This window comes from Lagenorhynchus albirostris, chromosome 9 (assembly GCF_949774975.1).
Source record: "Lagenorhynchus albirostris chromosome 9, mLagAlb1.1, whole genome shotgun sequence".
Classification (NCBI taxonomy): domain Eukaryota; kingdom Metazoa; phylum Chordata; class Mammalia; order Artiodactyla; family Delphinidae; genus Lagenorhynchus; species Lagenorhynchus albirostris.
Genome location: NC_083103.1, coordinates 45,978,934 through 46,107,193, shown reverse-complemented (window position 1 = coordinate 46,107,193; position 128,260 = coordinate 45,978,934). Strand labels below are relative to the sequence as shown.

Below are 128,260 nucleotides of genomic sequence, written 5' to 3'. Positions count from 1 at the left end.
AGAGACTCTAAACTCCTCAAAGAATTCTAATAACTCCCTACTATGCTTGATTGCCACGTGCATGTGTTTGCTTGCCTTTGTAATAATTTACTGACAAAGTTTACTGCCTGAGTGTTGGCAATTTCTGTCCCAGTGCTCAGGCCAAAGCAGTTGTGCAGACACCACAGGAACATGCTCTGTGGATGGAGGGGCCACCACGGGTCTCAGTTGTGCCCCCATGCAGAGACCCTCCTCTCTTCTTGCTGCTGCCACTGCCTCAGCTGCCAGTCTGGGCCCTGTATTAGGATATGAGCTAGTTTTACTATTTTCATAGTAGGGAAGCCATAGATACTATCTAAAGAAATGGAGGACGAAGGACGTCATAGAAGGTTTTAATTATAAAGGTAACTTACAAGAAGAAAATCCAAGATTTCTAAATAGCAGAAGAACCTTGCACACAAAACCGGCTTCAGAAGAGAGAGAAATGATGGAGAACAATTTGTACGGAAAAAATAGAGAAGGTTGTCAAAGAGCTACCCTACCTCTTTATTTTTTTAATCTTTTTTTTGCGGTACGCGGGCCTCTCACTGTTGTGTCCTCTCCCGTTGCGGAGCACAGGCTCCAGACGCGCAGGCTCAGCGGCCATGGCTCACAGGCCCAGCCGCTCCGCGGCATGTGGGATCTTCCCGGACCGGGGCACGAACCCGTGTCCCCTGCATCGGTAGGCGGACTCTCAACCACTGCGCCACCAGGGAAGCCCTACCCTACCTCTTTAAAAAAGCAGCAGGACCAGATAATTTCACAGGAAAACACTATCCAAGAGAAAACTTGAACAAGTAGAAATATAACATGCTCTTGGACAGAAATATGTAACATCATAAAAATGTCAGTTCTCCATAACTTAATTCAAATTTTAATGTGATCCAATAAGTTTTTAAAAAATATTTATTTATTTATTTGGCTGCGCCAGGTCTTAGTTGTGGCACACAGGATCTTCGTTGTTGCGTGTGGGATTTTTAGTTGAGACACGTGAACTCCTAGTTGTGGCATGTGGGATCTATTTCCCTGACCAGGGATCGAACCCGGGCCCCCTGCAGTGGGAGCATGGAATCTTAGCCACTCGACCACCAGGGAAATCCCCCAATACACCTTTTTTAATTAGATAAATTGATTCTAAATTTACATAGACAAAGAAAGGAGCAAGAATAGTGATACAAAGTGTGAAAAAGAAGAGCAATGGCAGGGGAGGTAGATCAGCACTACATATATTAAAAGATATTATGAAGCCTCAGTAATCAGAACAGTGTAATGCAGACAGATAGGCTAATGGAGTTGAATATAATATCCAGAAATAGTCACAAAATCATACATAGATACAATATAATAAAGCTGACATCTCAAGTCATTGGAAAAAATATGGACCACTAAATAAACGGTACTGGAACAAATGGGTAGCCACTTAGACAACAATGAAGTTGAATCCATTCCTCATGCCTCACTAAGTTAACTTCAAATGAATAAAAAATTTAACTTTCAGGGAGTTCCCTGGCAGCCTAGTGGTTAGAATTCCAGGCTTTCACTGCCATGCTGGGTTCAGTCCCTGGTTGGGGAACCGAGATCCCTCCAGCAAGCTGCATGACCAAAAAAAATTTTTTTAACTTTTTAAAAACCCTCAAGAGTTCTAAAAGAAAAATGAGAAAATACCTTTCATCTTGTAGTAAGGAAAGTCTTTCTGTCACCCCAAATCCAGAAGCCATAAAAGATTAATAAGTTCAACCATACAAAAGATAATACTTTAGTGTTTAAGAAACATTATAAGTAAAGTCAAAGAATAAATAAATAATAAATTGGGAGAAATGTTTTCATATTAGATTACAAAGGAGTAATCTCTTTCATATGTAAAGAGCCTCTAGAATAAATAAGTAAAGACTAGTTACCCAATAGAAAATGGGGAAAGGACGCGAATTAAAAGAAATATAAATTAATCTTAAACATACGAAACAAAAAATCCAAAGTTTGATAACATTTTCATGGCAAGTCTAGGGAAACAAGCATTTCAAACATTAGTGGTGGGAGTGTATATTGACATAAGTTCTACAAAAAGCAGTCTTAAAACATCTATTTAAATTAAATAAATAAACATATTTAATATATGTTGACTCTCACATGTGCAAAATGACATATGCACAAAGCTATTCATCACAGCATTGTTTGTAGCAGCAAAAGATTAGAAGCAACTAAAATGGTGAAAAACCCCAGGCAGAAATATAAATTATATGACATCCATAAAATAGAATATTACATAGCTATAAAAAGGAAGGAGGAAGCTCTATATGTTCTAATATGAAAAGCTCTCCAAGATATACTTTTAAATGAAAAAAAAAGTACAGAACAATGTGTATGTTCTGCTACATTTTGTGTAAAAAAGAAAAACACAAGAATTTGTATTTTCTTGTATATACATAAAGAATTTCTAGAAAGATATATAAGAAATTAGGAAGATGGCTAGGTAGATGGAGGTCAAGGATGGGAGGGAGGTTTCAGTGATTGTGTCTTTATACTTTTTAGTGGTTGAACCATTTAACTATATTGCCATAGAACGAGGAGGAGGCGGAGGAAGACGAGGAGGACTGGAGTAGAGGTGGTTTTTATTGTCATGACCACCAAATTAAATTAAAATTGAATGAAGTCTAGATCCCAAACATTTTTGAATATCATGGGGGCTTCCCTGGTGGCGCAGTGGTTGAGAGTCCGCCTGCCGATGCAGGAGACACGGGTTCGTGCCTCGGTCCGGGAAGATCCCACATGCCGCAGAGCGGCTGGGCCCGTGAGCCATGGTCGCTGAGCCTGCGTGTCCGGAGCCTGTGCTCCGCAACGGGAGAGGCCACAACAGTGAGAGGCCCACGTACTGCAAAAAAAAAAAAAAAAGAAAATCATGGAAATTTTCAATATGAGGTTTGTTCATAGTTCATTTTCAGCCACAGAGTGTAAGTGAATTTCTCCTGCTGCCTACAAAATGTTGAGACCTGATTACAGTGAGTCATCATCCTGGACCAATTTAGGCTAAACAGGCAACAGATAACATCTTCTAAATTCTTGTAGCCACATTTTTAAGTATTGCCTAAAGCCTGTGGGAAGAGAATGGGCAACCAAAACACACACACATGCAAATACACACACTTTGGTAAGTCGTTAAAATGATCATATAAGATTACTGATACAGAGATGCTGTAATCCTTTTAAATTAGCTCATATAGCCTATTAATAAGATTATAAGTTAAGATGTGACCTGTGATTCCTTTCAATTATCCATTTTGCAATTTTACTGCAGGTAACTAGCTATGCCCTTTCATTTATTAATGTGTCAACACAAGTCAGTGTGTCAATTATTTATTTCTGAAATATTGTTCATGCCAGTGTTCAATTAAAAAGAAAAGAAAGAGAAAAAGAAAGAAAATAGAGTTCATATATCCTATATCAAAAACTGGACAGCATATGTAATAGAAGAAGCAGAGACTTTACAATTATGTAAATTCATTTGTAGAAAAAGTAGCCCTTGCTTCCATCCTGCTACCATGACACTAAAGGGATGATGACAAAGCTTCTACAATGAACATATATTACTTTTATAATTAGGAGAAGAATTTTTAAAATGTAAATGTGTATATGCTGAGTATGTAGGCAGACTTGGATGTTAACTCCGAGCATCTTGGTCAGGTCACGTTAATCTCTCGGAGTCTCAGTTTCCCCATATGTAAACTGAGGGTAATCATACCTGCTTTGCAGGGTTGAGTCGTGGATGTGATGATGTTTGTGAAGTACAGAGCACAGGATCTGGCACATAGTAAAAATGGGCACATAGTAAAAGAGATTCTCATTCCCCACACACCCGGTGGAGGCAGGACCCACGGAAGCCAAGCCCAGCTGGTGCCCTATTTCCTGACTTCCTCTGTTCAGGCTCTTCTACAGCTGTGCCAAAGCACAGGTACTTGCCCCTGCTTGTTGGGAGAAACTTTAATTTAATTAATTATTAATGAATCCATACCCATGGTGTGATTATAATTAGGAAACCTGGGATTTGGGGAGATAAGCTAGCTCTGTCCAGATCCCAGAAGGGTGTTTCCCTACTATTATGTTAGTGAGAAGTTTTCAGTGCAGGAAACTGAAATGGCTCTGAAAGTATATAACAGAAAGAACTAAGCACTTAACAAAATGTTTTGAAGCAGTGAAGGGGTGCACCCTAAGCTGGGCCTTCAGGAACAATTCCCAGACCTAACCTGCCACTACTTCTGCTCAACTGGGGCAAACCTCGAGAACTCTCCAAATAGCTGTGAATTCAGACACCTGAGCTTGAACTCTGTTGTTTAATTATCTACGTAACCTTGAACAAGTTACTTAAACTCTTAAGAATCAAGTGGAGGAGGCTGCCATCACAGCAACTGCTTCTCAATACCTGGAAATTGTTTGTTAGGCTTATCTCCAAAGCCTTGTTCATGAACCAAACAAACAAAACCAGAAGCAGTTGGAAGATAGCTTCTGCCTCGTTCCTACTTTTCAAATCTCACATGAATACATTTCACTGGCAGGATGTAAGTCACATCCAGGACCCTAGCTGCAAGAGAGCCTGGAAATGCTGTTTATGCTGGAGTTTTTTAGCTTGTTAGCTTACGCAGTGCAGAAAGGCATTCTAGAAGGACTTGGAAGTCAGCACTGACTACCAAACAAACAAATCCATCAGAGAGAGAGTTATTTAGTTCCCGTGAAATTGGGAATTAATTTCCCTGCCAACACCTATTTGTGCTGCAGAGACTCCAAGAGTAGTCAAGGCTTAAACTCATTGTGCTCATTGGAGAATGTAGTAGACATGTTTTGTTGCCTCTCAAGCGTCCGTCACCCACTATCTCCTGCTAACAATGCATAGATTTTCATTCATTCATTTCATTCAGTAACCATCTCTCCCCTAAGCTACCTGTGTGCTTTGGAAAACCAACCCCAATTCCATCTCCAGGAGTGAGCCCTCATTGTTTTAGATAAATTAGCACATTCCATCCTCTTGGCCACTGTCATTGGTACAAAGGCAAGTCTCTCCCAAAAGAAGTAACTTAAATTTCACATTCCCTCTCCACACAGGATCCAAATAGTGAGAGTATAATTTACAATTTATCTTTTTCAGCTGTAGGTTTCTTTGCTATTGCTTGTTCTTCATCCATTCCTATATCCGTTTCTTTGTCGGCTTGCTCTGTGTCTTCTTGTGTGTGTGTGTGTGTGTGTGTGTGTGTGTGTGTGTGTGTGTGTGCATATATATATATATGAATATAATTTTTTAAATAAATTTATTTTATTTTTGACTGCATTGGGTCTTCATTGCTGTGTGCAGGCTTTCTCTAGTTGCAGTGAGCAGGGGCTGCTCTTCCTTGTGGTGCGCAGGCTTCTCATTGCTGTGGTTTCTCTTGTTGCAGAGCACGGGCTCTAGGCATGCGGCCTCAGTAGTTGTGGCTCGCGGCCTCTACAGCACAGGCTCCGTAGTTGTGGCGCACGGGCTTAGTTGCTCCGTGGCATGTTGGATCTTCCCAGACCAGGGCTCGAACCCGAACCCGTGTCCCCTGCATTGGCAGGCGGATTCTTAACCACTGTGCCACCAGGGAAGCCCCAATATATGAATATAATTTTATTCAGCCTTAAGAAACAAGGAGATTCTGCTATTTGTGATTAACACTGGTGAACCTGGAGGATATTACACTAAATGAAATAAACCAGGAATGAAAGAAAAATACTGCATGATCTCACTTACATGTGGAATCTAAAAAGGTTGAATACATAGAAGCAGAGAGTAGAATGGTGGTTACCAAGGGCAGGGAAGTGGGAGAGATGGGGAGATGTTGGTCAAAGAGTACAAAGTTACAGTTATGTAGGATGAATAAGCCCAGAGATCTAATGTACAGTGTGATGATTATCGTTAATAATATTGTATTATATACTGGAAATTTACTTTAAAATAGATTTCAGGTGCTCTCACCACACACACACAAAACTCAAAGATTTATATTTATCAAAATTCACCATTAACAGAGTAAAGGTAAACCACAGAATGGAAGAAATTATTGCAATATGTATTACCAATAGTCATATCCAGAATATATAAAGAACCATCACAAGTCAATAAGAAAAAGATAGATAAATCAATGGAAACATGAGGAATAAACTTGAATGGGTACTTCATCCAAAAGAATAGCCAAATAGCCAATATGCTTATGGAAAAGTAATCAATATCATCAGTCATCATGGAAATGCAAATTAAAACCACAATGAGAGAACACTGCACTCCTACCAGAATGGCTAAAAATAAAAAGATTGACGATATCAAGTATTGTGTAGGATGCAGAGCAAGGAGAGCACTCACAACCTGCTGTTAGGAGTAAAAATTGCTACAGCTGTTTTAGAAAAGAACTTGACACATGCTGCCTACCAGCAATTCCTCTCCTACATGTATATACCCAGCAGAAATGTATGCACATTTTCACCGAAATACTCTAAAGGAATGTTCTTAGCACCATTATTCACAATAACCCAACACCGGTAGTAGCCCAAATGACCATCAACAGCAAAATGGATAAATAACTTCATACTATACGGTACAGTCATACTATTCAGTAGTTAAAATGAATGAACTTCAGCTACATTTTTTTAAAAAAAGGGATAAATCTCACAAAGTTAATTTTGAACAAAAGAAACCATACACCAAAGAGGACACACAGTATGATTCCATTTGTTTTCAGTTAAAGAATGGGCCAGTAGTTCTCAGCAGCATCGGCAGCACCTGGTAACTTGTTAAAAATGAAACTTCTTAGGCTCCAACATAGAACTACTGAATCAGAAACTCAGAAAGTGATTGCCAGAAATCTGTTTTAACAAATCTTCCAGGTGATTCTGATGCACGCTAAAGCTTGAAAACAACAAAATTGATTTATGGTGTTAGAAGTTAGGATCCTGATGATTTGGGGGGAGGAAGGGAGTGGTGATGAATGGGGCATGAGAGGTAATAATAGGTAATAATAATCATCTATTTTTTGGCCTGGGTTGGAGTCATGCAAGTGTTTCCAGTTTCTGATGAGTCACTGAGCTAAATGCATACTTGTGAGTTGTGCACTTTGCTGTTTACATGTCAGGTTTCATTTTAAAAACTTACTAGAAAAGTGATAGATAATAAAACTGAGGAAATCTTCCAAAAATAAAAACAAAAAGATGGAAAAATGAGTGAGTGGTAAGATGAAGTATAGAACATACAGTGCCTCAATAATAGACATTCCAGAAAAAGAAAACAGAAAAAGGAGAGGAAAACAGCCAAGGAATAATTTACGAAAATTTCCTGGGAATGAAGCCCATGAATTTCCAAATGAATTGAAAGGGCCCCTCAGGTGCCTACAATGGATAAAAGAAAACACATATATGCACACACGTAGGCAAAATTTATCATCAGAGACAGAAAAGATCCCACAAGCTTCCATAAGGTAAAAAAAAGTCTCATACAAAAGGTCAGACATCAGAGTGGTTTTGGACTTCTCAGTAGCAATGCTGGAAGCTAGGAGGCATGAGGCAATGCATTTAAAATGGAGAAAAAGTATTTCCAAGCTAGAAGTCTATCTTTTTCCAAACTAGGAATATGTAAGGGTAGAATAACAACATTTTCATATATGTAAGATCTCAAAAAAATGTATGGCCCATTATTCTACTTTCTATGGATGTTACTGGAAGATATGCTCCACGAAAACAAGAGAATAAGCTAAGAAGGAAGACAGCATGGAACACAGGAAAACAGAATATCCAATACAGGGGAGTACAGTGACCAGAACCTTTATACAATGTGATGCCCTGAAGCCCAGGGTGATGGTGAAATGAGAGCCCAGAATGACAGCAGCCCCAGGAGCCACCAGTCCAGCCTGGAGCAGGTCCAAGGGTCCAGGAGAGACTTCTTTAAGAAGACAGGAATGCACTGACTATCTGGTACAAACTAATGCATTGAGAGGAGCTTCTGACAACTGGCCAAGGATCTGGGGTTAAATTAGTGATTAATGGAAGGAAACAAGCACTGAAGGGACCATTCCAAAGTTCCACTCTGGCTCCAGAGCTCCCAGGGCATCGGTCAGGGCTGTGCTTGGCCTGCATGGCAGTCTGACTTCTCTCCCAAATCCTCAGTGCTGTCTGAAACATCCTACACACTAAGATCCATCTCAGAGTTTGCTTTCTGGAAACACCAACCTGCAACACAAGACAACTCCAGAGAAAAGAAAATTTGTGGAGGAAAGGACAAGTCATCATATTTTACTGCATCATGCAGCAGTCAACAGTGTTTACATAACCATAATAATGTAAACTTTACATGTTGATCTAGCCAAAACTACCATATCATTTTATCGGGAGGACATGAGAATGGGGAGATGTGTCCCGGGAATATAGGAAGAAAGTGAGATGAGTCCTCAATTTCCATAGCAAGAAATGAAGAAATAATACCTAAGATAAAAAATCAACAAGTAGCAATTCGAGGCAGTTGTTTAGAGGCACAGGAGTAAATACAAAAGTAATTAGCTTAATAGGACGTGAAAGTGATTGCTCCTTCTCCTGAGCAGAGGGAGAATGTGTAAGGGATTGCTATTTTTCATAGCAAGATTTATATAATTATTTGATTCTTCAAACTATGAGCACGTCTAACTTTCATAAAAACACAGCTAAAATCAAAACATTAAGCCTTGGTAGTGCGATCAGGTGGGTCAATTATGGTATTCCCCATACAAGATATTACACAGCCCCTAGAAATGATGCTAAGATGAATATCTATTGAAAAGGAAGGATGCTCTTAATACCATGTTAAGTGGAAAAAAGCAGAGTTCAAAATGATGTGCACATTAAATCAACTTTTAAAATTAGATACAAAACGATATAAGTGTGTAGAAAAAAGTCTAAAGGTATATACACCAAAATATTTGGAGTTACTCTCTTTACAAAGAGTTACTCTCTTTATATGGTGGGGAGTGGTGGGATTTTTATTTTCCTCCATTTGTTTATCTTGTAGCCCAAGCCATCTCTGTATCCCCCAGTCTCCCAGCCTTGCAGGATCACCCTTTCTTTTAACATTTAAATAAAAATGGCTGAAACCTTCATATTATATACTAAGGAAAGTATATAGCAAATGTACGTAAGCAAGTATATATATATATATATATATATATATATATATGCAAATTCCAATGCTCTCCCCCAACACTGCTGCAAATTTCCAGATGCCTAGTTCTCATGTTTACTCTGATTTCCTCTTCCTGCCGCCCTCGGTTTCCCTGGCATCCCACTTTCTACAGCTGTTTCCTTCTCTCTATCCTTAGTTAACACAAACATGGAACATTGTCCTTTTTCCTTGATTTCTCCAAAGAATGTCTTACATGAGGCACTGCTGAAGGACTACAGCTCTGCATGGCGTGGTAGACAACTTAAAATCAGCGGGAGCATCTCTGTTCCAGTGTGTCCTGGCTGACCCTGCTTCTGGGGGATTCTCACCGGACATTCTTCTTCTCTGACCCCTGCCTCTCACAGAGCGGCTGGGTCCCTTCAGGATACCCTCACTTCTGGCCCAGGACCCCACTCTGGGTCCTTACCTTCCACCGAACCACCAAATCCTTCAAGTCCTTCATTTTCTTATGCAGAGTGTGAGGTCTCCCTTGTGGAACATGCTTTTTCCAGCAGGAATATCTTGACCTTTCATATCCAAAAGACCATCAGGAACCCTTTAAATAGTCACCTCCTCCAGCTTGAATTAGTAGCCAGAGCCAGTTCTTCCGTTTTGTCTTTCCATTACATGTGTAATGGCTGTGCATTTTCTATAATGACTCTGTATTGCTTTCATAATTAAATTATTTTCAGTAAGAGCAGTGCCATGGAAGTTAGGAGTTCAGGCCATGAGCAAGTGTAAATGTCAAGTCTTAGGACCCCAGCAACTACCCGCAAGCTCCTGCTCTGTGCCAGGCTGAGGAGATGCTCATTAGGGCAGTGTGGGTTGTGGAGGCCACGGCAGGCCCAGAGTTCCACGGGGCTGCTGAGCCCAGTGTGGTCAGGTCAGCAACAGGACTCCAAGGAGACATGTGGCCAGTGCAGTCAAGGTGAGGACCTCGCCCCAGCTGACCATGACGCCTGCCCCTTTCCTCTCTATCGATGTCATCAGCCCAGGCCTGGCACAGGTGCAGCCCCTTCCCCTGGAAGCCTTCCCTGAGAGCCCCTCTCTCAGAAGCTCTGCTACTTATCAGCTGTATGGCAAGTTAGTCCACCTCCCTTGTGCCTCAGCTTCCTCACCTGTGAAACAGGGATAATAATATTTGTAAGAATCAAATGAGAGGGACTTCCCTGGTGGTTCAGTGGTGAAGAATCCGCCTACCAATGCAGGGGACGCAGGTTCGAGCACTGGCCCGGGAAGATCCCACATGCCGCGGAGCAACTAAGCCCGGGTGCCACAACTACTGAGCCTGCGCTCTAGAGCCCACAAGCCACAACTACTGAGCCTGTGTGCTGCAACTACTGAAGCCCGCGAGCCTAGAGCCTGTGCTCCGCAACAAGAGAAATCATCGCAATGAGAATCCCACGCACCGCAACGAAGAGTAGCCCCCGTTCGCTGCAGCCAGAGAAAGCCCGCGCGCAACAACAAAGACCCAACGCAGCCAAAAATAGAATTAATTAATTAATTAACTTTAAAAAAAAAAGAATCAAATGAGAAATACTTGTAAAGTGGTTGGAATGGTGCTTGGCTCAGAGTTAGTACTCCATAACGTTAGCGATCGTCACCATCATGGTCATCGCTATTCTTGTCACCGCGTCCATGGACTTTGCCCTTGACAAAGACAGCACATGGACATGTGTGGGAGGCTGCCTGGGGGAGAGCCCGGTATGATTTATCTCTGTTCTCAGCACAGCCAGCAAAGGTACCAACATGGAACTCATGCTCAATGCCTACTTGATTAAAACTTTGGAGAGAAGAAACAGCCCAGCTAAGAAACCACACATGAGCATTACCTGCCCTGAAACCCGTTTTGAGTTCATTTTTGTATGTGGTGCTAGGTAGGAGTCCAACTTTATTCTTTTGCATGTGGATATCTAGTCATCCCAGCACATCTGTTGAAAAAGACTATTCTTTCCCCACTGACTTATTTTGGCACCCTGTCAAAAATCAATTGCCTGGGGACTTCCCTGGTGGTCCAGTGGTTAAGACTCCACACTCCTAGTGCAGGGGGCCCAAATTCGATCCCTGGTCAAGGAACTAGATCCCACATGCATGCCGCAACTAAGAGCCCACACGCTGCAACAAGAAGATCCCGCGTGCCGCAACTAACCTGGCACAGCCAAATAAATAAATAAATATTTTTTAAAAAAACAGTTGAGTGTAAATGTGAGAATTTATTTCTGAATTAAATTATATTCCAGTGATCTATATGTCTATCCTTATGCCAGTACAACACTGTCTTGATTACTGTAGCTTTGCAGTAAGCTTTGAAATCAGGAAATGTGAATCCTCCAACTTTGTTCTAATTTTTCAAGCTTGCTTTGGCTATTCTGGGTCCCTTGAACTTCCACATGAATTTTAGGATTAATTTATCAATTTCTGTGAAGTCACATGGAATTTTGGTAGGAATTGCATTCAACTATAGATCAATTTAGGGAGTATTGCCATCTCACCAGTATTAAGTCTTCTGATCCATGAACATGCATATCTGTTTATTTACATCTCCTTTAATTTCCTTCAGTGATGTTTGGTAGTTTTCAGAGTATACATAGGTGTTACCCTTTTGTTATAGGTTCCTAAGTATTTTATTTTTTTGATACTATTATAAATTGTTTTATTAATTTAACTTAAGCTTGTTTATTGCTCCTATAGAGAAATACAATTTATTTTTGTATATTGATCTTGTATTCTGAAACCTTGCCAATCTTTTGTTTATTAGTTCTAATAGTTAGTATTTGCTCACAATTGCTTAAGTGCCTAGAACAGTGGCTGGCACATAACTGGGACTCATAAATTTGTTGGATAAATGAATGAAAAAGTGAATGAAAATACTCTCGGTGTTTTAAGGGTCAGGCCAGAAGACTGACCTACTGGACCACCTGTGAACAAGGTCATTCTCTCAGTGTGCAGAGTGGCAGCAGGCCCAGATGGAGCTAAGGGAGTATCTCATCAGCAGAGAAGATGCCAAGATGGTATCTAAAACTTTAAGTTGGAGTCAAACCACAAAAAGCATGACCTGGGTCAGAGCACTTACTTCCTCCAAGATGGGTGTTCTGTTCACAGTGAAAAGAAAATCACCCAAGGCCCCTCACATTTGGAAGAGCACACCATGTACCTGAGATTATTGACCTAGGACAACCAACACCAAGTTATATTTTAGTAAAATTACGTAACTTTAAAGAAAAAGCATTTTGAGTATTTAGCCAAAAAAAAAAAAAACAAAAACACGTGATTTTAAAAAGAAATAAAGTGATCACTATCACTGGACTTTTTGACAGTAATAACTCATGCCAGAGACAGAATAATGTATTTCAGATATCCAAGGAGAGAAAATGTGAGCCAAGATTTAATATCTAGCAAAACTGACCTTCAAGTAAAACATGTAAGAACTCTGGAAATAATATTCCTATGAGTCGTCCCTAAGGAATTTATTAAAGAATAAATAAATAGTGACTGAGTGGGAAAAACAAGAGGTGGCTAGTTTATTGGAGACTTTAAGACACGTGCTCCAGTAGGTGGGTAATAAACCCTATGAAGACTCAGGGACCTGCGACCTCACTGAAGTTTTTAGGTGTCCAGTGGTCGTGGGTGTGCCAGAATATCCCCTTCAAATTAAAAGGCCGATTGATGCCTCTTTCATCCTCTACCACAAAGAAGGAAGCTCAGCACCTGGAAGGCCTCTTTGGTCTCTGGAGGTCCCACATTCCACAACTAGGAATTCTTCTCTGGTGACACAGGAAGAGCCAGCTTTGAGTGGGGCCTGGAGCAGAAGAGGGCTCTACAAGAGGTCCAAGCTGCTAAGCAAATAGCCTGTCATTTGGGTCATACGATCCAGCAGACTCTATAGTGTCGGAAGTGTCAATGATGGGTAAAGATGCAATCTAGAGCTCATTGCAAGCCCCAGGGAAAGAATCACAAAGTAGGCCCCTGGGATTCTGGATCAAAGTCATGCCATCTACAGCAGAGAATTACACACCTTTTGAGAAGCAGCTCCTGGCCCTGGGCCCTGGTTTAGATGAAATGCTTATCCATGAGCTCAAGTGAAAAGACATCAAGAACTTCCGGTTATGAACTGGGTTCTGTCAAGCTGGCCAAGTCATAAAGTCAGGTGCAGCCAGCAGTAGATCATTGTAAGATGGAAATGGTAACCTTGGTTTGCTGGTAGGTCAGCTTGGTATGTGGGTGGAAGCCAAAAAGGACAGTGGCTGCATGACAGTCACATTCAGGAGTTGCCTTGAAAGACAGTGGGAAGCAAGGGAAAATTTTCCCAGTGAGCTGCAGACTGTGACCCTGGTTATGGAAGGAGAGCTGTATACAAGAGGCTGGACACACATTCCTGGGCAGTGGCCCGTGGCCTAGCTGGCTAGTCAGGGGACTGGAAGGAAAGGGTCTGGAAGACTAGCGACAAGAAGGTTTGGGGTAGAGCGGTGTGGTTGGACTCTTAGAAGTAGACAGCCAGTATGTCACACATCACCACCCACCAGACAGCATCCACCACAGAAGAGAAGTGAACTAAGTAGATTAAATGACTCAGCCACTTTGTCACTGGCCACCCTGGAACTGGCATAATAAGCACATGAATGGAGTTGGTCACAAGATAGATATGGAGGCTATGCATAGGCCCACCAGCATGGACGCCCACGTACCAAAGCTAATCTAGCTACTGCTGACTCTGAGTGTCCAATCTGCCAGCGAAAGAGACCAAAGCTGAGCCCCAGATATGGCATTATTCCTTGAGGAGACCAACCAGCCACTTGGTGGCAAATCAGCTATGTCAGGCCCCTTCCATCCTGGGAGAGCCTGCAGTTCATCCTCACAAGGATAGAGATCTATTCTGAAAATGTTTGCCTTTCCTGCCCACAGAACCTCAGCTAGCACCAATATCCAGAAGCTTAGAGAGTACCTGATCCTCAGGTATGGAATTACATCCAGCAGAGCATTCAACCAGCGCACCACTTCACAGTGAGGCAAGTTAGGGAGTGGGCCCGTGATGTTAGGATCCACTGGTGATTGAGACAGACAGATAGATAGATAGATAGATTTTTTTTAATTGCACCATCCAGACGCTACCAACCTCAAAGAGCCCTGACATGGCCTACTAAAGGCACAACTGAAGCACTAGCTTCAATAACCTGAGGCAATAATCGTCAAGGGTGGGGTGCCATCCTTCAGGATCCAGTATATTCATTAAATCAGAGACTTTCATGTGCTGCTGCGCCCCTTAGGAAGAATACATGGTTCCAGGAACCAAGGGGCAGAAGGAGGAGTGGCCACACTTACCATCACTTCCAAGGGCCCACTGTGGGACACTGTGCTTCCTGTTTCTGCAGCTCTGGGTTCTGTGGGGTTGGAAGCACTGATCTCCAAAGGGAGCACACTCTTTCCAGGGGACACAGAACTACATTCTTTAGGTCCCGGTGCATTGAACTATAGGCTCCAGCTGCCACCAGGGCACTTTGCATTCCATGTGTCTGAGGACCAGCAGACAAGAAAGGAGTCACCATCTTGGCAGAGATAATTGAGCCTGAAGAGCAGGAGGTGGTAGGGCTGCCTTTATACATAGGGGATGGGTAAAACACACGTGAAACCCAGGGCTTCTTAGAGAAATAGCTGATTCCAAGTTTAGGACAGAAAATGTACAAGAGGAGCTTGGGACATCTTGAAATGCCAGAAAGCAACCACCAGGGTCTTGTCAAACAACTCAGGAGCCAACCAACTTGAAGAGGCTCCCAACAGCCAAGAAGGGACAATAAAGACAATAATTGCAATGAAATGAAAGCCATCAGATATGTTTATTCATAAGTTCATAGTAATTTTTTTAAATAGCCACCTTCTGAGGATAGCAGGGAACCAGTCCAATTAATTGTCTTAAAAGTTGAGTAAATAAAAGGAAAGAATTAAGCACTTATCCTGCCTTTCCTATACAAACTCTACTGAGAAATCAAATAGATGAGGGGGCAGCATCTCCTTATAAAATTATTCCATCTAATAAATGAAAACAGAATGATAGATTAGAATATCCCCATGTTGCAACCCCCAGTGAATTACTTACCGGATGTAGGTGTTGAGCATCAGTGACTGCCAACACCAATAAAAGCGAACACCAGTCATGAGGTGCCTCCTGGTAAATGAGTACACACTGCCTAGAGTCTCATCATCAGAGGGATCCAACCTGAGGCAAATCAGGTCTCTGGATCTAGCTGCTGATTTGCAGGAAGTGCAGAGAGTAAAGGAGCACATTGAACTGCACCCCCAGGGTGAAACTAGCAAAATCCAGGCTGTGGAAAAACTACAGGTCAAACTGCCCAGGTTCCTCAACAGATAAACTGTAAAGAAAAGAAAAGAAAGGGGTAGAGGACACTCGTTAGATTAAGAGAGATGTATCAAGTCTAAAAAAGAAACAAAACAGTAAAACTAAACTATAGTGTGTAGGGATGCACACTTGGGTGATAAAACAATAAAAGAAACTCAAGGAAGTCATTACTGTAAAGGTCAAGAAGTTGGAAGGAGGGAGGCGGCTGGGACAGGAATGGGGAGCTTGGAGGACGCTGGGGAGACTGGTAAAGCTCTATTCCTGGCCAGGGTAGTGGTTACAAGGGTGCTCACTTCGTAACAATTCACTGAGTTCATCTGCTTGTTTATTGACCAGTCCCTGAAATCTCAGAGTCTGAGAAGCACTGAGTTAGAGCGGGTGCAGAAGTCGAGGCAGGAAGCGCTGCTTACTGAGCACACTGACTGCACTTGATCTACCCGGAGCTGCTTGAGAGGCAGTTGACTCGAGTGTCCTTGAAACATTGAGCTACTGAACATGTCTGTTCTCTTATATCACGCATCATTCAGAAAAGGGTTTGCTGCAGATTATAAAACAAAACGCAGTAGAAAGTGAGACATTCATATTCATAGCACAATCGGCTGTTAGAAGGAGCAGAACACAGATGGTTCCAGGAGAGCCCTGATTTATAAAACATGATTCACACTTACCTTCTCAGCAGCGTCTGCTGGAAAGGGTGTTGCTTCTCTACTGCTTTTGGCTGACTGAGGCCACCAGCATCCTCCGTCAAAGCACATAATCAAGTGCTGGATGCTGTGCGCACATCACACAGAGCCAGGACCCACTGGACCACTTTACAAGTTAGACCCATGACCACATCCAGGAAGGTCATTTAACTCTAACCGGCTCAACCGGTGGCTGAAGGCAGAGGAGAAATACTCCCAAGTTACCTAAACAGTATCCTCCCCTTGCTCCTCTGAGACGTGGTCCGGTCATGGGTGAATCTGCCAGGCAGTAGACCATACACGTTGGTTATGAGCCTATGTTGCCAGTGACCTGTTCAGGCCACACAGTTGTCATGTCTCAGCCCAGCAGTTATGCTCTGACCACAGGTTTCCATTTCTCATGTCAGAGAAGGAGGGGCCAGAGCATCAATAACATTCTTCACAGGTGTAAATGTGCACAAGGAATGCCACATACTGGTGGTATGGCTTTGGTTTTTGTGCCTGCAGCATGGGTTCATTCTTTCATTCAGTCCACGTCTACTGAGCACCAGCAATGTTCGAAGTCCTGGGATACCTGTCAGCCTTTTCCTTGTCTTGCACTTTGCGAATGCAGAGCCCACACATACGCTCTCCTCCCTGTCTCAGACTTGACTCTAGAACTAGACTTCCCCAAGCTTCACAGTACGGCAGGCACCTTCACATCGCCATGCCTTTGCACATGCTGTTCAGTCTACATGCAATGTCCACTCTTGGGACAATCCTCCACCGTAAGCACAACTCACTGTGGTCAGTATCTTCCCTGATGTCATATTCTCCTGCAGCACTTGCCTCTGAGCTCCTCAAGGACAGAGAGTCTGGGTCTCAGTCAGGAACCAGGACAGGGCTTGATACAATGGGGTAGTAACAACGACCAACATTTACACACAGCTGACCTATTCCAGGCATATATGCAGAGTCATTTAGTCCTCACAACAAACCTATGAGGCAGCCACTATTACCATTCCCATTTCATTGATGGTAAGTAAACTGAAGTTCGGAAAAGTTACATAGCTTGCTCTAAGTCCCAGTAGCAGAGCAAGAATTCAACCAAAGGACTTTGGCCCATAGCCTGTGATGTTAACCAGTGCCAATGAATTCATGTATTCCACAGACACCTACTAGGTACATAACCTGTGCCAGCTACTACTTCATGAACAAAGTGGATTGGGTTCCTCCCTCATAAAACTTACATTTAGAATTACCAAATAATTAGTATAATGGTTGCCGATGTTAGGAAGAAAAATAAAGCAGAATAGGGGAAAAAAGTGACCGTTGGTATTTTAGAGTGGTCAGAATAGGTCTCTCTAAGGACATCTGAGCAGAAACCTGAATCCAATAAGGGAGTAGTTGTCAATGGAAAAGCCACAAGCTTGGAGTGAAACGGTCTGGTAACTGCAAACTACTTACATGATGTGTGGCCTCGGGCAAGTGACTAACCTTCTCCGAACTTCGATTTCCTCACCTATAAACTGGGAATAATCTAAACTTGCCTTGCAGAGTTGTGAGTAAAAGGGAGAGGTATGTGTAAAGCACCTGGCTTAAGGTCATCTCTGATCTCGGCCCACAACATACACATGCTCCAGAGGCACTGCCTACCTGCCCCACTTCCAAAAGAACCTGAAGACTCCCACCACCCGCTCACACCCCCTGCCGGCAGGACGGCGCACTGCAGCTGTCCCGGAAGCCTCCAGTTGCTTTCCTCACCTCTTTAAAAAGCCTCACCTGAGCACTGTGAGTCATCAGGGAAGGAGATGAACAAGAGACCCTCCCCGCCCTCTAGGAGCTCAGTCTAGGGAGTGGGCCCAACATGAAAGCAGGTAATAACAACCCAGAGAGGAAGTCCCAGCATCTAAGAAACTACAGGAGCACAATGAGGGAATGATTAACCGTGCCCGGGGTGGGGGGTGGGGGGTGGTAAAGGAAACCCTGAACAATGAACATAAGTGGACAAGAGGGGAGGCATTCCACGCAGAGAACAGAACATGCAAAGTCAGGGAAGCATAAAAGAGGACACTGATTGGCTTGAGGTGCTGTACTTGATTGTGCTACACTTCTGGAGCTTCCTGCCAAAGCAGCTTGGTTGAAGAATAAAACCAAAGGAAGCTGATTCCCAGGACCCTTATAAAGCTCTAACACCTGCCATCCTGGGAAAAAGCAAATCTTCTCTCAAGAAAAAGCTTTCCTTCCCGAGGGCAGACAGGGTCTCCTGTGCCGTGTTCCCACACCTGGTTTTTCTTACCCTTCAAGAAATGGCCCATCCCGTCTCGGTCAAGTGACAACTTTTGCAACCTTGGCCAGGTCTTTTCCCCTCTCTGCCTCAGCCTCCTCCTCTGGGTAGTGGGAAATTAACCCTGGGATGCATCCCTCTCAAACAGCCAGGAAAGCTCCTGGTGCCGCAGTGGGTAGGACCCAGGACACACAAGGCCCTCTGGGCAGTCCTGGCCTGGGAGGTGACGCTACAGCCTGGTTCTCTCAGACAGACCCAGCTGCACCCTCTACTACCCACTCCTCGCAATACCCCATGAAAGTCAGGGACCCACACAGTTCTGTTTCAGGTGTTTTATTAAGTGGGCCATACTGCAGCTGGTTTCTAAGTCGCAAAATAACATAAATTTAACAATGATAACATAGCCAGTTAGACTGTGACAGCTTTTTCTTTCCTTAGAAAAAAGAAAAAGACTTAAAACACACAATGGAGGGTTAAATAAATAATACATAAAAGAAAGAAAAGGAAAACCTGTTAAAACGTGCTTATGTTTACTTCTGTGCAACTGTGTGCCAAGAGGAAACTGATTTTCTGCACGACGATACATCCTGGCATGTCTCCTTCCCAAATAATACTGACAAAAAAAAGAAAAGACATGGAGCTGACTCATCAGTGCTTGTAGAGGCACTACTAAAAATCCCTTTGATTGGAGCTTGGGGCTTCCTGCTCAGCACACCTGTATGTGGCCCGTGAAAGCCAAATATCCATAATAATGTTAATGTAGAAAACATCAGTTTAAAAACAATGTGGAATGGCCTCATTAACGCGGCGGGGACGAGGAAGCAGAACTGCCCCGCACGTGCCGCAGGCTCAGTCCAGGGAGGCCGCAGGCTCCAGCGCGTGGCCACGGCGAGGGAGGGCACCAGCTTCAAAATAAGCGGCACCAACCTCGTCTCCCTCTCCCTATCACTCTTTCACATGAAAGTGTGTAAAAAGCAAATCAGCAAATAAACTCTAAAATAGATTATTTATTCCAAAAATCCTCTACTTTTCTTTTTACAGTGAGTGTACATCTCCTCTCATCTCCTGCACAACTCGCGTAGGTCCCTTTGGGAAGAAGGGGGGAGAGCTACAGGCGAGTCTCTGGGTCCTGCTGCTAGCTGGTGCTGGGAAGTCAGATGTCGATGCCCTTGACCAGGGATGTCTCCAGCGTGATGTTGAACTCCTGCAGTGTCTGCAGCACGCGGATCAAGGAATTGACAAGTGTGTGGTCTTTGATCAGCGCCACATCCTCATACATGTGTGCGGTGATGGGGCAGTCAGCCAGCAGGGCGATCCAGTGGTGCAGGAGGTGATCTCTGGCAGGGAAGGATCAGTCCAGATGCGTCAGAAGGGAAGGGAAGGGACACGGTTAGCGAAAGCCCAAGGGAGAAACCTGCTCCATCACACCCTGAACAAAGTCTGAAGCTGGAGAAGCAGATATCTCCCCGCAGCCCCCTTTCCCTCCCCTAAGAGCACTTGGCGAAGATGTCTTACACAGTTTTAAAAGGTCCCCACTGTGGGCTACCGAGCCCTAGGGATGCCAACCCAACCTGACCCAAACAGGCCCTGTCATCTGCCAGAAGGCCTGCTCCGCCTCCCCCTCTAGCCCCCCAGACAACCCCACCAACAAGACACCATGTCCTGTCAGCAGCACTTCCTCCATCTCAACAGCCAATCTCTCCTAGATCGTCGCTCCTCCCCACAGCGACCACCACCAGGAATAACACTGCAAGCTGACATCCACATAGCACTCAGCATGTGCCAGCCACCATTATAAGAGATTTAACCTTCATGACAACCCCATGATGTGAGGTAGGTGCTATCGGTGCTATTATTATCCCCACTTTACAGATGAAGAAAGTGAGGTTGATGGAGGTTAAGCAGCTTGTGCAAGAGCACACAGCTAGTAAGTGGCTGATCTGTGATGTGAACCTGGTGAATCTGGTTCCTGAATCTGTTTTTAACCACTATGCTAACTCCCTCCCTTGCACGGCCTAAATAAAAACTGCCTTGTTTATCTGGGCTTCGTGCTCTCACCTGACCCACTGGAATAACCCCTAACAATTTTGCCCATGAATACCATCCATGATATCAAATCACTATCATTTCAGTCCCCTGATTAAAAATCAACTCTGTCCCAGCTCCTCATGGCCCCTATCCCTTAAAGTGTTTCCTTCCCACATTCCACCTGTTATTTCCTGACCCCACATGCTTTGCTTCCTTTAGGGCCTCTCTGTTAGTTCTGTCTGCTTCAAGCTCCCTCCTCACGTCTACCCTCCCGTTAAGGCTCACCTCAAATACCACCTACTCCCTGAGCCTCCTCTGATCCTTCTCCTCTACATTTTCAGCAAACGCTACGAATGCTTACTTTTTTGAACTCTCCCAAACTTCTGCCTTGTACTAAATAATCAGGACAGATGAACTTCTAAATGGTAGAGACCGTATTTTATTCAGCTCTATTCCCACACCTTCCATGAGGCCTGGCACATTCAAATGTTTGTTAAAGAAATTACTAGATATATACCCTCTACTTCAAATTTTGTCAGGGGGACAGTTTTATTCCTTCGCATCAAAATGTGGCCCCTCCTCCCCAGTTACACACACACTTTCATCCCCACCCTACCCCTCTCTCTCACACGCACACATACACACACGCGTGGCGCATGAAGAAAAGTAAGGGCCTCTACCAAGGCCTCACCTGCCCAAGGGCACCTGGCCATTAGCCACTCCCCACCCCCGCACCACACTGGGCCTCCAGCACCACCTTCAGGGCTGGCTGTGTGCACACTGGGCCATGAGGCTGCAGTACCTGGCTCCCAAGCACACCAGCATCTGAAACTTGCCATCCTTGCCAATGTTCCGGGGATTATTGTTGATCGCAGTGACAAAACGGCAGAAGTTCCGGGCCCTCGTATGCCAGTTTTCCTCAGGAACAAGTTCATTCTGCTCCAAAGTCTCGTAATAGGTTTGTGCTTTTTCTGTGAAGAGGAGACAAGCCTGCCAGTGACAAAGGCTCTCAAAACCGACCTGTCCCTGACTGTCCTGTAGGCCACTTGCCACAGGCCTACCTCCGTGTCAACACAAGTAACTTAGTAGGAATAACATGAGTGCTCTGAGGCCACTGGTCACATTTCAAAATGATCCTTATGAATGTCTGGAATTCTGCTGAGAAAGAGGAAGCTGCATCCTGCTGTGAAGCAGCCAAGTGCTTGCTTTTTGTTAGTTGTGGTCTCAGACTTCAATTCTAAAGGCATCCTAAAAATCACACATGACTGACCAACGTTCAACACTGCATCTTCAACTGAAAATGAGAGAGACTATGTATATTTAGTTTGAAAAATTTGAAAATTTTTGAAAATTTGAAAATTTGTGTTTCATTCACTTTGATAGTATGGTTTAACTGGCCATTTTGTCTTTATGTTTTATTTTGAAACCATTTACTTTATAAAATGTTCCATATGGATATTTATTTTCACTTTGAATAAATTAAAACAATTGGTACTTTAAAAAAAAATAAAAATAAAAAATGATCCTTATGTTCCCTATCTCTGTATTTTAACTTTCTTTATGTGGCCCTTGATATAAAGATGGTCCTTTCTCAACATAACTCTTGAGGGAGAAGCTTCTTGCATCAAATTCTCCAAGGGGGTGTAACACAGGGCTTGGACTCCAATGCAACTGGTCTTTTGGACCTACGAGCAGGAAGTGTGAGGAGTCATGACTAAGCCTGTATTATATATGACAGATGCCTGGAAAGAACCCTTCCTGTCCAATTCTCAGGGGATGAGGGGCGAAGGGTGGGAGGGCTTCTGTTATTACCTCCGAGAAAAGCCAGGGCAAACAAACACATCTAACCTGAGAGTCATCTGATTTGGCTTCTGTACCTCAGACCCCAGTGGTCAGCACCCACATTATGCTGATGATTTCCCCATGTCTCTGCATGCTTTTCCCACCCTCACACCCTAGCCCAACTCACCCAAGAAATCCCAAATGAAGACATTTTTGAAGAGCCGCGGTGATTTAAATCCATGCTGGAAAGCCTGTTCCAGGGCCGAGACAAGGCCACATTCTCCACAAAGCAACAGCGTAAGACTACCTCGCTATATAAGGAAACAGGAGAGAATGCCAGGCTTGCCTCAGCCAAGATGCCCTCCCACCACTGCATCCCCAGCCCACTGCCCACACCTGGGAGGGCAGCAAAAGACATGCAGGGACCTTGTCTAGCCTCCCCAGCACCTGGCAGGGCCTGACTTAGAGCAGCTCTCAGTAAATAGCTATTGAATGAACAGATGATGGTTCTGGGCCCCCAGCAGGGGACAAAGCCCATGTGGCCAATGTTCAGGGAGACCCAGACAATTTCAGAAGAGGACAGAAATACACTGTCCGTTGGAGACCCAGGGACTCTGCTGGGTTGTCACTGAGTAAGGAAAACAGGGCAACCCTAGGCACAGGCCCCCAGAGAAAGGAATCTGCTGAATCTCAAACTAACTGAGGCACACACTCCGTGTGCTGGGCTGTCCACAGCACATGGGCCTGGAACAAGATTATTCTCTCTTACTCAATATAAGGCCCTGGGTTGGAGGGCAGGGAGGCTCACCTCTTTCTCAGGCTTATGGAAGTGCTTCACGATGCCATTGACTGCCTCACCGATGGACTCCTGGATCTGCCCAGTGTTCAGCTCTGATAAAAATCAAGCAGATATCCAGTCTCAGGTTAACAGTACTTAGTTGACTGAGCAAAAGACTGAGGACATAAGAAGACCCACGGGAGAGGTAGGGCAGCTTGGACCCTGGGAAGAGTGGCTCTTGCCCACCCAACTTTGCTGAGCTAGCTCTTCCTAAAATCTTGGGACAAAAAGCAAAAGCTTGGATCTTAGAGTTCTGTCTCCAGAAGATGCTGGTCAAGTTTCTTCTCCACTTTGCTCTGGAACTTTTGGCAACCAAAAGAGTGCCAGGACTTGACAGTAAAGCTCAGGAACCAGGAAGGGGAAGGGCAGAAAGTAAACCGCTCTCCTCTATAGGGGCACATACAAATAGCACAGAGGACCCAGGCCAGGATCCAGGAGCTCTCCCCTCTCCTTCCAGTCCTCTAACAAGAGTGCCAACTCCCCACAACTGATTCATGAGAGGAGGGTGACAAATGCCTGGGGCTGCTTTGTCTTTGTCGGCAGAGGTGGTTCCTGAGGCAGCTGCACAGGCTGCGGGGAATCTGGGCTCCCTTATCAGTACTTCCAGAAATCTGCCCATTCCCCAGGCAGGGCAACATGAGGGCCCGGCCCCATCTCCCACTTACTGGGCTTGCTGTTGGGTGAGATGGTAACGAGCCTCCGGATGACGCTGGGAGACTGCTGCAGGGGCGGGGTCCGGCATGGCCTCTCGTCCACCTCAGGCTGGGATGTGAGCAGGTCCCCGACTAGGACCCGCTCCAGGCTTCCGTCATCCATGCCCTTCCCCAACCACCGGCCACATGGGAACCTGAGGGTCAGGCAATAGCCTGTCAGAACTGCCAGCTCCTTCAGCGTCCCTGATCAGCAAAGGCCATCAAAAAGCCAATCCCTGAGGACAGGCTCTGAAACCGGGCTGGGGATCCTCAAGGCCCTGCTCCTCATCCCACCGTGCGGCATCAGGGAAGCCACCCGAGTGACAGGTGGCCTGGAACCTGTGCACAGCGATGTCATACACCTTCACTTGTAAAGCCCTCCTTCTATTTCTTTTCAGGGCATGAGGCAGAGCCAAACAGGAAGTTGCCTCCGCCTATCACAACCTAAAAGGTCTCCCTGAGAACCCCACACACCTAAGCATCAAACACAGCCCCTGGTGGTACACCTAGCCCCACTGTCTCTGGGCATAGCTGAGGGAACACTTACTTGTAGGTATGTCCGGTGATCTCATTCCTGACCATCACATACTCAACAAGCCATTTGGCATACAGCCCAGAGTTATCATGGCCTATCTGCACCGTAGTGAGCTTCCCCAAGTTCTGGTACTGTGAGAGAACAGCCAAACAAAGAAGATGGGGTAGGTCAAGAAAACAGAAGAAAAGCGCCACACTCCTCAGAGGCACACATCTGACTGGCTCCCTGCAACGTGGCCCCCCAGTATCTGCAGGGGCAGAGCTCATGGCTCCACCTACTGCCAAAGCTGGCAGTATAGTACTACCTCATGAGGCACGATGCCAAGAAAGAAAGAGACACTACCTGGAGGAAGACTAGGGCCTGGGAGCAGAAGGCTCTGGAAATGGCAGAGCAGTCTGAGCTCTCTGTGAACATTTGGGCTCAGCAGCTGAAAGAATTCTTGGGGGTTTTTCAATACACCATGGACAAGGAGGTATGCAAGTCCAGATGGGTGCCTTCCAGCCAGAAACCACTTAGACAGGGCAGGTTCCCCCGTCCTCAGGTCAACCCTTGGCTCTGGCCTCTGATCGTCTTGAGACAGGTCAGCTGTGCTGAAGCGTAACACTGCATAGAGCAAGGCCTCTAAAACGCTGGAGAAAGCTTCCCAAAGTAGCTGTTGAAACTCAGATCCCCATAGAGCCTGGGGCTGTGGTCACCAGATAACACGTACCTCAAAGGTCATCTCTAACACATTCCTGGGAATCTGCAGGATCTGTGTCTCACCCAGTTCTCCCGAGATGCAGATCCATGGGTTGGCGGTGAACATGGAGCCCCCCAGCTTCTTGCTCGGTACGATCAGGATGTGGTAAGGAATCACTGTTTAGGGGAAGCCACAAAGGCATTGGAGGGGATCGGGAATCCCTCCCATACCTGAGAGGGCCCTGACCTGCCCCAGGTGTGCTGGCATGATTGGGGTTCCTGGTACATAGCCTGGAGCAGCAGGTCCTGAGGACCCAGTCTCTGGCTGACTTAGAATATTAGCCAATCTTCCCCTCAATCTCACTCCTCCCAGGGTTATCACCCAAACATCCAAATCCAAGCCCATCTGCAAGCTCAGAGCTAAGTAAACCTGTTCCTTAAACAATATCACTAACTCAACACTGCACTGAATTGCTTTTCAGAGCACTTTTCTATCTATCATCTCAAGGACTCTAATAACAATCTCCAGAGAGGCCAGGCAGGTATCACAATGCCTTTTCTGAGGAACTGAGAGGGAAATAGTTTCCCCCAGGTCTCCTATATTCCAGTCCAGTGCTGCTTCCACTGAAGCCTACAACCCTTTTCTCTGAGAGGGAGGATGGGTGTCATATAGAACAAGAGTCCACCACTGCTGAAGCTGCTGAGTCACTGGCCAAACAACTAGTCATGGGGCAAATTCAGACCATCCCCCACCAAACAAAGCATCCTAGCACCAAAGAAAGTTGAGGCTCCAAGGGCCTTCCTTAGACCATTTTAAACCCTCTTCCTCGCTCTGCAAATAGGGAGACCGAGCCCCACTGCAGGAGTAGACACTGCTCACAGATCCATAATGAGTTAGGGCAGAACAGGGCCTGGACCCAAACCTCCCACTGCCATCTGGAGTTTTTTCTGCTACTTCAGGAAGAGTTGTTGTTCCCTGGGGGCTACTCTGAAACTTTCTGTAATGCTGAATGACTCTCTCAGCCCAAAACAAGAGGGAGGTTTCTTTACAGGTGTGCAGGGAGGGCAGTGAACTTCACCCCCCACACCCCACTCCACCTTAGGCCCCCAGCACCCAGGACCACAGTAACAACACAATGGCCAAAAGCGCTCAGCTCCCTAGTTCAGAACAAGAGTAAGAAGCCTGAGAGAAAATACAACCTCCAAGGAGGGCAAGTACACCTCTCCCCACAGAAGAAAGTACAAGTGATAATCTTTCTTTAAAAAGGGGACAGTAAGTTAGCCTCAGACAGGCTCATGAAGACTGGCATTGGGAAGGCTAGTGGGGAGCACAGGGCTACTCACGGATAGTTGTGAAGACATTGGTGAAGCAGAAGTAATCGACGGCATTGAAAGAGAGGAGGTGATAGAGGAACTGCTCCTTCTCATCATCACTGCGCAGGAAGGCATAGCGCTTGTACAACTTTCTGTCGGAGAAGAGGCAATACATCAGTCTCCCAGACAAAAGGAGGGATAAGAGGCTAGAATTATTCAGTTCTGGAAGGACACAGCTAAGGGAAGAATGTGAGTCAAGCCTCAAGCTCTTTAGGGCCGCCGAAAAAAGGAACAAAGCCAGCTACTCCAACTGAGGGCTAGAGGGAAAGTGGCTTTAGCTACAGCAGGAACAACAAAAACCAAACTCCACCTGTGTCCAAGAGTTGACGTTACTATAATGTAAAGTGTCCGACGTCATGGGATCTTCTTTCCTAACCTGAGGGCTTCTATAGGGCCCATACACCCCAGTGTATGGTGTAGGAGTAGCAACAGCAGGAGGTTGTTACCAGAGCTAGTCTCTGACCCTCAGCAGACCTGAGATCCACAAGTCAGAACACTGCTCTGAACATGAATGTAAGCTGAGGACAGCTTCAGAGGCAAGGAATGGAATGATCCAGGTCATAGGCAACGAAGAGCTGTGCAGACGATGTCCTTCCCCTCTTTTCAAATTTCCTCCCATCCCCACCCCTCATCCACTGCTCACTCATCAAAGGCCAACCCCTCTGCCTGACACTGCAGGCCTCTGGGCCTGCACAGCAATGGTACCTTCCCCAAGTAGCAGGGACACAGAGAGCCAAACGCACAGGCCCCCAGCACAAGAAACACACAGAGAACAAAGGAAGGTCCCTGTCCTGCCTGCCCAGACTGCAGTCACCATGCCAGAGAGGTATGGGATTCAGTAGACCTGTGAGGTTCTACCTAGACAGTTTATAAGGTAGGAAAATTCACCAACCAAAACCTACTCTGTGCAGGTGCTGGAGAGGGAAGCACCTATCCTCACACACAGTCTAGATGAATAAATCTGATAAAGGCCACAGTATAAGACATAATGAGTTGCCAAATGAAAGGCACTCTCTGGGAATTTAAAGACTCAGAAGTTTCGATGGTCCTAGAACAGGAGGGCCTGAAGGATGGCACAAATTTAGACAGGGGTTGTAGAAGAAGGAGAAGGACAGGGTATAAAAGCCAGTTTGGCTAGAGTTGAGGGCTCAGAGAAGTGATCAGTCAGCAATGAGACTGAAAAGTATGGCTAGGGTAAAACGAAGGCAGGCCCTAAATATTCAGGCTAAAGAGTTTGTAATCTGCCCTACAAGTAATATGTTTCTTAGAAGTAAAGGGAAAGCCATAACCAACTTCAAGAAATTTGAATTTAGTACAGCTGAAGGGTGAAAGGGGCATGAGGATGAAACCTAGGGAGTGGAAGTAAATAAGGAGACAGATGGAACAGTGGCTAAGGACCTGAAATGTATATGTGGGAGGTAAAGTTAAGCAAGGAGTCACACGAACTCCAAAGTGTGAACCGAGGTAGGGAGAAGGAGTATTGGGAGAGGTACATGGTTCATGCCTCCAATGAAAGCAAATTTTAATAAGTGGAAAACAAATGGATAATGATAACACAGACCACCAGTGGTAAAAAAAAAAAAAAAAGGAATGAACAAATACTGTAACAAATGCTATGGGTGCCTGGAGGAGGAATGGACTAAGTCTCTGGGTAGTCTAGGCAAACTCTGGCAAAGAAGACTTCTGACTAGGCCCTGAAAGGGCTGAACACATCCTGAGAAGGGTGAGGGGTTTGATGTGGCTAGAGCTTTAAGCAAACTTAGGAGAAAGGTGAGAGAGGGTAGGATGGAGTAGTAGGTAGGTTTTGATGAAGTACACCTTTCTCTCTCCCTATATCCCACCCAAAACGCAATCTGTGGCAGCAAAACTCTCATTTTATACTCACTGGAGTAAATTCTAAGCTTTTGTCCTCTAACAGGGCTACAGTTTAAAGAAACCAAAATTAGTCTCCTCACCAAAGTCTGTGCCCTGTTTGCTCCTGCCTAGGCCCTTAAGTTCACAGGCCCTAGACCTATCCACTGCCTTAGACCTTCATAAAGATCCTGGGCTTGACTCCCTCTTGGCTACCTCTCTGCCATGTCCTCCTGCCAACTTGAAGCATCTCCTGACAGACGATGCCCACACCGGCCAACAGGAATCACTTCTGCCCTGTCAGCCCCTAGTGCCCACACAGCCACAGATTTTCCCAGGACACACAACTGTCCTCTAGAATCTGGTATGCAAACAATTCCCTTCCAAACTCCAGGCTTCAATGTTCACTTGTTCTCTTTTAGTTGTCCTTCCAATCTTCAAATATTATTCCTAAACCTTTTCACCACTAAAGGGAATCAAATGTAAGCACTTTAAGAGTTGTTATTTTGTAACCTCTCAAAGTGAGCTCTCTAATCTATCAAGATTTTGAAACTTGTTTCTTGCTGTGGTTTAAACACACAATAAAGTCTAAAAAATTACATTTTCACTTTAAATAAAAACAGATTCTTCAGGTTTAATCAATTCACTTACACAAAATTTCCCCAAGGTCCACTTCTCTGCTTTATTGTCCACAGGGAAGTCACATAATAAAGGATACCATGAAAAGATGCCCAAGGAAATGCCAAAAAGAAAAATGCCCAATAGGCTTGCCAATGAAGAAAGAACCAAACATATTATATATAGGAAAAGACAGAAAGGTGGTAACTGAGAGGCAGAGAAGGGAGATAGCCTTCCTCCCCACTCCTGCTCTAGTAACTAGGGTATGGAATGAATGCAAAGGATATAAAATCAAGAGAAGGGAACTGTAGATTTAGTGGTTCCTAGGAGTGAGGAAGAGCAAGGACCTGGTTACTCTGGGCTGGCCCAGGCTCAGGAGAGAACAAAAGATATAGGGTATATCTTAGAAGTTTCTTTTTAATTCTCCAATCCTTTCCTCCTCAAGACAGGAAAGAGACCAAGAAAATGCCCTATGCCCAACAGGTATACAGATCACTTGAGTGCCACAAGGAGAGGAGGACCCCCCAAAACTCTGAGGTATCCAATGAGGATTCCATCCTTCTCACTACGTCTGTAAGAAAGCTATTTGGGGGGGCGGGGATATAGATCAAGAAGGTAGGGAGAACAGATATAACAGAATTATTCTTCTACAGATAAAGAAAGAGAAGAAGAAATGTTACATCACCAAAAACTTCAGGAAGAATATATCACCAAAACAAGAAAAGTCCTCCCATCTTCCTTACGGGAACTGATCCAAGGTAGAGCACAGCAAGAGCTCATTGGTTGACCAATGGCTGAAAGAGCCTGGATAAACCATAGTAAGTCCCAGAAGAGAAACCAACAGCCAAAAGGGAGGACCACTGCTTCCTGGAGTGGTTGTGGCTAGAGGCCCGAAGAATCCAGGCCTTTAGAACTAAGTTAGGAAAAAAAAAAAAAAAAGAACTAAGTTAGAGAGCATGAAGTCAACTGATTATGTCTGAATGTTCCTACTAAAACAAGTGTGCTGTGTTGAGCAGCGCCAAAAGAGTTAATTCATCTACAGGAAAATATAAAAAATATTGCAGTGTAAGTGTACAACAGTGTTCTACAAAGAAAAGAATAAAGAAAAAAAGAAGAAATGCTGCAAAACCTTCATATGCAATTTGAGTTTAGCTGAATTCAGCAGTAATGATATACTGAATACCCTTCCCTTCCCACGGGGGTTTCCAATCCCTCCCGCCATTCCCAGGAGCTGGTTATACTCCAAGTGGAGTGGCCTTACTTGGTGAGCTCATGGTCTGAGAGAAGCTGCTTCAGGTGTCTGGAAAGTAACTTTTTTTCCATGGACAGTCGCACCCATGCTCTGGCTTTTCCCACATCAGTCTTGATTTCCCCAATGTTCTGGATGTGCCTGAAGGGGGAATGGGAAAAGGGGAGTGGAGGATAGGGTGGGAGATTAACTCACTATCAATACCTCCCCTGTAACACCAAAGGAAGCCTGGCCAGGAAGCCCTACTGCATCCTGAGAGAGTCCATCTCTCTTGTTCTCTAAATCCTGAGCTTCCATGTAACTTTGCCAGATAGACTCAGCATAATTTGGGGGGGCTTGGGAGGAAGCCAGTACAGCTCTTAAAAAGCAAGGCTAACCCCAGAGGTCTCAGGCCTTGAAATACTCTGGTGTAATTCTCCAAAAATGTCAGGAAACACAATTGCTTGTACAGCTCTACAAATGCATCATGAAGCACAGGACCAATGAGGAGGGATTCCTGGTTAAATGAGACACTGTAGAAGCCCAGGTCACTGAGACCCTGCTATTTAAAGTGGACACCTCAGACTTCCCTGGTGGCGCAGTGGTTAAGAATCCACCTGCCAATGCAGGGGACACAGGTTCAAGCCCTGGTCTGGGAAAGTCCCACATGCTGTGGAGCAACTAAGCCCGTGCGCCACAACTACTCAGCCTGCATGCCACAACTATGGAAGCCCATGCACCTAGAGCCCGTGCTCTGCAACAAGAGAATCTACCATAATGAGAAGCCCACGCACCAAAACGAAGAGTAGCCCCCGCTCGCCACAACTAGAGAAAGCCTGCGCACAGCAACGAAGACCCAACGTAGCCAAAAATAAATAAATAAATAAAGTGGACACCTAAGCAGCAACTGAAAACAGGATTTTAGTGTCTTATTACAAATGAGCCCAGACTGACCTCATATCTTGAATGAGGGAGATTCTCAGGGGAGGCATGACTGAGCTGGCATCAGACTTCCTCCGTTCTGAATCAAGAAATATTCCTAGAACAAAAAGTTGGTTAAGTCCAAAGAGATCTGTATACCCAAATAGTTGACTACCCTTCTTATCTCAAATCACAAATATCTACAGAAAAAAGCTGGGGTTACTTTGGTAACACTTTGATCAATCATTTCATGAATATTAAGTACCTACCAGGTATCAAATTTTATACTTTTATGCATATTATCTCACTTAATTCTCTAACAACTTATAAGATAGCCATGGACGGTATCACAGAGGAGGAAACTGAAATTCAGAGAGGTTAGCTGCTTTGCCCCAATCACCAAGTGGCAAAGTCAGGACTGGAAGGAACACAGATCCTCTGGCTCCTAATCCAGTGTGTTCTCATCATAATCCATGGAAGCAGTGATTCCACTAGGAGCTACTACGCATGTCCTGCTCTTGCCTCAAAATGGACTACAAAAGAGCCAAGGGAATATGTAAAGAACATGATGCAGAATGCTTAGGACCTCTAGATACAACACCTTTATATCCTCATGTTTGGCCCAACATTTAAAATTAGTATCTTCATCATTCAGCTGCTGATAATTTTTGGCTACAGTTTATCCCTTGGCAATAAATTCTACAGCTTTCCTGAGAAGACTCTGCTCTCATACTCAGAAAGTGGACAAAAAACTCCTTATGAGGCTACTTTGGGAGCTTTTGTACCTAGTTTTTTGCCCACTGTCTTCCCCATGTTCAGTGCTAGCTGAGATCAACTAATTCAAGGCCAAAGACAACACTGAGTATATGCCTACCTTTTCGCCCCCACTTAAACTTATCTTTACCATTAGGACAAAAACATCTAAGAAAGTTAAACAAACTCCCTGGCAGAGAGAGGAGAATGAAGGATGGTATGAAGGGGAGATGCTGCCAAGAAGAAAAGGAAGGAGGGAGACTGTCCTGGAAGGGACACTGCAGGATGTTATAAAGAACAGTAGACCAGGAGACAAGAGGCCTGGCTCCTAATCTGGCCTCTTCTATCAATTCACTGTGTGATCTTGAGTAAATTAAATTCCTCTCTGGATCCCAGTTTCCTCCTCTTGTAAAAAAAGGGGGCTGGACTAGATGATTTCTGGGGTCCCTGCCAACTCTGATATTTTTATTAAATATAAACAGAAAGCAAATGGAAGGGATCATGCACACCAGGCCTTGACTTTGAGCAGTTCCAAGGCAGGACACTGACAAACAGGCTCTCTTAACTGATAGGATAGATCATCTCAATGTTCATCTCAGAGAAATAAAACAAAAGACTCTGAAAACACTCTAAACACAGGACATCAGTATCAATCCAAATTCATTTAAAACCCAAATTTATTCTAAGACTGGCCTCTTGCTGATATAAATCTTCTATCTCACTGATCAAGTGTATAGAAACACATAATAAAAGCAAACCCCATGGTTTTGGCATGCTCTGTGGTTCAGAGAGCCCTGTGGCTTAAACATTACAGAGTAAAGACTTCATTGACCTGGAACAGTCTGCTACAGATGATCACTTCAGTGGGGGATGGGAAAGTAAGTGGAGGGAGTTTGGCCAATGGTGCAGAGACCATCTTACCTGAGGTACTGAGGTTTCCTGATGTGAGTTTTCTCTGCCGGTTTTCCTGATAATGTAACAGGTGGGACCACAAGGCTGATTTCCCCTGGAACCAATGCAAGGGAGAAATATCTATCAGTTTAGATTTCTAAGGGCAAGGCATCTAGTGAGCGGAGTCAGAGATAATTTGAACATATAGATATGCGCTTTTGCTAAAAAGTATCTGTCCTATTTGTTATCTCGATGTACACCCAGATGCAATGTATACAAATATATATCCCCTTACTAAAATCCAGGAGAAATATAAAGAAGAATGGAAGGGAACAGAAAAAGAAATGATCCCCCACTGGGAATAGGAAGGACGTGGCCAAAAAAGAGCCTGGGAATGGACCAGTGGATAAGAAAGAAAAAAGCAAATAACCTATCAATCTCTAAATGGTCTGTTGGTTGAAGGTCAGCTTGGGTAGTGCATGATGGCTTTTGCACAGAGGAATGGATACCGAGCCTACAAGATTCTGTGACAGCTCCCGAATTTCCTAAAATATTTAAAGGCATTCCTGCCCTTAGTGCAGCCTAGGGAGGGTAAGTCATCACAAGGATGGGGATTTACTGTGGAAGGTACTTTGAAGAAGCCTGCAGGAAAGGAGGCCAGTACTTAACTGCAAATCTGAGATGTACTATAGTCGACACAGCAGAACCTTGGCATTTGAAAATATAAAAGCTGCAGTTTAAACTGCTGGAGACACGCAGTGATTTGTCATTTTACCAAGGCACAAATCTGAACAGCATTCTCAAGCCTGACATAAGGAAGCAATTTGCCTACATAGTGAATAAGCCTAGCTGGTCACCCAGCAACTGCTTTGTCTCTTTCTAGTCATCCTTCAGTACACAGTGACCCTTGTTATGGGATTAAAAACTTTATTTCAGATTCATGGTAAATGTTCCTATATAGTTGATATAATATAAATGTAGTATAAGTTTGTTTTAATAGTAGGATTTATTATGATCATTTTATAAGTCACTTAGTTTCTGTATTTCATAAAAGTAAGAGTAATAATAAGCACAGAAGCTACCATGTCTTGAATTTTTCTATGAACTAAGCACTATGTTATATGTTTAAAATACACTACTCTGTTTAATGCTTTCAACAGTCCTAAAAGGTAGATACCTCTATCCCCATTTTCTTTAGAAAAGAGCAAATTGAGGATCAGAAAGACTAAGTAACTTATAAAAGATCACACAGCTAGGAAGTAGAGTGTTGGGCAAGCTTAAGTATGTCTAATATTAGAACCATTGCTGTTAATAATGATGCTATATGGCTGCTTCTGGAAGAGAGCATTTAACTTCTGAAGTTATATTTTCTGAAGAAAATTTTATTCTCTGGAATGAATGTGAGGATTTAAGGTCTCAAGATTTTCCCCCTGAGGATATTGAGGATCTGTTTTATTCTTAACCTCCAACTTGATCTGTTTTGGGGGGAAAAAAATCAAGCATTTGAATGGAAAAAAAACCCTCATCTATAGATCAGCAAGCTGTTGACATAAACTTGCTGTAAGTTTGACTTTCCTACAAGATTTAACCAACTTAAAACCCAACAACCCCAATGGCAGTTTTTTAAAAATCACACAAGTTAAAACTAGACAAGACCATTTTTTTAAATTCACTGAATTACCAAATGTTTGAGAAAACAGCTGTTCAACAACATCAATGAGACTACTCCTAAACTGTTACTAACTGGTATATTAATACAATGTACGTAGAAGACAATACGAGACCTTAAAATATTCATGCTCTTTGATTTAGTAATACAACTTCTAGAAACCCATTCATCCATCCATTTACTGAAACCATAGCACAGGCCCCTAGAAAGGCAGAGACAGCCTTTTTCATCACTGTATCCCCAAAATCTGGGCAGACGAGGAAAGCAGCCTCCCTTAACAGAACTGTCTGGAAGTAAAGTACAGCTGGTCACCAGAAAGTCCTCACATGCACCGAAGAGCCAAAGGCAAGAGCAACACCAGGCCACTGTGCCAGAAGGACGCCCGGGTGCTCAGTGATTGCACTGGTGAGGACGGAGAGCCAGGGCAAGAGTGAGAGAGCAGCAGCTGGGCTGAAACCTAGTGACAGGGCACTGGGGGTTTTCTAGTTCAAGAGACATGGATCATTCTTTTCCTCTTTTGCAAAGGGGCTGATTGGGATTGCAAGATTCAATACAGTCCCACTACCCATTTGGGAACGTGGCCACACAATATATAGCACCAGATTCTCCAAGAATGTCACATGCATGAAAGATGAGAAACAACCCCTTTTCATTTACCAGTCCTCAAATGGCAGCAGTTACAAAAACAGTATGAAAAAAACAAACCTCACCTTTAATTGTCAGAAAATATACTAAAGGAGAAAGTCCATGTCCTCGGAAAATGTCACCGAAAGCCAAAGAAAATGGTGAGGATAACAGAGGTTTTTATGAGGACTTGCGGCAGGCAGCCCTGCAGGCAGCTAATAACAAAACCTAGGAGGCCAGCAGCAAAAACTGCGGTTTGGGTTCTCTCTACTTTCTAAGCAGATACTATGGGTAGTTGCTCAGTAACGTGCCCTAAAAATCAGAAAATGGGTAGTTGCTCAGTGACGTGGCCAAAAAATCAGAAAAATCAAATAACTCAAACAACCAATAATAAAGGATTGATTCAGAGAGGGGTGATAAGATCACCCTCTGAGAGTGAATTTGATCGCAATCGGGTACACGATGGAAGAGACCAGGGAGCCAGGTTATAATCCCTGGACTGCAACATAACTGAAGAATGTCTCAGCAGGAGAAAAGTAGTCTAAACACAGGCTAACAAAATGGAGGCCTAAGGAGAACATGCTGTAGGAACCCCACAAAGACAGTCAGGGTTCAATCCCCAACTGAACAATCCCCACCAGCAGGCACAGACCCTCACTTCCTTCTGTGACACTGTCAGTGGTTCACTTTTAGAGCTCCAAAAGCAGGACTAAGAACAAAATGTAACCTCAATTGAAAAGCCCCCACTATCTCTCTACTGGTTTCTCACCAGTAAGTAGCCTCTGTCTATCCAAACTGAGAGGGGGATCAAATGGGCTCCAAAAGAAATTCCTCAAGCTATGGGAATTCTTTAAGGATATAGATGCAAAGCCTCAAGGTTTAAAACACCTATGATGATATGGTATTATCATTTTTTTAATGCCTCACTAACTCCCTGAAGACTTTTATGGAGAATATCAAGAAGTTTTGAGAGGCATATGTTTTACCAAAAAACCGAAAGAGCTCAACTATATTGCCAGGCTTGCTAAACTTCAAAGAAAATGATAAAATGATTATGTATATTCTACTCATTTATTACAGAGAAAAGGAAAGAAACAGAAATCCTTCATGTAGAACCCAGCATAATAAGAGCTGTCATATGCTGCATACCCACCGCATGCCAGGTACTTTTTTTTACTACATCTAATTATCATAACAATCCTGAAAGTTAGGTTGTAGCTCACAGTGTTGCTACTATACTATAAGACTCTCAACATTTTAGGGATGTGATACACAATTATTAACATTTTAAAAAATCTATAATCACAGTGCTGTTTGTAATACTGAAAAATCAGAAATAACTCAACCAACCAATAATAAAGGATTGATTCAAGTACTGCACATCTATACAATGGAAACAATTAAAACTGAGATTTTAGAGGAATAACCACAAACATTTACAGAGAAACTCCCAGATAACAGGCTGTGAGCTTAGTGCTTTACACAAATTATCTTATCAAATCCTCACAAGAATCCTACAGAGGTGGTTCTTTTAAAATTCCATCATACACATGAGGAAACAGAAGCTTAGAGAAGCTAGGTACCATGCTCAGTTTCGTAAACTTAAAGCAGGAATTAAACCCAGGACTATCTGATTTATAGTCTCAGCTCTTAAACACTTACTATACTATCACCTAATTTGTTAAGGACATGGAAAAGATATTCTGAGGCAAGAAAAAACAAGTTCCAAAACATTACGTACAGTATGATCCCATTTGGATTTTTTTTAAAAACAGCTTTATTGAGACATACTTCACATTACCATAAAATTCATACTTATAAAGTGTACAAAGTTCTGTACCAAAAAAAAAAAATCTGTTTCAGTATAGTCACAGAGTTGTGCAACCATCACCACTACCTAATTTTAGGTGATTTTTACCACCCCAAAAAACCCATTAGCAGTCACTCCTTACCCCTCCCCTAGCCTATGGCAACCCCTAACCTACTTTCTATCTATGGATTTGCCTGTTCTGGACATTTTATAGAAATGAGATCATATACTATGTGGTCTTCTGTGACTGACTTCTTCCTCTTAGTATGTTTTCAAATTTCATCTATATTGTACCATGTATCCACACTTCATTCCTTTTATTGCTGACAAATATTCCACTGTATGAATATACCACATTCAGTTTATCCATTCACCAGTTTATGGACATTTGGGTTGTTCCAACTTTTGGTTATTAGGAATAATGCTGCTAGGAATATGAACATTTTCATACACATATTTACATAGACATGTTTCCCTTTCTCTTGAGTACATAGCTAGGAGTGGACTTGCTGGGTCATATGATAACTCTAACATTTCAAGGAATTGCCAGATTGTTTTCCAAAGAGGCTGCACCACTTTACATTCCCATCAGCAATATCTGAAGGTTCCAATTTCTCTGCATCCTTACTAACTCTTGTTATTGTCTGTCTTCTTTATTTTACCTATCCTAGCAGATGTGAAAAGGTATCTCATTGCAGTTCTGTTGGATTTTTAAATATACAGCTGTACATGGGCATACGTGTACAGAAAAATGTTTTGAAGGACAGATGAGGTAGATTGTCTCTATGCCCATGAGAATGAAAACTCCAGGAGGGCAGAGATCTTGGTCTGCTTTGTTCACTGAGGTATCTCAAGTACCTACAACAGTGCCTGGCACACTGCAGGCCCTAAATAAATATTTGCTGGATACTTACATATATTTCCTAATTTTTCCATAATAAAACTGCTTTTGAAAACTTTTCAAGTTCTTTTCAAATTTAAAAATGCATGAAAGTGTAAGCTGTCCATCTTGCCTAGTTATTCAAAGTACAGTATTTTGAAATAAGGAGATTCTCTTGGTACTGAGCAGTAAAAATCAAACTTACTCAACTTTTTTGGTATTCTCTCAAATCTTTAGAAGGTTAAGCTATCTGCTTATAAAAGAAATGTTAATGACAGACCTTTTCCCACTGGGAATACAAATAGTGAAGGACCCTTAAAATACATTTGGTACTTCCTGAGCTCCAAGTTCTCTTTCTTTTGTGTTCTATCTCCAGACTAGGACCAGCTACCAAACAGGATCTATCAGTTTGGCTTTCAGCTCTGTTTGCAGGAAAAAAGATGCCACTTTTAAAATGTCTGACAAATACACAGATTTATAAAGCTTATTTTTAAAGAAGATAGCTTGGGTCACATTTATTTACTTATTTGTTGAACTATTTCAAGTCTCACTCCAAAAGCACCATGCACCATTCTTCAAAGCCAGTCAGCTGGAAAAGTGTGGGAAAGCTAGTAAGCAAAAACAGGAAGACAGTCTGCTCAACAGGGAGAGGCCAGACATTCATTACCTGTTTCACTTGTAGCCCATGACTCCAAATCCTTTCCAGGAGGTCACAAAGGCTGGCAATCAAGGTGTTCTCTTCCACTCCTGTGATGTTCACCTCCCCGTGCCCTAGCTCCACAGCCTCTCGGCCCATCTTCTCCACCAGCATCCTCTTGGTCTATAAGAAATCAGTCGGTAAGATTAGACACCCACAGTTAGCCAGATCACATTCAACTAGAGAGGGTTGTGGCCAACTGCCCAGCATATCTGCTGGGCTGGGAGTAAGACCCACAGATAAAGAGTGTATTTATTCTCCACCACTGAGGTCAGGTTATAGTAGAGGGCCTTCTTCAAAGAAGATAAAAACACAGAAATCACTATTTGACCCTGGGCAAGTGATTTCATCACTCTAGATTCAGTTTTTACATTTATGAGATGAAAAGAGTTGAATAAAACCCTTTGGTCATGCTCATCTCTGATATTCTCTGATTCTGACTGCTTAACTGACCCTATTAAACAAACCTTTCAGCATTTAATCCTAGAAATATATCTAAAGTATCCATCAAGGGAATGAAAAGTTGAGGAGGAATAATTTACTTTTAGGTAAAATTTTTCATGTGCTCATTGTAAAACAAAAACAAAAAACCACACTGAATAATGATAATTGCAGCTTTGTGCCAGGCACTGTACTAAGTATTACATTATCTCATTTAAGCCTAATAACTCTATGAGAAGTATTACTATTTTTCACAATTTACTGATAAGGAAATTGAGGTCAGAGAACTTAAGTAACTTGCCCAAATTCACACAGCAAAGCAGCAGCAAATCTGGTCTTTGAATCTAAAGCTGCCTGAATATTGAATCCAAGTTCTTAAGGAAGATTTAATCATGTTATAAATTTGTGACATATAAAAATCTAGGGGCTTCCCTGGTGGCGCAGTGGTTAAGAATCCGCCTGCCAGTGCAGGGGACACGGATTCCAGCCCCAGTCTGAGAAGATCCCACATGTCACGGAGAAAATAAGCCTGTGTGCCACAACTACTGAGCCTGCGCTCAAGAGCCCACAAGCCACAACTACTGAGCCCACGTGACACAACTACCGAAGCCCGTGTGCCTAGAGCCCGTGCTCCGCAACAAGAGAGGCCACCACAATGAGAAGCCTGCGCACCGCGACGATGAGCAGCTCCCACTCGCCGCAACTAGAGAAAGCCCGCGCGCAGCAACGAAGACCCAACACAGCCAAAAATAAAAATCAATAAAATAAATTTATAAAAAAAAAAAAGAATCTAAAGAGCAAGGAAAAATATCACCCCATACCCTACCCTGCAGAAGCAACAACTCTTAACACTTTGGCATATTTCTTTCCAGTGTTACTATTTTTAATTTTTTATTGTGAAATATATCTCATATACAGACACATATGTGTGTATGTGAGTGTATACTATTAGACTATCATAACCATCAATGAGATTAAGAAAAAAAATATTGCCCATCTATACCTTTGAAGAATCCCATGTGCCTTCTCCAATCACCTTTCCCACTCTAGAAGTGATCACTGTTCTGACTTACACAGTAAAACTACAGAAATGCAAGGAAATGATTAACACCTATATTTGTATCCCTAAACAATGTAGTTTAGTTTTGCCAGTATGGTTTTTTTGTTGTTATTTTCTTTTTAAAATTTATTTATTTTATTTATTTATTTTTGGCTGCATTGGGTCTTTGTTGCTGTGTGCAGGCTTTCTCTAGTTGTGGCGAGCGGGGGCCACTCTTCGTTGCAGTGTGCAGGCTTCTCATTGCACTGGCTTTTCTTGTTGCGGAGCGCGGGCTCTAGGCTCTTGGGCTTCAGCAGTTGTGGCACACGGGCTCAGCAGTTGTGGCTCGTGGGCTCTAGAGCACAGGCACAGTAATTGTGGCGCATGGGCTTAGTTGCTCCACGGCATGTGGGATCTCCCCGGACCGGGGCTCGAACCCGTGTCCCCTGCATTGGCAGGCAGATTCTTAACCACTGCGCCACCAGGGAAGCCTCTTTTGTTATTTTCTTTTTCACTTAACTTTATGTTTGTGAAATTCATACACACTGATCAATATATCTGTTGTCTATTTCCACACTGTATAGCATTCCACTGTATAAATATACTGCAATTTATTATTTATTCTCCTACTGACTGGCATTTGGGTTGTTTCCGGTTTGGGACTATTACAAAGAATTCTGCTGTAAACGTCTCGTACATATCTCCTGGGTCATGCTGCAAAGGTTTCTCCAGGGAGTATACCTAGGAGAAGAATACTGGATAATAAATGCTATGCTGTTTTGCAAAGCAATCATACCAATTTACATTTCCAACAGTATCAGAGTTCCCTGTTGCTCCACATGCTAGCCAACAGTTGATAGCGTTAGGCTATTCTTCAATTCTAACATGTACACTTTTCCACATAACAACAAATCTGAAATTAGGATATATTTCACCATCATTGTTGACCAGGCAGTAGACATAAGAAAGTTGTCACTGCCAGAGCATGCATCTCAAAACTTGAAAATGAATGCAAGGGGCATGGAAAACAAATCCCAGAGACAAGAGACAAGCCCTCTTTCAAAAAAGGCAGCATCACCAATGTTCTTGATGGGAGAAAGGACAACATTATTGGGAAAAATCATGGATATCAACGACTTAGAATGAACTGATGAAGTTTTTAAGATGCCTGAATTCAAAATATCCGTACTGGTATATCAACCTAACTTGTAACAGTAATAATTTTTTCTTCAAGAGAAAGTATATTTGATTTCATCCCATAAATGAGCATCACTTAGAAACTGAAATGCAGGAAAACCTTTTTTTTCCATTGATGAATAAACAGGATGTAGTAGGGGCCAAGTTAGTTCAACTGTCCTAAAAAGCACAGTATACTGACTTGGTTGAAAGGCTGTATTTTTATTAGAAATTTAAGTTCTGAACTAAAATATTAAAAGTTAAGAATGACTATCTTGGGACTTCCCTGGCGGCACAGTGGTTAAGAATCCCTCTGCCAATGCAGGGGACATAGGTTTGATCCCTGGTCCCAGAAGATCCCACATGCCGCAGAGCAACTAAGCCTGTGCGCCGCAACTACTGAGCCTGCGCTCTAAAGCCCGCAAGCCACAACTACTGAGCCCACATGCCACAACTACTGAAGCCTGCGTACCTAGAGCCCGTGCTCTGCAACAAGAGAAGCCACCACAATGAGAAGCCCGTACACTGCAACAAAGAGTAGCCCCCACTCACTGCAACCAGAGAAAGCCCGTCGCAGCAACGAAGACCCAAGGCAACCAAAAATAAAAATAATAATTTTAAAAATAAAAGAAAGCAGATCTCTACAAATCTGTTATTAAAAAAAAAAAAAGAATGACTGTCTTTTGATCCAGCAATCGCACTTCTGAGTATATATCCAAAAGAACTGAAATTAGGATCTCAAAGAAATATCTGCATCCCCATGTTCATTGCAGCATATTCATGAAAGCCTAGATATAGAAACTACCCAAGTATCTACCAATAGATGAATGGCTAAACAATATGTGGTATATACATACATATGATGGAGTATTATTCAGCCTTTAAAAAGCCTTAAAAAAGAAGGAAATCCTGCCATTTGCAGCAACGTGGATGAACCTGGACGACATTATGCTAAGTGAAATAAGCCAAACAAGACAAATACTACATGATTCCACTTATATAAGGTATCTGAAATAGTCAAACAAATTCATAGAAGCAGAGAATAGAATGGTGGTTGCTAGGGGCTGTGGGGAGGGAAAAACAGAATTGTTGCTCAAGAGGTATGAAGTTTCGGTATTCATAGGTAAGAAGAATAAGCTCTGGAGATCTGCTGTACAACATAGCACCTATAATAATACAATATTGTGCAATTTAAAATGTTAAGAGGACAGATCTCATGTTGTGCTCTTACCCCAAAAACAAACAAAAAACGCAAAAGAATATAAGGAAATTTTTGGAAGTGACAGATATGTCTACCTTGATTGGTGGTAACAGTATCACCAGTGTATGCATACGTCCAAACTCATCAAGATGTATACATTATATGTGTGCAATTTTTTGTATATCAATTATACCTTAATAAAGCTTTAAAAAATTACTCTTCTTGTAGAATGGACGAAAAACATGCCGTCAGCAAGCTTAAACTGAATAATACACCTTCATCTGGCACACAGTAGGCACTCAGCGAATTGTTTCTAGACACGAGATCAGTGCTATCAGATTAAATCAGAGAGGCAAAAACATTTGCATACGTATAAGACTAATCTGTTGAAGACAATACAACTACATTACTTACTTAAGATACTACTTACTTAAAATTAATGATTTTAAGTAACATAAGATGTCTAAAATTAAAAACTACATCTGTCTCTCAGTTTTAAAGAATACATATTAAGTTTTTATCAAGCAAAGTGTGCTTGCTCTCAATTAATGGTATATTTTATTTAAAACAAATACACCTAATTCCAAGTTAAAAGGATCTTAACATTAGTACTATCCCATTATATTAACAATGTTTTCAAAATCAAGAAAAGAGTGGTCAGAGCTAGGCCTTGGTCTCATCTTGGCTGCCAAAGAAAATACACATTCAGAAGTGTCCACAGCTCACCTTGTTGCGGCATTCCTTCAGCAGACCCTCCACAAACTTCCAGTTGGTTTGGGCAATCACTGACGGGGAAAGGTTGGACAGTTTGGGCTGGCGGATGGTGCTGCCCATATTCCTGGCTTCCTGGATGTACTTCTAAAGAAAAAGGAAAAATCAAAGACTCTTAGTGCCCGTGCACACAGACCACAGGCAACCGGTACTGATGGGGCCTGAAGAGGGCACTATCACCCTGCACTTTCTTACTGCCTCTTTCCTAGGCTCAGGGCAAAGTTTAAAATGCAGTGCTTGTATCGCAGGGAAAACTGAGAAAATATGATGAATTAATTCTGTTTTTTCTAATGTAAAGCCCTCTTGGCTTTAATGATACAAGAGGTAAAAAACATATGGCTGCAACATGTATGAGTGTGCAAACTCCTATGAGTAGGCAAACCAACTCAAATCTCAGAGTACTATTGAGGAAAATCATTTTCCCCACCAAGTTTGGAGGAATTTAATTCCTCTGCTCATATCAAAGATATCCATCCTTGCTGAATTAGGGCCTGAAGAACATGTGTGTACACTCAAAACAACAACTGCATTTTCTGATTTTCTACAGTTTGCTGGTGATTCCCCATATGCTGTCTGTTTTAACATATAACCAAATCAATGCAGTAAATTGCACACTGACATCCTCTCAGTATCCCAGGTTCACAACCAACATTTTTACTCCCAACTTCTTTCTTTCCCCATATTTATTCCAGTAGTACAATTCTGTCCATTCTATCTTCTGGCCCCTCAATCTGCCCCTACTACCAGCCCCTAAGATTAGGCTTCAATTACTATCACTTGCACTACTGCTACCTGCTCCTAACTTGCTAGCTACCTCCAGTACCTCTTGCCTCCCAAATATTCTGCCCACAGCCTCCTTCACACAACCACCACCAAACTTTGGATCCTGCCATCTCCTTTATTTGCAATACTCATCTTTTTTTTTTTTTGCAGTATGCGGGACTCTCACTGCTGTGGCCTCTCCCGTTGCGGAGCACAGGCTCTGGACGCGCAGGCCCAGCGGCCACAGCTCACGGGCCCAGCCGCTCCGCGGCATGTGGGATCCTCCCGGACCGGGGCACGAACCCGTGTCCCCTGCATCGGCAGGCGGACTCTCAACCACTGCGCCACCAGGGAAGCCCGCAATACTCATCTTTGTCCCTAACAATCCTATCGTCCTCAAGACTTAAACAGATGCTGGTTCCTCCAAACAGTCTTGTTTGAGATTACCCCAGACAGAACTGACCTCTGCTTTCTCTAATCAGTGATCAAACACTGGCGTGCCTCTCATATGGCCCTTTCATATGGCCTTTGCTCCCTTAATAAACTGGTATTCCCTGAGGACAAGGCTACCTCCTAATCATCTTTATATTTCAAAGTGTTTACTATAGTGATTTTGACCAAGAAAACGTACTCAATAAACACTGCTGAAAGAAATAATATGGAGGTGAGGTGGAAGACCCAGGGGAGACTTTTAAAGTAATGCCTACACCCAACACCCATTAGGCCACCCTCACAAAAACGGCAAGTACAATTGTACCCTATAAACCAGCAGTTAAAAATTCATAACCATATTCTGCAATATTAATTTATTCCTTTAAAAAACAGCAAAGGCAAAATATTTTCCCATTCATTGAGATGCCAGACACATACGAAAACAACATGCTTCACTGGATTTCATTGTATAAAATGCAAACTGCAGGGTCTTTTCTCAAAGAGAAGTTTCTGAAATAGGTTTCTGAAGGTGAAGCTCCATTTTCACAGTTCTCTGCAACTCAGTAACGCAGGGTCTCCAACCTGAAGTTTATAATAGAAACTTTACTGGGAACAAGTTACAGTGGAGCTGAGAAACTCAGCTTACAAGCAATAAGGATTCAGGTCAATTCAAGAATCCTCAATCCGCACGCACCTGATAATAATATTCTTTTGCTCCTCTGAGGAAAAAAAAGTCAAGATTACCTGTTTTAAATTAAGATAAAGAAAAAAATAGGAAAAAAGGCTCCTCCTCCCCAGGTTCAGAGAGTCACAACATTAACCCAAGTTCAGCTTTTCCTCTTTCTCACTCTAACAAAATTAACTTCTTTACCACCATACCACACACACACACACAAAAGCCTCAAAAATTTTAAAGGGATTTTTCCCAAGTTTTAGAATCTTATTTCTGAGGTTCCTGTCAGCCCTCCCACTCTCCCAACCCCTGGGAGGAAGTGAGTATCATGCATGAGTGACTACTGAAAGGACAGTGAAAGGCTCTCTTCCAAGCACTGGTTATCATTCCTGAACAGAGGTACAAATCTGGTTCAGGGAGAGGACGCACATGGCTAGTGGCCCTGCTGCCCCTTGTGAAACACTGTACATCCTGGATTTGTCACAACCGAGGCCCATATCAGGGATCAGGAACTAACTTCTTATTAACCCTTCTTTATGAGGAGGATATTTGAATCAGAACAGAGGCCAAGGAAATGAGAAGGAGAAGGAGGGTGTAGCATGATAACGGGGTCATTCCTTGTCATTCTCAAGGTGTCTTACCTCTCTCTGGTCATTGTCTAAACGCAGGTGTTCTGTGTGCTGCTTCTGCCGGTCTTTACGCCTCCACTGGGCAGGGGCATTCCTTTTTGTCCACCTGACAGAATCAAAGCAGACAATTAAGAATATTCCGCTAAAAGGGACTTCCCTGGTGGCGCAGTGGTTAAGAATCCGCCTGCCAATGCAGAGGACACGGGTTCGAGCCCTGGACCGGGAAGATCCCACATGCCGCAGAGCAACTAAGCCTGTGCACCACAACTACTGAGCTTGCACTCTACAGCGCGCAAGCCACAACTACTGAGCCCGCGTGCCACAACTACTGAAGCACGCACGCCTAGAGCCCGAGCTCAACAAAAGAAGCCACCACAATGAGAAGCCTGCGCACCACAAAGAAGAGTAGCTCCCACTCGCCACAACTAGAGAAAGCCCGTGCACAGCAACGAAGACCCAACACAGCCAAAAATAAATGAAGAAAGGAAGGAATGAAGGGAGGGAGGGAGAGGGGGAGGAAAGAAGGAAAGAAGGAAGGGAAGAAGGAGAATATTCTGCTAAGAAAGTAAGGTCAACTGACGGGAGAAAACTAGGGACCAATGGTGGCCATGGGAAACCACCAAGAAATCACCAGAGATAGCTCAGAAACCTTGAGAAGGGTAGCTTAAAGATCACTTACTGGGCAAGAAAGAGGTAACTCCCCAGGGACAGAGACATATCTTTTTTTTTTTAAATAAATTTATTTGTTTTTGGCTGCATTGGGTCTTCGTTGCTGTGCGTGGGCTTTCTCTAGTTGCATTGCTGTGCGTGGGCTTCTCACTGCGGTGGCTTCTCCTGTTGTGGAGCACCGGCTCTAGGCGAGCGGGCTCAGCGGCCATGGCTCACGGGCCTAGTTGCTCCGTGGCACGTGGGATCTTCCCAGACGAGGGCTCAAACCCGTGTCCCCTGCATTGGCATGCAGATTCTTAACCACTGCGCCACGAGGGAAGTCCCAAGAGACATATCTCTCTTGAAACACCTACAAAAACTTCACTTGCAGATCCAAAACTATACTCATTCAACTCTGCCTGGGCATTGATACACTCATCGCCAAAAGTAACGAAGAAGAGCAATCCTGCTAAGCTATCTACTTTCAGTTCAGTTATTTCAACCACCACTTACTAACGATACAGTGCTAGCTAGGTGTTGTATGGATTCAATAATGAGATGATTTCAACCCATCTGCAGTCCGGCCTTTTACAGGCCCTGACACATGGAGCTATCCCAATTTGCACAGTGGAGACAGGAGCCGATGATACTCTGTCACCTGTTTCCTTGTTAAAACAAGTGAACAACCTGGATAGTGTGTGTTTTCTCCATATTTGCTTTACAAATGTCAAGGTCTCCTGGAGATAACAGTCTAGGTCCAGATACCGTATAACCCTCACCACTGTGGCTAGGGAGCTGAATCAGGGAATTCCTGGGGTTGACTCACTTGTTGCTGGCTGGCCCGGTGGAAAGCACATCAGACTGCAGCTTAGGGAAGAAGCCTGGTTCATACTTCCCTTGTCCAATCTTCATGTCAAGTAAATGGGGGTGAACCGCAGTATGATCGATTTTTGCCAGTCGCAGCTCAATTGCTTTCTCTGGATGAGAATGAAAAAGTCTAATATTTTAAAAAACATACCATATTCTGGGCCATAAAACAAGTCTCAATAAATTTAAAATAACTTGAATCATACAAAGTATGTCTTGTGACCAACAATAATAAATAATACCTTAAAACTAAAAAACACACTTCAAAATAACCAAGGGGTCAAAAAGGAAATCAGCATGGTTGAGGTTAAAATGGAATGGAATGCCTTTTATTGGATGTAGATTGTGCTGTCTATTGTTAAGAGTACTTGAAACAATTCAGTTGGTTTTCTTGAAGTAATTTTTATTTATGATTCAGAGAACTCATGTGGATGGAAATCTCTCTGGCCCTCGAAAAACATGCCATCAGCATACAGAGTCGGTGTTGCCCACTACATGTCCTGCCTTCTGAATAGAAAAGAGGTGTTATTTAGGGAAATTGTTTTTTTTTTTTTTTTTTTTTTTCGGTACGCGGGCCTCTCACTGCCCTGGCCTCTCCCGTTGCGGAACACAGGCTCCGGATGCACAGGCTCAGCGGCCATGGCTCACAGGCAGAGCCGCTCCGCGGCATGTGGGATCTTCCCGGACCGGGGCACGAACCCGTGTCCGCTACATCGGCAGGCGGACTCTCAACCACTGCGCCACCAGGTAAGCCCCGAAAATCTTTTTTTTAAGATATGTGTAGATCATTTACTACTGCATAATATTTGTTCTTTGGTCCCTATAGAGATAGTTTTTCTTTAATAGCATATATTTTAGTGGTTGTTTTAAAATTATACAGAGAGCAGAAGTTCTTTATCTGAAGTGATTTAGTGGGGTAGTGAATTCGATAATTGAAAAAGTCACATAAGTTTGGGAATCCTAAAAGGATATATACATCCCTTAAACATTTTAATTTAAACCATATGACTGTATAATCACCAATCTTTTGATGAAATGTCTGTGCATTTTCTTTGATTATGGATCCACTAATCAGGGGTCTGCATTGTTTCTCTTGCATAAATCTCACCCATAATTCATTCACTGAGTTTTCCAGTTTTTAAAGTGGAGCGAGAACTTTTAAAGGACCTTGCAAAAGAACCATAGTAGATGCTAGTTTTCCCAAGATTTTTGCACTTAAGTGATATGCCTAATTCAATTGCTGTATTTTTAGTGACTTTGCTTTGCTGAGTCTTTTTAAAGCATTTAATTTTGTTTTCAGAGAAACAGTTCTTGTTTTTTGTCCTCATATCTTACCATTTATTTACATAATATTTGTTTAAATTATACAACCCAGTAATAAGTTCAACTAGTGCAGACAAGCTTGGAAACAAATGCATAATTAGTATTTTTCAATTAATTTTTTAAATTGAAGTATAGTTGATGTACAATAGTATATAAGTTACAGGTGTACAATATGGTGACTCACAATTTTTAAAGGTTATACCCCATTTATACATATTATAAAATATTGGCTATATTCCCCATGTTGTACAATGTATCCTTGTAGCTTATTTTATACATAACCTTGCATTAGTTTTTGTTTTTGTTTTTTTTGCAAAAGTAATGCAAACTCAAGGCATGCAATCAAAACAATTTTAAAGGGAATAAAATGAAATCTCCTTCCTCTCTCCTTCCTGTGGTAGCCGGAGATCAAGTTTCTTGTGCATCCCTAATGAAATAATAGTTTTTTAAAACAAATAAATAATGTGTGGACAAACAGTGCAGAGAGAATTGAATGTTTCCCTTATGTTTTTTTTTTTTGGCTGTGCGGGCTTTCTCTAGTTGTGGTGAGCAGAGGCTACTCTTCGTTGCGATGTGTGGGCTTCTCATTGCGGTGGCTTCTCTTGTTGCGGAGCACGGGCTCTAGGCATGCGGGCTTCAGTAGTTGTGGCGCACGGGCTTAGTTGCTCCGCGGCATGTGGGGTCTTCCCAGACCAGGGATCGAACCCATGTCCCCTGCATTGGCAGGCGGATTCTTAACCACTGCGCTACAGTGGTTAAGTGGATTCTTAACCACTGCGCTACAGTGGAAGTCCCTGTTTCCCTTTCTTTTTGATCTAAAATCCTACCCTTGTGAAATAATCTCTTGATTTTTTTTTTCATGCCCTCCTCCTAAATACTTTTATATAATGCACTATTTTTAATGTTGTGTTGCACATGTATTAATTATAATATTCTTTAAATTATATACATTTTGATATACATATGGTATATTAAAGTAAAACTTGGAAAAAAAGCATTTCAGTCATATGGTAGAAATTTAAAATATTACAAAAGGGTGTATGTACAGTGACGTGTTAAGACATCACTGTTTCCTGTTTCCTTGCATATACAGCATGTATACCTTTTAAAAACAACACAGATGGGAGCATACTAATCATTGTTTTATACCTTCTTTCATTTAACAGTTTATCTTGGAGATATCAGGACATAGATTGGGTTGTTTCCTAAGAACAAAGATTGCATGAGAAACATCCTTGTTCATACAATTTTCACAGAAGTGTGAGTATGCAAGGACAGTTTCTAATTCAATTTCTGATTTGCAGGAACTTCCCTGTAGTTTGTTTTAGGAGTGAACTTATCTGTAAAGTGATCCCAAGTCTAATGTCTTTCTCTGCACAGAGAGAAGTCATAAGAATGTGCTGATTATTCTCTCTTCACCACTCAGAAGTGGTTGTAATCCCAGTATGCTTTGCATTATCTCCTTTTGTTCAAAGTAATTGCTCATTACAGCATTATGGGAGCTGTGAGAAAACCCAGAGTTGCCTCGAGCTGAAGTGTTTCCAGTTGATTTTGATTGGCTAAAACTCTTTGGATGCAGATGACCTTCATCTGTTTCCTATTTATTAGTTTCACCTCCTTGGAATGATGAGCAGAGAGACAGGCAATGGCAAAGGAGGTACTGATTTTATCGTTTGTACTGGTGTATAGAAATGGATTTTGTGCTGTTGCTTACAGCTCTGGGAGGTCAGCATCCTAGTGTGGGTACCACGGGTTGATGGATCCCGGAGGCATGGTTTATTAGGCCATCCTTCAAGATGAGTTGTTGCTTTTTTAAAATACAAAAATGTAGGGAAAACGAAACCCACAACTCAGACCAGAGAGGCCATAAAATTCCAAGTTTCTAGTATCTGTAAAACCAGACCATATAGATGGAAAGCAGTTTAGCCTTGAAAGAGGAGATGATTTCTCATCCCCTAAAGTGTTTTGTTTCTAAGAATAGCACACTTTCAAGTGCATCACAGGGAATTCTTCAGGGATTTCAATCTGAGGTGAATAAGGTTACCCACTCTAGCAGAAATAAGTGGGCCGAGTTTCAGATACTGGATTAGACTCATCCTGAAGAGTAGGGAAAAACCAGAACTAGATGTCTGTGCTATTGAAAAGCCTGCTTTTATGGAGCAGAGGAAGCCCCTTCCTTCAGACTTCAGCATGCCCTGTTTCATGATTAGAGAGTAGATAGATGTTCCCTGACACTGTAACTAGGTACACTATAAGGAGCAGTCCAGTGTCCAGGAAGCCTCATGAGGAAGGCATTTCAGGGACTCCTTTACTCAGTGTCTGTTGGACCCCTATGAGATGTTCTTGTCTCTGAGCAGACCTGTCAGGAATGCCAGCCACGTAAAGGAGTAGCACCTGCTTTATTGACTTTCGGTAAAAGAAGCAGCTTTTTGGTTTTCACATGATTGGAAAGGCCTTGCTCCTTCCTGCCTTTTTAAAAAAAACCCAGAAATGGTGTGTGTCTATATGTGTGTGTACACTGAAACGGGGGGAGAAATTATTCAGTGTAATATTTATTCAAAATGTGTGTTTAAGTGCCAGTGTTGGGACACAGTAAGACTGGACTTTCAGCTTTAAATATCTCTTGGAGGTTTTCTCCCACACCTTTACATTCTTTTGATCATCTTAAGTTTGAATTTTAAAGTATATTCTTATCATGTCTGAGATTCTCAAGATTATTGCTCTTAGTAGATTATTTACAGGCATTCATATCTAGAAAAGAGAGGTGAAAGATACAAAAACTGAGGCCTCGCCTAGAGAACCATTAGAATTCTTCTTAATAATAATTGTTAGAATAATCATAGAGCAGGAAGATTTCAACAGAAAGATAACAAGCAAAGTTGTACAGGTGCCCCATGGAACTGAGATATCTCAGAAGAGGCTGAAGATAGAACTTGCAGTGGCCTAAATTTTGTTCCTCAGTTGTTGCTTACTCTCACGTTGGAGTAAATACTTTTTCTGAAAGGCTATATAGATTATCTATTTAATCCTTGAAAGAGTTTTTATTTTTTTAATTGTTTTTTGTAATTTGGGAAATATTTTTGTTGTTGCTTCAATTGGGAGAGGGTCCTCACCAAATAGTCTTTAATATGGGAATGTGCTTTGTGGGGCACAGTGAAAAATGAGATCGACTTTCTTCTTGAACTCTTATCAGTCTGTTCCTGATTTTAGTGAATAGAAAAAGCTTGCGCTCTTTTGTCCTTCTGCTAAATCAGTTGTATTTTTTAAAAAATCATTATTGATGACCAAATCTCTGAGCTCAGTTTTACCCACTGATTGTTTTACATCACTTACCTATTATCTATCAAATGCCTTAGCTTTCCCCGAAGAAGCGTGAGGCACTTCCTTAGAGTGTACTCAAAATGTTTGAGATGATGAAGTTTTAGTCATCAATTTTTATTTATTTGCATTACTAGTTAAAAAAAAACTATTTCCAGGTCATGCTTAGCCAGGAGCAAGGTGGTAAGCTGCTCCAAAGTTTTACTGGTGAGCACAAAAGCTGCTTTGCTAAAACCTAGTTGATATATATCAGCTTCTGCTCACTTCCTACTCATTCTTCTTCATTCTCTGGAAAGCTTTTTGTTATTTATTACTCATTTATGAACCAAGCTGGGATTTGCTTAAATGGTGGGCTGAGTTTTTAGTGCATAAAACTGTTTAGCTCCTGTGAAAACTCATTTGAAATCAGCCATTCCAGGAGGATATTACTCATATGATTTTAAAATTGATGTTCCTACTTTGTCTTTAAGTGTCTGAAGCCATCATACCATTTGTAAATAGTAATGTGTTAAATCTCAATCTATTGTATTGGCTTTGCTGATGTATTTTTTACTCATTTTAAAAATAAAACAAGTCTAGAAATTGCGTTCTGAAGAAAAGCTAAGCTTTGAGCACAAGCTTCTCTTCCAAGATATGCTCTCTGACCTAGAATAAGAGTTTTGAGTAATGAAAGTCAATCTTCTGGGTCTTTCAGGTTCTAGGGGAGCTTTTTATCAAAGTGTTAAAATGACACTTTCATGCTGTTACCATTCAAGGAAGGTTGCCAGGTGGAAGGCAGACTTGGCTAGTGGGGAAAACCAGCCTCTGCATGCTTGAAGGTTCTTTGGGCTTGATCTTGAAGGCAAAGTTCACATCAGCTCCTTGTAGAATGCAGACATGTGAGTGGTAAATGAGGTGTTTTGACATTCATGCTGAACAGAGACTAGACCACTGTTCCTTTTCTTTTTCTTCCACTTCCCCATTCTCCTTCTACTGAAGAGAATCTATTTAACATTCTGGTTTAGTATTTGGAGCAAGGTACTGTTTATGATACCTATTGTATTTCTTTTTTTCTAAATTGTATTTCTATATTAAATTTTATTACTAGCATGGACCTGTGTGTGGGGGGGTATACTTCAGCTTGTGGTCCATTGAGGTCTCTGGGTTGTCTCTCTGATACCCACAAGGGAATCATACTCTGAGCATACCCTTGCTGAAGTTTATCCTGTTCCTTTCTAAATGTGAAATTGTGTTGAAGATTTTAACTTACTATTTGAGAAGCAAGTACCTTGTTTTTGACTGGTTTTGTGTGTGTTTTGTTTTTGACCTAGATTACCAGAGACTGATGACTGTGGCGGAGACAATTACAGCTCTCATGTTTCCTTTCCAGTGGCAGCATGTCTATGTTCCTATTCTCCCAGCTTCTCTCCTACATTTCTTAGATGCTCCTGTGCCATACCTGATGGGCTTGCATTCCAATGGCCTGGATGACCGGTCAAAACTGGAGCTGCCTCAAGAGGTAAGAAAAACGTGGAGCTTGGGTGCTGGTGCCTGTGGCCCTGATACAGGATTTGGGAGAGAAGGGCTTTGGGATGAGCCCAGGGTGGTATCACCAAGTTTATTTTCTTTTATTTTGGGGAACACAACTTTCCAGGAAAAAAGTAAAAACAATGAACATTTAGCTCAATTTATATAATTCCAGAAACACCTGTTTCCTCTATCACCTGACATACTTTTATAATAATCTGTTTATACTACTGTGAACTGCCTTTTTCAAACATGATATTTTACATATTTTTAAGAAAACCTTTTTATTATGTAAAAGTTTAAACTTACACAGAAGAGTAGCATAGTGAATCTCAGTGTTTTCAATAGTTAGCTTTAACAGTTATCATACATTTAAATTGTATTTTACTTCTGTACTTTCTACCCCCTATTTTTTAAAGAAATTCCACATAATATAGTTTTATAACTGCTTTAGTAGCCAGACGTGTATTAATAAATCAGTGGTTTTGTTTTATAGGCCACAGTTACTCTGTAAAAGTTGACCTGATCATAGTGATTCTTGTAGTACTGAATGTAGCTTTGAAAACTTTCCTTGCTCAAGATAAGGAAGGCCTTGAGAGAATGCTTCTCCTCCCTTGCTGTGAGGATGGCCTGCTCCTCTTTCCTATTGTTTCAAATACTAAAATAATTGATTAAAAAAATATATTTGTTTATTTACTACCCCATTCTAAAATAGATTTAAAGCATCATCAGCAATAAGATTGTCTTGGTTTTTATTTTCCTAGAATTACCAAGAGGACTGGTCTACCTCTTTTGGTCATTTTGTGGCTTGTATGAAACTAGCTGGGGGAAGGCCTTTCTTACTCTGAATTTCGTAGTCAACAGCAAGGCCTGGGAAGAAGACTTTGGACTATGCACACACTGGTATCAACATGACTCTGTCTCATCCTTCCACCAATGATTTTTGGGGGGAAGATTTTTATGTATAGCTGAGGAATATGAGTAAGAGGACCTCCAAAGAAGAGACCGTTCTCATAGAATTGGATCTAAGCAGCATTCACATTGTTGGGCATGTCTGGGCAGCCATCTTGATGAACATGCCTGATAATTAGATCATACCCGTAATGTTTAAGCTATAGTCAATTGCATCTCTTTTTCTCTCTCCTTTGGTTTTATTTTTATTTATTTATTTGTTTGGCTGCGTTGGGTCTTAGTTGTGGTGCGTGGGCTCAGTAGTTGCAACACGTGGGCTTTCTAGTTGTGGCGCACGGGCTCTGGAGCGTGTGGGCTCAGTGGTTGCAGTGCGTGGGCTTAGTTGCCCCGCAGCATGTAGGATCTTAGTTCCCCGACCAGGGATCGAACCCACGTCCCTTGCATTGGAAGGTGGATTCTTTTGTTCTTTTTTAAATTTATTTATTTAATTTATTTATTTTTAGCTGCATTGTGTCCTCGTTGCTGCGCACAGGCTCCCCCCAGCTGTGGCGAGGGAGGCCACCTCTCGCCACGGTACGCGGTCTTCCCATTGTGGTGGCTTCTCCTGTTGCGAAGCACGGGGTCTAGGTGCGCGGGCTTCAGTAGTTGTGGCACATGGGCTCAGTAGTTGTGGCTCGTGAGCTCTAGAGCACAGGCTCAGTAGCTGTTGTGCACGGGCTTAGTTGCTCTGTAGCATGTGGGATCTTCCCGGACCAGGGCTCGAACCCATGTCCCTTGCATTGGCAGGTGGATTTTTAACCACTGGACCACCAAGGAAGTTCCTTGCCTTTGGTTGTAGAATCATAATGTCTTCCTTGTAGTTTTTTCCGTTTCTGCCTCCTTTGAATCTATAGAGCTTTGTGCTATTTGGGGTGGGACAACATTAATTAAGGAAGAAAAGATCTAAATAATGTCAACTGAAAAAATGCAGGAGGCTGCAAAAAGAACAGAGTTTATTTGGGGACTTAAGAATTGCAATTGAGGAGACACAGATTCAGTTAACCCTGAAAGAGTATTCCGAGGAAGAGAAAGAGTCAGGGGCTTATAAAGACAAAAACCACGAGGTTGTTAAAAGTTGCCCTGGTGAGAGTTGTGATCGACTCTGATGCGAGTCAAATTATTTGTCCTTAAGAAATCACAGGTTATTTTAGGGTAGGGGTCTTGTTAGTATATAGGCTGTCATGAATTGTTTTAGGGTAAGGGTCTGATTAGTATCTTTTCTGGCAGGTGTTCTGGTGTTCTGTTCTTCATCAGGTCAAAAGGTCAGCTTCCATCCAGGCTGAGTCATGCAAACATCATACTTCCTTAATGGCTTCCCGGCTCCATTTTAGAGATCTCTCTTAGAAATACTGACTCCATTTTGACTTTCCTTTCACAATGATGGAGAAAACCATTGAGTTTTGGGGTACTGGGTTTTTATATTTATTTGTCTACTGATAAATATGCATAAAGAATAGATATCAAAGATTAGAGAGTGGGGAGCTTTTTGTTGTTGCTTTAAATGACTGCATATTTAATATTGACACCTCCTTCTGGTAAACGTAATTATCATTTTGTAAAAGTCAAAATAAGAATAACAGTGAAAATGTTCATTGCAGCTCTATTGACAATAGTCTGGACATGGAAGCAACCTAAGTGTCCATCGACAGATGAATGGATAAAGAAGATGTGGCACATATATACAATGGAATATTACTCAGCAATAAAAAGAAACGAAATTGAGATATTTATAGTGAGGTGGATGGACCTAGAGTCTGTCATACAGAGTGAAGTAAGTCAGAAAGAGAAAAACAAATACCGTATGCTAACACATATATATGGAATCTAAAAAACAAACCAAAAATATGTCATGAAGAACGTAGGGGCAAGACGGGAATAAAGACGCAGACCTACTAGAGAATGGACTTGAGGACATGGGGAGAGGGAAGGGTAAGCTGGGACGAAGTGAGAGAGTGGCATGGACATATATACACTACCAAACGTAAAACAGATAGCTAGTGGGAAGCAGCCGCATAGCACAGGGAGATCAGCTCGGTGCTTTGTGATCCCCTAGAGGAGTGGGATAGGGAGGGTGGGAGGGAGGTAGACGCAAGAGGGAAGAGATATGGGGATATATGTATATGTATAACTGATTCACTTTGTTATAAAGCAGAAACCATCACACCATTGTAAAGCAATCATACTCCAATAAAGATGTTTAAAAAAAAGATTATTTTGATAATAATTGTACAGAATTAAATATATGTCAGAGAACATTAAAGGAATTCCAGAATTTCTAAGGAAAAAAAAAGGAAATAAAGTATTTTGAGCTGAATAAAAATGAAAACACAAAATATCAAAATTTGTGGAATGTCATTAAAATATTACTTGAAAGATTTACAGCCTATCTTAGGCCGTGAATATTACAAACAACTCAATGCCAACAAATTTGACAACAGATGAAACACACTAACTGTTAAAGCTCACTCAAGAAAACAGATAACCTGAATAGCTCTATATCTATTTTTTAAATTGAATCTGTAGTCTAAAACCTTCCTACAAAGAAAACTCCAGGCCCTGATGGCTCCACTGATGAATTCTGCTAAACATTTAAAGAAGAAATAGTATCACTTACACAAGCTCCTCCAAAAAACTAAAGGGAGTATTTCCCAACTTATTCTATGAGGCCAGCATTATCCTGATACCAAATCAGACCAAGACATTAAATGAAAACTAGGAACCAAATCCCTCATGAACACAAATGCAAAAATTCTAAACAAATTTTTAGTAAAGCAAATCCAATAATAAACAAAAGGATAATACATCATGACCAAAGAGAGTTTATCTCAGGACTGCAAGACTGGTTTACACATTCAAAAATCAATGAATATAATTCACCATTTTGATAAAACTAAAGCTAAAAACCATATAATTACCTCAATAGATGCAAAAAAGCATTTGGCAAAATACAACCACCACTTCTGATAAAAACTGTCAGCAAGCTACTAACAGAAACCAACATTCTCAACTGATAGAAAAATACCCATGAAAAACCATGTGATGGGCTTCGTGGTGGTGCAGTGGTTAAAAATCCACCTGCCAATGCAGGGGACACGGGTTCGAGCCCTGCTCCGGGAGGATCCCACTTGCCGCGGAGCAACTAAGCCCGTGTGCCACAACTACTGAGCCTGCGCTCTAGAGCCCGCGAGCCACAACTACTGAAGCCCGCACGCCTAGAGCCCGTGCTCCACGACAAGAGAAGCCACCGTAATGAGAAGCCCGTGCACCGCAACAAAGAGTAGCCCCCTCTCGCCGCAACTAGAAAAAGCCCACGCGCAGCAACAAAGACTCAACTCAGCCAAAAATTAATTAATTAATTAAAAGAAAAAAACATAGTAATAACACCATACTTAGTGGTGAATGCTTTCCCCTTAAGATCAGAAATAAGACAAGCATGCCATATTCTATTTGACATTGCACTAGAGGTTCTAGCCAGTGCAATAAGGCAATAAGGCAAGAAAAAGAAAAGATATCAAGACTGGAAAGGAAAAAGTAAAACTATCATTATTTGCAGGCAATAAGACTGTCTACATAAAAAATTTGAAGGAATATACAAAAAGCTACTAGTTTAGGAGGGTTGTAGGACACAGATCAATATACAAAACTCTATTATATTTCTATATATTAGCAATGAACAATCAGAAATTGAAACTTTAAAATACCATTTACAATAGCACTGAACATATGAAATACTTAGGAATAAATCTGACAAAAGATATGTAAAACCTGTTCACTGAAAACTATATAACACTGCTGAGAGAAATTAAAGACCTGAATAAATGGAGAGATATGCCATGTTCATGTATCAGAAGACTGAATAATGTTAAAATGTCAATTCTCCCTAAATTGGGCTATAGATTCAAGGCAATCCAAATGAAAATTTCAGGTTATTTGTAGATTGGCAAGCTGATTCTAAATACATATGAAATAAAAAGGACCTACAATAGCCAAAACAACTTTGAAAATAAGAACAAAGTTGAAAGACTAACACTACCTGACTTCAAGATTTAATATAAAGCTACAGTAATCAAGACAGTGTGGTATTGGTGTAAATGTAGACTAACACATCAATGAAACAGAACAAAGAATCCAGAAACAGACTCACACATATACAGATCACTAACATTTTTTTATTTATTTATTTTTTGCGGTACGTGGGCCTCTCATTGCTGTGGCCTCTCCCGTTGCGGAGCACAGGCTCCGGACGCGCAGGCTCAGCGGCCATGGCTCACAGGCCCAGCCGCCCCGCGGTATGTGGGATCCTCCCGGACCGGGGCACGAACCCGTGTCCCCTGCATCGGCAGGCGGATTCTCAACCACTGCGCCACCAGGGAAGCCCCCCAGATCACTAACATTTTGACAAAGGTGAAAAGACAATTTATCAGAGAGAGGATAATCTTTTCAACATATGATTCTGGAACAACTGGATATCCATCCGGAAAAAATAAACCTGGACCCTTAGCTTACACCATTTACCAAAATCAACTTGAAATGGATCACAGACTTAAATGTAAAGCCTAAGACTAAAAACTTCTAGAAGGATATGTATAGAAAAAAAAAACTATGTTACCTTGGTTAGGCAAAATTTTCTTAAATACAACACTAAAAGCATAATCCATTAAAAAAAAACCCTGATAAAGAGACTTCATCAAAATTAAGAACTGTTCTTTGAAGGACACCATTAAGAGAGCAAAAAGACAAGCCACAGAACAGGGAAATATCTGCAAATCATATATCTGATAAAGGACCTGTATCTAGAATATATAAAGAACTTCCAAAACTCAGTAATAACAAAACAACACAATAAAAAAAAATGGGCAAAAGATTTAAACAGGCACTTCACCATAGAAGACCTGTGGATGGCAAATAAGCAAATGAAAAAATGTTCAACATTACTAGTCATCAAGCACATGCAAATCAAAACCACAATGAGATACCACTACATAGCTATTAGATGGCTAAAACTGAAAAGACTGAGCATAGTAAATGTTAACAACAATGTGGAAGAACTATAACTCTCATACACTGCTAGTGAGAATGTAAAATACACACCTACTTTGAAAGACAATTTGGCAATTTCTTTAAAAAGTCAACATATGAATATCATATGGTGCAGTCATTCTACTCCTAGGTATGTATGCAAGGGAAAAGAAAACATATGTCTGTACAAAAACTTACATACAAATGTTCATAGCTCTAATGCCCACCAACAGGTAAACAAACAAATTGTAGTAATATCCATACAGTGGAATACTACTCAGCAATAAAAGGAACATGAATGAATCTCAATATAATTATGCTGAGTAAAAGAAGACAGACTAAAATAAAGAATGCATACTGGGGCTTCCCTGGTGGCGCAGTGGTTAAGAATCTGCCTGCCAATGCAGGGGACACGGGTTCGAGCCCTGGTCCGGGAAGATCCCACATGCCGCGAAGCAACTACAGAGCCTGTGTTCTAGAGTCTGTGAGCCACAACTACTGAGCCTGCACACCACAACTACTGAAGCCCACACGCCTAGAGCCCGTGCCCCACAACAAGAGAAGCCACAGCAATGAGAAGCCCGTGCACCACAACAAAGAGTAGGCCCCCTCGCCACAACTAAAGAAAGCCCATGTGCAGCAACGAAGACCCAACACAGCCAAAAAACGAAAAACAAAAAAGGAATACAGGGCTTCCCTGGTGGCGCAGTGGTTGAGAGTCCGCCTGCCGATGCAGGGGACACGGGTTCGTGCCCCGGTCCGGGAGGATCCCACATGCCGCGGAGCGGCTAGGCCCATGAGCCATGGCCGCTGAGCCTGTGCGTCCGGAGCCTGTGCTCTGCAACGGGAGAGGCCACAACAGTGAGAGGCCCGCATACCGCAAAAAAAAAAAAAAAAGAATACATACTGCATGATTCCATTTATATAAAAACCTAGAAAATTCAAACTCTATAGTAACAGAAATCGTATCAGTGGTTGCCTGGAGACTGGGGGAGAGAACGCAGAGAGGACAGGATGCAGGTATTACAAAAGGGCATGAGAAAACCTTTGAGGGTAATGGGTATGTTCCCGATGTCAGTGAATATAACGTGTAACAAAACTTTAAATGTGTGCAGTTTACTGTATGTCAATAGTATCTCAAAAATTTTAAAGGGTAAGAACCAAAAAGCTGGTAATTCTCCTGGTATTGCCTAGATACATATAAAAACATCTCACCTTTGGGCCTTGCTGAGTGTCCTAGGTCAAGTGGCCTTCTCTCTCTGGGCCTACCTTACTTCCTCCCACCCTTACTCTCCTTCATCAGAACTTATTTAGTCTCTCAAAAAGTGCTAGGCACTATTCTAGGTCCCCAGATACAATGGCAGGACAAAGGAAAATCTTTACCTGTAAAATTAGTGAATGAGTAGAGTTAATTGCCATCAAGATCCCTTCTAAATGTAAATTTTAAAGAATCTCCAGAAAGACCCCTTTAGTTATATTTTGACCATTTTCCAATCAGACTGATTCAAGAAGCTAAGATGTCCATGAGGAATGGCGTGAGGTAGCTGAACTACTCCTCTAGGCTAGAAATCTGAAGCCAGTGGCAAGAACTCTGAACTAGCATATTTGGAGTACATATCTCAGGGAAATACCGAAGGGCTATACCAAGGGCATGATTCCTGGGAACAGAGCATGTAGTTGCCTGGAGGGTCTCTGTGATACCCATTTTTCTGAAATGAGTCATAGAAATGAGGGTTTAGTTAACCCTCCTTCCATATCCCAAACTCCACATTCTAATGGGACCACAAGAATTCATGTCCTGGCCACAAATGAGACCAGAATAACTCATATCAGTATTTGGTGTTCAACAGTTGGATTACAGATGGGCTGAGAACTGACTGCCTCAACCCTTTGGGCAGAAGGGCAAGGTTTCAAGTGACCAGAGTGTCTCATTTTACAGTCTCCAGCTATAAACAGACTCCTCCCTTTATTCCCACAAGCAATACATAAATATTGTCATTTTTCAAGTGTAACACAACATGAAAAGATTGAGAAGTCCTGATTTAAAGTGATGGTTTAGGAGATGTTTCTCTAAACCCACAATTTTGTAAAAAAGTCTCCATCAAACTTTCCAGGACCAACGCCTTAGGCAGGGTTCAGGACCTGAAACTTGATGTGTGTGTTCCAGGAGGCAAGGAGGACTGTGTTAGAGTATTCCACTTGCATGGGCAACACGTCCTCAATTCTTGGCCAAGAGGACTATCACCTTAATGAAAGGCTTGGAGCAAGAGCTGAAAGATAAAGTCAGAAGGCTATCGAGCATAAGGCTGAGGAACCCAGGATTTTGTCCAAACTGTCACCACTTGTATCTTCAAAACCTAAAAAAAATGCCTGGCACATTCATTCATTCAGTAAATACTTGGTGAGCACTTCCCATATACTGGGCATGTAGTGGGTGTTTATATTTGGTAAATGAATAAACAAAATATACAAAAAGGCTACAACAAGGACACTGAATATTGCACAAGGAAGAGAACACACTACTTAATCTGACACCTCAAGCTGAGACTATTCTCTGGAGAAACTGACCTAGACGGGGACTCTGTGAACAAAAAGGTGTATTCCATCATGCAAGTAGCAAACAACTTTTAACATCTATATGTTCTAGGCACAATGTTAGAGGACTGGGGGTAGGACAATGATTAAATACAGTCTCTGCTCTTAAATTGCTCCCTGATAATCATGGCTCAAAACAATAGAGATTATAAAGGGGAGGCAAGAACAAAGCAAAACAGGAGCTTAGCGGAGGATCAACTCAGCCTGAGGACATCAGAGAAGGCTTCACAGAGGAGGAGATCTATCAGCTGGATTTCTATAAGCTGCTTATCCATAACTCACTCGCTCCTTCTTTCTTGTTAATAGAATCAATACAGTTCAGAGTAACATTACACCCAGGTCAATACTCACTTTCACAGCCTCCCTTGCACTTAAGGGTGGTCATGGTTCTGGCCTATGAGACAACAGAAGTTGTTGGGAATTTCTGGGAAAGCTTTTGCTTTCTGATGTAAGAGGGAAAATACAGCTGGCATCAACTTTCCCCTTTGCTCTGAATGTGAACATAAAAGGCCTCTTGTAACAAAGAGGCAACAAGTATGAATATAAAAGTCAACATGCTAAGGACAGCTGAGTGAAATGATAGACTCTCATTTCCTGATTACACTGCTGAGCAGCTGAGCAACCACCAATTCTGCACTTCTTGATAATTTAAGAAAAATAACTCCCATTTATCTCATGCACTGCTGATTAGATTCTCTAGTACTTACAGCAGGACCCATTCCTAACTGACACAGTGTTAAAGGATGAGAAGAAGTCTGCCAGGCAAAAAAGACAGGGGAAAGCATTTCAGGCAATGGGAACAACTTACGCAAAAACAGAAAACAGGGAAAGAAGCTGGCATGTTTAGGAACAGGGACATGTTAGTGACATAATCCAAGAGGCTAGAAAGTACAACAAGGAGGCCTCACTTGCTTCATCCACAGTGGTACACTTCTGGTACATGGATGTGCGCAGAGTAGGTGTCCGAACATTCAACAGCCTGATCTTGTCTACTCGGGAATCAAACACCCGGAGCACAGGATCTTTATCATCATCGTCATGACACATGATTTTGTTGTCAATGAAGGAAGCAAACATCTGGGTCTCCAAGAATCTTGAGAGGAAAGGCAGGTAGGGCTCAGGCTGATCTGACAGAAAAGATGCCTGGTGGGACCAAAAGGAAAAAGTCATCAACAGGGAAGAGGGCATATCAGCCTTAATCAACCATGGCTACATACCCAAGGGATTCAGTAGGTTAACTCTTCTCTGAAGCTTCCTAGGTCTTTATAAATTGCAAACAATAAAACCTCTTCATCCTTTTCAAAAATTCATATAATTTCAGATATCCTGAAACTTTGACACACTGGCCCGTTTAACTTACTCAGGTAACCTACTGTGGCAACCAATGTTCCCAGAATCCTGATGTTCAACCTGCATGCACATCTTTGCCTAAGAGAGCTCTTTGACTGAAGGTAAACCACCTGATAGCAATAACCAGCACTCTGCTCTAAAGCAAGCAGACCTTATATTTTATCAACATCAGAAGGACCATGAACTTGTTCCAGCACATATTATGAAAGAAAAACTCATCTTCAGTCACATCTTTAAGAGAGTCTGGCATGTTCTCATTTCTTACCACCTCCCCAGTGGGATTATACTCACTTTGTCAAAGTTTTGCATCTGCTCCCTGTTGGTAAACCAGGACTCCTTATCTTGGCTGGGCTGAATGACAAACACCTCATAATCTGCAAACATCTGAGTGAAACGATTTGCAAAAACTTCCCGGATCTGAATATTTAGCTGGTAAATCCTTAGTTCTTCTTCATCACACTGAACTTTGAGATCCTTATTGCTGCTGGGGTCTTCACGTACTTCCAGCTACAAAAACAAAACAAAACAGTTGAGAACATGCAAGCTTTTCCTTTTATCCCAAAGAAATGCAACTCATCCTTTGCCCCGCCCCCCACCAATGGTCATTTACTTTTGCAGCAAATGGAGAAAATAAACAAAAGAGAAAAAAATGGGAAGAAAAGAAAAAGAAAGGAATTCTGACATGGAGAAGAGATAAATCAGGGTGTTCCACTTGCAGGTACCCAGCAACCCAATGAAAGTGGAGAGGAACTCATTACAGGCAGAAAGAGATTCAGCAATAGAGGAAAAGACACCAGTTGTCTCAAGGGTCAGGGAAAGGAAGGAGTCTGGGAAGTCAACAAGAAAATGATAATGCAAAGTAACAAGGTCAGACTCTGGTTTTCCCTTCATCTCTTTGATTTTTCTCCCCCATATCACTTTCCCTATCTTTCTCCCTAAAAATGTTTCCTTACTGGTTTTCTTAACTTTTTTAATCTCTCTAAATATTTCTCTGCTCTTCTTTAACTGGCCATGATTTTTCTTTTTTAATATCTGCTCTACTAACTAAACAAATCAGGAAAATGAAATGTTTCACACTTCACTAAAAAATAGCCCAACGAAATGATTACATTACCCCATTTTATATGTAATTTAAGAAAGTAATTTAATAGTGAGAATGGGTAGGGTGAAGAGATGGGTAAACAACTACACAAAGCGGACAGTCTCATCAAAGTCAGGAAATGCAAAGTTAAGTACATCCCTGGGAAGAGCAGAGGACTAGAATTCAAGAGGACCAGGTTCTAGCCGCAAGTCAGCCACATAGAAGCATTTAATCTTAGGTAAAACACTCAGGATCTCTAAGTCAACAATTCCTGCTCTATGTGCTTTAGGATGCTGTGAAATTCACAAGGCAATGGATCTGAAAGAAGTCTGAACACAAAGATTGCCACCACCATCCCTCCAAGACTCTCTGCAGTAGTGTTTACAGAGAATGACAGCAGCTTCTCCTTGATGTTGAAGTGAGAAACTACCGAGATTTAGATTCAAGTAGCAGAGCTAAATGTTTGCCAGAGCTAAATCCAGAGTCTCCCACACAGAGCATCCTTTCAGTACTCACAGATATGCCTTGCCCTGAACTGGGTGCCTTCTCATTCCACACTTTATATCACCAGGACAGCACCTTAGCATAGACCAATATACAGCATCATACCTTCTCCAGGCTCACCCCAGTCCTCTTGACCAAGGCCTGCAGGCGGGCGATAGTTTCATTCTCCTTGAGGAACTCGTAGGAATGTAAAGGGGAGCCTGCGATGTTCCCATTCCTCTTGTCCGAGACGAGCTCAGAGGCCCGGAGCCTCTTCAGCTTGGAGGCACTCTCGCTACAGTGAAGGTTCCCTTCAGGGGGAATGCCAAATGCCATGAGAATCTCAGAGACTTCCTGGACAAACTCCAATTTGTTGGGAAACTGAGGCAAGTCCTCCGGCAGCTCAATGAAGTGGTTGTCAATGTCCACAAAGCAGAGGTTAGCCTGGCAGTCAAAACATGATGAGGAGTGTGAACAACTCCAAAGTATTAAGGAAGAAGCTTTAGAGGGGATAATGAACAAGAAAGGAAAGAGCAAACGTCTGCAATGGGCATAACTTAGGTATGGTTAAAGAAGATGGGGTGGAAGGAGGCAGACCTGAGTTCCAGTCTTCCCCTGATGCTTTCTAGTTGTGGGATCTTGGGAAAGTTACATAACTCTGTTTCCTCAGCTATAAAATGGTGATAAAAACAACTTATCTTAGAGACTGATAAGGATTACATAATGACATAGATGTTTAGCATCTAGCACAAAATTCTCATATATAGTAAGTGCTCATAGAATATTTGTTGAGTTCACAAATTCTTACAAGAGTAAAAAGAATGCTAGGAGGGTGTCAGAAAGTCTAGGTTCCAGACCTGAATCTGTCACTACCTCCCTATATGACCCTGAGCATACCAGTATCCCTTTCTGAGCCTCATTTCCGATTTGTAAGATTTGATGGCTGGTCTTGATTTTTGTGCTTCCTTCTGGCTTTAAGATTGCTTCTGAGAGGATGTAGAGAGACAGTACTTTCATACATTGCTGAGGAGGCAGGTAATCTGGATTAACAAAAAATAACCTGGCAATATCTATCCTTATTTTATAGACATAACTGACACAGGGAGGTTAAGTAACTTGTCCAAAGTCACACAGCTAGTAAGTAGGAGAGCTGGGATTTGAACTCAGCTAGCCTGACTTCAGTCATACCCTCAAGCTCTTAACCATACATTCTTCTCCTTAGAGGTCTTACAAATTTCTTGTTCAATTTAACTTAAATATTTTATAGTTCTCATCCCTGTTGGAATTTTCTTGCAGTGCAGCTATTAATTAGAAAAGCTTTTTATTTTTGTGTATTTATTTTATAACCATGAACCTGTTCTAGCCAAGACAACTGTCATTTCCTTCACTGCAGAGCATTATTAAATGCTTAAGTGTTTGTTATAGCAAGGATAATAATATTACCTATGTCATAAGTTTGTTTTGAGGATTATGAGACAATTAATGTCAAGGATTTAGGACAGTGTTAGTATACAATAAATGTCAATTAACATTGCTATTATCACTGTGGAATATAAAACTCCAATAAATGAACACACACAATATATATATTGTATTACTAAACAGGAAAATTCCATAATGAAAAGATGCTAATAATCCCCACATTTATTTGTAAATTTAATGTAAATTTTTTTAAAATCCCAGAAAGATTTTAATTTTTTTCAAGGGAGTATCTGATGAATTGATTCTGAATCTTACCTAAAAAAATAGAAGAAAAGAATAGCCAAGAAAATTCTGAGGGGAGACTTGCCTTGCTGGGTTCTATTACAAATATAAAACAATGGGACTTCCCTGGTGGTCCAGTGGCTAAGACTCTGCGCTCCCAATGCAGGGGGCCCAGGTTCAATCCCTGGTCAGGGAACTAGATCCTGCATGCCGCAACTAAGAGTTTGCATGCTGCAACTTAAAATCCCACATGCTGCAACTGAAGATCCCACATGCCTCAACGAAGATCCCACGTACCACAACTAAGACCCGGCACAGCCAAATAGATAAATAATATTTAAAAATAAATAAATAAAGTGTTTTTTAAAAGAAAACAAATATAAAACAATAATCTATTGGAAAAGAACAGTCTTGAACAGACCCATTTATTGTGGATGAATTATTCAATAAATGTTTGGGGGACAAATGACTGTACATTTAGAAATGTTAAAGTATAATACCATACTCAAAAATAACTTTGAGATAGACTGAAGATTTAAATATAAAAAATAAAGCCACTTTATGTTTTAAAAAAGAATCTCTACCTTTTAGAGATACATACTAAATATATGATGACATAATAATGCTGTGTGAGATTTGCTTCAAAATAATCCAGTAGGGTAAATGGGAAAAGAGTGGAGGATATAGAAAGAAGAGTGGCCATGAGTTGATGATTACTGTGTAATGATGGATGCTAGTCTCTTTACTCTTACATGTGTTCAACATTTTCTATAACAAAAAGTGAAAAAATAAATACCCCCACAAAAGTATTAAAAGAAAATATAAAAGATTACTACTATGCCTTAGGGTAGAGTTGGACTTTCTAAACTTTATACAAGGCTAAAAAACATAAAGGTAATTACTGCCATAAAAATAATTAAAGATAATCTGAGAAACAATAATTGTCATACATAACATGTAAAAGGTTAACATCCAAAGAAATTACTGAGATAAAGATAATTTACCCAGCTGAAAAATGGAAACAGGTTATAAAAGGCAAACACAGAAGACGTTTCGCTTAATTAACTTCAAATATATGAAAAGATGTTCAATTTCACTAATAAACCAAGAAATGCAAACAAAATTTTTTTACCTCCTGGATTAGCAAAGATTTAAAAGATTTATAATGTCCAATGCTGGCAAAGTTACTAGGAAACAAACAACTCATACACTGTTATTGGGAATGTGAACTGACAACTTTCGGGGAACAATCTTAAAGAAATTCTTTTTTTTTTTTTAACCAGTCCAACCCAAGAACTAGAAATTACCAATATTTTTATCTACTTATGTACTCCCCAATCCCATCCCTCAACCTACACAGTCCCACCCCTGTAATCACTATCCTGAATTCTGTTTATTATCTTTTTGCCTTTTGTTTTTTATCACGTATGTATAGTACATGCCTTTAAATTTTTGCTTGTTTTTGAATTTTATAAAAGGATTATTGCTCTTTACACAGTCTTGTGGTACTATTTTTCTTCACTGAACATTGTTACTAAGACTCAGCCGTTTTGTTGTATGTAGCTACCCATTATTCATTTTCACTCTTGTATAATATTACACTATGTGGATATACTACAATTTATTCATCAATTTTCCCATCAAAAGGCATTTGACTTGCTTCCTGTTTATTGTTTTTACATTGTTATACATGTTTTCTTGGACACGTGTGCAAGATCTTCTCTTGGGTATATCCTAGGAGTAGAACTGCTACGTTGTGAGGCATGCAAATGTTCAATTTTATAAGGCCTAGCTGTGTTCCAAAGTGGTTATAACAATTTACATTTTTACCAACAATCTAAAGTGATCCTACTGATCCAAATATTTCCAAAACTTGGTATCATCAGATTTCTTAATATTACTACTTTAGTGGGTACATTTATTTACACTTCCCTGATTGCTAGTGAAGAAATGTGTATTTTTTGTACAATCCCTCTTCATGTCTTTAGCCCATTTTTCTATTGGGATGCTTATCTTCTGACTGATTTGTAGGAGTTCTTTAGAACCTCCTGATGCTAACTCTTCATAGGCTATATGTGTCCTACACATATCTTCTCCTAGTTTTTATTTTTTCATTTTAAGATGTCTTTTTCTTAACTAAAAAAATCAAAGTTATCAATCTTTTATTTTATGGAAAGTGCTTTCTTCATCTTGTTTACAAAGTCCCTACCTACCCAGAGGTCAAAAAGGTATATATTAATATTTTCTTCGAGAAGATTTAAATTTTTCTTTTTGACATTTAACTGCTTAATCCGTCTCAAGTTGATTTTGTTATGGCATTGGGTAGGAATCCTTCTTTACTTTTTTTCCCTATGGACAAGCAATTTTTCCAGCTCTGTTATTAAAAAGTTCTTTGGCATGGTATGTTTATTATATATCAAAATACTGTTCCACTGATCCTGCTGTTTATCCCTGTACCAGTAAGTCTTGTATTCTAAGAGGCAGGAGGACCATATAGTAAATCCAGATTAATATAACTATTCCACAAACTCTCAATCTATTGAAACTGCATGTTTTAACATGTCCATGTATGCATTCATTCAATACACATTTGCTGAGTGCATAAATTACTCCATTTACAAATCTATAATAAAGAGAACTTTCCCATATCCAAGATTCAAAAATTAGAAGAATCACTTTAAATTTCACCTTCTAGAGTTCCTCCACTAGATAACAACTTTAAACCCATCCTTGTTAAAGAGACGATAAATGTTGAACACCTAAAAATAACACCTATTTTTTGTTTATTCCTCTAAGATTTTAAAATTATAAGTGCCTTCAGGCCAAGCAATTAAAAAATATAGTAAAGACAGAATTAAATCATCTAGTCATGAAGCTCACCTGCCTCATGAGCCTGTCCATACAGCTAACAGAAGAAAAGCACTGTGACCCACCAGAAGCACACAGTGCAATTATTTATCCTCTTGGTCCTCCTCTCTTTCGAGGAGAAAACCAGTTTGTCCAATAGGAAACATAAAGGCAGCTAAATACAACTATAACCACTCGACAATGCTTGGCTGGCTTTTCTTCCACTGCTATTGACCAAACACAGAATGTCCGTAAAGAACTTTATAAACTCCAAATGCTGTATCCACATATTGTAGATACTCTTAGATAGAGGTGGCCAGAGGAAAGAAAGCAGCTCAGGCACACTTCAGATATTAAGATAGGAGCCTCTGAGACACTACTAGCCATTCTTTGCAGAGTTGGGCCAAAGCAGGTAGGGGTAAGAAGGCAAAATGAAAAGGGGGCCATTCAATTACTAGACTCATACAACAGCCTCACGCTTTCTCCTCTCAGTACTCAGAGGGCTCTGGCAAACAGAAGTAACTTACAAACCTACCTCAAACCCCTCATGCTCCCCCTTCCTCACCTGAAAAGAGGCCAACTCCTGCAAAACAGCTTGGGAGACAAGAAGCAACCTGGAAGGGGCACTGAACCCAAGTGATCAGTCTTCCTCAGTTAACCTCCTGTCTCGCTGGGAGAGGCCATGGGAAGACTTTGCTACTCTGGGGTAGTGATCACATGGATATCCCAAACCACAAAAAGTTTCCCAAATCCTTTCCTGCAAAAGGTCACAATGGCCCTTCCCAGCCCTGAGTTTCCACCACCAAATCACAGACAGCCTCACTGGCTAGTCTATCTTCAAGTTATTCACTGAAGGGGAGCTCAACAGATAACTGGGGAAAAGCCATTGAAAAAGTATCCTGAGAAAGGAGAAAAAAAAAGTAGGAAAGAAAGAGAGGCCCAAGATAGAAAGAAGTAACACCCCTTTCCCCTGACATAGCTGTGGAAGAACTGCCTCCTTCCTGTGCTCAGACAATGAAACCCAAAAGAGAAGCACAAGACAAAGAATGTCTCACAAAGGCAGCTCAGCACTCTCACTTGCTCAGGGCCAGCTGAGCTCATGTGCTGGTGTAAAAAGAAACAAAGGGCTTTTCACAGACTTTTGATGCCCAAAGATAGGGCAGCAACTGATGAATTCTGACTTGGGGGGTTATAGAATGTACACTCTCCATGTCTCTGGACAAAGTCCCTTTTATAAGTCTAATGTGCCCCCACCCCACTACCCTGACGGTGCCCACCTGCAAAGGCCCAAGTGCATTTCCCAGCCTCAAGGCTTCCTTCTAGCATCATAAAGATACCACAGGATGGCCACCAAAATGTTGAAAGTAGTTATCTCTGGGTGGTAAAATCTGAGGTAATTTTTACATTATACTTTTGTGCGTTGTTAGAATTTTTAACTATAAATGTATCACTTCTGAGATATTCCAAAGCTGTCTTTCAGAGATATTATCACGCTCCATTCATTATGTGTACGTTTCATGGTGCTTTACTCCTTGAAAAAACCAGTCTTTTCTCACCAGCCTAAAGTTTTCCATGGGGACTACACAGACTCAGATATCCCAGAGGTTATCTGCTAAAAATCAAGTTAGAAAATATCCAGCTACGTAACTGTCTGCACAAATACGTGAACTTCAGAGGAACAGGCTGGATGAAGTGGGACTCTGAAACCCTAGAACTGCTTATGAAATACACAAAGGTATTCTACAATCCCACTGTCACCACTCCTTCTCAAGTAGACCACAAGGAGAAGCAGAGTACAAAAGATACAGCAATGGCGGAGGCTGCAAAAGTGGAGAATCCAATATCCCAGAACAGTGAAATTTTGGGTTTCTCAAACAACCCACAGTTTCTCAGTCCTGTTAAGAAAACTGCTGGTCTCCCAGAAGCCTCTTCACACACCCACATACATGAAGCACACACAAAATAATGCTGAGAGAGCCTACAGGAAATAGAACTTGCCCCAAGTATACAGCAAGCTGATGCCAAAGATGAAAATAAAACAGAAATCTGGCTTCTGGCCTAGTGACCTATTTATCACATTATGCATGCCTCTTCAGCTTTCTACCTTCAATCATTTTCTACTGTTATTCTTTCTTTTTTTTTTAACATCTATATTGGAGTATAATTGCTTTACAATGGTGTGATGGTTTCTGCTTTATAACAAAGTGAATCAGTTATACATATACATATGTTCCCATATCTCTTCCCTCTTGCGTCTCCCTCCCACCCTCCCTATCCCACCCCTCTAGGTGATCATAATGTACCGAGCTGATCTCCCTGTGCTATGTGGCTGCTTCCCACTAGCTATCTATTTTACATTTGGTAGTATATATATGTCCATGCCACTCTCTCACTTCGTCCCAGCTTACCCTTCCCTCTCCCCATATCCTCAAGTCCATTCTCTACTAGGTCTGTGTCTTTATTCCCGTCTTGCCCCTAGGTTCTTCATGACATTTTTTTGGTTGTTTTTTAGATTCCATATATATGTGTTAGCATACGGTATTTGTTTTTCTCTTTCTGACTTACTTCACTCTGTATGACAGACTCTAGGTCCATCCACCTCACTACAAATATCTCAATTTCATTTCTTTTTATTGCTGAGTAATATTCCATTGTATATATGTGCCACATCTTCTTTATCCATTCATCTGTCGATGGACACTTAGGTTGCTTCCATGTCCAGACTATTGTCAATAGAGCTGCAATGAACATTTTCACTGTTATTCTTATTTTGACTTTTACAAAATGATAATTATGTTTACCAGAAGGAGGTGTCAATATTAAATATGCAGTCATTTAAAGCAACAACAAAAAGCTCCCCACTCTCTAATCTTTGATATCTATTCTTTATGCATATTTATCAGTAGACAAATAAATATAAAAACCCAGTACCCCAAAACTCAATGGTTTTCTCCATCATTGTGAAAGGAAAGTCAAAATGGAGTCAGTATTTCTAAGAGAGATCTCTAAAATGGAGCCGGGAAGCCATTAAGGAAGTATGATGTTTGCATGACTCAGCCTGGATGGAAGCTGACCTTTTGACCTGATGAAGAACAGAACACCAGAACACCTGCCAGAAACTCAAGATACTAATCAGACCCTTACCCTAAAACAATTCATGACAGTCTATATACTAACAAGACCCCTACCCTAAAATAACCTGTGATTTCTTAAGGACAAATAATTTGACTCGCATCAGAGTCGATCACAACTCTCACCAGGGCAACTTTTAACAACCTCGTGGTTTTTGTCTTTATAAGCCCCTGACTCTTTCTCTTCCTCGGAATACTCTTTCAGGGTTAACTGAATCTGTGTCTCCTCAATTGCAATTCTTAAGTCCCCAAATAAACTCTGTTCTTTTTGCAGCCTCCTGCATTTTTTCAGTTGACATTATTTAGATCTTTTCTTCCTTAATTAATGTTGTCCCACCCCAAATAGCACAAAGCTCTATAGATTCAAAGGAGGCAGAAACGGAAAAAACTACAAGGAAGACATTATGATTCTACAACCAAAGGCAAGGAACTTCCTTGGTGGTCCAGTGGTTAAAAATCCACCTGCCAATGCAAGGGACATGGGTTCGAGCCCTGGTCCGGGAAGATCCCACATGCTACAGAGCAACTAAGCCCGTGCACAACAGCTACTGAGCCTGTGCTCTAGAGCTCACGAGCCACAACTACTGAGCCCATGTGCCACAACTACTGAAGCCCGCGCACCTAGACCCCGTGCTTCGCAACAGGAGAAGCCACCACAATGGGAAGACCGCGTACCGTGGCGAGAGGTGGCCTCCCTCGCCACAGCTGGGGGGAGCCTGTGCGCAGCAACGAGGACACAATGCAGCTAAAAATAAATAAATTAAATAAATAAATTTAAAAAAGAACAAAAGAATCCACCTTCCAATGCAAGGGACGTGGGTTCGATCCCTGGTCGGGGAACTAAGATCCTACATGCTGCGGGGCAACTAAGCCCACGCACTGCAACCACTGAGCCCACACGCTCCAGAGCCCGTGCGCCACAACTAGAAAGCCCACGTGTTGCAACTACTGAGCCCACGCACCACAACTAAGACCCAACGCAGCCAAACAAATAAATAAATAAAAATAAAACCAAAGGAGAGAGAAAAAGAGATGCAATTGACTATAGCTTAAACATTACGGGTATGATCTAATTATCAGGCATGTTCATCAAGATGGCTGCCCAGACATGCCCAACAATGTGAATGCTGCTTAGATCCAATTCTATGAGAACGGTCTCTTCTTTGGAGGTCCTCTTACTCATATTCCTCAGCTATACATAAAAATCTTCCCCCCAAAAATCATTGGTGGAAGGATGAGACAGAGTCATGTTGATACCAGTGTGTGCATAGTCCAAAGTCTTCTTCCCAGGCCTTGCTGTTGACTACGAAATTCAGAGTAAGAAAGGCCTTCCCCCAGCTAGTTTCATACAAGCCACAAAATGACCAAAAGAGGTAGACCAGTCCTCTTGGTAATTCTAGGAAAATAAAAACCAAGACAATCTTATTGCTGATGATGCTTTAAATCTATTTTAGAATGGGGTAGTAAATAAACAAATATATTTTTTTAATCAATTATTTTAGTATTTGAAACAATAGGAAAGAGGAGCAGGCCATCCTCACAGCAAGGGAGGAGAAGCATTCTCTCAAGGCCTTCCTTATCTTGAGCAAGGAAAGTTTTCAAAGCTACATTCAGTACTACAAGAATCACTATGATCAGGTCAACTTTTACAGAGTAACTGTGGCCTATAAAACAAAACCACTGATTTATTAATACACGTCTGGCTACTAAAGCAGTTATAAAACTATATTATGTGGAATTTCTTTAAAAAATAGGGGGTAGAAAGTACAGAAGTAAAATACAATTTAAATGTATGATAACTGTTAAAGCTAACTATTGAAAACACTGAGATTCACTATGCTACTCTTCTGTGTAAGTTTAAACTTTTACATAATAAAAAGGTTTTCTTAAAAATATGTAAAATATCATGTTTGAAAAAGGCAGTTCACAGTAGTATAAACAGATTATTATAAAAGTATGTCAGGTGATAGAGGAAACAGGTGTTTCTGGAATTATATAAATTGAGCTAAATGTTCATTGTTTTTACTTTTTTCCTGGAAAGTTGTGTTCCCCAAAATAAAAGAAAATAAACTTGGTGATACCACCCTGGGCTCATCCCAAAGCCCTTCTCTCCCAAATCCTGTATCAGGGCCACAGGCACCAGCACCCAAGCTCCACGTTTTTCTTACCTCTTGAGGCAGCTCCAGTTTTGACCGGTCATCCAGGCCATTGGAATGCAAGCCCATCAGGTATGGCACAGGAGCATCTAAGAAATGTAGGAGAGAAGCTGGGAGAATAGGAACATAGACATGCTGCCACTGGAAAGGAAACATGAGAGCTGTAATTGTCTCCGCCACAGTCATCAGTCTCTGGTAATCTAGGTCAAAAACAAAACACACACAAAACCAGTCAAAAACAAGGTACTTGCTTCTCAAATAGTAAGTTAAAATCTTCAACACAATTTCACATTTAGAAAGGAACAGGATAAACTTCAGCAAGGGTATGCTCAGAGTATGATTCCCTTGTGGGTATCAGAGAGACAACCCAGAGACCTCAATGGACCACAAGCTGAAGTATACCCCCCCACACACAGGTCCATGCTAGTAATAAAATTTAATATAGAAATACAATTTAGAAAAAAAGAAATACAATAGGTATCATAAACAGTACCTTGCTCCAAATACTAAACCAGAATGTTAAATAGATTCTCTTCAGTAGAAGGAGAATGGGGAAGTGGAAGAAAAAGAAAAGGAACAGTGGTCTAGTCTCTGTTCAGCATGAATGTCAAAACACCTCATTTACCACTCACATGTCTGCATTCTACAAGGAGCTGATGTGAACTTTGCCTTCAAGATCAAGCCCAAAGAACCTTCAAGCATGCAGAGGCTGGTTTTCCCCACTAGCCAAGTCTGCCTTCCACCTGGCAACCTTCCTTGAATGGTAACAGCATGAAAGTGTCATTTTAACACTTTGATAAAAAGCTCCCCTAGAACCTGAAAGACCCAGAAGATTGACTTTCATTACTCAAAACTCTTATTCTAGGTCAGAGAGCATATCTTGGAAGAGAAGCTTGTGCTCAAAGCTTAGCTTTTCTTCAGAACGCAATTTCTAGACTTGTTTTATTTTTAAAATGAGTAAAAAATACATCAGCAAAGCCAATACAATAGATTGAGATTTAACACATTACTATTTACAAATGGTATGATGGCTTCAGACACTTAAAGACAAAGTAGGAACATCAATTTTAAAATCATATGAGTAATATCCTCCTGGAATGGCTGATTTCAAATGAGTTTTCACAGGAGCTAAACAGTTTTATGCACTAAAAACTCAGCCCACCATTTAAGCAAATCCCAGCTTGGTTCATAAATGAGTAATAAATAACAAAAAGCTTTCCAGAGAATGAAGAAGAATGAGTAGGAAGTGAGCAGAAGCTGATATATATCAACTAGGTTTTAGCAAAGCAGCTTTTGTGCTCACCAGTAAAACTTTGGAGCAGCTTACCACCTTGCTCCTGGCTAAGCATGACCTGGAAATAGTTTTTTTTTAACTAGTAATGCAAATAAATAAAAATTGATGACTAAAACTTCATCATCTCAAACATTTTGAGTACACTCTAAGGAAGTGCCTCACGCTTCTTCGGGGAAAGCTAAGGCATTTGATAGATAATAGGTAAGTGATGTAAAACAATCAGTGGGTAAAACTGAGCTCAGAGATTTGGTCATCAATAATGATTTTTTAAAAAATACAACTGATTTAGCAGAAGGACAAAAGAGCGCAAGCTTTTTCTATTCACTAAAATCAGGAACAGACTGATAAGAGTTCAAGAAGAAAGTCGATCTCATTTTTCACTGTGCCCCACAAAGCACATTCCCATATTAAAGACTATTTGGTGAGGACCCTCTCCCAATTGAAGCAACAACAAAAATATTTCCCAAATTACAAAAAACAATTAAAAAAATAAAAACTCTTTCAAGGATTAAATAGATAATCTATATAGCCTTTCAGAAAAAGTATTTACTCCAACGTGAGAGTAAGCAACAACTGAGGAACAAAATTTAGGCCACTGCAAGTTCTATCTTCAGCCTCTTCTGAGATATCTCAGTTCCATGGGGCACCTGTACAACTTTGCTTGTTATCTTTCTGTTGAAATCTTCCTGCTCTATGATTATTCTAACAATTATTATTAAGAAGAATTCTAATGGTTCTCTAGGCGAGGCCTCAGTTTTTGTATCTTTCACCTCTCTTTTCTAGATATGAATGCCTGTAAATAATCTACTAAGAGCAATAATCTTGAGAATCTCAGACATGATAAGAATATACTTTAAAATTCAAACTTAAGATGATCAAAAGAATGTAAAGGTGTGGGAGAAAACCTCCAAGAGATATTTAAAGCTGAAAGTCCAGTCTTACTGTGTCCCAACACTGGCACTTAAACACACATTTTGAATAAATATTACACTGAATAATTTCTCCCCCCGTTTCAGTGTACACACACATATAGACACACACCATTTCTGGGTTTTTTTTAAAAAGGCAGGAAGGAGCAAGGCCTTTCCAATCATGTGAAAACCAAAAAGCTGCTTCTTTTACCGAAAGTCAATAAAGCAGGTGCTACTCCTTTACGTGGCTGGCATTCCTGACAGGTCTGCTCAGAGACAAGAACATCTCATAGGGGTCCAACAGACACTGAGTAAAGGAGTCCCTGAAATGCCTTCCTCATGAGGCTTCCTGGACACTGGACTGCTCCTTATAGTGTACCTAGTTACAGTGTCAGGGAACATCTATCTACTCTCTAATCATGAAACAGGGCATGCTGAAGTCTGAAGGAAGGGGCTTCCTCTGCTCCATAAAAGCAGGCTTTTCAATAGCACAGACATCTAGTTCTGGTTTTTCCCTACTCTTCAGGATGAGTCTAATCCAGTATCTGAAACTCGGCCCACTTATTTCTGCTAGAGTGGGTAACCTTATTCACCTCAGATTGAAATCCCTGAAGAATTCCCTGTGATGCACTTGAAAGTGTGCTATTCTTAGAAACAAAACACTTTAGGGGATGAGAAATCATCTCCTCTTTCAAGGCTAAACTGCTTTCCATCTATATGGTCTGGTTTTACAGATACTAGAAACTTGGAATTTTATGGCCTCTCTGGTCTGAGTTGTGGGTTTCGTTTTCCCTACATTTTTGTATTTTAAAAAAGCAACAACTCATCTTGAAGGATGGCCTAATAAACCATGCCTCCGGGATCCATCAACCCGTGGTACCCACACTAGGATGCTGACCTCCCAGAGCTGTAAGCAACAGCACAAAATCCATTTCTATACACCAGTACAAACGATAAAATCAGTACCTCCTTTGCCATTGCCTGTCTCTCTGCTCATCATTCCAAGGAGGTGAAACTAATAAATAGGAAACAGATGAAGGTCATCTGCATCCAAAGAGTTTTAGCCAATCAAAATCAACTGGAAACACTTCAGCTCGAGGCAACTCTGGGTTTTCTCACAGCTCCCATAATGCTGTAATGAGCAATTACTTTGAACAAAAGGAGATAATGCAAAGCATACTGGGATTACAACCACTTCTGAGTGGTGAAGAGAGAATAATCAGCACATTCTTATGACTTCTCTCTGTGCAGAGAAAGACATTAGACTTGGGATCACTTTACAGATAAGTTCACTCCTAAAACAAACTACAGGGAAGTTCCTGCAAATCAGAAATTGAATTAGAAACTGTCCTTGCATACTCACACTTCTGTGAAAATTGTATGAACAAGGATGTTTCTCATGCAATCTTTGTTCTTAGGAAACAACCCAATCTATGTCCTGATATCTCCAAGATAAACTGTTAAATGAAAGAAGGTATAAAACAATGATTAGTATGCTCCCATCTGTGTTGTTTTTAAAAGGTATACATGCTGTATATGCAAGGAAACAGGAAACAGTGATAAGTCTTAACACGTCACTGTACATACACCCTTTTGTAATATTTTAAATTTCTACCATATGACTGAAATGCTTTTTTTCCAAGTTTTACTTTAATATACCATATGTATATCAAAATGTATATAATTTAAAGAATATTATAATTAATACATGTGCAACACAACATTAAAAATAGTGCATTATATAAAAGTATTTAGGAGGAGGGCATGAAAAAAAAAATCAAGAGATTATTTCACAAGGGTAGGATTTTAGATCAAAAAGAAAGGGAAACAGGGACTTCCACTGTAGCGCAGTGGTTAAGAATCCACTTAACCACTGTAGCGCAGTGGTTAAGAATCCGCCTGCCAATGCAGGGGACATGGGTTCGATCCCTGGTCTGGGAAGACCCCACATGCCGCGGAGCAACTAAGCCCGTGCGCCACAACTACTGAAGCCCGCATGCCTAGAGCCCGTGCTCCGCAACAAGAGAAGCCACCGCAATGAGAAGCCCACACATCGCAACGAAGAGTAGCCTCTGCTCACCACAACTAGAGAAAGCCCGCACAGCCAAAAAAAAAAAACATAAGGGAAACATTCAATTCTCTCTGCACTGTTTGTCCACACATTATTTATTTGTTTTAAAAAACTATTATTTCATTAGGGATGCACAAGAAACTTGATCTCCGGCTACCACAGGAAGGAGAGAGGAAGGAGATTTCATTTTATTCCCTTTAAAATTGTTTTGATTGCATGCCTTGAGTTTGCATTACTTTTGCAAAAAAAACAAAAACAAAAACTAATGCAAGGTTATGTATAAAATAAGTTACAAGGATACATTGTACAACATGGGGAATATAGCCAATATTTTATAATATGTATAAATGGGGTATAACCTTTAAAAATTGTGAGTCACCATATTGTACACCTGTAACTTATATACTATTGTACATCAACTATACTTCAATTTAAAAAATTAATTGAAAAATACTAATTATGCATTTGTTTCCAAGCTTGTCTGCACTAGTTGAACTTATTACTGGGTTGTATAATTTAAACAAATATTATGTAAATAAATGGTAAGATATGAGGACAAAAAACAAGAACTGTTTCTCTGAAAACAAAATTAAATGCTTTAAAAAGACTCAGCAAAGCAAAGTCACTAAAAATACAGCAATTGAATTAGGCATATCACTTAAGTGCAAAAATCTTGGGAAAACTAGCATCTACTATGGTTCTTTTGCAAGGTCCTTTAAAAGTTCTCGCTCCACTTTAAAAACTGGAAAACTCAGTGAATGAATTATGGGTGAGATTTATGCAAGAGAAACAATGCAGACCCCTGATTAGTGGATCCATAATCAAAGAAAATGCACAGACATTTCATCAAAAGATTGGTGATTATACAGTCATATGGTTTAAATTAAAATGTTTAAGGGATGTATATATCCTTTTAGGATTCCCAAACTTATGTGACTTTTTCAATTATCAAATTCACTACGCTACTAAATCACTTCAGATAAAGAACTTCTGCTCTCTGTATAATTTTAAAACAACCACTAAAATATATGCTATTAAAGAAAAACTCTCTCTATAGGGACCAAAGAACAAATATTATCCAGTAGTAAATAAAATGATCTACACATATCTTAAAAAAAAGATTTTCCCTAAATAACACCTCTTTTCTATTCAGAAGGCAGGACATGTAGTGGGCAACACCAACTCTGAGTGCTGATGGCATGTTTTTCGAGGGCCAGAGAGATTTCCATCCACATGAGTCCTCTGAATCATAAATAAAAATTACTTCAAGAAAACCAACCTGAACTGTTTCAAGTACTCTATTAACAATAGAGAACACAATCTACATCCAATAAAAGGCAATCCACTGCATTTTAGCCTCAGCCATGCTCAGCAATGCCCAGGAAGTTTTCGGAAAAAGTTTTTTTTAACTGTGCTAAGCATGACTTTTAGGTCCTGAGTTCAATTTGATTCTACACACACACCTTCTCAACTGCCTTCAAATCTCTTAAAATCATTATGTATACAATAACCTATATTCTGGGAAATATAAGAAGGAGCACTGAAGGAAAAAATGTTACCTACCATATTTCTGGTTTTAATCCTCCTTTTCTCACCTTTAAACATCCCCAACTGCATCATAGGTATTAAAATGTCACTGCACATTTTAATACCCTATCTGGTTTGGTTTCTCCTCTGTTCTGGTCTAAACCAGACAGTCTTCACTACTCAACCAAGTCTCTGTTTCAAAGTACAGTTGACCTTTGAACAACAGGGGGGTTAGGGGTGCCTACCACCCACACAGTTGAAAACCCCCATATAACTTTACAGGCGGCCCTCTGTATCCACGGTTCCACATCCAAGGATTCAACTAACCATGGATCATGTAGTCCTATAGTACATATTTATTGAAAAAGATCCACATATAAGTACATCCGTGCAGTTCAAACCCATGTTGTTCAAGGGTCAACTGTTTTGCCCAGCTCCAGTCAAGAAACAGTAACTAAAAAAGCAACAAGAATTGTACAACTCTATACTTCACTCAGAGACAGAAATCTGAAACATCATTATTTTAAACAAGTTGCAAAGTAAAACCTCAGGAATCACATTTTAGTCAACAGATGCTTTTGTTCAGTCTGCAGTGTTCAACAAGAACGTTGTTACCAACGTTTAAAAATCAAAAATTTCATGTAAAAAATCTGGGTCCTCATGAAAAATTAGAAGACCTAGTAACATTAGGCCAGCATTTCCACAAGGAATTAATTGGAGCTAACTAGTGGCTGTCCACTTTAGATGGGGTACATGCTCTTCAATTCAACATAGTCTCCATTACTTCACCTTCAGAATCCAACCATATCATACCACTTCGCTGTTACCTCCCTTGTCAGAGACAACATAATCTCTCACTTAGATTGTTAAAATGGCCTCCTAACTAACATTATTCAGACTCTGCCCATGGACCAAATCTGGGACATCTGACCATCAAAATAATTAATCATAGTAATGGCCTATATAACCTACTGAATAAAATAAAAATCTGTGAGTCCATACGATAATAAACAAACAAGGGAGAATGAAATGTTCTTCCTCACAGTAAAATGCAACCATCCTGGTAACTGGTTCAGACTAGAATCATCAATGGATGTTAAAGCTATTAGGCAAAATTTTGAAGAGAAACAGTATATTTACAGGGTTTCTCCCACAAATTACTTCTTAATTACAAAGGGAAAAATGATAACTTTCCAGTTAAGAAGCTCAGCAGACATCGTCTTAACCAAATGATCAAATTAACATTACCAAAAATGGGACAAATGAACACCATGTGCCTCCTATGATGATAAACAGACATTATGTGCCTCTAGATACAATGCACTGAGAGAACCACAACATCACTTCTGTGATATTGCAGCCAAAAATTTATAACCTGAATCTAGTCATGAGGAAACATCAGACAAACTGAAATTGAGGGACATTCTACAAAATACCTTGCCTGTACTCTTCAAAACTGTCAGTCATTAAAGACATGAGGAATTTACTACTAAAAGCAATGCATGTTACTGGACTAAATCCTGGACCAGGAATTTTTTTTAAAAATTATCATTCACTTTTATGTGAAATCTAAAAAATAAAACAAACTAGAGATTATTAAAAAAAAGGAAGAGACTCACAGATATAGAGAAGAAACAAGTGGTTACCAGAGGGGAGAAGGAAGAGGGGGAGAGGCAATATAGGGGGGTAGAGGATTAAGAGGCAAAAACTATTATGTATAAAATACGCTACAAGGGGGACTTCCCTGGTGGCACAGTGGTTGGGAATCTGCCTGCCAGTGCAGGGGACACGGGTTCGGGCCCTGGTCCAGGAGGATCCCACATGCCGCGGAGCGGCTGGGCCCGTGCGCCACAACTGCTAGGCCTGCGCTCTGGAGCCCGCAGGCCATGGTTGCTGAAGCCCGTGTGCCGGGAGCCTGTGCTCCGCAGCGAGAGAAGCCACCACAGTGAGAGGTCCGCGCACCACAAGGAAGAGTAGCCCCTGCTCGCCGCAACCAGAGAAAGCCCGCGCGCAACAATGAAGACCCGACACAGCCAAAAATAAATAAATTTAAAATAAATAAATAAGCTACGAGGATTTACTGTACAACACAGGGCAGCCAATATTTTATAATAACTATAAATGGAATATAACCTTTAAAAATTGTGAATCACTATGTTGCACACCTGAAACATATAATATTGTGTATCAACCATACCTCAATTTTTAAAAATTTATCATAACAGACATTATTGGACAATGGTAAAACCTGAATACAGTATTGTTATTTTATCAATGTTAGATTTCCTAAATTTATTAATCATACTATGGTTATGTAAAAAATATGTTCTTGTTCTTATGAAATAAAAGCTGAAGTATCGAGGAGTCAAGGAACATGGAGTCTACAATGACTCTCAATGGTTCAGTTATGTTCACACACACACAGAGATACAGTGGGAATGATAAAACAAATGTGGCTAAATGTTAATAACTGGTGTATTGTGGGAGAGTATACAAGAGTTCTTTGAACATTTCTTACAACTCTTCTATAAGCTGGGAATTATTTCAAAACAAAAAGTCAAAACTCTTAAAACCTCCAATGACTAAGCATCTCAGAGCAACAAAGTCCTTACAATGGCCTACAGGACTCTGTACAATTTGGCCTCCTGTTAAGTCTCTAACACTATCTGCTACTACACTCCTGCTCTCTCACACCATGATATCTACCAGGCTTCCTCAATGTTCTTGAACATACCAATCACATTTTTGTCTCAGAACCTTTCTACTTCCTGTGCCCTTTGCCTGGAATACTTTTCCTAGACATTAACATGAGTTGCTCACAGAGGCCTAACATAATCACTCTATTAAATATTGGAATTTCCCTTCCCCCAATACTATCTTCCTTCCTGTTTTATTTTTCTCCACAGATCTTATTACCACCTTACATACTACATATTTTATTTATTTATTTAATCACCTCTCAAAAAAAAAAAGGTTGGGGGGGGAAATTCCCTGGCAGTCCAGTGGTTAAGACTCGGCGCTTTCACTGCCAGGGCCCAGGTTCAATCCTTGCTCGGGGAACTAAGATCCCGCAAGCCATGAGGCCAAAAAAAAAAAAAAATCACCTCTCTTTCCCCACTGAAATATAAGTTCTATTATAGCAGGGATTTTTATCTATTTTGTCCACCCTGAATCTCTAGCCCCTAGAATAACTCCTGGCACACAGCAGATTCTGAATAAACATGTACTGAATGAATGAATTTTATGTTACTTATCTGGCTCCTTTAATAAACATTTGTTTCCTTCTGCTCTATTGTACTGTTTTGTCCAAATCTCCTGCTCACCATCACTTAACCTCTCATTTATAAAAACAATTCAGTTATAACAAACAAACAACAGAAAAAAGCAACACATCCTCATTTTCTCAAATATATTTTCTCAAATATAGGAAGGATCATCGTTATTGTCAGGCTGAGGAAGGGGCAGAAATAACTCTGCAGAGTGATAGAACAAAACTGATGGAAAGTCAATTTCCCATGACCATCAACTCCTGCCTCCTCTTTTCAGCATCTATCAGACGTCAGGAGGCAGGGTTCCCCTCCCAGACTGGAGTGCCCAGCAAAAGGCCATGATGATAGCCAATTAGAAATGGTAGACCTCTCATGTTCCATTAATTTGCCATCCAGCACCTACCTGCAAAAGATCTGAGTTTTGCTCAAACTGTAACAGCCCTTGTCCTTTACAGTCAGCCCTACTGTATCTGATATGGAAAGAAGAGAGGCCCTATGAAGGGAGAGAGCTCTAGCAAGCACTGACTTACGCTGTGAGTAGAGCAGGATTTGAAACTCCAGAAGGGCACAAGTAAAAAGTTGAAACACATTCTCCACCCCAAGCAGTTCAAAGACCTCTTTGACAGGAAAGTCGAATAAGGGAAGCTCATTGGTACTTGGTCTCTGGCAGACAATTGGCCCATAGACCCCAGAAAACTTCAAGGACCGGCCAGGAGGTGGGAGTGGCACCTCGTAGAGTACATTGTATATGTAGCTCTCTAGGGGCAGTGGAGGGGGCTGAGGTGAAGTGACTGCCTGGTGAAGTTGTTCCAGCACACTCCGACATGCTTTCATGAAGGACATGGGCGTGATGAGGCAAATGCACTTAGAGACGTAGAGCGTATCCCGGCTAATGTCGTAGGAGTTGAAGCGCTGCAGCTTGGTCCCAGGAGTGCCTTCACCATCCTCCATGTCACTGTGGTCTCGGCCATAAGCAAGGGGAGCATGGAGGACATCATACTCAGCATTATGCATGTGGTAGAGGGTCTGCATTGCACTGCAGATCTGCTTGCTAGTCACCTCCTCATAAAATGTGAGGGAAAACCCAAATGTCCGAGAGCCATCCTCCCTTGTGATAATAAAGGCATGGAACTGAGGCTCCCTGGGATCAGCCTGGGTCTTGAATGCCAGCCCTTTGGGCATGCATAGCTGCAAAAGACACAAGGAAACAACTGGTGAGAACACTCACTGCTTATCCTCTTCTCAGAACACCATCACTACTTATTTACTTAAAGAGCACCTACTGTGCTGGGTGCCTGGGATATAAGACCAACACAGCAAAATATCTGCCCTAAAGACCTCCCATTCTAAGACACACAAGTAACTAAAATTATAATGCATTTATCAAGGCTATACAGAAATATACACAAAGTGCTAGAGGAACAAAGAACAAACAACTCAGTCTCAGCCTTCATCAGAAAAGGCTTCAGAGATGAGCTTATGCTAGGATTCATCAGGTAGATAAGAGAAAGAAGGGTATTTCGGGGGCATGAAGAAAATGCACAAAGGAGGTAAAAGAAAACTTGGAGAATTTAGGTAGGTGGTTAAGCATGACAGCATGTATTAGGAGATGATGCTAGAAATATATCTAAAAACCAGACAGATGCAACTTCATACCTAAAAATAAACAAAGTTTTAGATTCTATCAGCTCACAAGATTCTGTCATCAATAAAATCTTCTCTTTTCATAGAAAAAAAAAAGGGTGTTCATTTCATGTAATGCAAGGAGATGACATAATTAGGATAAAGATGCACTTTTTTCACTTTAACTCAGATGGGTTATATAAAGAAACTTGGGTAGCTAATCTAACTGACCTGAATCAATCAGTTTCCATTTTCCACTTTTCCACAAACCTGGCTAAGGAACTAAGAGGAGCCTGGGTTAACAAGTACAAGGAGCTATATTATGGTATATCCATTACCCTTGAACTTGACTTCTCAAAGCCTAAGTGTTTCTAGAATATAGTATGTTAAAAGGAAATAAGCACTGGACTAGGAGTCAAAAAACTTGAGGCTCTCTACGATTCAGTTTCCTCCCCTGTGAAATGAAGATAATACAGTTTACTCTGCAATGAAGATAATACAGTTTACTCTGCATACTTCACGGGGTTATTGCATGCATCAAACAAGATCATCCTCAAAAAGCTATTAAAAAGTAACAGAGGCAGTACAAAGATATGGTTAAGAGCAGAGTTCTGGAAACAGACTATGGTATTTAAGCTTGCTCAACTGCTCCTTAGCCATTATGACCTTGAACACATTACTTAACCTCTCTGGATCTTAGTTTCCTCACCCATAAAATATGTGTCTGTGTCTGTGTGTGTTTACTTAATATTATCTACATAAGGGGTATTGTGAGGATTAAATGAGTTAATTCATGTATAATACTTATCACAGTGCCTAGCACAAAGTGAATACTCAACAAACGTTAGCTTATTCATGGTAGTATTCGTCTACAAATTTAAAATGCTGCCCTATCTAAAATTATAATAAAACAAAAACACCCATTTCTATCATATTACTCAGATATATACAATACAGATGAAAACTGCTTTAAACCTCACTTATTGTGTAAAATCAATGCTATATGCAACCAATAGCTCAATCTCACAAAAAAAGTTCACTGACCCAATACTATGTATTTGTCTGACTCAACAGAAGCACCTTGTGACTTTTGGTATATCTGATATATTCCAAATATTTGATATAGTGATCAAAATGCAGAATCACAAACAATATGCATGTAAGAAGTTACTGATACTTGGTGGAACCACTGCTACCATAGTCTGAACTCACAATCCTACTGTGAATTACTCTGTAAATTATCTGACACTTATAGCTAACAAATACTAACCATTCCCACTGCATCTTGGTCAAAGGGATTCCAGTCCACATTCTCAGGATATCGTGCAAGGACCTTAGACTTGAATGTTCGTCTCAATGGTGTCTGCTCAAAATTTTCTCCTGCAAGAAAAAGAATGAAGCAAGTCATCTCCACAAAGTCCCCTGAAACCACAGGTTATGAATATCTGAGCTTGGTAGTCCAGCAAGGTACAGAAATGAAGGCAAAAGGGTTAGTATGCCAACCATCTAAGAACAGGAAAGGTATTATAGTTATTAGATCAGTAAGAAGCTGGAAAAGTTTAGCACGGTTAATACTGGACACTGTTAGCTACCCTGGCTTTTCTTTAAAATGAAATCATTACTACAATCTTCTTGGGAGGAGAGGGGAGAAAGCACAAGGAAAGATGAAGGATTATATCCATCATTTTTTTTTCCCTAAAAGCTACATTTCCTTTGCTTAAAGTCAACTAATAACATCATAAAAGCATAAATTATTTTAAATTCAAAATAAAGTATGCATTTCTATGATCTCTGAAAAAATACAAAGGGGATTAAAAAATTCAAGAACATTAAGAAAGCAGATTTCAGGATAAATCCAATGAGCTATTTTGTCAATTGAGAATCATTTGAAATTTCTGAAATTCTCCTTTGTTTCCCCCTTCCCCCTCCTAAAAACATTAGAGCATACTGAAATAAGAACACTGAAGAGCAAAGAGGAAGAATCAAAGAACCCACCACCTAGAGGGATACAAATATGAAAAAATCTATTAGTCGAAAAAGGCATAAGAAAGTTAGGTCAAAGGGTACAAAATGCCACTGGAGAGACTTATATAAGAGCCACCAGAATGCTTTGGGTGTTCTCAATTTTGTTTTGTTTTTACCTTCAGTTGTACTTGAAATGAAAGAGCTGGCACCATCCCTGGCTTTAGAAGCCTGTATGTACTGGCATAATGCTATATGATAAATGAAATAACATAGTATTACAATAAAGCAATGTTATTCAAATTTTTTTGACCATGACCCCAGTATGAAACAAAGTTTATATCATGAAGCAATAAACACACACATGATATATATTAATGTATATAAATTTACTTAAAACAAAAATTTCACCAAAAAAATACCCTTACTATATGGAATGTGTTCTCATAATTTCTACTCTATATCATTAAAACCAAAAAGGCTAACTGCAGACCTACTAATGGTCACGATTCACAGTTTGAAAAACACTACAAAATAGTATAATGGGATGAAGAGCTCAACAGGTATTAAATTACTATAAAGCCACTAGTGCTTTTTCTAAAAGTATACCACCCAAATATTGCTTTTCCCAAGGGATTAGGGAGAAGGGAACAAATTAAATGCACCTAAATATTTTGAACAAATAAATTTAGTAGGCATCATGGAAAAATATGTGGGAAGTATGATCAAGGACAATTCAATTGAATTCTATATCTATTTACTGAGTAATCATGTTATACAAGGGCCTTAGGTACTGTGGAGGATAGAGATGAACCAGATGAAACACCCATCCTCAAAGACCTTTCCATTAAACATATAGGAAAAATAACATACACAAATAACAATTTCCCAGGAAGGTTATTATCTGGGAGGCTCAAGCTTATGTGGTCTATCCATTCAGAGCACACTTGCACAGGATCCTGTTCACAGGCTCTAGTTGATAGAATACATTCTGTTCCAACTAAAGTTTTTATAAGTTGGCTTAGAACCCAAAGGGGCTAGTGATTATTAAGGAAGATGCACTCCTCACCAACACAAGACTGGGATGAACCTAAAGTCAGATAGTCCTTCACTCTAAATCATCCCAGAGGCACCTTGAAAGTTTAAAACAGAGTTTATATTATATTACTTCTAAGGCACCTGTTCCAGAAACTAATAATGATTCCAGTCAGAGAGTTATTGCTTTTAACAATTAAAACCTTCACTTCCATTTTATCTCAGGTTTTGTCCACCATCATCATCAGAAGCCCACTTATTCATAATCTTCAACTTCTAACCCAACCTTCTTTCTGTTAGTAAAGCAAGTTCCACAACTCAATTCCTCTAATTTCTAATCCCTTCTTCCAAATTGATTTTTCTGAAACTCTTTTCTAGCAAATTTCATCTCTCAAAATACATTTCATAATCTTCACTAAATAAAACTGGCAAAATCAGCCGGCAGCTGGTAATACCAGTAGCAACAAAGCCCTACAGCTACGTTGAGCTAGTCTCAGAGTTTTCACTAACACCTGCAAAGAGTGCAAAGAGCCCACCCATGGCAAGCCTGCACTCACTGTAGAAAGTAATTAAACAACAAGCAGCTGACATAAGATCTTGTCTACAGTCTGACATTCTCAGAATGTATTTTTAAACTGCATTCAGTTCTGAGAGAAGATAACTATTTCTTCCTCCTAAGCTTCTTTATTTTTAATTGTCAGTTTGCTCATTTCTTCCTTAGTAGGCTAGAAAATCCCCTCAATAAAAACCACGAAATATTTGAACATATACAGGAATCACGGCAGTTAGCAATGTCCTATATGGAAGCCTTTAGAGAAAGATGTTTTCCTAAGATGGCTACAAGGTGCCCCCTAAGACATGAAGAGCATTCAAAGGATGGAACAGGGGACTATTTAGGGGGAGAATTTTAAACAACCAGTGAGATGTAGAATGGAGCCAGAAGTGAACATGATGAGCTGACCTGGAGTGTAGACAAAGAGGTGGGGGAAGCTATGAATCACAGGGAGAACTGGCCTTCAGATCCTCTGTCCCCACCACTACCTCTCCACCTCCTGCTCCTTCTTTAAACAAGCTGAGTAAAGAAGTCTTGTTAAAGAGTCAGGTTCTGAGTAAAGGCACAGAAGAGAGTGCCAATCTCAGACAAAAGTCCTTCTGTGTATTAGACTGGACCAGTAGCAGGAACATAGTCATTTCACTGCAAGGGGAAAGAAGATGTATAAAGAAGAGGTATGAAGGCCCTGAGAATAATCGTTGTTCATTATAATCACCCTATGAAGTGTCAGAAAGTAATAGAGGAAGGAGATCACAAACCTAAAATCTTTTTGTTAAAACAATTCAATCTAAAAAAAAAAAAAAAACAATTCAATCTCTCATCATTTACTGAGGGCTGAGTTTTTTGAGAATAAGCAATGGAGACTTATTGCCTCAGGAACATCTACATAGCCCCACCTCCTGAAACCTACACATGTGTCACAGGTCCCATAAATCCTCAATTATTTAGACCTTTGGAAATTCAGACAATATCAGGAATATGACATCACAACAACTACTGTCCTATTGTCCTAGAAACAACAACTAATTATTTGCCCAACACAAATGTCAGCAGGTCTGAATATCAAAACTAAGGCCCATTTCTAACGGCAACTTAAAAATTAGTCAACTAGGTATCAGTCTGTCTTTGTGAATTTGCTCCCTGGAAAGTATAGTTCAGATAAAATCACGACAGATTTTTTTTAAAGCCTGCATGCCTTATAAGGACTTCTAATAGGTTCTTTGTTTACTTGTTCTGCTCTGGCCAGGCCAGAAACAAACTGATATTTGTATTGCTATTAGCCTGTTGGTACTAGCTTGATTTGAATAACCCTGAATGAGGGATGCTTATGCTGAGAAGCTTCAAAGGAACCCCTAAACTCTCTGAAATAATTTACAAATTTTTGTATGAAGACATTTGCATTTTTCTGGGGAGAGAACACAATTTCTATCAGATCTCAAAGGATCTCATGACTCGAAAAAGGTAAAAACCACAGCTCCAAATGTTTATCCTAATTTGGGCAGAAATATTTTGACCGCTTAAAGGTTAACCTAAATGGGCAGGTTTTCATACAATCTAAAATAAAATACACATACTACTAAATAACTGCTTTCTAGGTTGATGATGACCCAAATTAAAACCATTATTTTCTCCTTTCTTATCATGAGACACCTATGTTGATTGTTTCATACATACATGTCAACAAGTTAAAAAAGAAAAAAAATATCCTCAAAACTTCTGTCTGAAGTCCTCTGTAAGGTCATCAGAAAATGTTCAACAAGATCTCCAAGTTGTACATTTATATTAAATTTATTACATCTGTGTTTTTAAATGGTAGAGCAGATATGAAAAGGTAGGTACCCAAACAGCTACCTGAGAAAGACCCAATATGGTTAAATCTCAACCTGGTTTATGTTGAACCACACAAAGCTTCTCCAGATCACAGTGCTAGCTTAGATTCAAGCACAATAAAAGTAACCATCATTTCCTGGGAAACTGTTTATGGGACACATCTGTTATATCTACATCTTGGGTTAGATATACCAAATAAAATGAATATTTCAATTTCTAAACCTATCAGTAATCAGAGTTTGGATACACTAAAGGAGTTTTACATAAAATTTGAAGTTAAAAAAAAAAAAAACAGATTTCCCTGGTGGCGCAGTGGTTAAGATTCCATGCTCCCAATGCAGGGGGCCTGGGTTCGATCCCTGGTCAGGGAACTAGATCCCACGTGCATGCCGCAACTAAGAGCTCGCATGCCGCAACTAAGGAGCCCGCCAGCCACAACTAAGGAGCACACATGCTGCAACTAAGGGCCTGCACAACCAAATAAATAAATTAAATAAATATTAAAGAAAAAAAGAGCTAAGGACATTTTTATATCTGGTCCCTTGGAGGAGATAGGGAGGATAATATAAATATCTGTGAAACTGAAACAAAACACACAAAAAACAACAAAAACTGACTTTGTCAACAGAATAATTTATATCTAGTTTGATGGAAGTTCTGCTTCCAGCGAGACCAACTCTCTGGCAGATAACTATGAACTCCGGACAAAATATAAAAAACAACTACCTGAAGGTACTAGAAATGAAAAGCAGGCAGATTATGAACGCAGATGGAGGGTCAACTCTTAGAAAAAGGTAACAACACTGGATAAATGTCCCCTTTTCATGGCTTTTGGCTAGGCAGGTCCCAGTCTATGCCATGAGAGGTGGCTAAAATTCGGATAAAAATCCATAGTTATACTAGGTTAAGGAACCGGAGGACAGAATTTAAAGGCAACCACAACAGCTGGGAAGCAAGGGAAGGAAATTCCAGAGAGAGCCAGAGAGGGGGTGCCCCTAACTCTGTGTATAAACGCTGCTCAAATCTCTGGCTGATCCCTGAACCATGCGTGCATGGAACAGATCCCAAGCAGCTAGGTTAGGGCTAACAGAACTGAACTGAGATTTAAGCGGCCGCTCACTGCTGGGAAACAGAACAAACAAAATTCAATGTTTTTGGAGGAAGGTGACAGAATCCAGAGTCTCTACAACATATCGTACATAATGTCAAGGACACAATCTAAAATTGTTCAGCATATAAAAAAACAGAAAAACATGACCCATTCTCAAGAGAAGAGTCAATCAAAAGTAAACGACTTTGCATTGATCCAAATATTGGGATTAGCAGACAAGGATTTAAAACAGCAATGTTCATAATGAATGAAAAGACAGAACAACGAAATAGACACTATAATTAAGTGGATGGGCTTAACAGCAGATTGGAGATGCAGAAGAGTTAATGAACTTAAAAACAGGTCAACCAAGAAATAACCAATCTGAAGAACAGAGAGAAAAAAGATTAGTGAGAGAAAGGGGGTCGGGGGTGGGGGGGACCCAAAGTTATGTGGGGCAGCAAGTCTAACATACATATAATTGGAGCCCCAAAGGAAAGGAGAGCAAATGAGGCAAAAAAGAATATTTGAAGAAATAATGATCAAAATTTTCCCAATTTGGTAAAAGATATAAATTTACAGAGTCAAGAAGCTCAGCTGAATCCCAAGCAGGATAAATACCAAGGAAATCATATGCAGTCAAATTTTTGAAAAAAAAGAGAGAAAAAATTTTGAGGAGAAAATCTTGAATGGAGCCAGAGGGAAAAAAAAATACATTAAAGAAGAAAAAATTATTGAAATTACTACTGCCTTTTTAACAGAAACAATGGAGATTAGAAGACACGGAACAACACCTTACAAGCACTAAAAAAAAAGAAAAAAAAAGACCTTGTCAACCTAGAATTCTATAAACAAACAAAAATCCTTCAAAAATGAAGGCAAAATTAAAACAACTGCAAGTAAAGCAAAACTAAGAGAATTCATTGCTGCAGACCTGCACTACAAGAGTAAGAGCCCATCCCAATAGGTTACATGCTGTATGATTCCATTTATATAACATTCTTGAAATGACAAAATTATAGAAACGAACAGGTTAGTGGTTGCCAAAGGTCAGGGACGGGGGGAGGGTGGCTATAAAAAGGCAGCCCTAAGAATTCTTGTGGTGATGGAACTATTCTGTATCTTGACTATATCAATGTCAGTATCCTGGTTGTGACAGTATACTATAGTTTTTTAAGATGTTACCATTGGGTAAAGAGTACAGGGTAATCTCCCTGTATTATTTCTTACAACAGCTTATGAATCTACAATTATGTCAAATAAAAAGTTTAATGTATTTAAAAAGTATATTTTTAATTTTTAAAAAGTGTTTTAATGTTTTTAACAACCTGCCAAAGTTTTAAAGCAGAGGCTGCAGGCAACACAATTGAAGCATTCAAAGCTATACCTTGGACAGAGCTCTTTGAAGGCAGCTTAACTATCCCTCTCTCCAGGCCCAAGACAGAAGTGTCACATAAACTGCCTCACCTCACCACATCAACAGCAATCCTACAAGGTCTAGTTCACATTATCTACAGCAAGAATGATGAAATTTTTTCCTCTGGGAATGGATATAACCAGGTTATTATGCTATCCTTTGCATACTGGCATCCTGGGATGTCCTACAATTGATCCCGTTAGTGTCACTGGCCATCAATTCAGTGCTACTCATGCTATAATCAATTTCCTTCCTGCATTAAAAGACATCACTGTATTTCTCCTGTTACAAACGTTTCCGAAACTGACTGCACATCAGAATAGTATCACTACCAACTCATACTTGAGTTTTCAGTTCACATTGAAAACCAGCTGGTTTTATCTTCAATTCATTTGTTGCCCCAGCATTTCAATTCTGCTTGTCTTCTAGATAATTTCTGAACCCCTGTACAAATCAGAGATCATCTTCTGTCATCTTTGACTAAGAGGGCACAATGTAGTAAGAGAAGGGAATGCAAATTTCTAACTAAATTAACCTTGTTATTACTTTTAGATGACTACTTCATTAATATCAGCACTTTTTAAATAGAGACAGCTTTAAAGCACACAGTAAGACTAGCAAGCAGAGTTCTGGTAGCTAAAGAAAGCCATCTTACACTGCCCTCATCACTGTCTTCTTCCTCTCTTGTACACATACAATCGAGGTAAATTCACAGCTCCTGCAGCATAAAGTGAAGAAGGTAAACTGCTCCTTGAAGAAACAGCCTATACCTTGGCCCACATCACCAAGATGACTGTGGTGCTCAGGAGTCAGACACTTACAAACAAATATCCAGAATGTAGATAGTGAGCTGCCCCCACCCTGGACAAGCCACAAGGCCTCTTCTAAGGCACTATCTAACCCAGGAAAGCTATTTACCAGGCTTTTCAATGGAAGAGCAATAGAAACCATCTGTTACTCCTATGTGTTCCCCTGAGGAAGATTTGTTCACTTTCTTTCTCAACATATTTTCTTTGTCAGATAACTTTAGATTTGTGTATACAGCCACTACTTTTATTGATGCTTTGCCTCCTGCTTGATATCATCCAGGCACCACACCTAGTCCAACTCATGAACCTAGTATTCCTAAAATGGCTGAACTTCTCATGTACCTGATTTTAACAAGAGACTGAGATTTGAGAACCTATCCAGAGATGACTGCTCCAAACCATAGCTAAGACAGAACTTTGGTAGCAAGACATCAAGTGTAGACACTGCCTCCCTTTCAGCCCAGCTGAATACCCTGCAGGGCACACATTTGTTGAGCTAACATCTTGAACTAAGATATGTAATTTGCTGTGTTTAGTGGGGAAAGCAAAAAGCTCTCAAATTCACGGTCTATCAGACCAGTTTAACGAACCCAGTCCTGTGAGATGGAAATACACATACTGTTCTAAATAGAGTGAGGGCTCCCAGAGGCTTTACGTGTGTATACACAGGCACTTTTCTCTATAAGCTGGGCCCTCCGGAAAACTGGGCTTAGGCAAACCCACTGGACTGGAATCTCTAAGTAAGAAATAGCAGAGGACAAATATGAGCGATGGTCCCCACGCTCTCCTCAATACCAAATTTTAAAATAAGCAGCCTAAATTAAGTGTAAACAACTAGCCTGGAAGGGAGGAGAGAGGGTCAAGGTCCCACCTTGGCTACTAATTGTATGATCCTAAACAACTTACTGAGTTTTGTGGGTCTCACTTTCCTCAACTGAAAGATTAAGAAGCAGAGAACTAGTTGGTGATCCGTAAAGGTTTTTCCAGCTCGATCATTCCATGACTTAATGACTGCTGGGCCTACAGTCTGACCAAGCGTGGAAATTCTACCTTTCAAATTGTGAGCTCTAGGCATGCGTTAGTTCTCCCTCTACTGCCTGTCTCTTCCCAAAATCCCACTAAAACAGTAGTAGAGGTGGGGAAGCATAAACCTATAGAATGAAAGTGAAGATAATAGCAACAAAATTTTAGAAGCTGGGAAGGAGATGGATGAATCATTACTGACAGTAGACTTGAGAAAACTGAGATACAACATAACCTCCAAAAAGCTCAGGAACTTGTAGCATCAGGTACTTATGAAGTAGGGATTATGATGGGGCTAAAAACAGAAGAATTGATTGAAAGTCTATTTAAGAACCAGCTGGCATCAGCTCATGAATAAACAAAATGTTGTGTAACTACACAATGGAACATTATTCAGCCATAAAAAGAAATGAAGTACTGTTACATCCCGCAACACAAATGAACCTTGAAGACATTATGCTAAGTTAAAGAAGCCAGACACAAAAGGCCACATGCTGTATAATTTCATGTATATGAAATGCCCAGAATAGGCATATTTACAGAAACAAAAAGTGGTTGCCAGGGGACTAACTGCTAATAGGTATGCAGTTTCCTTTTGGGATGATGGAAATGTTCTGGAACTAGATAGTGTGATGGCTGCACAACACAGTGAATACACTGAAAACCACGGAAGTGTACACTGCAAAATGCCACATTTATGTTACATGAATTATATCTCAATTTTGAACCAGCTGGACCACCCAGCCCACCCCACCCCACCCCATACATTTTTCACTCCATCTGGCCTCCTCCATTCAAGAAGAAAACAAAGTTTATTCTTTACAATGGATAAATAAAAGAATGAGTGGGGAGGGCAAATGGGTGATGGTGGTCAAAAGCTACAAACTTCCAGTTATAAGATAAATAAGTCTTGGGGCTGTAATGTACAGCATGGTGACTATAGTTAACAATACTGTATTGTATATCTAAAAGCTGCTAAGAGAGTAAATCTTAAAAGTTCTCATCACAAGAAAAAAAAAACTTATAGCTATGGTGATAGATATTAACTAGACATTATGTAATCATTTCACAATATATACATATATCATTGTTGTACACCTAAAACAATACATTGCTATATGTCAATTATATCTCAATTAAAAATAAAAAAAGAAGGGACTTCCCTAGCAGTCCAGTGGTTAAGACTCCACGCTCCCATTGCAGAGGGCATGGGTTCAATCCCTGGTTGGGGAACTAAGATCCCACATGCCGCACACTGCAGCCAAAAAAAATAAATTAAAAATAAGAAGAAGAATGGGTGTCTATACTTGGGATTGTACAGTTATCAAGCATTAACAGCTGAGAAACCACAGACATAGCTGAGAGCAAGGGTATCATTCTAAAAATAGGGAAATAAGAGAAGATTTACATACTGAACATTGAGACCCTCAGTGCTCTTCCACTACTTGGCTCTCAGAAAGTTAGCAGCTAGGATTATGCCCTCAAGGCAGAGACCTGAAGGAGCATTTTATGTAAACCTGACCAGCACAAGAAAAAAGACCTAGAGATACTGATGGTACAGGGGAAAAACTACATAGCCAAATCATTCCATAGTGAACCTCTCAGTAACCAAATCCCACCTATGAACACAGAGATCCCAATCAGCTTCTTGGTGCATTATTTTTTTTTAATTTATTTTTTTAATTAACTAATTTATTTATTTATGGCTGTGTTGGGTCTTCGTTGCGGTGCGCGGGCTTCTCATTGTCGTGGCTTCTCTTGTTGCAGAGCACCGGCTCTAGGTGCGCAGGCTTCAGTAGCTGTGGCACGTGGGCTCAGTAGTTGTGGCCCACGGGCTTGGTTGCTCTGCAGCATGTGGGATCTTCCCAGACCAGGGCTTGAACCCGTGTCCCCTGCATTGGCAGGCAGACTCTTAACCACTGCGCCACCAGGGAAGCCCCTTGGTGCATTATTCTTAGATGTAATGCATAGCCAGAGATCATGAGGTGGAAAATAACTCCCCACTCCTTAAGGATGGGCTGCTCATAGGAAAAATCTGACAAACGCTACCAAATCTGACAAACACTGGAAAAATCTGACAAACACTATCAGGAGATCAAGATAAACATGAACAATGATAAGTCATGTTGAGAGTATGTATGTATTCCTGATATAATATGATGAAAATGACACTTTACCTCTGTAGTCTTCCTCTCAAAAAACCATAACCCCGGTCTAATCATGAAGAAAAACATCACACACATCCCGATTGAGGGACATTCTACAAAACAGCTGACCAATATTCTTCAAAACTGCCGAAGTCATCAAAAAGAAAACAAGCCTGAGAAAAGGTTACAGCTAAAAGAAGCCTAAACAAACATAACGACTATTTATAATATGGTATCCTGAATGGGGAATACTGGACAGAAAGAGAGTTATGCAAAAACTAAGAAAATATGAATAAAGTTTGGAGTCAGTCCACTAAGTCTAATATCCAAATAATAGAATCCCATAAAGAGAGAACAGAGAAAATAAAGGGGAAGCTCTTATCAACAAAATAATTCAATAAAATTTCCCAGAAATGAAGGGCATGAATTCCCAAATTCGCAAGTACACTCCAACGATCCAGCACAGTGGATGAAAACAGACCCACACTTTAATTATAATAATGTATCAATAGTGGCTCACTAATTGTGACAAATGTACCATATTGAATGTTAAGATACTACTATTGGGGAAACTGCATGTGGGGTATATAGGAACTTCCTGCACTATCTTCACCACTTTTCTATAAATGTAAATCTATTCTAAAACAGTTTATTTAAAAGATTTTAAAAATTATATCCCATTTAAACAAAATGTCCAGAATAAGCAAATCAAAGACAGAAAATACATTTGTAGTTGCCTACAGTGGGGGGATATGGACTTCATGGTATGTAAATTATATCTCAATAAAGTTGTTTTTAAAAAAAATAAAAAGACAAACAACAACAAGCTTGTGGAAATTTAAAAGGTCTCTGCCAAAACTAAAATTAACCAAGAAAGATGTATATATGGGATGTGCAGCAAACTGGATCTATCACAAGAGAAGTATCACAAAGTATAACTCCAAGATAAAGGGACAACCTAAGGTACTAGCTGTGCAATAGGCCTAGCAAGCCAAGATTTCAAACGATCCAGATTGAGCTAGAGCAAGGATCCATAGTTTGTGTAAGATTCTCAAAGGGATCTGTGAACCAAAAACTACCATAAGCCACTGCTTCAAAGTATCCATTACAGGTTTCACCCAAGGGTCAAACCACAACATACTCCTATAACAAAAAGAATCTCTCAGATGTTGCAAATCTCAAAGAGAAGAAATATAGAGAGTAATGAAGATTAACACAGTTTTCCTAACTAGATATGATCATGTACAAATAAAAGGAAAGGAAACAGAGGCACAGTTAAAGCCCTCAAGAAGCCCTGTGAATGTGATTTCAGATGAAACTTGGTACCTTACCCTACAGAGCTTAAGACATCCTGAAGATAATGGTATTTTATTTAATTTTGTGATTTCTGTCCTACCTACCTCAAAAAATAAAATGACATGATAAGAAAAATCATATAAAAATTTTAAATCAGAAGAACATTAAAAGAAGCAAAAAATATAGATAAGTACCTATAACATAGATTTCCCATAAATTGCAAAAAAATGACAGTTTGCTTATAATATATATTTTTTACTGAAGTATAGTTGATTTACAATGTTTCAGGTATACAGCAAAGTGACTGTTATATATATCTACACATATACATACTTTTTCAGATTCTTTTCCATTATAGGTTATTACAAGATATTGAATATAGTTCCCTGTGCTATACAGTAAGTCTTTGTTGTTTATTTTATACATAGTAGTGTGTATCTGTTAATCCCAAATTCCCAATTTATCCCTCCCCCCACCCCCACCTTTTCCCCTTTGGTAACCATAAGTTTGTTTTCTATGTCTAGGAGTCCATTTCTGTTTTGTAATTAAGTTCATTTGTATCATTTTTTAAGATTCCACATATAAGTGATATCATGGTATTTCTTTTTTAAAATTTTTATTTATTTATTTTTGGCTGCATTGGGGCTTTGTTGCTGCATGCAGGCTTTCTCTAGTTGCAGCGAGCACAGGCTACTCTTCGTTGCAGTGTACGGGCTTCTCATTGCAGTGGCTTCTCTTGTTGTGGAGCATGGGCTCTAGGCACGTGGGCTTAGTAGTTGTGTCTTGCGGGCTCTAGAGCGCAGGCTCAGTTGTTGTGGCACTTGGCTTCATTGCTCTGCAGCATGTAAGATCTTCCCAGACCAGGACTCAAACCCATATCCCCTGCATTGGCAGGCAGATTCTTAACCACTGCGCCACCAGGGAAGCCCATTGTATGAATATGTCTTTCCTTGTCTGACTGACTGCACCTAGTATGATAATCTCTATGTCCATCCATGTTGCTGCAAATGGCATTGTTTCATTCTTTTTTATGGCTATGATTCCATTGTGTGTATATACCACATCTTTTTTAACCATTTTTCTGTCAATGGACATTTACGTTGCCTCCATGTCTTGGCTATTGTAAACAGTGCTGCTATGAACACTGGGGTGCATTACAATATATTTTTAAGTAATTCAACACAGAAAAAATTATGGAAAGAAATACACAAAATATTAAACATGGTTATGTTACTTCTAGAAGGCTGGACTATGGGTGATTGCTATTTTTTTCTTTATGCTTTTATCTACTTTCTATATTGCCTACCTTGAGCACGTATGATCTCAAGATAAAGAGATTACACTAAAAAATATGCATAACTTAATGGCACAATTCTCTCGAGCTAGTAGAGATTTTTTTTTAAACTAGGATTTAGAATACTAATTTAATTCCTAATTTCTATACTGCAAAATTTAGATATCTTAACAATATTAAAGTACAAGGATTTAAAAAAAACTCTTCCTATTTATATGCACCAATTTAAAGGTGAATACTAGAAGACTAATATTAATCACATAGTTCTTTTAAACCAAAGAAACATGTATTAAAATAGTTATAAAATATTAACACAGTACTTGAAAACTGAAATGAACAAAACTTTAACTCAAAGCCAAAACAACTGTAGGAGTCCTGACTCATCACCTACAGAGGGATTTGCATAGCTACATTATTCATTGATAGCAAAAAGGAGAATAACCATCACTCCCTGCCTTGTTACTAAAAGCCCTCTTGGGAGGAAAAAGTATTTGAAATTCATAATCCAGTACTACCTTATAGTGAAAAATCTACCAAGGCTCTAGATTTAGTTTCCAACTTGAGTCAGCATTGTTCTCCCTTCCCAGATTGCCACAAGTGAGTAAAGCACAAATTTAAAGATAAATTTTATTTATCTCCTCACAAATAAAATTTCAAGATAATTTCCTCCTTCTCAGATTTCTGCTCACCCAATACCCACTTTCTGTGTTTTTGCAAAGATTTCCAAAGAGGAAAATACAGATCTTTTCCTTAAAGCCCTCACTGTCAGAGTTTTCTCTATATCTTCTTTAAGTCTTAGAAAACGAAAAGCATTCCTCCTCAAAAGGTCAATTTCATGAATCCAAACTTTCCACAATTATCCACACATTACTCTTGCACATTTCCTCTACTCTTGGCATTATATAGGATGAGAAACCTTGAATGCAAAAAATGAAAAATACATATACTATCTGAAATTCACTGAAAACATTTTCACATAGTATATTATTTTATTAAGCTTCACCACAACCCTCAGAGGGATTTTACAGATAAGGAAACTGGCTCAGAGATAATAAGTCACCAATGGGTATAAGGCAAAATGGGATTAGAAACCCCTCCAGACACCCCATCCAATGTTCTTTACACATACTACACTAGAGTGTATGTCTCTTAGAACTTTAAAATTTAGAGCAGTCAAGAAGTAAAATCTTGGTGTAAGAGTAAGTAATCTTCATCAGAAGGCTAAAAAGCCATAAAACCCCAAGTTCTCTACTGTGATACAAAACAGTATCCTCAAGCCACAGGTCATAATAGGGGTTCCTCCCCAACTAAAGCAACCCAAATCTCCTGGATCCTTTCACTGCACCAAGCACCATCAATCTCCAAGTTGCCATACCCTTTAGCAGTTAGGACAAAGACGGCCCCTCAGAGCCTTCTCTTGGTACTAGGGATCCACAGAGAGTAAAAAATGAGGTTAAACTGGGGGCCCAACCTGCCAGTAACTGAGTTTAGTAAGAGGAACATGAACTCATGAGGCTAGGGCTTTCTATCAGCCCCGGGAAGAAAACCAAGACTAAAAGCCACCACTGTTGCCAAAGCTTTAGATGAAAAGCTTCTTAGAAAAAGCCCAAGGAGTAAACGCTATGTCAGTTTTTTTCTATCCACCTTCTCAATGTCCATTGTCTTCTACATCTCTCATATTCTCTTATCTGGATAGACTATGAAAATTAATCAGTTCCATTTAGGTCAACAACCCTACAAACACTGATCCTACTTTTCCTAGAAAATCATAGGTCTGCTAAAATGAGGACCCTAGCAGAATGACTAACAGGGTAGCAATTTTCCTGCAAGTTATTTATAGAAGCAATAGTGGCAGCTGATAGTCTTTAAGCTATTACAGTCAAATACCATCATTTCTCTTTTTTTCCCCCCACTATTATTTTTCACACAGTCTGTCTGGCATATTCTTGTTTATTTTACTTGTTCCTCTAACTCTTTAATCCTAGCTTCCATTACCATGCTGTAAATAGCATATGTTATGGCCAAACAGGATGACTCGACATTGCCTAAACATTCCCCATAGCTCCCTGCTCATCTATCTTTTACCTGCCCCACTCACATCAAGTCTAAGTTGTTCCTATCCTTCAAGACTTCATTCAAATGCCACCTTTATTATGCAGCTAACTCTCTAATTGAGCTAAACGGCAGTATCTTAAACTGACTTCACTGAAGGCAAAATTTAGTTAATACATTCCCATCCTTCCCCCTGTTCCCAATGAAAGCTCAGTTCTTCTGAATAGAACCAAATTTATCCTTTTTTCCAGACTGTTAATTTGCCTTAAAACTTTGGTATAGCAGTCAGAGAATTAAACACTGAAATGGTTCCAACACACTAAGTGACACCTTTGAAAGAAACTCAACCAAACTAGCACGACATCACAAAAGCTGTAAAAAGAAAAAAATATCCATCCCCTTTGACCTGCTAAATCCGCTAAAATACCACCCAAAAGGCACCAGGGGGAAAAAAAAAAGGCACCCACTAAAATAGCACTCAAATAGCATTTTTTTAAAAAGCTATTTCTCATAGTAGAGCTATTAACAACTGCAAGAAAAAGAAGAAAAGCAAATGCTTAACAACAAGAAGATAGTTTGGTATATTAAGGCACTGGAATACAATCTAACCATTAAAGCAACATACATAGGAAAAGAAAAAATTCCCAATTACAATATTCATTACAATTGGGTTAAGAAGTGTAAATACAAAAAAGGTTGATCAAAATTTTTAGAGCCAATGGCTCCCAACTAGAAGCCCATAAAGCCTTTCTTCCTTTATGGCTGAGTTGGGTCTTTGTTGCTGCACAGGGGCCCTCTCTAATTGCGGCGAGTGGAGGCTACTCCTCGTTGCGGCGCACCGGCTTCTCATCGTGGTGGCCTCTCTTGTTGCAAAGCAAGGGCTCTAGGCGCGCGGCCTTCAGTAGCTGTGGCTTGCAGGCTCTAGAGCGCAGGCTAAGTAGTTGTGGTGCATGGGCTTAGTTGTTCCGCAGCATGCAGGATCCTACCGGGCCAGGGCTCAAACCCGTGTACCCTGCACTGGCAGGCAGACTCTCAACCACTGCACCACCAGGGAAGCCGGGGGGCATCATTTTTAATACTTCAAAAAGCTATACTATATAAAAATATTATATAAACTAAAAGGTCAAATTTCTTTGCCTTTGGCTGGAAGTACAGACATACCTGAGAGATATCATGGGTTTGGTTCCAGACCACCACAATAAAGCAAATATCACAATACAGCAAGAGTGAGTCACACAAATTTTTTGGTTTCCCTATGCATATAAAAGTTATGTTTACACTACACTGTAGTCTAGTAAGTGTGCAATAGTATTATGTCTAAAAAAACAATGTACATATCTTTTTTTTCTTGATTTATTTATTTATTTGGCTGTGCAGGGTCTTAGCTGCGGCACAAGGGACCTTCCTTGCCATGTGTGGGATCTTTTAGTTGTGGCATGCAGGCTCTTAGTTGCGGCATGTGGGATCTAGTTCCCTGATCAGGGATTGAACCTGGGCCCCCTGAACTGGGAGCGCAGAGTCTTAACCATTAGACCACCAGGGAAGTCTCCAACATATCTTAATTAAAAATACTTCATTCTAAAAAATGCTAACCATCATTGAAGCCTTCAGCAAGTCAATCTTTTTTGCAATAATAACATCAAAGATCATTAATTACAGATCACCAGAGCAAATACAATAATAATGAAAAAGTTTAAAATATTGCCAGAATTACCAAAATGTGACACAGAGATATGAAGTGAGTAAATGCTGTTGGGAAAATGGAGCTGACAGACTTGCTCCATGCAAGGTGGCCACAAACCTTCAATCTGTAAAAATGCAATATCTGTGAAGCCCAATAAAAGGAAGTGCAATAAAATGAGGTATACCCATATTAACCCCAAGTTGTACTTCTAATTATTGCAAGGCAATCAGAAGTTATAATTGCCAATAATGTACCTTTGAGAATTTTTTAAAATCCAATTATAATTTTATAAATGTGGGGTGGTTAAAATACATAAGCTTTTTCTAACTCTTTATTATGAAAAGTACAATGAATTACCGTGTATCCATCATCCAGTTTCAACAAATATCAATGCATGTCCAATGTTACTTTATATCTGTACACCCCAAATTATTTTAAAGCAAATCTTGACATATTTTATCTACAATATTTTGGCATGTGTCTCTAAAAAATAAGACCTTTTTTTTCTTTTAACATAACCGTAATACTATTAATACACCTAGAAAAATTTGACCAAAAGAATCCTTAGTCAGTGTTCAAATTTCCTTAATTGTCTCCTAATGTTTGAACCTAGCTTTCCAATCAATGAGTGGACTTAAAGGAAAATACTACATAACGGCCTTTAATAATTAAAAAAAAAATTGTTTCCAGGAATTTTTTAAATAAAATTGTTTAAGAGCATGAGGAGAAAAAGAGGCAATTTCTCTGTATGAATAAACCACAAACAAATTACAGAAACTTCAGGTCTGGCATAAGATCAGGAAAGAGGGATGGTTAGAGTTAGACATGATTCTCAAAATATTTAACAATCAGTACAATGTGGGCACCAACCAATCAGGACAAATGCTAGCCATACACATATAGTATACAGACTGGATATCAACCCTGGATAGAGAGAGCCCTGACTAAGGAACAAGCAGAAAGGCCTCAGAAACCTGCTTCCCATGCTGAAATTCAACCCTGCCGTCAGTGGAACAATAAGCTACAAACACCGCAGTCACACGCAAAGTTACCACAAGGTCTTGATAAACATATTTTCTATTTGGCACAGCTGTTAACTGCTGGATCACTACAGCTGCAACTGTTCATTCAAGCAACTATCATTTGAACTAGGCAAAGAAAGAACCCTCTTTTAAGCAAATAGCATGGAAAAGCAGAAAGAGTTCTTGATTTTAGCATGACCTAGAATATAGGCTGTCTGTCTCTAAAAGTTAAAACAATTATCTGGCACTGATAACTAGGAAAGTTAACAGCTGAACCTACTGCTTGTAGGTCACAGCTTTTCTTCAGTTTTTTTAGCTTGCTACAGAATGTAAAAGATAGTCTTGTATGATTATTTAGAATCCTTTCATAACCATAGGCCATGCCCTGACTATTTTAAAGTAAATGTAAAACAACATACCTAAAGAAAAGGAAGAGGGAGAGAGCTCTTGAAATGACACAAGAAAGCCTGGAATTCTAGCCCTGGTTCAATATACAATCAAGACTTATGCCAATCACTTTTATCCACCCGGATTCCAGTTTCTCCACCTTCATATAAGGCACCTGCCAATTTCCCCAGTCTCACCTCCTACCACCCTCCTCTTCCCCTTTACACACTATCTGTACTAACTCACTTGTAGTTCCTCAAATATGGCATGCTTTTCCATGCCTTTATTCTTTTTGTAGATGCTATTCTCTGCCTAGAATGACCTTCATACCCTTCTTTGCCTGCTTAGCCAAAATTTACATTTATTCAAGTGAGTGCTATCAAAATCTATGGCAGTCCAACAATGCTGCCGTTTCTCCATCTCCAAGTTTTTCTGGAGCTCTTCTGTGGGAGCTACTGTCAGAGCTATATACTGGTCAAAAAACAAATCTGCTCCTTTGAATGTAGTTCATATGGTATTTTCAGGTCCCTCACTACCCTAGATCCTAGAACTGAAATCAGTACTCTACCTAGGTGTGGTCTAATATCGTTTAAAATAGCACTATCAAAAACAAACAAACAAAAAAAAAACAGCACTATCCACTCGCTCTTTCAACAATATCTATTAATGAAAGCTAAAACCACAACTTTTTGTCAACCAAACCACACTTTTGCCATAAATCCAACTTGCAGCCAACTACAAGCCTTACATTTTTGTGTTGCTATTAAGTCATACCTCCCTTCTACACTTATACATTACCTGTTTCTTCTTTTCCCCCCTTGGGTTTTTTTTTGTCACGCTACGCAGCTTGCGGGATCTTACTTCCCCGACCAGGGACTGAACCCAGGGCCATGGCAGTGAAAGCGCCAAGTCCTAACCACTGGACTGCCAGGGAACTCCCTGCATCACCTGTTTCATCATACAGCTCAAATCTCTTATTCCCAACTATATCCTAATCATTCCCTTCAAAACATTCTTGAATCAAAACATGGTAGCTCATTTACCAACATGAGCTACCATATTCATGAAACTGTCATACTGAGATTGTCATACTGAGTGAAAGTCAGACAAAGAGAAATATCGTATGATATAGTTTATATGCAGAATCTAAAAAGAAATGATACAAATGAACGTACTTACAAAACAGAAACAGATTCACAGACTTAAGAGAATGAATTTATGGTTATGGGGGGTGGGGGAGGCCAAGGGTGGAGAGAAGGGATAGTTAGGGAGGTTGGGATTGACATGAACACACTACTATATTTAAAAAGGATAACCAACAAGGACTTACTGTACAGCACAGGGAACTCTGCTCAATGTTTTTTGGGTTTTTTTAAAAGAGCTAAGCTACCTTACTCTTTTTTTTTTTTAATATTTACTTATTTATTATTTTTGGCTGTGTCGGGTCTTAGTTGCAGCACAAAGGCTTAGTTGCACTGCAGCACATGGGAATCTTAGTTCTCCAACCAGGGTTCGAACCCGCGTCCCCTGCACTGGAAGGCATATTCTTAACCAATGGACCACAAGGGAAGTGCGTGGCAGCCTGGATGGGAGGGGAGTCTGGGGGAGAATGGATACATGTATATGTACAGCTGAGTCGCTTAGCTGTGCACCTGAAATTATCACAACATTGTTAATCAGCTATACTCCAATATAAAATTAAAAGTAAAAAAAAAAATGGTAGCTGACAGTATTCCCCTTTTCTACTAGTCTACTCCCTTAATAAAGAAAATGTGGTTAGTTAAGTCACTAACATATTCCTAGCGGGCCCGTGTTGGCTCCTAATAATCACAGTTTCCTCTTCTAAATCCTCATACTACATCCTTAATAAACCATTCTAGATTTTGAATATGTCGAGCTCTTACCTTCTTCTCAGACTTGAAAATATGTCTTTTGTGGTAATTCTATGATTCCTTACAGGTTATTGACAGTGACTAAATGATAATCATACCAAAATTCTTTCAGAACTCTGGGGTGTAATTTGTCTGGGTCAGGAGACTTGAATTCATTCAGAGGAATTAAATGCTCCTATGTAAATGCTTAATGATCTCAGGTTTCAGTCTCTCACCAATTCAGTTCTATCCTTGCCAATCTATTGATAATTTACCATGACAATGGAGGGGGGAGCTTCTGGGGCCATTTCAGTCTTGGAGATATTTTTTTCAAATGTGGTTATTTGGGATTTCACATTTAGAGTATCACCCAGTATAAAACATCCTTCTGGAAGAACTATTTATCACAATAAAAGTTTCTTCTTTTTTAGGGTTCTTCAAAGCAAATCCATAAAACTGTTAGAGGAAGCAGAGATGGTAATTATAACACAGTTCTTCTTACCACAGCAGCAAAAACCAAACCAGCCAACCTATTCCAAATGACGCTAAAGAAGAATTTTGAAAATGAATACACTTCTGCTACCACAGAGAGGGAAGAAAATGTGTCGAGCCAAAAATTTTAATTGTCTCCCAAGGTGAAAATATCCCCAAAATTCATCAACATATCAACCCACAGATATTTACGCATTGTGCAAGACATTTAATCAAAACAATTCATCCAAAACCTAACATCATGGGCTTCCCTGGTGGTGCAGTGGTTGAGAGTCCGCCTGCCAATGCAGGGGACACGGGTTCGCGCCCCGGTCCGGGAGGATCCCACATGCCGCAGAGCGGCTGGGCCCATGAGCCATGGCCTCTGAGCCTGCGCGTCCGGAGCCTGTGCTCCGCAACGGGAGAGGCCACAACAGTGAGAGGCCCGCATACCGCAAAAAAAAAAAAAAAAAAAAGAAAAAAAAAACCCTAACATCATAATCACACCCTCTCAACAAATCCAAGCTATAAATATAAGCACAGACTGATGTTTTCTCCACTCAGCCACCAGATAGAGACCCTGTCTACCCCACATTCACCCATTCTGTGACATTACTACATTATTCCATACTCAAGCAATTTATCCATTAATCTTCATTGAGTTCCTACTGTGTAGCACACAACTCTATGCCGCTAAGTGCTATAGAGACATAAAAATTTATCATTCAAGGGACTTTCTTGATGGCACAGTGGTTAAGAATCCGCCTGCCAATGCACAGGACACAGGTTTGAGCCCTGGTCCAGGAAGATCTCACATGTTGCAAAGCAACTAAGCCCGTGCACCACAACTACTGAGCCTGCGTTCTAGAGCCCGCGAGCCACAACTAGTGAGCCCATGTGCCACAACCACTGAAGCCTGCACACCCTAGAGCCCGTGCTCCCAACAAGAGAAGCCACCGCAATGAGAAGCCCACTCACCACAACGAGAGAAAGCCCATGCACAGCAACGAAGACCCAACACAGCCAAAAGTTAATTAATTAATTAATTTTTAAAAATTATCATTCAAAATCAACCCCTCCTGGAATTCATGAACACACTTGAGTAAACTTGTATTTCGTCCTCCAGGCAGACAGGCCTCAGAAATCTGAATGGGCCTCTCATCCAGATGAAGTTAGGAAGGTACTGCTGTATATCCTGTGATATAGATACTATAATAGTGGAAGAAACAGGACTTTAATGACAGCAAATCTAAATTCAAATACTAGTTCCATGTCTCGTTGAATTTTAAGTAATCTGCCTAAGGTCTCTCTTCTATAAATCTCAGTTTCCTCACCTGTAATGCAGGGATAATAATACCTATTTCATAGGCGTATTGAGAGGACTGAGTGTGTAAATATGTGTAAAGCATATGGGACATACTTGTATGGAGCACAAGAGGCAAAAAAATAGCCATACATGCAAGAATCACATCTAAATTTTCAACCATGAAAACAAGACACAGAAATGCCCTGGAAATTCCCAAATGCTTCCCCAAAAGGAAGCCTCTACTGCATGAAAGTGACAGCATTTATCTGCTTCACAGAATGAGTACCAAAGCAGAACCCAGAGCAGGAAACGTGGCTGTATCAAAAACACTAAAATGTCCCTAAATTCAAATTTCAAACCACAGCTCACAAGGAAGCACACAACAGTCTTCTTTCCCAGAGTGCCAAGATTTAAGAATCTGGGAACCTCCTGTCAGGTTACCCTTAATAACAGAAGAGAATTATCTTCACCCTTAAGGCCTTTTATACTAACAACCTTTTTTGTTTTTACAGAGTTTCCTAAACTACTAAAATTTTACCAATTGGTACTAAATCAAAGAACAATGACTGGGCTTCCCTGGTGGCGCACTGGTTAAGAATCCACCTGAAAGAAAAAAAAAAAAAAAGAATCCGCCTGCCAATGCAGGGGACACAGGTTCAAGTCCTGGTCCAGGAAGATCCCACATGCTGTGGAACAAGTAAGTCAGTGCTCCACAACTACTGAGCCTGCGCTCTAGAGCCCATGAGCTACAACTACCGAAGCCCACGTGCCTAGAGCCCGTGCTCCGCAACAAGAGAAGCCACTGCAATGAGAAGCCTGCGCACCGCAACGAAGAGTAGCCCCCACTCACCACAACTAGAGAAAGCCCGTGCACAGCAACAAAGACCCAATGCAGCCAAAAATAAATTAAATAAATAATTTTTTTTTAAAAAGAACAATGACTAACATTTGTTTTACTAAATGTGTATTAAAAGCACTGTTATTGGTCATTTCAAAGCCTTGTTGTACTTTAGGCCCAGCTGTGAGAGCAATGGACATGTTTCTCTTTCACTCTACAGAATGCTGATAAATGGTGTGCGCCCGTGCACGCAGACACACCCACACACACACACACACACACACAGAGATGGGGGAGCTTTTTCAGGCAGTACAAAATTGTGTTATAGCATAGTGCTTAAGAGAGTTAGCTCTGGGATTTCAGATCTAAATGTGAAAGGTAAAACAATAAAAGCTTTAGAAGGAAACAGAACATCTTTGTGACCCTGCAATAGCAAAGATATCTTAAACAGAATACAAGATGCATGAAACATAAAGAGAGAAAACTGATAAAATGGATTATATTGTAACTAAAAATTTCTGTTCTTTAAAAGTCACCGTGAAGAGAATGAAAAGGAAATACACAAATCACAAGAAGATAACTTGCAATACATATAACTGAAACAAGAAACATACCTAGAAACATATAAAGATTCCATTAAATCAATAAGGAAAAAAAAGACCACCTAAAAGAATAATGGCAAAAGACTTGGATACTTCTATAAAGAGGATATACAAATAACGGATAAACCTTTGAGAGGTACTCAACTTCATCAGTCATCCAGAAAATGCAAATTTAAGTAATGCAATACCACTACATAACCGCTAGAATAGCTAAAATGAAAAGGAAGGAAAATGCTGAGTGTTGGTAAGGATAGGGAGCAACCTACACTCTCATGCACTGCAATTGAGAATGTAAATTGATCCAGCTACTGTGGAAAACAGCACGGCAGTATCTACTAAAGCTGAACATAAACCTATGACCCAGCAACTCCACTCCTAGGTATATACTCAACAGGACAAAGTGCACGTTCACAAAAAGGGCACATACAGGAAATGTTCATAACATATCACTATTGTTAACATTCAAAATCTAGACACTATCCAAGTGTCAACAACAGTGGAATTGAGAGAGAAATTATTGAGTAGTTAACACAAAAGGAAACACAGCAGTGAGAATGATCAATCTAAAACTGCATATAACAGTATGAATGAACCTCTCAGACATAATGTACAAAAAAAAATCCAGACACAAAAGAGCACATAGTGTATGGTTACATTTATATAAAGTACAAAGACAGGCAAAACTAATTGATGCTGTTAGAAGTCAGAACAGTGGTTACCTTTGGTGGGTGGGAGGGCAATTACAGACTGAAAGAAGCACAAGGAAGGATTCTGGGGTTCTGGCAACATGGGTGTGCTCAGTTTGTGAAAATATATCACAGTGTACACTTTGACGTGTACTTTACTGTGTTTGTTTGTTTCCTTAGTAAAGTTTTACTTTTTTTTTAAAGCATAAACTCCAGATTCTGACAGATTTGAGTTCGAACCCCAGCCTTTCTGTATATTAGCTGTATAACCTCAGGCAAATTGTGTTGTGCCTCAGTTTCCTCGTCCATAAAATGGGAAAAATAAAACTTCTCTCATATGGTTGCTAACAGGCCCAAATGAGATAATGTATGTAGTACTATTACCCCATTTCCACTTCCCAACAATGTCAAAATTATATAGAAAATTAAGTGATGCAAAGAATAAAAATGTTAGCAATAGCAAACATTTAATGGATACTCATCATGTGCCAGGCACTATTCCAAGCCATTTAATGTATTAACTTATTTAATCCTACAAAATCCCTAAGAGATAGGTTTTATTTCCACTTTAAAAATGAAGTAACTAAGGCTTCCCTGGTGGCACAGTGGTTGAGAGTCCGCCTGCCAATGCAGGGGACACAGGTTCCAGCCCTGGTCCTGGAAGATCTCACATGCTGCGGAGCAACTAAGCCCATGTGCCACAACTACTGAACCTGCACTCTAGAGCCCACGAGCCACAACCACTGAGCCCACGTGCCACAACTACTGAAGCCCACGCACCTGGAGCCCGTGCTCTGCAACGAGAAGCCACCACAATGAGAAGCCTGTGCACCGCGATGAAGAGTGGCCCCCACTTGCCGCAACTAGAGAAACCCGCGTGTAGCAACAAAGACCCAACGCAGCCAAAAATAAATAAAATAAATAAACTTACCAAAAAAATGAAGTAATTAAAACAGAGAAGTAAATCACCCAAGGTCACACAAACAGTAAATAGAGGATTCTGATCCAGGTGACAGATGTAACTTTTAGGCTACACTATATCCTTTACTATCCCAGCAGAGAACCTCAGCTTTAAGGAGAGGAGACCAATATAGATACAGATATAGATTCACAAATATTTACTTCTTTAACAGTTTGCACAGTTTGTATACCACATCATGGGAAAAAACACTCACCTAAGAATTAAGAGACCCCAAATTCAAGTTTCAGTGCTAAGTTAACTAACCAGCTGCGGGAACCCAGACAAATTATTCAAAACCCTCCCAGCCACATGTTCTTCCTCTGTAAAATGAGAGGTTTGGAAAGTCTAACCAGCTCTTGCTTCTCTTTTATGAGCCTTTGTTGCCTATATTAAAAGAATATAGCACAAATACAAGGCCTAGATAAGACAGTGATTACTGATGACAATGACAACATATCTGACTGGTTCCAACATCACTGTGCTAAAGAAATACTTTATTATAGATAAGAATGTTCTACCAAAACAGAAGTTTGATTTTTGTCGGAGTTACATGGCTTCTGTCAAATATAACTGGACCTAAGTCATTTTTATCCTAAAATCCTATGGTATAACACTGTAAATCAACTATACTGTAATTTAAAAAAACAGTCCTAGAGAGTTCCCTGGCAGTCCAGGGGTTAGGACTCAGCACTTTCATTGCCATGCCCCAGGTTCAATTCCCGGTCAGGGAACTAAGATCCCACAAGCTGCGCAGCACAGCCAAAAAAAGTCCAATGGTATTTCTGAATGCCAAGTGTAGTAACAGTACAGAGCAATGGTGATATTAGTTTCTTCTTCCCTAAGTATTCTTCCTAGGCTCTCCTTTTTACTCCTCTCTGCTTCTTGCTCACACTTAGAGAAATTCAAAACCTACCCTTTAGCCCCTCTGTAGTGGGTGGAATGCTGGCCCCAAAAAAGATATGTCCACATCGTACTCCCCAGAAGCTGTGAATATTATCTTATTTGAAAAGATCTTTACAGAGGTTATCAAAGATCTTGAGATGAGAAGATCATCCTGAATTAGCTGAGTGGGCTCTAAATCCAAAGAGAAGTATCCTTATAAGATAGACACACAGAGAAGACACAAAGGTGATGGTGATGTGAAGATGTGAGTGATGTGGCCAGAAGCCAAGAAATGCAGCCACCAGAAGCTGGGAGAGGCAAAGAATTATTCTCCCCAAAGGCCCTCTGAGGGAATGCAGCCTGCTGACACCTTGAATTTGGACTTCTGGCCTCCAGAACAGAGGAGGAAAAAAAAAATCACTATTGTTTTAAGCCGCCCAGTTTATGGTAATCTGTTGCAGCAGTCATAGGAAACTAATACACCCTCCAAACCGCATTTTTTTACCCCTTACTTCTGTAGCTAACTCACCAGCTTTCCTAAGCAAAAGAAATCCATAATTATCCTTCAAAAGCAGCCTAACCTCAACCCTCCCCAATCCCCCACAAAAAAAGAGCAATAAAAGAAATTATAAAAAGCATACACAGACAATTCACGATAAGAACACAAAAGATTAATAAATAGCTTTTTAAAAAATATACCTTAGTAGTAGTCAAAGAAATACAGATTAAAACATAATGATATCCCAAAAAAGGAAAACAATGAGAATTAGTGAGGATGTGGAGAAAGTAGAGCCCTCGTGTGTTGACAGTCTGAATGTAAAATGGTGCAGTCACTGTGGAAAACAGTTTGGCAGTTCTTCAAAAGATTAAACACAGAGTTACCATACGACCCAACAATTCCACTCCTGGGTGTATACTCAAACAGGTGTTCCTACAGAACCTTGAACACAAATGCTCATAGCAGCACTATTCATAATAGCCAAAAAGTGGAAACAACCCAAATGTCCATCAAGTGAATGAATAAACATTCACACATACAATAATAACCATATAATGGAAGGAATGAGGTACTAATTTATGCTACAACATGGATAAACCTTGGAAACATTATGCTAAGTGAAAGAAGCCAGTCACAAAAGGCCATATATTGTATGATTCCATTTATATTAAATATCCAGAATAGGCAAATTCAAAGAAACGGAGAGCAGATTAGAGGTTGCCGGGGGTTTGGGGGAGGGAGGAATAGGGAGTGACTGTTCAATGAGTACAGGTTTCCTTTTGGGGTGATGAACATGTTATATATATCATAATGGTGATGACTGCACAATATTGTGAAATGTACTAAATGCCAGTGAACTATGTTAAATGGTTAAAATGGTAAATTTTGTTATGTGTAATCTACCAACCCCCCCCAAAAAAAAAATATATATATATATATACATAAATGATGGCAAGCTAGAAGTGAGCATAAATTGGTATAGCACTTCCAAGAAGAAATTCATCATTACACATGAAATGTGCTTAAAGGTTCATCTAATTTGACTTAATAACTGTCTTACTGTTATATATACTAAAGCAACAGACACTCACAGATTTGGATAAAGTATACACGTTGTAAAATTATTTATCATAAAAAAGTATAAACAAACCACCCAAGTGCCAAGTAATCATTAAAATTTTACAATTCACTCATACTTTGGAATCAAATAACAATTAAAATCATGTTTATGAAGAATACTTAATGGCATGAGAAAACTATTCAAGACATATTTAAAAACATGGGAAAATGATCAACATATAACAGTAAATTTAAAAAGCAGGATACAACATTTTTTTCTCTTATGATCTCAATTTTATAACTCTATATTAGTGTACATATATTGTTTTTCACTGCAAGTGTTTCTGAGGTATTTCCTGAGAATCAAAATATTCCTAAGAGATAAAGTTTCTGCAAATCAATGAGAAAAATATAAACAACACAACAGAAATATGAACAAAAGGACTGAACAGGTAATTCATTGAAGGAGTGAAACATGAAATACACAAGTGTACATGAAATATATGAAAAGATACTCAGCCTCACAAATAGTTAAATTTAGATTAAAACACACATTTTCTTCCCAGCAGATTGAAAACATTTTAGAAAAGCAGTTAATATTTCGTTATAATATTTCGATATAGAGAAAAAATTGGTAGAATCTTATTGTTGGTGAGAGGCTAACCTTTTGAAGAGGGCGATTAGGCAATATCTATTAAAACTTAAAATATACATTATTCCTTGGACTCACAGAGTCTAGTTTTATCAATTAATCCCATACGATGACTCCCACAAGTGTAAAAATACTTGTACAAGGGTATTTGATAAAATAAAAATTTGAATATATTCACCAGAAAGATCTTTGTACTGATGTGGGATATTTTTTAAGATGTTATTTATAAATATATAGAATGTTATAATTTGAAATAAATCCCCTTTTTACTTCAGCTTGTTTGAATGAGTTTCTATTACTTGTAATTAATTAACTCTTAACTAGGCACAATAAAATTTCAGGAGAATACTTGCTGATATTGAGAAATACTCATGACAGGACATTAAGTGAAAAAAAAATCAAAACATAAAATGTTTGCATTTCGCCTTATCACAGTATGTAAAAGTATACACACATACACCCACATATAGTAAAAACTGGAAAGAATATTGGTGATGACTATACACATGTAAACATATGTAAAAATACATCAAGCTATATACTTAGGACTTGTGCTTAAGGCAGACTGCAATACGAACTTTTAAGAATTGGAAGGAACTACAAAAAGACATCAAAATGCTACAAGCTTAATTCTGAATAGTCACTCGTGAGTGACTTATTTCTGTACCTTTCTATAATTTCTAAGTTCCCTATAAGAAATGTACTTTATAATTTAAAGTTTTATTTTTAGAGAGAGAAAATCCACTCCTTACATGGTTGACCTTCAAATATGTTTTTTCCAAACCTCAGAGTCTGTAACTTATGTACAGGCCAAAGGTGTTTTTGTACATATTAAATGAGCATTGAACTAATCAATGAATACATGAGAGACCATGTTTTTGTTCAGGGTCACAGCCAGAGCTAAGCCCTCTACAGCAAATTTTGCAAGACATAAACTACAAAGCTAGAGAACAGAATACTCTTTCCCTCTCCTGAACCCCAGCAACACCTCATTATCTGCTCCTCACTTAAGGAACTGATCCTCTTCCACAGCTATTGGTTTATGTATGCCTGACTTGTCAGAAGACTATGAGCTCCACAAGAACAGCAACTCTATCTCACACATGTATGCAAACAATTGTCCCATCACTAAGTTGGTCTTTCAATAACAGAAAGGTATATGGTAGAGGACTTTAGAGACAGGGAAAAAAGGTTCCTAATTCTTGCTATGGGAACTCAAGCATGTTATTTAAATTCCCTGCACTTTAGTTTCCTAATCCGTAAAGCGAGGATAATGTCATTTGGTACCTAGAATTGAAATGTATTCACTAAACAATAAATAGCTATTAATTTAGTTATGAGGGATTGAACAGTTTACTCTAGCCTCATTTCCTTGCCTGTGTTCCCCATTAACTACAGTGTACTTGTGAGTGGGATGGTCAGCAGAGGCTAGTACAAAAGTGGGTAGAACAAAGCTAACTGGTCCTTACGAAGACTGACTCAATGACCCTGGCCTTATTAAATTCATCACACTCATAACCAACTGAGCTAAGCAGCCAACAGAGCTAGACCAGGAGACCAACAATCCTCCACAAAACACTAAACATTCTTCTAGAAGATAAAACTACAGATGCTTAAATACCAACTTTCCACACAATAAAAGTGCAGTGGAAAGAATGTGTTTCACAGAGATGTGAGAAAATGGGGGTAAAAGAAGAATGCTAGCTTAATTACTTAGCAAAGAAAGGGATTAAATACCATTTGAACATACAGAACCTCAGAGCTAAGCAAAACTGGATGGATGTCAGTTTAGCAGGTGATACGTCTAGGTATTCGTTTTATTTTTCCCAATAAGAGATTGTGATCCTAAGTCCATGGGACTGGTTAAATAAACTAAAACTAGATTCATTTAAAAAAAAAAAAAAAGGTTCATCTGAACTATTATAAAATTTAGCTTTATACATTAAAAATTACAAAATAATCACAGTGCAAAACAAAATGCCTCTCACATCACCATCTTACCTCTAAATCTGACGTTGGCCCTCAGCTTTTTGAGTATGGGTAAACAATCATTGCTACTCTCCTCCTCTACAGACCCCACCTTCTTTATTACTCAGCACTTAGAAAAGTTGTGGAAGTCTGGCTTCTTTAAGTTCTAAAAAGTTAAGTACTATGCCTTATATCAGAAAAATATATATATATGATTACATACAATTCTTTGAAAATCTGAATAAGCAGCCTTTACCTTTTCATAATTAATACAAATCTTTATCAAATACCTACTATGTAAAGCATTTCTTCTAGCAAAGCTCAGAAATTTGTCTACCTGACTCTGGGACAAGAGAAGTTATAACATAGTTCTGTAATTTTTTAATTTGTATAATGACCTACGGTTTTTATAATCAGGAAAAAAAATTTTAATGTAATGGTCATTGTCAAATAAAGACTCCAGGGAAGGGACTTCCCTAGTGGTCCAGTGGTTAAGAATCCATCTTGCAATGCAGGGGACGTCTGTTTGATCCCTGGTCAGGGAACTAAGATCCCACATGCCATGGGGCAACTAAGCCCATGCTCCACAACTAATGAGCTCGCACACCACAACTAATGAACCTGTGTGCCACAACTAGAGAGAAGCCCACACACTGCAACAAAGGGCCCACGCGCTGCAACAAAAGATCCTGCGTGCCACAACTAAGACCTGATGCAGCCAAAAAATAAATAAATAAAACTTTTTTAAATTAAAAAAAAAAAGACTATGGGGAAAACTAGAAAAGAGACATTTAACTTACTCAAAATAAAACCTCTGGTTTTCTTCAACAATATAACAATAATTAATACCTATCTTCATGACATTGTTAGAAAGCCATTATTCTAAAACTACAAAAATAAAGAAAAAAAGGACACCAGAGATGACACAACTGAGAAAGGAACCAATTCTTTTGACATTCCTGGAGAGTAATTCTAATGTATTACTGTTTTTAATGAATGTAATTTGTTGTAAATTGGGTTTATCCACTTATAAATCCTAGCTTATGATTATTATTTCTAAATCATTTCCTTCTCTGTCTTCCTGACTTTAAAAATCCTGAAAGTTTCTTTACAATAGCCAGGTCATGGAAGCAACCTAAATGCCCATTGACAGACGAATGGATAAAGAAGATGTAGTACGTATATGCAATGGAATATTACTCAGCCATAAAAAGGAACGAAATTGGGTCACTTGTAGAGACGTGGATGGATCTAGAGACTGTCATACAGAGTGAAGTAAGTCAGAAAGAGAAAAACAAATATCGTATATTAACGCATATATGTGGAACCTAGAAAAATGGTACAGATGAACCGGTTTGCAGGGTAGAAATACAGACACAGATGTAGAGAACAAACGTATGGACACCAAGGGGAGAAAGTGGCAGGGGAGGTGGTGGTGGTGGGATGGATTGGGAGATTGGGATTGACATGTATACACTAATATGTATAAAATAGATAAGTAATAAGAACCTGCTGTATAAAAAGATAAATTAAATAAAATACAAAAAATCCTGAAAGTTTCTTAGTTGCTTCCCATTACCTTTCATTATAAAGAATATGGTAAATCAGAAGTCATAGCCAGCACCCAACAATAACCACAAAAAGATGCAACCTGCAGGTTACACTGAGGGATTTCTGAGGTTAGTAGGTGCAAACCTCTTTTTTTTCTTTTCAAAGAAAACAGACCTCAGACAAACAGCATAAAACATCCTGAAACAGCCACACAAAAAACAGAACTTCTTAGAAACAAAGCCCCAGTAACTATTTGGTCTAAGAAAAACATTTCCAGAACTGATAAGAATGGGGAGACAGGAAAATATATATATAAAAAATAACAACCAGCCTTAACTACAATTCAAAAAACGAGTGACCTGACTCCTCCCCTGACAGAGTTCCTCTACTGCATTGTGGGTTGGGGACTGATCAAAGAGGCCATGCCACAGCTCTGCCACTCAATGATTAAGCCATTGCTTCAATATACCCAAATCTATCATTTTAAAAGAATAATCTCGGGAATTCCCTGGCAGTCGAGTGGTTAGGACTCTGGGCTTTCATTGTCGAGGGCTCAGGTTCAATCCCTGGTCGGGGAACTAAGATCCCAAAAGCCATATGACGCAGCCAAAAAAAAAAAAAAAAAAGAATAATCTCATCACTGGTGAGATAGCAGACAGAAGACCTGGATTCTAACAGTTCTTTCTAACTTTCTGGGTAACAGTGGACAAAAAATTATATTTTCAAATGGGACTGAAAATATTAAAAACTGTTTTAAAACTATTACATCTTATTTTTTTTTAATTTTATTTATTTATTTATTTAATTTTGGCTGTGTTGGGTCTTCGCTTCTGTGTGTGGGCTTTCTCTAGTTGTGGCGAGCAGGGGCCAGTCTTCATCGCGGTGCACGGACCTCTCACTGTCGCGGCCTCTCTTGTTGCGGAGCACAAGCTCCAGACGCGCAGGCTCAATAGTTGTGGCTCAAGGGCTTAGTTGCTCTGTGGCATGTGGGATCTTCCCAGACCAGGGCTCGAACCCGTGTCTGCTGCACTGGCAGGCAGATTCTCAACCACTGCGCCACCAGGGAAGCCCAAAAACTATTAAATCATTTACAAATATTAATCATTACCATCTGTCAAAAGTGGTGGCTGGACTATCTCAGACCTAGCTCTGACAGTTTTTGATTCTGTGACCAATATAAATGAATGCACACTTATATTATGTTTTGCCACCTAGAAGTAGTTTAGAAAACAAGAAATCCCACACTCACAGAGGGATGAAGCTTAATAAGAGGAACCTCCACACATCTTCTCCCTGCTCACAGCCTCTCAGCACTCCATGAAAACATTTTAGATTAACGCAGCTAGTTCAGCCCATTCAGTAGACCACAGATGGCCTAGCAAAATTTTGACCTGAATTGCCCATCACACTAATGAACAAAAGAAACAAACAAGAATTACTAACCTGGCTCTCTTTAACAAGAAACTATGATAGATCCCGTGGATGACCATGAAGCAAATATCCTAAGTATAACATTTGAGAAACTTGATGGTCTAAACCATAGCTGTTCCCATCTAACTTCCTGGAGCCATACCCGACCCCTTGGAAGCACACTTGGAAGAAAACAGCTTGAAAGCTAGCACATGCCCTCGTTTTCCACCACGACAGGACTCTGACACTCACAAACCCAGTCCAGGGTTCTGTATACTCTAAACTAAAATCAGTCATTACAAAACATCTGGAACATAGACATTTGACCAGTAACTGCCTCACTTAATAACTTTTGAGAACTAAACCTAAAAATCTGGCAACGATAGTCTCTGTGTAATCACTGAATTCCACAAGAAGTCACCAGCTTCTAAAGGGCAAGGCTTTCTCTCTTTTACTAGGTCCTATGCCGTATCAGCAGTAACCTAAAACATATCAACATAGGTTCCCTCATGTGTACCTAGGTTCCTAAGAGACCTCTAAGACCACCTGACAGTAATTCAAATCCAGAATTTGGCAACAGGAATTGAGATGCCAACAGGAATTGAGAAGCCAAGCCAAGTACAAGTACACCTTCCTCCAGAGTTAGCAAAAAACAACAAGCTTATAAAAGGATATAGGACTGGAAATGGGTATTGCCGAAGGAGGCCCTAGGCAAAGAAAACTATTTATAATCTAGTACAGAAGGAAGGAAGGGCGGAACAGAGTCTAAGAACTTGGTTTAAGCACGAAACACTGTGACTCGGGATTTCCTCCTAAGAAGAGAGGAGCAGAGCCCCATTGTTATTAAAGTAAAATCCACTTACCTTCAATGTGATCCTCCCTACCTGAGAGAGTGTGAAGTAGGGTGCTCTTATGTTAAAAATATAGCCTCTCCAACTAAATTTAGCATATAATTTTAAATCACCTTGGGGCTGCTCTGTAATTGTTTTCTGTGTGCTAGTAGTGTCTCCTCTTGACTTCTTATTTGCTCTACCTTATAAAAGGAAACACATGACCTACCTTAGGAAATCTCCCCCTTCTACCCTGAACTCTGGAAGTATCCACAGATGCCTGAGGTAAGCTACCAGGATTTGAGTTTTGCTTCAGCTAGGAGTCTGAGCTTCAGAGCAGGGATGCCTTTATAAAATGATCATGAGAGAATCTGTGCTGAATTGACCAGACTGGTAGAGGAAAATAAAAATTAAGGTTATTTCAAATTGACTCCCTGTTTGAAACTGGCTCATCAAACTTTTTATACCCACTTCATCTCTGAGAAGAGATAACTTTTTTTTTCTTTTAAATAAGATATCCTTCTTAGTCACCAAGAATATGCAAATCAAAATCACACTGAGATAACCACTTTACACCCACTAGGATGCCCATGATCAAAAAGATAATAAGTGTTGGTGAGGATATAGAGTGTGGAACCCTCAAACACTGCTAGTGGAAATGTAAACCAGTGCAGCTGTTTTGGAAAAGAGTCTGCAATTTCTCAAAAGGTTAAACATACAATTGCCACATGACTCAGCTATTCCACTCCTAGGTATATACCTAAGAGATATGAAAACATATGTCCACACAAAAATATGTACACAAATGTTTACAGTAGCATTATTTATAATAACCAAAAAGTATATAAATAACCCAATGTCCATCAACTTACGATAAGTAAAATGTGGTATATTTATACAATATCATTCAGCCATAAAAAGAAATGATATACTGATACATGCTACAACACAGATGAACCTTGAAAACATGCTAGGTGAAAGAAGCCAATCACAAAAGACCATATATTGTGATTCCATTTATATGTAATGTCCAGAATAGACAAATCCATAAAGATCAAAGGTAGATTAGTGGTTCCCAATCAACCTACTGCCCTCAAACTCTCTTCTTTCTCCAACTCATCAGCACCTGTTTTTACGAAATTATAAGTACAATAACAAAAATAACTTTCATTTTAATAAAAGGTCTAGAAGGATCTATATTAAAATGTTAACTACTATGAAGAGATTAAGTTTTTCTTATTATCATGGATGTGAAGAATAATGATGTGAACTAGTATTGATTTGGTGATAAGAAAATAAAAGTTTTTTCACCCAAGGAGGAAAAAAAAAAGTAGATTAGTGGTGGCTTAAAGCTGGGATGTTAGGGAGTTGGAAGGATATGGGAAGTAACTGCTAAACGGTATAGGTTTTGGGGGGAGAGTGATGAAAATATTCTAAAATTGACTTTAGTCATGATTTCGCAACTCTGTGAATATACTAAAAAACACTGAATTGTGTACTTTAAATAGAATTAAATCTCAATAAAGATTTTTTATATATTAGAGAGAGAAAGATAAGACACATATATAAGTGATAAAGCAACTGGAGCAAAATGTTAACAGTGAATCTGGAAAAAGGATGTACTGAAGTTCTTTGTACCATTCATGTCAATGTTTGGTGTGAAATTACATTAAAAGAAAAAGCTAGGCTTCCCTGGTGGCGCAGTGGTTGGGAATCCGCCTGTCAACGCAGGGGACACAGGTTCAAACCCTGGTCTGGGAAGATCCCACATGCCACGGAGCAAATAGGCCCGTGAGCCACAACTACTGAGCCAGTGCACCACAACTACTGAAGCCCACGCACCTAGAGCCCGTGCTCCTCAACAAGAGAAGCCACCGCAATGAGAAGCCCGCGCACCGCAACGAAGAGTAACCCCCACTCACTGCAACAAGAGAAGAGCCCGCGCGCAGCAACAAAGACCCAAAGCAGCCAAAAATAAATAAAACTATTTTTTTAAATATATTAAAAAAGAAAAAGCTAAAAAAATTAAGATCTCGGGCTTCCCTGGTGCCGCAGTGGTTGAGAGTCCACCTGCCGATGCAGGCGACACGGGTTCGTGCCCCGGTCCGGGAAGATCCCAAATGGCGCAGAGCAGCTGGGCCCATGAGCCATGGCCACTGAGCCTGCACGTCCGGAGTCTGTGCTCCGCAACGGGAGAGACCACAACAGTGAGAGGCCCGCATACCGCAAAAAAAAAAAATTAAGATCTCTCTCTTGATAATCATGCACAGTATTCTTGCTTAACATGAAACGGAAACCTGCACTAGACAAAACTGCCATGTCTGCTCCCACCCCTGCCAGACAAGTATTTTACTTGTCTCCCCCACACTCATCAAACTACTGCAAAGCATGCAAAGCAGCACTCCAGTAGCAGAAAAGAAGGATAAAACGTGGCAAGGGAGACAAATATTCTCCAACTTTCTCAGAGCCTCAGTTTCCTCATCTGTAAAGTCAGAAGGTTATATACTCTCTAAGAGAGCTTCCATGTTTGACATTCCATGATTCTGTTGTTCTAATTTCATTGCCCAATATAGTTAAGGAGAAGTATGATCTGACCAGTCCTCTGGCTTTCCTGGACAGGGAGCATTTTTTCTCTCTTCTAATGGTGACATTAAGAGATGATTTCAGGGTATGTCAATGTTCTAAGCAGGTTCATACAGGACACTGGCCAGTTTCCCAACTATCTATGTTCCTAAGCCCTCTCTTCAATTCTTGGTAAGACCCACCACTCAGAGCCTGGGAAACTGCAGTAGTGGATGCATAAACCTAGGATACTTATATCTCAATGCTGGGTGCAGGTCAGTGCAGAGGAACGTAAAGATTCCATAGTAAGAAATAGGTTACTAGCATTCTGGAAACTTAACTCTCAGGCAGAGATAGGGAACGTAAACTCAGGAGTCCCATGTCATGGTAAACCTTCTCCTGCAGTTACCTGGTGGTGACCATAAGAAGAAAAATGGAAAATGAATATGCCCAAAACACCCATCCATCAAAGAGGCAGAAAGAGGGACTGGACTCTACTACCATCTGCCCCACTTAGAATGGGCCAACAATAATGAAAAACCAAAATCAAAAATGTTTCTTCCAGATTTGCTTATCTCCTTGACAAACTCAAAAAGCTAACAAGCAGATACCATTTCTTAAAGTTGGCTAGACTTCTGCTTCACCAATAGATTACCTTTCTCTCCTTCAACCCAAAGTACTCCCTCAACTAACCAGAAGAGAAAACAAAATTAATTTTCATATCTTCCTCTGTTCCTTGCACAACAAATAACTACATGACTTGCCTAAATGCTTAAGTCTAGAGGAAAGGGGAGAGGTGACATGGAGAGACTCCTATAAATTCAATGATCAGAGTCTATATTCAACACAGCAAGCTCTATGTTTATTGCTGCAAACAGAAAAAAATGAATCTTAAACTTTCTCCATAAAGCCAGAAGGAACACTGAGCATCTCTGATCTGCTTGTTCTGGATTCACTCCTAGAGTATAGAAGCTATCTGATGTATATAACTTAATTTGCTTGGAGAGAACATAGACTCCTTGGTACCTCCCTAGAGAACCTGGGTGCAATTCACAATTTCCTGTAGTTTCATTTACTATGACATCATCAGTTTAGGAGCTATAAGGCAGAGAGAAAATGCACCCTGGAGAGTCTCAAGACTGACCGGCAAAGAGCTATTTGTATTCTGTTTTGTTTTCCTCAAAGATTCCCTCTGGGTAGTCCAGATTCCCCTATCAACCCACCAGAAATGAAATGAAGGAAAAGAAGAAATCCTTCAATCAGTGCTTATTCTAACAAAGGCCACCTATTGAATAAATAGTCTTGGCATTCCACTACTGCAACCACACTTAAAAAGACAGAAAAATACCCTTCCTTACACATTTTATACAGCTCATCCCCCCCCTTCTTTATTCTCTCAATAAGCTTTCACAGGTATACAATTTGAGCTTGCTGAAAAGCCACATAATTAACAGATATTCATTAAAAGAGAATTAACCTTTTGAGAATCTACTTGATGAGACACTTTTTATTTACATTCTCTTTTTCATAGATGAGGACCCCAGCAGAGTTATCTAACTTGGCCCCCAGTCACAGAATTAGTCAACAGCAGAGCAAGAATGTTTAACCCCAAAACCCATGCTCTCACTGACAAATCACTTCCTGGCTCCACTCCTAAGCTTTATCATTTGCAAAACATTCTCTTTATTTTTGAAAATCGAATGTCTATAAAATTTAATAGACACTTAAAAGCACAACATAAAAATCACACTGGTTTATTCCACCAGTTTAAAGTTTCTTTTATTGGGGAGAACTGTGTCATTTTTAGTCTTTCTCAACATGTTAGTGTTTTCTAAAGACCCAGCCAAGCAATGAGATGCAGTTTAGTATCACAAGAGGAGCACTGGATCAAAGTCAAGCAATTAACTAGCAGGACATAGGCCCTACTGTCCTTCCTGGGCCTCATTTTCCTCTCTGAGGTCCCTTCTAGTTCCAGTACCATGAACTGAATTCCAACAACTATTGACATATCGCAAAGTCACAAATTTAACAAATAGGAAACACAGATGAAAAATTAACATCAGTATTATAAAAATTTGAAGACCTAAAAAAGTGAAAAACTACTCCAACAAGAGGCCTAGTATTAACTGTATTACTGATTCATGATTTTTTCTCCACCTGCTCTGCTATTGATTTGAGGAAATAGTGTATTTGCTCTGACCTTGCTAAAGGTCATCAATTTATCACTTTTTTAGAAGTCCATTTTGACAAATAGGACAATCTAAAAGAAATGGATAAATTTCTAGAAACGTACAACCTACCAGACGGAATCACGAGAAAATAGAAAATCTGAACAAACCAATAATAAGTAAGGAAATTGAATCAGTAATCAAAAACCTCCCAACAAAGAAAAACCAAGGACCAGATGGTATCCCTAGTGAATTCTACCAAACATTTAAAGAAGAATTAACATCAATCTTTGTCAAACTCTTCCAAAAAACTGAAGAGGTCAGAACACTTCCAAACTCATTTTACGAGGCCACTCTGATACCAAAGCCAGGTAAGGACACTACAAGGAAAAAAAACTATAGGCCAGTATCCCTGATGAATATAGGTGTAAAAATTCTCAGTAAAATATTAACAAACCAAATTCGATAACACATTAAAAGGATCATACACCATGACCAAGTGGGATTTATCCCTGGGATTTAAGAAAGGTTCAACATATGCAAATCAATAAATGTGATACAACACACTTAAAAAAAAAAGTCCATTTCGAAGTATGCACCTTTTTTTTTTTTCATAAGAAACACTGAAATTTTTCTGATGGGGGGAAAAAAACCACACAAAACCTGTCCTGTCACCTCCGAAGCAAAGTAAAATTAGTCAACAGGATAATCACCTTCAGGAGAGAAACTTTACAGTAAACACATCATGACAGAACAGTAGAAAGGAGTATCTCTCATCAAATCAGGATGACACAACAAACCTCCACCCACATGAAACGTGCAAACTGGACACTCCAGACAAAAACTTTTCCAAACCTTGAGATTCAAAGGCTCCAATGACGGTGCAGTGGAGTTCGCGGGGATTTTACAACTCTGACACCGGTACAGTGGAATTCATGGGATTTTACAATTCTGACACTCTTGGGCAATTAGTGCCAAATCTGATCTGGGCCCTATCTTCACTTCTCCACCACTTCCCTTTGAAACATGACTTGAGAAGCATCACTACGCAACCCAGGCTCTCCAACTAGGCTGCTGCCCTTTTATTCACAAATGACGCTGGCCTCATAAAGGACATAAATTATTTTCAATAAAATATGGCACGGCCCCGGAGTACAAGCCCTTTCTAGATGTAAGGGAGTTCTCACCCTCCTTGGTGTGGCCCAAGTTCACTTTATTACTTCACGTCCCATCAACCCAGGGGGCCCAGCCCAGCGCTGGGTTAGAACGGTTTTGAGGAACTGCAATCACAGGCTTCTTGGGAAGAGGCCAGATAAACTCACCAAGTTTTTGGTTTTTTTTTTTTTTTTTTTTTTTAAGTCTGGGTGGAACTTACTTTCACCAGGACGTGGGATATCTTCTTCCCTCCCTAATGGGTGTTCGAGGACAAGCTTCCCTTTATTTTATACTAAGTCACTCAACCTTCACCAGACTGTGAAGACAACCCTTCTCTCCTCCTCATCCGGGAGGACCTGGCCACAGCTCAGCGGGGAGCAGGGGCCGTTCGGAACCCTCAAGGCTCAGAGCCCCTCGTCCGTTTCCCCTCCTCCAGAGTGACGCCCCCTACCCCGCGCCCGCCCTGGGTCCTTCCGACCGACCCTCGCCCTGCTCCCGGGACAAAGCGGAGGTGGGGTGGTTTCCTCAGGGGTCCCCGGCGGCCGCGGGGAAGAAGCCCCGGGCTCAGCGAGCACTCACCCGACAGCTCGTCCGGCTCCAGCCCGGTCTCAGTGTCCAGCCCGCAGATGACAAAGTAGTCGGCGAAGCGACTGGGCGCCGAGCCCCCTCCACCGCCGCCGCCGCCGCTCATGGCGCCGGGGCCGAGCCGGGCCGGGCCGTGCGGAGCGCGGAGCCCCCGCACCGGGCGCCCGCCCGCCCTCAGGCCGCCCCTCCCGCCGGCGCCGACGCTACCGCGGCTCCGGCCGCCGCCCCCGGCCTTGGCCCGGTCCCCGCGGCCGCCGCGGCTGCCGTGACGGGGCAGGGGGGCACCGGGCCGCCCCGCGCCGCATCCTGGACGCCTTCCCCTCCGCGCCGCCGCCGCCGCCAGCCGAGAGCGCCGCGGACGGAGCTAGCCTGGAAAAGGGCGTAAAGCGCTGAGGAGAACCCCCACCGCGGCCCCCTCCCGCCGCGCCTGCGCAGGCGCCTTCGGGGAGGGGGCGGGCGCCTCGCGGAAAAGATGACGTGATGCTCTTCGGGCAGGCTGGCCGCAGCTTCCCAGGCAGTCTCCGCAGCGCGGCGGGCAACTACTGGGCCGCCCGCAACCTCCACCCCCTCGGGGCTGCGACTCCTTTAGGGAAGGCAGAGGAGGTGCGGGATGGATGGACGCATCCCGCAGAGCCGGGACCCTGGCCCACGCTTCGCCTCCCACTAGAGGTCCGGCGATCTCCTGTTTAGACCGGCCCTGTCACAGCAATAGGGTCGCAGGATTGAGCTCGGAAGCTCACCTCATCCTAACTCCAGGAAGCCCACCGGCCTAGATCCCAGATAGCGCCTTCTCCCTGACCCCGCTCCCTAACGTCCACGCCCAGCCCTTTCCCGAGTAGAGCTGAGGATTCCCCCTCTTTTGGCCGAGGTGGATCTGCCCGCCCTATATTTACCCTTGGCTTACAAATGGGGAAACTAAGGCTCAGAAAGAAGCAAGGGCTTTCCCCAAGGTTACATAGAGTCTAAGAGACAAAGCCTGGACCAGAATCTTGGGCTCGTGGTTAGTCCCCGCTCCCTCCCCCCCAGTCCAGCCAGGCCTTTTCCCATGCACCAGGCTGTCCCTTTTTCTCTCCTAGAGCCTCCAGAGACCCATGCCACTTGGGAGCTCCCCTTCTGCTTCTGAGAATTCTCAGTTCCATCCCTGAGTCGGTCCTCCTGAGAGAAGTGGGGGATGAGGAGGAGAAAAACTTGCCTCCTGTTACTTGTGTTGGGACCCCGCGATTTGGTTTCCTACAGAAGCTAACCAGGAAACTGGAGATCAGAAAACAAGAAGGTAATATGTAGAGTGGTTACTAAAATGGGCTCTAGAAACAATGCTTAGATTTGAATCTGAACTTTATCATTTACTGTGTGACCTTGGGCAATCTCCAGGAGCCAGCAGTCATGTTTTCTGTGAAGATTACATGAGATAAATACGCATACAGTTTAAGTAGTCAGAA

General features: G+C 40.6%; 1 protein-coding gene across 5 annotated transcripts; it reads right to left on the bottom strand.

Annotated features, from left to right (window-relative positions):
- Positions 1-18,814: 18,814 nt before the first annotated feature.
- DENND5A (DENN domain containing 5A) lies at positions 18,815-126,961 on the bottom strand. 5 transcript variants are annotated; one of them, XM_060159702.1, is made up of 23 exons: positions 126,816-126,961; positions 87,306-87,377; positions 86,435-86,544; positions 84,072-84,729; positions 74,482-74,669; positions 64,758-65,075; positions 63,359-63,574; positions 62,626-62,860; positions 46,965-47,115; positions 45,503-45,596; positions 42,950-43,081; positions 38,337-38,489; positions 32,717-32,801; positions 31,076-31,160; positions 30,155-30,283; positions 26,395-26,516; positions 25,082-25,227; positions 24,385-24,503; positions 23,811-23,992; positions 23,116-23,198; positions 22,495-22,618; positions 21,328-21,496; positions 18,815-19,834 (listed from the first exon to the last, which is right to left on the bottom strand). In XM_060159702.1, the coding sequence occupies exons 1-23, from the start codon at positions 126,925-126,927 to the stop codon at positions 19,651-19,653; spliced, it is 3,867 nt and encodes a 1,288-aa protein (XP_060015685.1). In that variant the 5' UTR covers positions 126,928-126,961; the 3' UTR covers positions 18,815-19,650. The 5 variants fall into 5 exon arrangements, with proteins under 5 accessions (XP_060015685.1, XP_060015687.1, XP_060015688.1 ...); XM_060159704.1 differs by lacking the exon at positions 87,306-87,377; XM_060159705.1 differs by lacking the exons at positions 84,072-84,729; positions 86,435-86,544; positions 87,306-87,377; positions 126,816-126,961 and adding an exon at positions 75,102-75,126.
- Positions 126,962-128,260: the final 1,299 nt, after the last annotated feature.

What these genes read in the sequence shown, in the direction of transcription:
- DENND5A (XM_060159702.1), bottom strand. Translation starts at nt 126,927, where the DNA reads ATGAGCGGCGGCGGCGGCGGTGGAGGGGGCTCGGCGCCCAGTCGCTTC. An exon ending in GGAGCCGGACGAGCTGTCGG is followed by an intron (nt 87,378 to 126,815) that starts GTGAGTGCTCGC and finishes TTTATCATATAG; the next exon opens with CATTATGCCAGTACATACAG. An exon ending in TCCATAAGCCTGAGAAAGAG is followed by an intron (nt 22,619 to 23,115) that starts GTGAGCCTCCCT and finishes TTCCTTATATAG; the next exon opens with CGAGGTAGTCTTACGCTGTT.